The 144,179-nt window shown below is 37.4% G+C and overlaps 1 protein-coding gene across 20 annotated transcripts; it reads left to right on the top strand.

The window, feature by feature from the left end:
* Positions 1–52,215: 52,215 nt before the first annotated feature.
* TANK (TRAF family member associated NFKB activator) lies at positions 52,216–140,197 on the top strand. Of its 20 annotated transcripts, none has more exons than XM_082691277.1 (9): positions 52,224–52,362; positions 63,945–63,984; positions 86,812–86,959; positions 105,427–105,538; positions 106,826–106,944; positions 129,298–129,374; positions 130,058–130,173; positions 135,325–135,905; positions 139,345–140,197. In XM_082691277.1, exons 3-9 carry the CDS (start codon positions 86,861–86,863, stop codon positions 139,519–139,521), a joined length of 1,281 nt encoding a protein of 426 aa, XP_082547403.1. In that variant the 5' UTR covers positions 52,224–52,362; positions 63,945–63,984; positions 86,812–86,860; the 3' UTR covers positions 139,522–140,197. The 20 variants fall into 20 exon arrangements, 15 of the variants coding, with proteins under 15 accessions (XP_082547406.1, XP_082547403.1, XP_082547402.1 ...); XM_082691286.1 differs by lacking the exon at positions 63,945–63,984 and adding an exon at positions 75,939–76,181 and having other exon boundaries at positions 52,225–52,362; positions 105,430–105,538; XM_082691282.1 differs by lacking the exons at positions 52,224–52,362; positions 63,945–63,984 and adding exons at positions 68,722–68,877; positions 75,939–76,181.
* The last annotated feature ends 3,982 nt before the right edge of the window (positions 140,198–144,179 follow it).

Here is a 144,179-nt window from a genome sequence, read left to right as displayed (position 1 = left end):
ATAAATTATTATATAAATGTTAAAGAGCATATATCCAAGAGTAACATTACAGAGATTTATGCCAACACCAATGTGAGGTATTTTTTAAAATATTCAGAGTATTTATAAATGTATAGAATACTCATAAAAATATTTATAAATCCAAATTTCCCCTAGGTTACATCAACTTCTTTCTAAGGAAGGCCAGTAAATCCAAGTGATCATTAGCTCTAAACTTCAAAGTTACAAACTCTCAGTCTTCCTTCTACTGAGTACCCCTTCAGAAGTTCCCAAAAGGCACATGGGTTCTCTAAGATGAAGAGTATGGGCAGGACTCAAGCTGGGGTGAGCGCACATGTCATTTCCTACTCAGCTGGGAACTCCTGCTCTCTCTTAATAGTCACGCCCGGTGAATGGTAAGGAAACAGAGAAGCAGATCCCCTGCAACCCTTACAAAAAATTAGTAGAAGTTGCACATCCGATTTCTATTCATGTGTTATTGGTAAGAAGTTTGTCACGTAGCCACACCCAGCCTCAAGGGAACCTGGGAAATGTGGATTTTAGTTGAATGGCCACGTATCCAGGGAGAAGAGCAGAATAAATTTTGAGGTCAGCCAATAGCATACCATATCACATTATACACCCTTAAATTTTTTTTTTGTTTATTAACACAGAAAGGAAATTCACCCACAAGCTCATAATGGCCATTTCTGATAGCAGGGTTTATGGTGATATTTCTCTTTACACCTTCCCAACTATCTAAACTTCCTGCAACGGGCTATTTCCTTCATAAGATAAGAAGCATTATTAATCTAAAAGAAAAAAGACTAGAAATAAATATCCTAAAATATTATCTTAGTTGTATTTGGAAGATGAAACCACACGGAATTTTTTTTTCTTTATATTTACTGAATTTTCTATAATTTATTTTACCTTTAAGAAAGTAATTCACCAAATGTCTTAGCTCCTGCAGGGCAGGTAGAAATGTTGTTTCGGCCTATATTTGGGTTTCACACATGGTCACAATTCCAGTGTGCTTCTGTCACAACCCTCTGTTGTCTTTGCTTCCGAATAGAAAGGAAGCCTGTTTGTATATGATTCTCAGTAAGATGATGAACAATATGAAATTTTTCAACCTGCCCCCACCAAAGAGGTCATTTTAAGCAGCTTGTCTGTTCAATTCTAGAACAGAAGCTATCTTGAACTGCTAACTAGTTAGTTCTTTACACGGCAAATTACGACTCTCCCTGTTTTCAGAACAAGTTCTCACCTCTCCTCATCAACAACCCTTTGGGAACACTGTTGTCCCTTTTATTCTCACACTTAGCCTTTATGCCATTTAAGCCAGTTTCATCCCACTCAAGTCAGTCCACCCCCGCCCACCCACCCGGCTTTCCACTGTTGGAAGCTTAAGACTTTATCTTCCCCAGTATATTTACATTTCAATAGGACATTTCTGAAGACCAGAAAAATCAGTTCTGAATAGTTAAACCACAGAGACTGACAGGATAAACTGAAATATTTTGGAAGAGATCGGATTTGCCCAGGAATACATGCATCTTATCATAAGGTAACACCTCATTCACAGGGATTAACTCTGTTCAGGAGTGTGTACAACAGAGAGAAACCAATGAGAGCAAACTTAAAAAACAAACAAAACCAAAAAAACACTGTAGGTCAGTTGCCTTTCTATACACTAATAACAAGCTATCAGAGAAATTAAGAAAACAATCCCATGTACAATTGCATCAAAAAATAATACTAAGGAATACATTTAACCAAGGAGGTAAAACAAAAAAAAAAAAAACTTGTACTCTGGAAATTATAAGATATTGCTGAAGAAATTGAAGATGACATAAATAAATGGAAAAATATATCATGCTCAAGGGTCAAAAGACCTCATATTGTTAAAATGTCCATACTACCCAAAGAATCTACAGATTTAATGTAATCCCTACGAAAATACAATGACACTTTTCCATAGAGCTAGAACAAATAGTCCTAAAGTACATAGGGAGCCACAAAAGACCCCAAATAGCCAAAGCAATCTTAAAAAGGAACAAAAAAGCTGGAGGTGTCACTCTCCTTGATTTCAAACTATACTACAAAGCTAAAGTAGTCAAAACAGTATGGTACTGTCACAAAAACAGACACATAGGTCAATGGAATAGAAAAGAGAGCCCACTTTGTGGCCAACTAATCTATGACATAGGAGGCAAGAATATACAATAGGGAAAGTCAGTCTTTTCAATATGTGGTGTAAGGAAAACTGGATAGTTACATGCAAAAGAATGAAACTCCTTGAAGAAAACATAGGCAGTAACCTCTTTGACATTGGTCTTAGAAATATTTCTTTGGCTTGCTCTCCATAGCCAAGGGCAGCAAAAGCTGAAATAAACAAATGGGATTATATCAAACTAAAAAGCTTTTGCACAGCAAAAGAAACCACCAATTAAAGGAAACAGCAACCTACTGGGATACGTGGGTGGCTCAGTGGCTCCGTGGGTTAAAGCCTCTACCTTTGACTCAGGTCAGCCCTGCATCAGGCTCTCTGCTCAGCAGGGAGCCTGCTTCCTCCCTTCTCTCTCTCTGCCTGCCTCTCTGCCTACTTGTGATCTGTCTGTCAAATAAATAAATAAAATCTTTAAAAAAAAATGAATGAATGAATGAAAGAAAAAAGAAACAGCAACCTACCAACTGGGAGAAGATACTTGCAAATCATATATCCGATATGGGGTGAATAGCCAAAATACATGAAGAATTTACACCAGTTAATATCAAAAAAGCAAACATCCTGATTTTTTAAATGATTACTTTTCAAAAAAGAAACACAGCTGACCAATAAGCGCATGAAAAGATGCTCAAGTTCAGGGAAAAGCACAATAAGATATCACCTCACAGCTGTCAGATTGACTATCAACAGAAGGAAAAATATAATAAGTACTGTTGATAAGAAGTTTTGGCAAGGACATGGAGAAACTGGAACCCTTAGGCACTATTGGTAGTAAAGGAAATTGGTATAGCCATTGTGGAAAATGGTATGGTACTTCCACAAAAAAATAAAAAATACAAGTACCACATAATCCAGCAGTTCTACTGCTGGGTACTTATCCAAAGAAAGAAAGAAAGAAAAAAAAACCCCACTAATTTGAGAAAGTAAATGTACTCCTATGTTCAATGCAGCATTATTCACAACAGCCATGATATAGAAGCACCCTAAATGTCCATTGACAGATGAATGGATGAAGTTTCCATATATACAATGGAATATTGCTCAGCCATTAAAAAATGAAATCTTGCCATTTTGTAACAACATGGATGGAGCTAGAGGGTATTATGCTAAGTGAAGTGAGTCAGAGAGAAAAAGACCCATACTGTATGATTTCACTTCTATGTGGGCTCTAAGAAACAAAACAAATGAACAAACAAAATGAAACAGAAGCAGGCTCATAGATACAGGAAACAAACTATTAATTACCACAGAGGGGAGAGGTTGGGGGGGGAGGCAAAATAGGTGAAGGGGATTAAGTACAAACTTCCAGTCATAAAATAAATAAGTCAGTCATGAATTGGCATATGCAGCATAATGTGTGGCATAGGGAATATAGTTAGTAGTATTGTAATAGCTTTGTATGGCCACAGATAATAACTAGACTTACAGGTTTTGGGGGGGGGGGTAGTTTATCTTTTTGAGAGGGAGAGAAAGAGTGTGAGTAGGGAGAGGAGCAATGGGAGATAGAGAGAGAATCTCAAGCAGACTCCAGGCTCAGTGGAGCCCAACCTGGGGCTCGATCTCACAACCCTCAGATCATAACCTGAGCCAAAATCAGGAGTCAACGGTTGAACTGGCTGAGCCACCTAGGTGCCCTAATGGGGATTATTTTATAATACATAATCCCATCAAATCACTGTGATGTATACCTAAAAATAACTATTTATTGTTTGTTCTTTATACTTCAGTAAAAAAATAAAGAGAAGACACAATGAATATAAACATATTCTGGGTCAGGGAGGCCTGGGTGGCCCAATTGGTTAAATGGCTGCCTTCAGCTTGGGTCATGATCCTACTGTTCTGGAATTGAGTTCCGCATCGAGCTGCCAGCTCAGCGGGGAACCTGTTTCCCCCTCTGCTTGCCTCTCCCCCTGCTTGTGTTCTACGTCTCTCTCTGACAAATAAATAAATAAAATCTTTAAAAAGAAAACATTCTGGGCCATTAGGTAACCAAGCACCATGTGAGTTCCATGCCAAGTTTGTGTTTTCCATCTTGGGGGTGTCATGGCACACCCTTTTAATCATCCAAGACTAAATGGGTAGGGGTGGGAGCCAAGTGAATGTGCACTGGGGTTGAGAGCCGGTGAAATAGAAGTATAGAAGTCTGTTTGTGGAAGTGTAAGCCTTGAGTTGCCCCAGCCTCAGAGAAGGGAAAGGAGGCATGTACCCTAAAAGACTGATTTGGGACCCATCAAAGGAATGCAGAGACATGTCTGGGCATATGACACATCTGGGCATATGACACGTCTGGGCTTTGTTTCATTGAGTCACTCACCGTCCACACAAAGCCCACCCAGGTAGACACCTGGGATCTTGGCCCTCTGGTCTTCTCTCTTTTCCCCTATAGCTTCTGGTCTTTTTCTATCCTATGTCTTCTGTCTGGATCTATGCCCCACACCAGAGGGACAGGGTTGGATCTTTCAGATCCTGTATTACTTTGAGATTTTAAGATAGCTCAGATTCTTTAGACTGTTTCAATGACCTCTTCCTGCTAACCTTGACAGCTCTTAGAACATAGCTTTCATGTGTTGTCATATTAGTAAATTATCTTCTCTTTGTTGATTCTGCAGCAAGGAATGAGAGAGCTAAAGAAAGAAGGGGTCGAGGAAAGACAATATCCTTGTCCTGTTGCCAGTGACAATTCCAACAGAAGAAAAGTGGTGAAAAATTTAAGTCAGCAATGCCCCCAAACTACTCTGGCCCCAAGATAAGTAATCTTCCCAATACGAAAAGAACCTGGGTCATAATTGTCCATTCCAGATTCATGTTGTAAGTTGTGATTTAGTGTCAGCAAAATAACATCCTTCCATTAAATGAATGTGACTATTTAAATTTAAAAAAAGAAGTAGATACCAGTTCTCTGGAAAAGTAACAAAATTATAAAATTCTTCTCTCATGTTTCCTCCTTCTTGCCTATCTTTTCATCTATCTGTCTCTCTCTGGACTACTCGTACCTCAACATCAGACAAAAAGCAAATATCACTGTAAAAAACAACAATAACAACAGAACAGGTAACAGAAACACCATTTATCAGTATTTATAAGTACAAAAATTCTACTGTCACTTTTTCAGGAGAAAAGTGATATGGTTGATAATGTGGAATATTACCCTGTTGTTCCCACCAAATGATTAAGTTGAAATGGGAATATTTATTTTCTTAAGTGCATTTATCAGAATCACTCTGAATAAGAGACACTGACATTCTGGATGATGAGTTTCACTGGCCTTGGACATGATTTGGTGGAGAGGGAAGAAACAAACATGATGATTCGGTGGAAAGGGAAGAAGCAAAGAAAGAGAATGACAGAAAGGAACATTTCTATTTCACTTTGCATCTTACATGAAAGTTCCAAAATGTCTTCTTTCTTTCTCATCTCCCTGCTTCCAAAATCTACTGAGTACTTTACTCTCTATAATTTATTTTCTCATTCAAATGTCCTCCTGACACTACAGTTCTTCAAAACACAATTTCGTAATTGTCTTTGACAGAGGTCAAAGACATCTAAGGCCTGGAGAAATGTAGGTGAACTGTTAGGATAAATAGTTGCTCCTTTTGCAAAAGCTGTTGATGTTTTTAACAACTAGCGATTCTAGACTTGTTATTGGATGCTTTGCTGATTATTGTTTATAGCAGTGTATAATGAAAGAATATAAATATGTAGATGGGCCCTAAAAAGTGAATTGCAGGAGGAAAATGTCAAATTTTTAAAATAAATCTGAAGAGGGAACGTAAATGGGATAATTCACTTTGACATCCAAAACTAATTCCACATTGTAAAGTAAAATAAAATTCACACTTGTCTCCATGTAATAAACGCTGCCCAGATTTTCATGGCCCTAATAATAAGATTAAGACTCTTCTATCATTGTTTATCCTTTGTAATCAGTTGTTTATCCCGTGTTAAACAAATATTGTGGGAAGAATAGATGGGAACAGGCTCCAAAACTATTCCTTGGATTCTCATCAACAGAAACACACAGAGACAGCAGAGCTCAGAACTTGGACAGATAAAATCCAACAGGAAAACCAAAAGAAAACTGACTAGAATTTTAAATCTTTAACAATGAATAGAGTCATGGGTAGAAATGCAAACCTGATGCTGCAGAAAATAACTTTGGATTTTTTATTCCAAAAAATAAATATATCAACTTGCCTTTCCAAGGAGATCCTTAATGATACATGTGCCAGGGTAATGTATGCATGTATATATATAATGTGTGTATTTTATATATAGTCTTTTTTGAAAAAAGCAAGAGAGAAAAAAAGCATGAAGAACATATAACATATGGCATTCCCTATCGCCTCAGCTGGTGTTTGCCATTTCCTGCTTGTAACTTTCTTAATTTTACATCTTCTCCTCAATTTCAGTATACTAGACATTTTAATCAGATTTGAAGTTGGTCTTCCCGGGTTTTTTTCTTTTGCTGCCCGTGCTCATATTAATCTCTTCAGTTCTATGACTAGGCCTATTTGGTTTGAAGAAAAGCTAGTAATTACAATGCCTAGGGTGTCCTCATAAGTAATCAATAATGTGCTTACCCTGATGTGGCTGTCTGGGTAAGCTCTGATCAAGAGCAAGAGTCAGTAAAATAAATATGTATTCTAATATTTTCATCATATTTGATGAACTTCATGTATGTGATGTTAGTGAAGGTGCAAATCAGTGAGTGGTGGGGAGATAGACTACGAGACCCCCCAAAAAAAGGAACTTCCTTCAAGCAGCTCAAACGTTACCCCTCAGAGTTGGATCCCCGTTTCACTCACCCACCCTGGCCAAAGCCAGCCTACCTAATAAAACAGTTCTCTTTAAGAAAGACCAGAAAACAAAACTGGTCATTTGCCCTGAGGCAACCGGGTTGAAGATCTGCCTGCCCTCGGGCAGCTAATGAAGTTTCTGGGCCTTTGGGATCCTCTCCAGGGCTGCATTCACCTTCCACACCAATTCCAAAGTCCAAAGTGAAAACAAATCAAACCAAACAGAAGGTGAAAGCCATTTCACGGATTTTAAAACAAATGCCTAGTTGTTCTCAACTGGAAATCGAATGCCTAGTTGTTCTCAACTGGAAATCGAACTTAACTGGGACAAGCTAGCAATGCAGGGTGATCCCCTCATTCCCAGCCTCTCACCACAGCCTGAAGAGCATGGTAGTCCTCAAGAGTTCTTGGGATTTGCTTCAGCAATTAACTCTGCCTTCACGCACCCCCCAGGGGTATTGTTTGCAAAACACATTCTTTCACACTCTAAGATCAGGCAATATCAGTTAAGGAATTAATATGACCGACCAGGGCTCGATGTTAACATATCAGATGTTAAGGTTCTCCAAAGGGATCCCGAGCTCATGTCCTAAAAGTGTACATACACAGGGATTCCATGACGTATTCTCAGCGTCACTCATCAAGGTGATTCTTAGAGAGCTGGGACTTCATATTATCTGAAATGTCTCAACACATGTAATTGCAAACTCACCCTGCCCTGTATACCTCCCCACAGGTTGTCTAACGGAGAGGATTACTCGTTACTTCTTCACAGGTCCCCATGCACCCAACAGCTTAGACATACTTCCTCAGCTACAGAAATCAAAACTCTTTTTTTATCATAAATACCCAGTTTAGAATTTTCACAAAATTTATTCATAAAAAGATCCTTCATTATCTTATGTCAATGGGAAATTAATGTCTCTACAAAACAAAATCACCAGACAAATTCAAAATTAAAACATTTCAGAGTCTCACATGGATTGGAGTTCCAAAATTGGTAGCTATAATTATGACTAGGTGTCAGAATGAAATGTTAAGGCAAGAGAATCTTCAAATCTGTAAGACTCATGACTGAATAATGCTAGATATAAAAATTTACATTATATTATATAGGCACAAGGATAAAAATTACACAGCTAAAGAAGGCCAAAACTTAGCCAGCCCTCACATAAATTTTGACATTTCTATTCCTTGCCCTCATCCCTGATCCTCACCCAGAATTCATAGGAAACCCAGAGCTAAGGCAATTAGGTACAACCATCTGTAAATCACCCAGAAAATGACTGAAAGTATAGTATCAAAAGACTGACAAGAAGGAAATTCTTATGATGAGAATTTACAGCATTCAAGAAAAAAAGCAGTGAAGCCAGATGTCAAAATATGTATTTAGTGACTCATAAAATTTCATTGCCCCAAAGTGAAAAAACGGATACCACAGTTAGGCAACATTTTCAGCAGATGCCCCTAAAATACTCTTCACTGCAAAATCGTTTTTTAAATCTTCTCAAAGTACTTCCTATTCATTTATCTTTCTCTCATTTTAATGGGCATTTTTCTCACCACCATCCTACAGGATTAGGAATGGACCCAGAAGAAGAAATCGAAATAAACTGGAGGTCAAGTTCCCGTATTCTACTTATCCACATCTAACTCAAACTTGCTTGCATATGTCGCCAGGTGGAACAGATTGGCCATGAGATAAGAGAAGAAAATGGATCCATTTTGATCATATCCCTCTCCTCCATCTCTGTAAAGGGTACTCTGTGAGATATGCCTCTTACATTTAATGTTTTAAACATTGCTAAAACCTCTAAGAGACAGTAGTACTGAGTACACCACACTGGAGAAGCTGAAGAAAACTCCTGGCATGAGACAAATCTCCCCAACTCCCTCAACCCTAGAAGATGGATACTCAGTTAGAATGGCAGACGCAAGATCCACATCTGTCCACAGATGTGTTTTTCAGTTGAGCTTCACTCTCCAATCAGCCATTCCCCACCACTGCCTATTAGATTTCACAGGACTACTTCACTCAGTCACCTCACCTGTTCGTCCCCATAAAAATTCCAATTTGGGCTTATGCAAATGAATGAGGATTTATCCTCATACACTCACATAAACTCAGCCTTGGCAGGGGATTTGAGCTGGATGGATCACTCATCAGATAACTGTATTCTCTACTACATTTCTCCCTAGCTTTTTGCAAGGCAGAAACACTAGAACATCTTTGAGATGTAGATGCCTGAGCCCCCTCCTTGATCTACTGAATTAAAATATTCAAGGGTGGCCAGCAGAAACCAGGGTTGAGGGCAGTTCCTGACCATCAATGCAGGCCAATCTGATGAGCAGCTAGCATTACAAATCACTTCTTTATCATATCCTGTAATAAAGAACTCACTGACTTCCAACAGCTTTCTGGATAAGAACACAGGAAAGTTCTTTCCTCAGGCAAATCTTAGTGTTCAGATTAGAGACAGAGAATTTACCAGCCTCTCAGCCCTCAGATGGTTTGATAGAACATCAGAAAGCCTTGTCAAAATGTGCAGGGTTTTTGTTAGAGAAGCTGGTCTTTACTTCTTCCACTCCCGCCATATGTTTCATTCCCTTGCTGGCTCCCTTCTGGAAGAATATTTCCGTCTCTGTGTCCATGTGAAAGCTAAAGCTACCTATTCAGGTGTTGCAACTGTCACCAACGGTATCCTGGTGATGGGATGAAATAGATTTTGCTTCAGAAACTATGAAAAGAAAGTCAATGTGCAGAAATGACACGTTATGAAATGATGAGGTACAACATCTGGCCCAGCAGTGAGTCATACAGGTGCCATTAACGAGATAAACAGGAAGCTTCTTGATTAAATCGCAAAGTTAAGTTTCCAGGCTATTTTGGACTTTCTCTACACGGGCCTATTCATCAATGCCGTCCAAACAACACTGCAATGGATTTGACCAGATGTTTGGATGAATTAGCTGAAATGGCTAATTATTACAATATAACAAATATTCCTCCACATAATTGCTAACAGAAATTTGATAATGAAAGGTCCAAAAATACATCATTGTAATACCAAGCAAGAATATACCGCGCAACACTTCCAACCTTTCAAAGCACTTGCTCACAAAGAATCTTTCTGAAACTTAAAAAAAAAAAAACTCCTTTTGTCAGGTGATAATAAACCCATGTGATAGATGAAGAAACGGAGACTTCAGTCAAATGACTTACCCAAATTTACTCAGTGAGGGTCAGAAACTGCACAGTTCACAGATTCCCCACATCTAAGGCCATGCTCAAGTTCTGAGTACTGTCAGGTTTCACATTAGAAAAGGAAGCGTTAAAAAAAAAAAATTATTAACTGACATAAACCTAACCATGATTCTGGAGAATGTGACCGAACAGGAAGAAAGGCAGTAAAAAAAGGAATTGCAAGAAACATCTATCCCTGACTGCCGAGGAGACATGTCGGTTTTCAAACTGAGCCCTGAGGAACTGCATGTCACATAAACATCTGCAACTAATTCCCAGGCCCCTCCAAAGCCAGCTGTCAGAGGCAGAGATGTAGGGCAGAGAACAGAAGAATGACACCACCTTATGGCTGTGCAACACTTCATACAGTTAAACAGAAGAGAGGGACACATTTCCCTGCCAGGTAAATACTGGCTGAGGAATACTGAGGCACAGGAATGTTTGGGAAAGAAGATGCAAAGTGCATCTGGAAGAGCTTTCCGAACCTCCGCCCATGACGATGCTTCCTGATGGTCGACCGTGACAGAGGGAGCAACTGAGTTCTGAGACAGTTGGAGAACACAATACATAATGCATTATTTGACTCTGTCATATCCAGTTCAGCAAGCAAAGTTAAGTCATGGTACAATGAAGAAGACTGTCTCTTAAATATCAAGATCTTAATGCCCTAAATGATTAGACCCCTGGATCATTAATCTGAGACAAGAGGAAACTGACAGTGAAAACAGCAGCATATCTCTATTAAAATGTATGAGGAATGAAATTAGATGCGGAATGAATCCCTCTTCCTACATAATTCCTTGCCATTTAGGATATTTTGTTAGAACTCTGCTATGAGATTGTTAGCAGATTGAAAATTTCTTAAGGGTATGGTGTCATTTCTTTTTACTCTTCCAAATTTTATTAATTTTCAGTGTTGATTTTTAGGATAGGGGAACTAACTCACAATGTTATGTATTCCTATACTAATATTTCTTGAAGGGATATATGTTTTAGGAAAAATCAATTTATATATATATGTCTATAGACATATATATATATATATATATATATATATATATATAATGCTAGCTCCTACTTGAGGAAAAGCCAGTGTAATAAAATTCAGAATAATGAAATGGATAATTATGATTATTTGTCTTCATTAATTAAATACATGTTTATTAAGTAGCTATTCTATGTCAGACAGTATGTAAAACATACGGGTGTGAAGACGAGTAATACCAGACCCTGACTTTGAGAAACTTACTATAAGAGGAGAACCAATTCAATGCCCAGAGAAAAAAAGGTATTCTGGGTATGGCAGAGACATGAATTTCAATAATCAAAATTCAGTTAGTAAGTAACCTTATATTCTCCACTAAGGAACCGAGACATTTCATTGTAGGCAAAAAAAGCCTTTGAAAGGTTTTAAACAGTGAGTAATTGTCAAAATAATGTTTTGTAAATCGTACTATTCCAGTAACAGAGAACAGGTTAGCTTGAAAGGATCGAGACCGAACAGGGAAATCAAATAGAAGACTATTGTAGAGCTCACATAAAATATGATCAGGACTTGAGCCAAAATCACAGGGGGGGAAAGATGGAAGTTAATTGAGGGTAGAGTGGAGGGCGGGAAATGTGTGCCGTTAAGGTACTCTAGTAAACATTCTTTTACAACAACCATACTTTAGAGGAGATAAGACTATTAGCTATGGGAATTCCCCACCCAAGAAGGAGACTTCTACAAGGTGGAAGGAGATGTTAGGAAAAAGAAAAGAAGAAAAATGGGCAAAGGACTTGAATAGACATTTCTCCAAAGAAAATATACAAATGACCAACATGCACGTGAAAAGATGTATAATATCACGAATCATCAGAGAAATGCAAACCGAGATCACAATGAGGTATCACCTCACACCCCATTAGGATGGCCACTATCAAAAACTAAAAAAGCAGAAAATAACAAAAGTTGGCAAGAATACGGAGAAATTGGAACCCTTGCACGCTGCTCGTGGGATTATAAAATGGTACAAACTGTTATGGAAAACAGTATGGAGGTTTTGTGAAAAATTAAAAATAGAACTGCCATATAATCCGACAATCTCACTTCTGGGTATATATCCAAAAAAATTGAAAGCAGGGTCTCAAAGACATTTGTACTCTCGTGTTCATAGCAGCACTATTCACAATAGCTAAAAAATGAAAGCAACCCAAATGTACAACAATGGATGAATGGATAAACAAAATGTGATCCATACATATAATGGAGTATTATTCAATTTAAAATGGACATGTTATTCAATTTTAAAATTTAAAGTTGTCACATGCTACAACATGGATGAACCATGAGAACATCACAGTAAGTAAAATAAGTCAGTCATGGAAAGATGTATACTGTGTGCTTGTACTTATATGAGGTACCTAGTGTAGTCAAATTTATAAAGACAAGAAATAGAAGGGTGGTTCTAAGGGATCTGGGTGGCGGAGGGGAGAGAAGGAAAGTTGTTTATGGGTAGAGAGATTCAGATTTGTGGAAAAAGTTCTAGAGATCCATTAAACACTTCTGAACTATACACTTAAAAATGATTAAGATGGCTAAAAAAAAAAAAAAAAAAAGAGGAAGAGGAAGGGGAGGAAGAGGAGGTGGGAGGGATATGAAGAAGAGCACAACAGATCAGAGCAAATACACTTACTTTCCCCTCATCTTCTCAGGGTCAGACGTTGGATGGTCTGTGTGAAAAATACACTCAACTTGGCTGAGGAGAGCAGGATCCCAGAGCAGGAGTGTTTCTCCTGTGCGGCGTAAAAGCCTCTCAGAGAAGCCCCACAGTCCCATGCAGCCTTGACCGACGTGACACCTGAGCAAGACAGAAGTGACCAGGCGAGGTGCCCCACCGGATGGGCCTAGGAGAGCACCTTGTTCCCCGGGGCAAGCATGTGGCTGGGGCGGTCCGGGTGCTGTCATGCCTGCGTGAAGTTCACAAAGACCATGGGTGAGGATTCTAGAGGAGAGCCACTGCTGAACCAGGGATCATGACCAGACGCCAGAAGTTTGGTCTCACTGGGAGTAAGGCTGAGGGCCAAGTAAGCAAACAGCAGTGTGCCAGCACTCTTACTGGGCTCAAGGGCACTTCAGCAGCCCATCAGCAAGAATGCTGAGTGCAGCCCGAGGGAAAAACCTCCCTCTCCCTCCCATTGCCGAAAGTATAATTAGCATCCCCCCTCACCTGAATGACTTCTTGAGAAGATGAAAAGAGACAAGAGATGGAAAGAAGCTTGAGAAGGGGAAAGGAAGAGCAAATCTAGGCTTTGCAGTACCTGGGGCTTATACAATTTATTATTTTTTTTAAAGATTTTATGTATTTGACAGAGAGAGATAACACAAGCAGGGGGAGCCACAGGCAGAAGGAGAGGGAGAAGTAACCTCTCCCTGAGCAGAGAGCCCAATGTGGGGCTCGATCCTAGGGCCCTGGGATCATGACTTGAGCTGAAGGCAGATGTTTAACCAACTGAGCTACCCAGGTGCTCTGGAGGCTTATATGATTTAATGACTTATCTTAAGGAAAAAGAAATACAAAATTACAAATTGAGAATTGCCAGGGTCACTCCCAAAGACTTGATGTGGTCCCAGAAAAGTGAGGGGTCCGGAAGCATAAGCTTCCCTTAAATTCACTTAAAAGAAGAAACCCTGAAAAACTGGTTAATTGCCAAAAAGAGACTGTTTTGAACCCGAAAAGATGAAGGTATTTTATCTATGCTTTAGCACAGCCAATGTGTTCTGCCGTCAGTAGGAATGAGGTCTCCAGAGTACAACAAAAATCAGTTGTAGGAAATAAAGTGAAAATATGAGTCCTAGTGTATAAATTTCTACCACCTGCTACATTTTCTAAGTTCAGAGATTTAAAAGTCACTTTGTAAATTGCTCAAAAAGGAATATGCTACTGGAATTTGGATTTGAATTTCATTGCTTTCTGAGTTTAACCCAATACATGCCCATAACAACGAGGGATGCAAATCATTTGAAAGTAATAAATGTGAGAATGATAAGATCACCAGATATCTACTTCTCATGAATATCTTTCACTTTTCCTGGAATTGTAATGTAGATATACTGAGCTATACTGAGATACACTCTATGACAGCAGGTTCTCAGAGGGTACATGAGGTCCTTCCTTTTCCAACTACAAAGCTGTTTAAGGCTGGATTTTTTTTTTTTAAATATACACTTCAACCAAAACAACATTTCACAACAGATTGAATGCAGGAACAGACATGCGAATCCAGCTGTCTTTTATTAAGCCAAAAAAAGATGGAGATTTGCAAAACTGTAAAACAAAGCCACTCTCCTCACTAATCTTTTCTGTTTTTAAAAATAATTATATTTACATATGAATGTATAATATGTAATACAAATTATTTTACTTATGTTAATAGCAATAAACCTGTCACATTACTTTAAAATAAACTAATAGGGGCTCCTGGATGGCTCAGTTGGTTGGGCATCCACTTTGGTCATGGTCTCAGGGTCCTGGGATCCAACCCTGAATCAGGCTCCCTGCTCAGCGGGAAGCCTGCTTCTCCCTCTCATGCTGTCCCTGCTTGTGTCCCTCTCTCGCTATGGCTCTCTGTCAAATAAATAAAACCTTTAAAAAAATAAATTATAATAAATAATAAATATATTTAAATTTCTCTAATTACTGATCTAGAAGATATTGAAATAACCCACATTAATCAGTTCTGTGGGATCCTCAACAATTGTTAAGAGTGTAAAGGGATCCTGAGAACCACTAGTCTGTGAGAACCAAGGTGTCTGTTTTTTTGTTGTTGTTGTTGTTTTAAAGACTTTATTTATTTGACAGAGAGCAAAAGAGAGAAAGAGCATAAGAAGCAGGAAAAGGAGAAGCAGGCTCCCCACTGAGCCGGGAGCTCAAGGTGGGGCTCCATCCCAGGACCCTGGGATCATGACCTAAGCTGAAGGCAGACCCTTAACAGACTGAGCCACCCGGGCACCCGAACTGTATGTTATGCAGCAAGCTTTATTCCAAAGGAATAATAATGAGATATTGTTCTTCTTTTATGGAACAGAGGACCCAGTGGAGATTAAGGAACACAGAAATAGCAGACACCATGTTAACAGTGGCTTCAGACCTCAACTTCAATGTCACCCTCTTAGGAAAGTCTTTCCTGACGACCCTCTCCAGAGAAGCCTCTCCCAGTTTCTCTCTCTCTCTCTCTCTCTCTCTCTCTCTCTCTGTATATCCTTACTCAATTTCCTTCAGAGCCCTTTTTCAAAATCTCTAATTATCTTATTTCCTTGTTTGGTTTTCTATGTGTTTATTTTCTGCAGTTCCCTCTTTTTTCTTGCTTATTTACTGATCTCTCCCTTCGATTATCAGCCCCACGCAGACCCTGGATGTCTCGTTCAATCTTCTGTCCCCCACCTACTTAAAGATCTGACACATAGTAGGAGCTTAAGTAATATTTGTTGACTGAACAAACTGACTAACTCTAATAAGTACTCGCTTCCAGAGCGAGAAATGAGAAAACAGAAATCTAGAGAACATTTTTTTTTAAAGATTTTTTATTTATTTATTTGACAGAGAGAAATCACAAGTAGGCAGAGAGGCAGGCAGAGAGAGAGAGAGGAGGAAGCAGGCTCCCTGCTGAGCAGAGAGCCCGATGCAGGACTCTATCCCAGGACCCTGAGATCATGACCTGAGCCGAAGGCAGCGGCTTAACCACTGAGCCACCCAGGCGCCCTAGAGAACATTTTTTAATGTGATATTTGCCCGTCTTTTCTGAAATAGTAAATGCTTCTTAAATATTAAAGGAGCTGCTTTTCTCCCTCTGTTTTTCTTGTGAAGTGCTGTGGTCTTGCCTACAACCAAGTCTGCTTGGACCTCCAACTAGGGATATTTTCTGATAGTGGAAGATGGCTCCCAACTGCAACCCCCCAGAGAACCTGCTAGTGCCTCTGAGAGTGACAGAGCTTTTGTTGTACATTTATTTCTGACCAGATTTACTGCTGCTTTTTGTCTAGTTTGTTCTAAGAACAGTAGCTCAGACTTGACCAGCATATCAAAAATCTCCCACCTAAATGTATTTGCGTGCGCGCACGCGAGCACGCACACATATACACACACACACACACACACGAAGGCGGGGGAAGGGAGAGAACTAAACTCAAGCTATAATAAACATATATTTAAAGAACAGATTGGTGTTAAAGGACTTCCAGTGTCTTCACCCAGCCTAAGGACATTTGTTATGTATTAGAAAGAACAAACAGCACCATGTACACAACCAGCAATCCCTTAGGCAGAGAATCTGATTTTTGTCCATGATCAGTTTGCAAACAGTGCTGGTCATGTCTTCATCTTACATCTGGATCAGGGTTTATATCCGTCTGGATAGTGTGGCTGCTGCAAAAGCGTAGCCTAGTTATAGCACTTGCTACTTGTCCTATATCTGTCCCCACCAACAGTATGACCTGGCTTAAGTCACTAAACTCTGTGTTGTGGCATTTCCTACTTATGTAACATAGAAAATAATACCTGTCCCAGGCACTCACCCTGGAAGGCTGTTGTTGCAAAGATGGATGCGATTAGTGATGGCAAAGCTCTTTGTTGGAAAGGTGCTATTTCAATCACACGTACTACACGTACTATTATTAGGGCTCCCTGCAATTCCTCAGCTAATGGACTACACAACAGATGGAGCCTAGAAGACGTTTGAGATTATTGATATTTCCCTTGGTTTTTTTTTTTTTCCTTTTCCCACCTCTCTTATTTATTATTTATTAAAATTCTAGCTCTGATCTACATAACCAGGAAAAAAAAAAAAGCAGAAGGCTTCTGTGTTTGGACTGAATTTGTGAAGATCACCCTAACCAGACAGGCTCAAATGTATCAATCTTAGGTATTTGTAAATACACCCGGGTCTTCCCAGCAGAACAGACACAGCTGGTTAAAGCGATTACAGAGGTGCTGGGGTTTAATGAAGTCGAGTGGGTGTTTGTGAGTTACTTATCTTTCTTTGAAAACATTCTGTTTTGGTGTTTGATGTCTGTGAAATAAAACAGAAAGCAAAACATTTTAAGCCCTAAAAATGCTTCTCTGGGAGGCCTAACATGAGCCCTTTCGACTAAACTAATACAGTAGCAACAACTATTGTTGTTTTAAAGACTTTATTTATTTGAAAGAGAGCAAAAGAGAGAAAGAGCATAAGAAGCAGGAAAAGGAGAAGCAGGCTCCCCACTGAGCCGGGAGCTCAAGGTGGGGCTCCATCCCAGGACCCTGATATACTGATCATTTACAGTTCTGCAAAGGAAGGAATCAGGAAGGCTCACTTGCTTGTGGGGACACTGGTCACTGGAAGATAGGAGAAGAGAAGCAGAGGGATAGATCTGGCGGGTGGAGGTGTAACAGCAGGGATACAAAAGGTTTAAGAAGCAGCCTGATTCGTAGACCTAACAGATACATCTTGCGTCCCGCAACCTACACCACCACCTTGCCTTCCACTTAAAGCCACCTCTGGCCAAACCAATCCCAGGTGAGTATGATTGAGCCTTTATTTTCATAAAAGTGATTCCAACAGTTAACTCACTGCTATGAGGCAACTTTAAACGGAAAATGAGACACTTCATTTGGCCCCAATTTGGTTTAACCCATTCCCATAAAGGAGGCTGCTGCTGGTGGTGAAGCAAGTCTTCAGCGAACAGGCTGCTGCTGGGCAGAATGGAAAGAAAGGACAGGTTGCACCTATCTATTGCTGCTTGGTGTTGTTCCCCAATAAATGGATGCTAATTGAGAGGGAGTGTGCCTTCATACTGCATGACACCTTTGGTAGATGCTAGGTAGTCTCAGGAGGGCTACTTTAAATTAAAGCTAATGCTAAACTCTGCTTAATTCGCATCACTGTAACCAATTTCACTTTCCCCTGTTAGGAGAAGAATGTGCTATGTTACAGTTTTCCTGCCGCAAAACACTAAACTCTATGATGGAGGTGAAGAAGGGATTCGAGCATTGAATGACTTGCTGGCAAGGCAGACTAGAAGGGATGGCATGTCACTAATCCAGATGAGTGGCGTCCTCACCAGATGGGTGGGATACAGAATGGAACAATGGGACGAAATCCTCAGAATGACACCATTCATCTGGAAATGATTATAAATCAGATGGGGTTGGGGACTCATAAGCAATTCCTGATGAAAAATGAGTCATTCACTCTGGAACAGTCTGTGGCAAAAAGCGATAAGGATGCTGAGAGCTGAAACTCCTGAGTTCCATATAATTCATCTATACCTGATGGGAGTATAATAGGAATAGCAGAGGTGGGAATAGCCCCTTCTTGTGCCATATATCACTGCCAATCAGCGCACCAATGGCTCCACCTTTGACCTTCATCTCATCTCTGACACTGGCTTTGGCTTTGCTCCCATTTCCATACCAGCTGTGCAGGCTTTGTGCATTCAAGTTCCTCCCTTGAATGGACAGAATTAGAGCTATCACCCTGGCTGCCCATTCCCCAATCTGTTCGGTGACTTTGCCTGCAGCAGAGGTGGAAGTTCAAGATTGTTTGTTTCCAGACTGGCCCCCAGACACTAAGTTCTGGTCATTGCCTAAATCCAGCCGAGCCCGAGGGGCTTCCCCAGATTAATCGAGCAACAAGTTGCCCAGAGAAAGAAACTCAAGCTTATGGCTCTACTTAAACTGGTTTACTAAGTGAACTGCCCTGCTCACAGTCTCAGGGGAGAATTTCTGAGGATGGCCACTCCTCGGCTGCTTATCTCTGCCAAAGAAGCCTGTTGTTATCCCAGAATAAAGAGATGATTATTCAGTTCTCTGATGCAAGTCAAAACACTCACATCTCCTGCTCAAAGGAGCCAGCATAAAATGGGTACTGAGCTGGGAGAACAGGTGTGTTTGCGCTTGGAGGAAGCAGCTAGGGATATGAAAATGACTTAGCAGCTGGTGAAAAAGAAGATTGAAATTGTGCCAGGCAAAGGGTGTTTTTTCCCTAATTATGCAGAAGCCTTAATTCCATTGATCATGTTGTTCTCTTCTTTCTCCATCTAAATAATATAAAATCTATGCAACAACTCTTTTGGGAAGTTAAAAACATTGCCAGGGATGCCTATTAAGGGAATGAGGGTCAAGAAACACTCTTTAGTAGATAACCTTGCTATTTTCTCCGAGTTTGTGAACCATGGTAAGCTTAATTAGAAAAAAATAAAAGATGTAATAAAATGAGATGTAATCATTAGAGCTTAAAAAAAATGACATGGAAAGAGTAACCTCGGGAAACAACACCCAGGAAACCTCAAAGGCTCTTGTTTTTCATTTGCACTGTTAGTTAATTGTTGGCATTCATTCCTTCACTTATTTGACAGAAATGTATCAAGTGTGTATTTTGTGCCAGGCACTGAGCTACACTTTTAGAGCACAAGGTTGAAAAGATGCTTTCTGCCTTTTGCAATAGCTCACAATCTAAGGGTAAAACAGCACTTTGCCCCTTATTCAGCTAACGTGGTGACTGGGGCAGCTACGTATACAGAACTTTGTTCTAATTGTGCAGGTTAGTCCGATCTTTCATTTCAGGTGCAAATGCCATTTTTAAAAGCTGAATCTTAGTTGAATTCTCCTGATGATTTCTGAGAAACTCAGACAATGATCTGAATTAAGGGCAAGACCTTGTGTGACCTGGAAGGCCCACATCTCCCCTCGCCTGCTCTGAGTGCATAAGTGATCCCATGTGAGAACGTAATACAGGCTCCCCACTTCCAAAGCCAAATAAATTAAAAGACCAAAAAACAACAAACTAAGAATCGTCCCTCCCCCACAACGTTCACACAAAAATGAAGGACGGCTTGAAATGGTGTTAGTGGCGTCCCTGTCCCTTGTCTCGGTTCTCTCCCACTCAAGAAAACAGCATGTGCCAAGCCACCAAGGAACAGAGGCTACCTCCCGACTCTACAGCTTGCGGTTGTGAACCAGCATTACACATCTCTGCACACTGTCAGAAACTGTATCAGCAGACCTCGGAGCTGGAAACAGCAGTCGCAGTATGAGGTTCCATGTCTCTCTGTTTGACTTATAAAGTGTCAATCATTGTGTGGTCTCAGATACATTGACTTGCTCACTGTTTGGTAACATTGCAATGACAATGTGTTTTAAATATATGCTGGAAGGACAATTTAAACACTTGACAGCAGTGAGAGTCAAGACAGACCATATTTTCCTTTCTGAATCTAGTATGCAAGAGAATCTGCACATCCTGCCAGTGTTTTATTGTCATTTACATAGTCTTCAAATGTAAAAGTGTTACTTGAGCAGGCATTTCGCTGGTTGGTTTCACCTTGGGAGCCTGAGAGAGGGAGGAAAAGTTACTGGATGAGGAGAACCGAGAGAACAGGAGCCAAAGGCACCCATCTGTAGGTTTCCCCTTTATTTTGCTTGCTCTCTGTGAGTGCCATCTCTTTTCTAAACTCCCACTTCTACCCCCAGGCTACCATCTTGGAGCTCACACCCTCAAATGGTCCACGCCATCTTGTAAAAAATGGTCATCCAATTTCCTTAGGGGAAAGGAGCCAAGGAGAATGTAAAGAAAGAAAAGATATAAAACACATGGTGGCAGGAGAATTCATTCAAATATTAAAACATGCTTTATTCTAAAATTACTTTTCCCTCTTCAGCCCCTTTTGAGAAAAAGAGCCAAGCTCTTTGGACTCCTTTGCCCCAGAAATCCAAATGTTTCCTTCCTGGCTTCGCGTTTCAAAAATCGTGAATTCTTTAAAGGCATCATGAGGATGAGGAGAAAAAATTGGCCGGACAGAAAAGCTTTCCTGACCTCCAGGAAGAAAGTGAGAGCCTAAAACCTGAACCTTCTTCCCTAGATAGAACTTCAGCAGAAATGTCCATGCCAGATGTCACAGAAGCAACAGAGTAGACTGCTGCAAGGGGCCCTCACTGGCTTAAACTGAGAGCATATCAGTGGTGACCATAATGGACCCTACAGGCTTTGTCCCATTTCCTGGGCAGAAAAAAAGATTTTAAGATTTTGTTTATTTATGTATTTATTTACCTGAGAAGGAGAGAGAGAGTGTGCATGCAAGCAAGGGAGGGGTGGAGGGGGAGGGAGAGAGAGAATCTTAAGCAGACGCCCCACTGATCATAGACCCTGATGTGGGGCTCAATCCCAAGACCCTGAGATCATGACCTGAGCTGAACTGAAATCAAAAGCAGGCTGTTTGGGGCGCCTGGGTGGCTCAGTGGGTTAAGCCGCTGCCTTCGGCTCAGGTCATGATCCCAGGGTCCTGGGATCGAGCCCCGCGTCAGGCTCTCTGCTCGGCAGGGAGCCTGCTTCCTCCTCTCTCTCTCTGCCTGCCTCTCTGCCTACTTGTGATCTCTGTCTGTCAAATAAATAAATAAAATCTTAAAAAAAAAAAAAAAAAAAAAAAGCAGGCTGCTTAACTGACTGAGCTACCAGGTGCCTTTTCTGGGCAAAATAGAAACCTCTGGGAGGAAGAAAAAGGAGCACAATAATGACAGAAATTTTGTTTCCTATCTGCTCAGTAACTTACAGAGAATAAAGTAACATGCCATTTGTTGGTCACACAAGTTTGTGACTCCAAATTCAACAGTTTCAAATACAAATGAAATAAACTAACCACATTTGCTAGCAGTTAATTCTACTTAGGCATCTTTTTCCTCCAGGGAATGTGGGGCTGCTGTTCTTTCTTTCTTGACTGTAGTATGTAGGGCAATGCTGATTTCTCCAAGTGTCGTGAATTTGGGGGTCAGAAGACCTGGAGTCTATTATTTAGGTCTCAATTCTGTTCCACAAACTTTAATTGAATACTGTTTATCGAGAACTGTGAAGGTTGTGAGATTTTACTCTATTGATTAAATAACAAGTTAGCCTGTCACAGTTTCATGATTGCTGATGACATGAGACTCTCAGATCAGGGATAAAGGACTTTATTACTCACGACACAGCAAGCAGAATGAGTAGCATATTTTTATCATTCTTCCTTGTCGTCAAGTCCCGCAGAGGCTACACTGATGGGCCTTAATTGGTGCCTGCACATGGAGTGGGCTCCATTCCAGTAAAGGAAACTTGAACTTAGGGAACTTGAGTCTTTCATACTGAACAACAAGCATGCCTGCTTTTTGCTCTGGGGGAAACACTATCTCCGCCTTCAAAGGCTAAACAAACCTCCTTGGAAAGACATTCCAGAGCAAAGAGCAGTCCATGTCTCTGGTTCCAAGACATGCAGAAATATGACAGACACATGGAAAATTGTCTCCCAGCAGTGGTAAGCCTGCTCTAGCACTTATAAAAACTAAAGAAACATGACCTCAACCCTCAAAGACTCCAGTAAAAGAGATCCATTAGCTGGTATGGGACTATAAGCAAAGAACTTCACTTTTCAGTGCTTCTCTTTCTGTGATTATAAAATAGCAGTGATATCTGCCCACTCACTGCTTATTTTGAGAAATAAAGGAAAAAGAACAGTCTGACAAATGCTTTGAGTTTAATGATGGACATTCTAAAATAGAAAAACATCAGATAAAAAACATACTGGTTTCTAATCACACTTTATTCTCTAATGCCTTTGTAAGAAGCATGAAAAACATATAGATATTTCATTCAGACACGGTAGAGATACTGATTTTTTTTTTTTTTTAATGCTGGACATGCATATAGCCAGTATCATCAAACTACAAAGCTGACCAAATATGCTTAAATGCTCTGTTCCATTTGAAATCACTGTGCAGATTTCAGGAAGAAATCAAATATGTTTGCTGTCTCTTTATCACATCAGTTATAGCTGAGAAGGACTACTGATCTGTGATCCCAGAGTCCTCCTTCCCTGCACCCGTTGTCATCCACACACACAGTTGGCAGGACTGCTGGCCTCTCTGTCTTCTAGTTGGGGGGTAACTCATCTCTTCTTCATTCTCCCAGTCTTAACTTCCTCACTGCTGCTTACCTAGTTTCCACAGAATGTCAAGACTCATCAGACTGCACAGACTATCTTTAGAAGTTTACCCAAATTCAGACATAGAATCTCTAGCATTCTATGGTCAACTCTAATACCACATGCATTAAAAGATGTCCTATATTTCCCTGAAGTCAGGATTTACCTGTGTGCTCTATAACCCCTGAATGAAAGTGCCTAGGGCCACACCCCAGATCTAACTAATCAGAACATCTGAAGATGAGCTAGAAATATGCATTTTGGGGACACCTGGGTGGGTCAGTGGGTTAAGGCCTCTGCCTTCGGCTCGGGTCATGATCTCAGGGTTCTGGGATCGAGCCCTGCATCAGGCTCTCTGTTCAGCAGGGAGTTTGCTTCCCTTCCTCTCTCTCTGCCTACTTGTGATCTGTCTGTCAAATAAATAAATAAAACCCTTTAAAAAAAAAAGAAATATGCATTTTGAAGAATACCACAGGTGATTCTGACAGCCACTATGTTTGAGAACTGCTCCTTTAAAATCATCACCAATAACTTCAATAGTTATGTTTAGTTTAAATTACAGAAATACAAGATAGGAACATAAGCCATTCACTGAAAGGTTAAATAAAATAAAAGCAAGAGGCAAAAATATTTTTTTAAAGACTTTATTTATTTATCTGACAGATAAAGATCACAAGTAGGCAGAAAGACAGGCAGAGAGAGGAGGAAGCAGGCTCCCCGCTGAGCAGAGAGCCAGATGTGGGGCTCGAACCCAGGTCCCTGGGATCATGACCCAAGTGAAGGCAGAGACTTTAACTCACTGAGCCACCCAGGCGCCCCAAGGCAAAAATATTTTTAATTAAATAAAATGATGTCTAAAGACCAAATGTATCTTAATAATATACGTACATAAATAGCCTGATTACCTTTATTAAGAGGCAGAGTCTACAAAGATTAAATATCTGACAATAGGAAAATGGTTAACTAAAATATAATACATCCACTCTATGGAATATTTTGCTGTTGTTATAAATGACCATTATGAAAACTATTAAGTAATATGAAAGTATTTATGAAAAAATAAGCAAAAATATAGAGCACAAATTGCATGCACATTATACTACAGCTAAATACATGTATGTATTAGGCGAAAACTAAGAAAAGGTCTGAGTTATAAAAATTTTAAGTGAATTGCCTCCTCCATTTTTTAAAAAAATATATATATAATGTTGTCATTTTCCTAGAATTTAAGCTGAAGAAATAGATCGTGCTAGAACCTGAGAATCCAAATTGCAATTTAAATCTTCTGACAAACGTATCAAGGAGATTAACAGCACTATTTTGCAGGTATTATGGAACAAGACAATCAGTGACAGTGACTAATTCCTCTTACCTTGATTTCTGATGGAGCCAGATTTCACTCTAACATTTTAAAGTCTTCTCATTTCCCATCATCTTCTCACTAATATCCAACTACATATCAAGACCTCTTCTCAAACTAGAAATCAAAATTCTCTCCCTCTTCCCTTCCATCCCTTAATGACCTCAGTTACTCTCCAGAGAGTGCCTGCATTTCTGCTCCCTATAAATCCACAGGTCATCTGTCCAAACTTAGAAATCACAATAAATCTTGCTCTGCAGTGCGAAAGCCACTGATTGACCTATCAAAATTGAACATACTTGGATTTTTTGTTGTAGTTGTTCTTCTTAGAGTTTCAACTTAGGAAGAGAGAATTTTTTCCTCTACTTTTAAGTTGAAAACATCCAATATTGAAAACCTCAGGATGAAATACTCTTCTTAAACCATCCCCTTATTTTATAAGCAGTAAAACAGTACAAGTAAATTAAGTCCTATATCAGGATGCCATGAAAGTTTGTTTTCAAGTTGCAATACGCAAGAGCTCAGGCAAGACGTTGAATGGCAGCCAACATCCAGCCAGAGCTCTGCTCACCAGATCTGTTCTTTTGCTGAGGTAACACCTGGAAGGGAATGCACATTCTCTGATGGGAGAAGAAGTCTGCTGTATGTTTGTCTATTTTTAAAGCTCTTTGATTGCGTGATTTTCACTCCATCAAAAATGCCTGCCCAGGAAGAGTTTTAATATAACAGACAACCTGTGAATACAGAATTATTCCCTTTCTTAGCATCTCCCCCCCCCCCCCGACCTCCCCACTCTTCTAACTGTACTGGGAAACAAAAGTGCTGGATCAGACCCTGCCAAAACTAGTCTTAGTGCTCAACTTTTTCAGGGCACACAGACTCTTGAACAGAGTAAGACCCGGATTCCCCTGACTTAAGGGAAATATCCTCAATTCTACTATCTGTCCCACCCAAGCACAATTCCAGGGAAACTCAGTAATAATGATGCTGGTGTCCCTGATAATGACATAGATCCTCAGGGTATAGAGTATAAGATGTAAGCTAGCACTATATACCTACAATAAGTCTATTTATGAACCTTTAATTTCATAAGCTACAGTGTATATATATTTTTATATATGGACAGTCATCAACATAAAGAATTACAAATATTATTATCATCATCATTGCATCTCTCATCTAAACTCTGAATAAAGAGGAAATCATCAAACATTAAATTGTAGGTGGGGATATTCCAAAGCAATGCACTGGGTGGGCTTTGGACTAGTTACAAAACTATATTTTCCGCTTAGCTGATCCTCACCCAGATGAATGAATATTCACACCCATGCCTGGTACTGAAACCACAACTTGTGACAATCATGTGCCCATACAGCTGTCCCAAACCACCACAAGACTGCTTTTATAGCCAAACCCATTTTACAGGTATTATTAGTTCTTTACTCATTGGTATTTTTCATAGACGTGCTTATTTTTAGCACTTCCTCCAGTTCAAATCCAACAGAAAGTATAGCTTTCATTTAGTTATTCAAGATTTGTGTCCATTTTGTGGAGTCTATCAAAAAATTTTCTCATGTGCTCCGCCTTAGTGACTCAAACAAGTAGTCTCAAATATATTAAATTATAGTGAAGAGACAGCCCCGGAATTAACCTTTGAAAAGAGTCAGTCCCAGCAACTTCCAGAAATATGCAGGGTCTCAGAAATTCATAACATTGATTTTAAGTGTTAAATCTGAACTAATTTCTGAATTAGACTGTTTGGGGCTACCACTCTATTCCAATTCCTCCTGGGTCTAACTCAAATCAAGGCTCAAACCCCATGTAGCTCCTTGAATTCTCTTGCAAGTCTCCTGCCTTGGAAAATCTGACCCTCCACCTAAATTTGCAAAGATTGCCAGTCCAGAATCAGTGGCTACAGGATTTAGAGAGAGTCTGGGAGGGAAACCGACATTTGACTCTTCTGCTCCTCAAGGAGAAAAGGAGAATATCATAGGATGGTTATAGCCAAAGATTTACCAGAAAAAAGAGTTGATTCTTAAAGAAACAATTGTCAGCAATACGGCGTGTGTAGGAAACATGGTGATGGACATAAAGAAATATGATCTCACAGTGCGGAACACAGCATGTGTGCCACAGAGAGACCATAGGCTCCAGAGACAGACATACCTGACTTCAAATCCCAATCTGCCCTTTATAACCCATGTCCAAGTTCCTGAGTCTCTCTGAGCCTCCTTTACCTAGGGAAAAGTATCTAATTCAATACAAGGTATTTGTGAAAACAAAATGAGAGAGTCCAGCCCAGCACAGAATGGGTACCCAATAGAAGTTAGTGTTTTGCTGCTTGCCTTCCTAGGAATTTGCAAACTAGGTGTTAATGAAAAGAATTTCCGCATTTCTAAGATTAGCCTTTTGTGGACCGCTCCTCTTCAAGGCAGTCTAATTAACACCCATTCTCCACTTCACCCCTGCATTCATCAGCTTAATCACTAGCATGAGGTCATGGAGCACTTCCAGGCCTCCGAATTCTTAATCCCAATGTAAACTTTGGATATCCGCTTGTGACCGTAAATTTAAATGAAATGAAAACACAATACTTTATTTGTAGTTAAAAAAAAAAAAAAGAAGAAGAAGAAGAAGTCGATCTTCAAACTTGTACCCTTCCCCACCTCACCTTCTCGGTTCTAATGTGTTAAAAAGATATTTCTAATCAATTATTTACTCTGGTTTTCATATTAATTTATACAGCATACATTTATGCTGTGGTACAGCTGCTTTTTTATAGAGTATAAATACTTATTGGTTTTTCCCCTGCAGGTCTTTATTTTAAAAGTCTTTAAAGAAATAAAATATTAGAGACTTTGCAGTGCTGCTTGCACATAACAATAAACTGAGGATGTTTTTAAAATTCTGACGCATGGGACAGACCTCAAACCAATTAAATCAGAATCTCTGGAGATGGTGTCCAGGCACAGGAGGGTGTCTGAGGCCCCCAAATAACTTTATTGAGCAGCCTGTGGGAAGGGGGATGGAGGGACATGATTCCTTCTCTCCCCTTTTGCTTATTACACTTCAGAGCCCTGCTCCCTACTGATTAATCTTTGAGTCCCAACTGGAGCCAAAACACTGGCTGGGAACTTGGAAGAGCCACATCATCTCTTCCCAGGAAGGAGCCCTTTGAGTCTGCAATGACTTTCCAGGCACAGCCTGGCAGCATTTCCTATGACACAGCTGTTCCTTTCAAGCCTCCTTATGACTTGGCCTGACCCGTGTCCCGGCCAACCGGGGCTCCTCTCCTAACCTGGTGCTAAGAATGCCCCCATCTTTTGGTCATAATTGACTTGGTTCTGTCTGCTAGTCCTCCGGGTCCTGGTTTCCTCAGCAGAGCAAGAATCACCAGGCGTGTTGTCAAAATGCAGATTCTGGTTGAGAAATGTAGAGGCAGGGCCCCGCGATTCTGCATTTTGAAAAATCTAATGCTGCTGATGCTGATCAATCAACCACACTAAGGTAGCAAAGGCATAGATGGTCTTTTTCATCTCTAAATTCTAGGGCAGAGCACAATTCTATTGTTTCAAGACTAATTTTCTTTGTCCCTTCCAGAGCCCTTGGCAAATATCAATGACCATTCATAACATTCTTTGTCTTTGAACCCGTATTTCACCTTAGAATCCTTCTTAGCACAGGGACCTACTCAGTATCCAATACTGTCGTCTCTGGTAGGGATATAATGGGAGTTCAGAGGAGGAAAGAATCTGCTTCAACTAGGGGCATTCCCAAAGGGAGTTGGTTTTGTTCAGACCAGACAGACAATTCAATAGGACCTCTTTCTTTGAGACACCAACCTCCAGTGATAATAAACCAGTGTATTTAAGTGTTCATATACTTAGGATAACATTAAATATTCATTTTATCTGTAACTACATAATCATAATTTGTGCTTTATTGATACTTCTCCTGAAATCTTTGTTGTCTTCCTGATTTGCTATTAATAAAAGGAAAACAACAATTTCAAATGGTACTCAGAAGTGGCATTGATAAAAAACCCCTGGGTGACATTTATAATGGGCTCAGCTCTTGCTGATGACAGGAAATTGGGTTTGGAAATTGAAGTCATTTTTGTCCCACACTCTGCCACGATCCAAAGAACATGGTCTCTTCTTGACTCTGTTTCTTGTTTGTTTGTCAATGGTATTTTGCTGGATATTGTTGTGGCTTAACTCAACACTTCCAAAATGTTTGGATTTTAGTAATATTTTCTAAAACATTTTGGGGACCAACATAAGGTTGTTAATCTTTAATTTGCTCGACAAAGATATAAAAACAAATAACTGCTATCCACTAACTCTGTTATTTTATTTTTAAAAACCACATAGTGATACCAAAAAATAATGTAGGAAGGAACAAACCTCAGAGTGAAAAGCACTTCCTTAAAATGAATAAATTTGGCTTTACAGGAAAAAGCACTACCTCATCCTTCTCATTTCACATGGTCTAATCAAAATTTTATTGATCAGTGTCCTTTGGGTACTACAGGCTTAAGCAACTGGAGCTTTTGAAATCAGGTAATGTTTTTCTCATCAGTAGCAAGGACCAGGGACTTTGTTCAAGGAATGAATTGGCTCTTTTGGAGCCAGGCTTCATTGCCTGCCTAACTTAATCTTGTGCATATCGTGCTTTTAGTGCTCTGCATAGTGGACATCCAGCTGCTCCTGGAAAACCAGTTTCTGTATCTGTTTGTCCCATCTCAGCTCCCTTCTCCTACTTGCTTGTCCATACTGATAGGTTCTAGCATGTTCAAGTTATGACAATCTGGCATGAAATGCCAGGTTATGGGGGAGAAAAAAGGGCTTTTTCCTTTTTTCAGTTTTTCCAGAAGTAGAATCTCTGAATTCCATCAAGTTGCCACAGACTGTTTTACACTGTGTGGGTTGCATTCGTGAGCCCATTTATGGGCAGCCTACACAGTGTAAATACCTAGAAGAGGAACAACATTCTGAGTCTCTGTCAGGATTTAATTCTGCCATCATTTTTAAGAACTTGTGTTAGCTTTGAAGAGAAGGCAAAACTACATTTTCTCCTTTTTTTATAAAAGATTGATTTATTTATTTTAGATAAAGAGAGCATGTGGGGGGTGGGGAAGGCAAGGGGAGAATCTCAAGCAAACCCCACAAAGAACTGAAGCCAGAATCAGGGCTCTGTCGCACAACCCTAAGACTACAACCCACCCAAACCAAAAATCAACACTCAATCAACTGCACCACCCAGGCACCCCTCCCAACTTTTTAAAATGACTTCACAATAGTAAAGGTGAAATCAAAGCAAGGACTTTAGGAATTAGATATATTAAATTTATTATAATATATCTAATATTAAATTAGATATATTAAATTTTGAAATCTTTATTAGTTAGCCAATTGTGAAATTGGTAGGCTCCTTCCTTCTGAATCATGACAATGGGATGAATCATAGCGAAGAAAATTCAAGGCCACAGACTCCAGAACCCAAGCAAAGAAGGAGCAGGAATCGGCCCAGACTGTAATCAAGAGCAAAGCAGAAATGGCACAGAAACTTGAGCTGTTTTGAGTCTGGTGATTATGCCAAAATTAAGAATACAGTAGATGAGAATTAGGTCATTATTTGAGGATCAGGAATACAAAAAGACCAGACACAGATGGATACTATGTGAAGCCACTTCATTCTGGCTGTCTGGGAAAGAAGGCCTAAGAGATCCTACATAGAGTTTCCAGAAATGTTCTCCTCTATGAGCTGTAGCCTACAAAATAACTCCCGTTTGCTCAGACTATCCATTTGCCTGTCTGTCGGGAACCACCCGAAAGAATGAGGAAAGTCTCTGAGACTGATTCTACACACCAAACTGGTCCAACTGTATTGACTAAAGGAATACTTTGAGAAAACGAGTCTGTAGATCAAGCCATCTTGTTTTATTTTTAGATATACCCTGCATTGAAACTTTGTGTTTAAATTATCTCAAGAGTAAAATTACTGATGTATACAACAATATAAGTAGATTTGTTCCTGTTGCCTTTGATTCTCATCTGAAGCCCCAGAGCAGAGAACAGTGTTAAGAATCATATTACCTTGGGGCACTTGGGTGGCTCAGTCAGTTGGGCATCTGTCTTTGGCTCAGGTCATTGTCCCAGGGTCCTGGAATGGAGCCTTGTATGGGTGCCTTGCTCAGCGGGGAGCCTGCTTCTTGCTCTCCCTCTGCCTGCCGCTTCCCCTGCTTATGGGCTCCCTCTCTCTCTTTCTTTCTTCTCTCTCTCTCATAAATAAATAATTTTTAAGAGTCACATTACCTATAAATTTGTTCCAGGATCACCCAAAAAGTTAATCTAGAAACTAAGCCTGAAAAATAAAAGGAGGCAAGGTGATGAGGAGTGGAGGAGTTGTTCAGAGAGCAGTCAACGTGTAGTCATTTTCTCTACGCATCTCATGATAGAATTCTGAAGAGTATTTACAAACACACAACCCTTCAAGCCAGATGAGGGGAGAGTTTCCAGAGAATCTCTCAAGGAGTCTGGCTTGTAGCCACCAAGGTTGGTGGGTATAGAGACTCTTCCATGGAAAAATTTCCAGGCAAGAGGCCAACCTGGACCTGGTGTTCAAAATGGAACAATGAGACAGGGTCATCGTAGAAATGGTCCACACTTCTAAGAGCTGAGCAATGACACAGGTTTTCTGGTGGCCCCAGTGGGAGGTAACAAGGTCTAAGTCAAGTTCACAAAACAAAGAATCTCTGTAGGATGTACTGTTGAAGCAGGGACTGAGGAGCAATAGTAAGAAACCAGACAGAGATTGTATTGTTCACAGCAGGGACATGATGAATGTCTCAAAACTACTGGGCATCTGCCCTGCAAGAGACCCCCAAAGTTAGGTTATCACTCTAACCAACCAGTAGTGCCTCTTCTGACTCATACCTCTCCTCCCTTGGAACAACCCCTGGAAGACCCAGGGAACTGGGAAATGAAAGAGTATGACAGGAAAAGAATGAAGAGCTCTACCATGCACTCTTTTGCCTTTTTCCTTATTACAGGTCCTGAACTAAAACTGGGAGAAAAGTTATTTTTTGTTTATATAGAACAAGACATTTTCAAACCTGAAAGAAGATCGCACAATAAAAACAACAAGGGGGGTGGGGCACCTGGGTGACTCAGTCAGTCAAACATCTGTCTTTGGCTCAAGTCATGATATCAGGGCCCTGGGATCCAACCGCATTTGGGGAAATCTCTGCTCAGCAGGGATTCTGCTTGTCCCTCTCCTTTTGCCCCCTCCCCTTCACCCCTGCTCATGCTCACTCTCTTTCTCCCTTTTCCTCTGCCTCTTCCCCTGCTCATGTGTGCACAGTCTCTCTCTCTCTCTCTCTCTCAAATAAATAAATCTTTTAAAAACATAATAAAAATTTTTTTAAAAATAAAAACAGCAAGGATACTGGAGACACTTTAGAATTTAGTTAGACTTTTTTAGGTTCAGGGAAAAACTCAAATAGATGAAAGGCAGTGGTCAGGGAAAAAAATTAAGTTCAGTTCATATAATGTTATGGGCTACACTATGTTCCACAAAATTCATATGTGAATATGAATATTAAAGCTCTAAACCCCTGTATCTCAGAATTTAACTATGGAGACAGGACCTTTAAAGAGGTGAGTAAGTTAAAATGAAGGCCATTAGGTAAGCCCTAATCCAACCTGATTGGTGTCTTTATAAAAAGAGGACATTTGGACACACAAGGAGAAACCAGAGACATGCCTACCTAAAGAAACCACCATGGGAAGAGGCAGCAAGAGGGCAGCCATCTGCAAGCCAAAAAGAGAAATCTAGAACAGTTTCCTCCTTTATAGTCCTCTTTTTCTGTCCTACTCTTTCATTTCCCAATCCCCTATCTCAGTGTGTTGCCTCTGAGTCCTCCAGATATGTGAGGAATGAGGTGTGGACAGATGATGTACTACTGGTTTGCTGGAGTGATAACCAGACTTTCAGGGCCCTTTGCATGGCTGATGACCAGTTGCCTCTATCTTCCAGGTTTTCTTCAGAATAATGAGAAAATAACTTTGTCATTAAGCCACCTAGCCTCTGATATTTTCTTTTGGCAGTCCTAGCAAACCAATATATCTAAAAAACCAACCAGTAGAGGGGAAAAAATTCTTCTGCTTATTTTTTATTTGTTCTTAATGTAAGCTTTATGCCCAATGTGGGGCTTGAACTCATGGTCCTAAGACAAAGAATTGCATGCTTTCCCAACTGTGCCAGCCAGGCACCCCAAAAATTCTTCTGCATATTAATTTAAATGCTATATGTCTTATAGCTACACAAAACTTCTGAACCATACCTGTTTTAAAATTAACCTAATTTAAAATTAACCTAAGGGAGGAGCAAGTTGGCAGAGGAGTAGGGGACCTAAATATCATCAGGTTCCAGGAGTTCATCTAGATAGTTGCCATTCTGAATAGCTACAAACTCAACAGGAGATTGAAGAGAAGAAGAGCAGCATTCTAGGAACAAAAAATCAACCACCTTCTGGAAGGTAGGACATGAGAAGAAGTAATCAAGGTGATATACAGGAAGATAGACAGTGGGGGAAGGAGCTGGCTCCTGGCAAATGGTAGAGCAGTGGAGCACAAAATAAGAATTTTAGAAGTCTGCTCCAGTGAGGGACATCACCCCAGAGGTGAAGTGGGTGTGGAGCCTCACAGGGACAGCGTGGTCTCAGTACTCCCAGGGTCACAGAAAGACCACAGCTGTCTGAGTGTAGCAGGGATCCCAGGTATCAGAGTGGAGAAGCCAGCTACAGAAACAGAGCCAAGGAGTGGGCTCTCAGCTCAGGGTTACCTTAAACCGTGATCCGAGGCAGAGTTGGACCACTGCTCTTCAGGCAGGGACCCTGTGCGTGGCAGAACCAGGGACACCCCCTCCTTCCTAACTCTGGAGGAGCAGCACGGGAACACACTGCAGGAACCTGCTGAGTTTGGAGACTTCAAACAGGGCTGTGCACCAGATATCAAAATGCTGGGTCACAGGCTGGGTTAGCTCACAGTGCAGCTGCAAGCCAGGGAGATGGAAGTCATTGATGGCTTTTTTCCAAGGGTACACTGAGGAGTGTGGCCCTGAGTTATCGGCTCCTATGGGGCCAGAGATTGGGAGGCTGCCATTTTCATTCCTATCCTCCAAAGCTGTACAGAAAGCATTCAGAGAACAAAAGCTCCTGCTCTAAGCAGATTACTTAGCCTGGCCCCTGGCAAGGGTGGTGCAGTTCCTCCTTGGGCAAAGGCCTTTGAGAATCATGGCAACAGGCCCCTCCCCCAGATGCTTAGCAAGAGCATTCAACAAGACCAAGCTCATTTATCAATGAGAACTGTGGAACTCCAAAGCTAGGGAAAAGCAACGTGTAAAATTCATGGCTTTTTCCCCCATGATTCTTGAGTCTTTCAAAGTTAAATTTAAAAAATTTTTTTTCTTATTCTATTTTTTAAATTTTCCTCTTTCCTATTTTAATTTTTTTTTTTTTAATTTATTTAGTCAGAGAGAGAGAGCGAGCACAGGCAGACAGAGTGGCAGGCAGAGTCAGAGGGAGAAGCAGGCTCCCCGTGGAGCAAGGAGCCCGATGCGGGACTCGATCCCAGGACGCCGGGATCATGACCTGAGCCGAAGGCAGCTGCTTAACCAACTGAGCCACCCAGGCGTCCCTCCTATTTTAATTTTTTAAACTATTTTATCTTCTTAATACCTTTTTAAAAATCTATTTTAATTTTCATTGTTATAGCATATTCTACTCCTTCATTGTATCTAATCTTATTATTTTACACATATAGGGGTTTTATTTCTTTTAAAATGTTGGGATACAGTTTCTTCTAATAGACCAAAATATGCCCTAAATCTAGTGCATGGCTTTGTTCTACTCTCCAGTCTGATCACATTCTTTCTTCTTTTCTTTTTCTTTTTTAAACCAACTTCTTATCTTATCAATTTTTTTAAGAGTCTTTTTAAATTTTCATCTTTACAGTCATATTCCATCCTGTCATCATATTTACCCTTATTTTTGTGTATATATATAGGATTTTTCTTTCTTTATAATTTTGGGAGGTAGTTTATTCTAACAGACCAAAATACACCCAAAATCAAGTGTGTGGCTCTGTTCTATTCAACAGCCGTATATGTGTATATGTATATGTATATGTGTATGTATATACATAATTTAAAGTGAGGGGGTGGAAAACAATTCGCCATGCTAATGGATATCAAAAGAAAGATGGAGTGGCAATCCTTACATCAGATAAATTAGATTTTTAAGCCAAATACTATAATAAGAGATGAGGAAGGACACTATATCATACTTAAAGGGTCTGTCCAACAAGAAGATCTAACAATTTTAAATATCTAGTCCCCTAATATTGGAGCAGCCAATTATATAAACCAATTAATAACAAAATCAAAGAAACTCATCGACAATAATACAATAATATTAGGGGACTTTAACACTCCCCTCACTGAAATGGACAGATCATCAAGCAAAAGATCAACAAGGAAATAAAGGCCTTAAATGACACACTAGAACAGATGGACATCACAGATATATTTAGAACATCCCATCCCAAAGCAACAGAATACACATTCTTTTCTAGTGCACATGGAACATTTTCTAGAATAGATCACATCCTGGGTCACAAATCAGGTCTCAACCAGTACCAAAAGATTGAGATCATTCCCTGCATAATTTCAGACCACAATGCTCTGAAACTAGAACTCAACCACAAGAGGAAAGCTGGAAAGAACTCAAAAACATGGAGGTTAAAGAGCATCCTACTAAAGAATAAATGGGTCAACCAGGAAATTAAAGGAGAATTAAAAACAATCATGGGAACAAATGAAAATGAAAACACAACTGTTCAAAATCTTCAGGATGCTGCAAACGTGGTCCTGAGAGGAAAGTATATAGCAATACAAGCCTTTCTCAAGAAACAAGAAAGATCTCAATACACAACCTAACCCTACACCTAAAGGAGCTGGAGAAAGAATAACAAAGAAAGCCTAAACCTAGCAGGAGAACAGAAAGAATAAAGATCAGACAGAAATCAATGAAATAGAAACCAAAAGTACAGTAGAACAAATCAATGAAATGAGGATCTGGTTCTTTGAAAGAATTAATAAGATTGATACACCCCTGGCCAGACTTTTCAAAAGAAAAGAGAAAGGACCCAAATTAATAAAATCATGAATGAAAGAGGTGAGATCACAACCAACACCACAGAAATACAAACAATTATAAGAACATATTATGAGCAACTATACGCTAGCAAATTTGACAATCCAGAAGGAATGGATGCAATCCTAGAGACATATAAACTATCAAAACTGAACCAGGAAGAAATAGAAAACCTGAACAGACTCATAATCAGTAAGGAGATTGAAGCAGTCATCAAAAACTCTCCCAACAAACAAGAGCCCAGGGGCAGATGGCTTCCCAGGGGAATTCTACCAAACATTTAAAGAAGAATTAGGACCTATTCTCCTGAAACTGTTCCAAAAAATAGAAATAGAATGAAAACCTCCAAACTCATTCTATGAGGCCAGCATTACCTTGATCCCAAAACCAGACAAAGACCCAATCAAAAAGGAGAATTACAGACCAATATCCTTGATAAACAGATGTAAAAATTCTCACCAAAATACTAGCCAGTAGTATCCAACGTACATTAAAAGGATTATTCACCACAACCAAGTGAGACTTATTCCTGGGCTGCAAGGTTGGTTCAACATCTGCAAATCAATAAATATGATAAAATACATTAACAAAAGAAAGAACAGGAGCCCTATGATACTCTCAATAGATGCTGAAAAAGCATTTGACAAAGTACACCACACTTTCTTGATCAAAACTCTTCACAGTGTAGGCTTAGAGGATACATACTCAATATCATCAAAGCCATCTATAAAAAACCCACAGCAAATACCATTTTCAATGGGGAAAAACTGACAGTTTTCCCCCTAAGGTCAGAAACACAGCAGGGCTATCCACCATCACCACTGCTATTCAACATAGTACTAGAAGTCCTAGCCTCAGCAATCAGACAACAAAAAGAAATCAAAGGTATCTGAATTGGCAAAGAAGAAGTCAAACTTTCACTCTTTACAGATGGTATGATACTTTATGTGGAAAACCCAAAAGACTCCACTCCAAAACTGTTAGAATGCATGTAGGAATTCAGTAAAGTGGCAGGATATAAAATCAAGTTTGCATTTCTATACACCAACAGCAAGACAGAAATTAGACATAAAAGAGAAATTGAGTTGATCCCATTTACAATTGCACCCCAAAACACAAGATACCCAGGAATAAACCTAACAAAAGAGGCAAAGAATCTGTACTCAGAAAACTATAAAATATTCATGAAAGAAACTGAGGAAGACAGAAAGAAATGGAAAAATGTTCCATTCTCGTGGACTGGAAGAACAAATATTGTGAAAATGTCTATGACACCTAAAGCAATCTACACATTTAATGCAATCCCTCTTAAAACACCATCAATTTTTTTCAAAAAAATGGAAAAAATAATCCTAAAATTTATATGGAACCAGAAAAGACCCCAAAGAGCCAGAGGAATGTTGAAAAAGGAAACCAAAGTTGGTGGCCTCACAATTCCAGACTTCGGGTTCTATAACAAAGCTGTAATCATCAAGACAGTATGGTACTGACACAAAAACAGACACATAGATCAATGGAACAGAAAAGAGACCCCAAAAATGGACCCTCAACTCTATGGTCAACTAATCTTCGACAAAGCAGGAAAGAATATCCAATGGAAAACAGACAGTCTCTTCAACAAACGGTGTTGGGAAAATTGGACAGCCACATGCAGAAAAATGAAATTGGGCCATTTCCTTATACCACATAGGAAAATAGACTCAAAATAGATGAAGGACCTTAATGTGAGACAGGAATCTATCAAAATCCTTGAGGAGAACAGAGGCAGCAACCTCTTCGACCTCAGCTGCAGCAACGTCTTCCTAGGAACATCGCCAGAGGCAAGGGAAGCAAGGGCAAAAATGAACTATTGGGACTTCATCAAGAGGAAAAGCTTTTGCACAACGAAGGAAATAGTCAACAAAACCAAAAGACAACTGACAGAAAGGAAAAGATATTTGCAAATGACATATCAGATAAAGGGCTAGTATCCAAAAATCTATAAATAACTTAATCAAACTCAACACCCAAAGAACAAATAATCCAATTATAAAATGGACAGAAGACATGAACAAACATTTCTGCCAAGAAGACATCCAAATGGCCAACAGACACATGAAAAAGTGCTTCACATCACTCAGCATCAGGGAAATACAAATCAAAACCACAGTGAGATACCACCTAACACCAGTCAAAATGGCTAAAATTAACAAGTCAGGGGATGACAGATGTTGGTGAGGATGCAGAGAAAGGGGAACCCTCTTACTCTGTTGGTGGGAATGCATGCTGGTGCAGCCACTCTGGAAAACAGTATGAAGGTTCCTCAAATAGTTGAAAACAGAGCTACCCTATAACCCAGAAATTGTACAATTGTACTACTGGGTACTTACCCTAAAGATACAAATGTAGTGATCCGAAGGGGCACATACACCCGAATATTTATAGCAGCAAAGCCCACAATAGCCAAACTATGGAAAGAAACTAGATGTCCAACAACAGATGAATGGATAAAGAAGATGTGGTATGTGTGTGTGTGTGTGTATATATATACATACACACACACACACACATATATATATATATATATTCCATTGTATGTGTGTATATAAATATATAAATGTGTGTGTATATAAATATATACCCACATACAATGGGATACTGTGCAGCCATTAAAAAACCGAAATCTTGCCATTTGCAATGAGGTGGATGGGACTACAGGGTATTATGGTAAGTGAAATAAGTCAATCAGAGAAAAATAATTATCATAATATCTCTCTGATATGAGGAATTTGAGAGGCAGGGCGGGGTTCATGGGAGATAGGGAGGGGAAAAATGAAACAAGATGGGATTGGGAGGGAGACAAACCATAAGACACTCTTAATCTCACGAAATAAACTGAGGGTTGCTGGCAGGTGGGAGGAGAGGGATAGGGAGCCTGGGTGATGGGCATTGGGGAGGGTATGTGCTCTGGTGAGCGCTGTGAAATGTGTAAGCCTGATGGTTCACCGACATGTACCCCTAAAGCAAATAATACATTATATGTTAATAAAAAAATAAATAATAAAATTAAACTAAATTAACCTAAACATTCAAGTTAAAATTCAGTTCAGTATCTTTTCAGAAATTTTACCATAACACTAGAAAAGGGAAATAAAACTCTGCATCTTCAAATCTTCATATTCCATAATGTCTGAAACTTGCAGCCTCATACTGCTTCTTATCATGTGTCAGAAAAATAAAGAAATTCCCTCTACATAAAGTAAATGATCTTTTCTCATTAACATAAACGTATATTTAGACAGGAACACTATCTCCAAGGCTTTAGTTATGTTTCTGTAGCTCTGTAGAGAATATTGAGAGCTCAGTTTCATACCATTTGTAGAAAAGCTGCAAAAAAGAATGACTAAGATACAGAGCCTCAGCTGAAGTCTCCTCCTCAGCCACCTTAATACTCTATGGGTAAAAGGAAATCTTGATGGAATTCATGTCCAAGTACTTACTCGGTATCTCCACACAAATGCCCTACACTCTGTAGAATGGCAACATCTAGAAAGCTGAACATCTTTGCCATCATGGTCTTGCTCTTCTTTCTACCTCCTTTCATCTCGGTTCTAGTGTGGGTGAGAAGATTCTGCGAGATGACATATTTGTGTGTAGCCCCTAGTACGGTGCGGGGCACAGCAGCTACACTCAGTGTCACCCAGTGAGAAACCCGGCAGCCTCATCAACAACTCCCTTTCTGTGGCTTCCTACACTAGGCAGTCCCCATACCCTGCCAATTTTAGATTAAATTATAACATGTGATTCTCTGTAGCCAACATAATAGTATGACATGATTTATTCTATTCAATCAGAGCTTTCAGCTATTAAATAATCATTTTCTCCAAACCCTCAGAAAGACCATTGTATAGAAAAGGTGCCTCCTCTAGTTGACAGAAGTCAAATATAAAAATGTAATGGAAAATTCCAAGAAATAAATATTTAAGTTACTTTTATCTTCAAACTTTACAAGGAGCCAAAGCTAGACCAGCTGGCCCCACCTGTTTCCAGACCATACTCCCTCCCCTGGCAAGGAGCACGCCACTGGGGAGTCTTGACCAGCTCACCCACCACGCTGCTGGGCCACCAACTGGACTAAAACTGGCTTTCTTATTTAGGCAGCTTCCCTGACAAGCCCCGACTCCCTTCCAGCCAGTCCCCGTGGAGGTGTTATCTGTTTTTAGAGAATATCCATGTCATGGGTCTAAACTAAATAAATGAATTTTCTACTGATTCTGATTATTATAGATTCTCTTCTTAAGAGAGTTATATGGGGGCACCTGGGTGGTTCAGTGGGTTAAAGCCTCTGCCTTTGGCTCAGGTCATGATCCCAGGGTCCTGGGATCCAGCCACGCATCAGACTCTCTGCTCAGTGGGGAGCCTGGCTTCCTCCTCTCTCTCTGCCTGCTTCTCTGCCTACTTGTGATCTCTATCTGTCAAATAAATTTTTTAAAAAATCTTTTAGAGAGAATTATATGGTAGTAACAGCATAAGCTCCAGAGGTAGACCGACCTTGATTCAAATCCTGGTTCCTACTGGTAGCTATGTGACTCTTCCACCTTTTTTTCTTATCTGTAGAATAAGAATAAAATTTACTTCATGATGTGCTTGAGATGATTCAGGAAGATAATATTTTTTATATAGCCACTAATGTGATAGCTGGAACAGTGAAGTTAATAAACACAGTTTATTTATCTCCTTTAGTAATTTATTTTTGGTTCTTTCATCTTGCATTTTAAATTACCTTGAAGATCTTGGAATAAAGACTGGAATCTTCCTAGCAATGACTTCAGCTTACACTATGTATTGTTATAAATTTCTTTATTCACTGTCTTGTACTATAATTCTTTCAAGTGTGTAGGGACAAAGTATTCAATTGGGTAGTTTCCTCAAGTTTCTGGGTGAAAATCAACTCAAAAGAAGAGTGAATGAAATCCTTTAGCCTCTTATTTCTTTGAAGAAGAGTCTTGCTACCATGAGCAGGTTTTCTTAATATATAGTACCAAAAAGGAAATTCTCTCTTCAGTAATGTAAACTCATCCTGTGTGGCCACCTATTGAGCAATAATAGAGAATGTCAGGTCTCAAACCCAATCCTGTACTTCTTTATACACCAGATATATTGTGAACTATTAAGTCCCTAGCAGAGGCACAGTACTTCTAGCCATTCTTGAGGTACAAACTACATTCAGGTCATGGCCTCTGCTCTCAAAATACAATTACAGAACAATGGAAGAATGTGTAAGATAAAGTAAACTGCATGTCTGAGTCTCAGTGCTGGGAAAGCTCAGAAGAGATGGGAAAGTCTTCTAACTCACAGTAGCGAAAAGCTTCAGCTTAGGGTAAAAGGACATCTAATTCAAGAAATAGATGTCCATTGGTGTCTCAGTTGCTCAGTTGGTTAAATCTGACTCTTGATCTTAGGGTTGTGAGTTCAAGCCCTGAGTTGGGCTCCATGCTGGGGGTGAGGCCTACTTGGGGTGGCGGGGAGGGAGCAAAACATCGAAAACAAATTAAACACTAAACACACTGCATTCATCTGTGTTTGGATAGCTTCGTTTTTTCTTCTCAAAAACCCCAACCTCACCCTTGCACACAGGCAGGAGCTTTCTCTGTGCAGCCAACCTGAATGCACCCATCATTTTTCACATTTTTCCTTTGCCCACCTTTACCCCTACTTCCTCTGCTTTTCTTCTCAAGTTTTTCCTGTGTCCTCTCCCATCCTCACAAACAAGTTCTGTGTGAGAAATTCAAGAGTTCTTGGAGAATAGAATCAGAAAACATTGGTATGTTAGAGCTGGTGGACATTTGACACCTCATAGAGTTACTTACTCTTCCCTTCATCTGCTGTTTGCAGTCAAGGACTTTCCACCTTCTGGTATCATTCAGTCATTTTTCACTCTTTTTTATTCACTGAAGAGGATGTGAGCCACCCTATCATATACAAAGTTCCCAGTGACTGTTATTTCTGCCAAATTTCCCAGATTCTTAAGAATTTCATCCCCTGCCTCTTTCCACGTAAGCAGTTTAGACAGAATTGAGAAATGGCCAATTTGTACAATGCCTTTTGTACTTGTAGACTTTTTATTCTTCGCCCATGTTCCTCTTCAGCGACCACCTCCAACCTAATTCCTCAAAAATTCCTCATTTCCTTTATCAACTGTTAGCATTAGAGTCTCAGCCACCTTGAGGTTTAATGGTCCACAATAGTATAATGGTTCTCCTTAACTAGATAGATTTAATTGGATTCAAAGTCTTCTGTTACAAATAAAGGTCATACCTATTTCAGACATCAGTCAAGGAGGATTTGGGGAGCCCCAAGATTTTGGTGGGGACCACACCTGAAGTTTTTTAGTTTTATAGTTAATACTGTTTGACCTATCTTTGAGTAGTATATAAATAGGCTTACATAAAAGCGACTGTTGAATATTGACTTAACAGAATATATGAAAACAGATCCCCTACATTCAAAAGTATGCCAGCTAAAAATATATTACCTCCCAGTTCCAAAGGTACTCTTTAATGTCTACACTGAAAACTGGGGCTAGAATATTAAAATATATCTCCTTGGTCAGTGAGAATGATGTTAACCTTTGTCAGTATAAGGACCTGGAGAGAGAAAGAGAAAGAGAGAGAAAGAGGGCTTCTCTTTCTGGGTCTGGTGTTTTCCATTTGCTTCTGTTTTCTATCTCACTGTTGCTGGCTTCATATGTAGGGTTCATCCAGTGGCACACACCCCCACTGAGTTTCAGTGACACACATATAGATGGCTTCCCATCAAGTTTCAGTGGCATCTCTATTGACAGTTTTCCAGTGGGTCTCACCAGTGTCCCAGACATCACCATTACAGCCTTGGCCCACCTGCATTTAGGAAAAGTGTTTCCTGCTTGCCCCAGCATCTGTGGATTAGTTCTGGCCTGGCAATCCATCAAAATTCTTGCAATCCAATGATGTGAAACCACATCTTTCCCAACATGGCCTGATTTCCAGCCTTGGAGAGAAGGGTTCTTTTTCACATTGCTCCTTCCTTAGGTACCTTCTCTGAGTACCTGGAGAATTTTTTGGTTGTTGTTATTTTTTGTTGTTTTTTCCCCCTTTATAGATTACCAGCTGTTATACTTAATAATTCTTTATATTTAACTTTCCCTAATCAAATTACTATATGGTGTCTATTTCCTGATTGGACCTGACTGATATAAGATGAGAGATAAGAGATCTTCATCTCTAAAGAATAAATCTTCAAAGCATTTGTTTAAAAACCCCAAAAATGCAAACAACCAGAGAGATAGTTTGGCTTTCTGCCAGAGTAATCTATTGCAAATGAGGCTTATATCTTGGTTATAATAAATAAGATGGGGGGGAGCAGTAAACATTTAAATCCAAGAACAATAGATTCTCATATTAAACCTACAAATAAAATAATATAAAATAAAATAAAAATTAATACATAGATATATAAGAATCTTAATCAACTGTCAAGTTTCAGTATTGTGCTTAAATGAATGTCATCTGGGGCACCTGGGTGGCTCAATGGATTAAGCCTCTGCCTTCGGCTCAGGTCATGATCCCAGGGTCCTGGGATCGAGCCCCACATCGGGGTCTCTGCTCAGCTGGGAGCCTGCTTCCCCCCCTCTCTCTCTGCCTGCCTCTCTGCCTACTTGTGATCACGCTCTCTCTCTCTCTCTGTCAAATAAATAAATAAAATATTTTTTAAAAAATTAATGTCATCTGTATTTAGTTTAAAAAATCATCTGGGGGGAAAAATTATCTAGGGGAATAGGGAAGAGGAGGCTTTCTAAGTTGAGGCATAGTTTACATATAACATTATATTAGATTCAGGTATACAACATAATGATTCAATATTTGTACATATTGCAAAATGATCACCATAATAAGTCTAGTAAATATTCATCACCATACATACTTACAATTTTTTTCTTGTAATGAGAAATTTTAGGATCTACTTCCTCAGCAACTTTCAAATATGCAATACAGTATTATTAACTATAGTCCCTCTGTTGTATACTACTTCTCCATGATTTACTTATTTTATAACTAAAAGTTTGTATTTTCTGACCCCATTCACCCACTTCACCCAACCCTGACCCCCAGTTGGCATCCACCAATCTGTTATCTATATCAACAGATATAGATAACAATAAAATTTGTTTGTTTGTTTCTTTGGTGTTTTGGTTTTAGGGTTTTGTTTGATTGTTTGTTTTTTAGGTTCCACATATAAGTGAGATCATACAGAATTTGCCTCTGTCTGACTTATTTTATTAGTATAATGCCCTTGAGGTCCATCCATGTTATTGCAAATGGCAAGCTTTCATTCTTCTTTTTTTTTTTTTTTAAGATTTTATTTATTTATTTGACAGAGAGAGACAGCACAAGCAGGGAGATCCACAGACAGCACAAGCAGGGAGAAACAGACTCCCCACTGAGCAGGGAGCAAAACACAGGGCTCCATCCAGGATCCTGGGATCATGACCCAAGCTGAAAGCAGATGCTTAACCAACTGAGTCACTCCATTCATTTTTATGGCTCAAAACTATTCTATGCACCACATCTTCTCTATACATTTATCTATTGATGGATACTTAGATTGTTTCCATACCTCAGCGATTGTAAATAATACTGCAATGAATATAAAGGCACAGATATCTTTTCGAGTTTCTTTCTTTCTTTTTTCCTTTCTTCCTTTCTTTCTTTTAAATAAATACCCAGAAGCGGAATTGAAGATCACATGGCAGTTTTATTTTTAACTTTTTGGGGAAACTTTTCCACAGGGGCTCCACCAATTTAAATCCCCACTATCTGTGCATGAGGGTTCCCTCTACTCCACATCCTCCCCAACACTTGTTATTTTTTGTCTTTTGAAAATAGCCATGCTAACAGACATGAAGGGATTTGGTGGTTTTGATTTGCATTTCCCTGACGATGAGTAGTTTTGAGCAGCTTTCATGTCCTGTTGGCAATCTGTACGTCTTCTTTGGAAAAACGACTATTCAGATGTTCTGCCCACTTTTTTTTTTTTTTATCAGACTGTTTTTTGTTTGCGTCATTGAAGTTTATGTATTTTTAATGTATTTTGGATATTAACCTCTTCTCAGATATTGTATGTGCAAATATTTTCTCCTATTCAGTAAGTTGCCTTTTCATTTTGTTGATGGTTTCCTTTGCTGTGCAGAGACTTTTTAGTTTAATGTAGTTTCACTTGTTTATTTTTGCCTTTGTTTCCTTTGCTTTTGGTATCAAGTCCAAAAATTCATCAAGACCTATATCAATGAACTTACCATCTCTGTTTTCTTCTGGGAGTTTTGTGATTTAATTAGGTTTTACACATTAGTTTCTGCAAAAATATTAGCAGAAAATAGGCCACAGGCCATGTTGGAAATATAAGATTCACAGTCGTGTTATTTTGCACGCAGTATTCAGAATTCCAAATTTTGAATGACAGAGAAAAAGAATCATAATACCTGTGGCAGAAATTTGTTATAAAGGTCAGTATCTAGGACAATGTTGGCCAAGTAGCAACTTCTCCAAAAGGCTATTTCTTTGTGGTTATTACTATCATTCATAACTTCTTTTTTACTATATTGATTAGTATGGCAAGAAGATTTCACTTGCTAGTAACAGAAAATCCACCTCAAACTAGCTTAATAAAAAAGGACTTCGGGGATTACATAATAGCAAAGTCAGAAGGTAAAGGGTGCTTCAAAATTGATTGATCTGGTGACTCAGCGATATCATTAAAGACTCATTTTTGTCTATCACTCTTTCTGGCTACCCACTGGTGCTGGTTTTCCTAAGGCTGAAACTTTTTGTAGAGTTAGGTGGCTGCCAACCATAGTAAGTGTAGTGCATATTCGTTCACTCTTGGTGAAAAAGTGAGCTCTGTCTTCCAAACAAGAGTACTGGGATTCACCCCTATTTTAGCTTACCCATGTATTAGCTTCCCAAATAGCACATAAGGTGTAAGGGGGAATAGGAAAAAGCAATATGGATGTTGCATAAATGAACCAAAATCTCTTGCTTAAATAATTTAATTTCCCTCTGTCAAATCTTCCTGTAATCCTTGAATATATTCACATTATGATTTTACAGAGACAGTGAATAAAAATATGGCAAGGAGTAAAGAATATGACAAAAAACATCTTACATAGCCTTACCATGTGCTCAGTGTTTTAAATGCTTTACATATACTCACCCATTGGATCTTCAAAACTACCATAAGATTAAGACAAGAAGCTATTCAAGAATGGAATCAGGATTTAAAACCTAGGTAATATGGTTCAGATAACTATATGCTAACCCTTCTGGCACACTGCCTCTCAACAAAGAGGTGATTTTCAATTCCTCTGATGTGCTAAACAAAGAGCTTGGTTCTGTGGTACCCTTTCCCTAGAAGTGATCAGCATAGAGCAGTGGAAGAATAAAGGATTAATGAATAAATGAATGATAATAATAATGAATAATAAATAAGTGACATGGGAAAGAAGTGTTCTAAGAAGATTTTTTCCCCCATTCAAACACTATTTTAAAACCTGAATCCCAATGACAAAAGAAACAAAGCACATACAAATGGAGTGATTAGAAACAGTTCTCTACTCACCTCATTCCACTTTCTAACCTTTATGGCATCCTCAAATTACGGTCAGAGATGATGAAGTACTTTGGAGCTAGGTTCTCCAATGCCGGTGGAAATCTGCTAACAGCGTCAATCAGCTGCTTGATATTGAGAACATCAACCTGTTTGAATCTCAGTTCCTTCCTCTTTGAAGTGAAGGGTTTCAACCAGATTAGCATGTACACACACACACACACACACACACACACACACAGGGTTACTTCTACACTGCTGACACTACTTCAGTCTTTCCCACTCAAACAATAGCTTGTGCTTTTCCTTAGAACCATGTTTATTGACTCTTTCATCACAGCTCTGGCATCCTTCCAAATATGATAAATTAAAAGGTAATTGGTAAACCAAAGAATAAATAACACACAAGGAACCTTGAAATCTTTCAGTGAGCTTCAACTAGGTAAGCCTCTCAGTGTCCCCCTTGAGTCAAGCTAAATATCTCCAAAGGGCAAATATCTTTGAAAGTCTGACTTATATTATTAAAGCCACAGAAAAACGCGGAGTTTACAGATTATTCTTTTTGTCTTTCCCTCTCTTCTCTGTAATTTCTATCTTGTTGTCACTGTGTCTTAGAGTTTATAGATGGGCTAACATGGTTTTTTAATCTCCTCAAGAGAATTAGGAGTATGAACTATTAATCCTGCTAATATTAGAAACTATATCGGGAATAAATTACTGTACTGTGTGTGTTTGCATGGAAAAGTATTGATGACCTTAAGCATCTCACAGAAATTTTAATTTCATGAATTCATAAATCCAGAAGAAATATGTTTCCGATAATGCAAATTTTTTTCTACCATTTATAAATTCTGGATCTCTGTGAAGGAGTCAAGTAATTTTTATTTTCTTTATTCCGATATCTAAACCATTTGTCTGGATTTCTCAGTTTAGAGCAAGAAATGCCTATGAGACTCATTCTTTTGGTTAGTGGTTCTCATTAACTTGGACAGGAGGAATCCCAGTACATAGATCAAAATAAAAGGGCCATTTGGCAATAAACTGTATGTATTGCTACCTTGGCCACTAAAAGAGAAAGTTGAATACATAATACCTGAAACAGACCTTTCTTTGGTGAGGTGACTTTATTCCCTGATGAAATTTTGTCAATTTACAGAGATTTTCAGTGGAGAATTAGATAGTTCACCATGTACCCTGTAGAAAGTACCATGAGGTTTGTTTATGTGCAACTCACTCAACTATACATAACAGATTAGAAAGGGAAAAAACTGAAAGATAAGTAAATCTTCACAAACAAAATGTGCACTGTCATCTATCTTAACTAATGATATTCCGTCTTCTCTGAGTCTGCCCTATTTTTCAAAATTATCACTCAAGAAAAGGCATCAAGTCTAATTCTCTCCTCCACTTCTCAGCAAGAACCCACCTTCTACATTGACCTTCTTTTCCTTTCCTATCATCGTGTTGTCTCTGATTACATCACTCCCACAACCCTATCCTAAAGCCAAATTAGGCCATGTGGAGCAGGGATTGGAGATGGTATATTCCCAGTTCATTAACTTCTTATCAGTCTGGAAGCTTGCAAAATTGGGCATAAGAAGAGATAAGACTTGGTAGGGAAAACATCTGAACTTCTTTTTACCGCCTCTAAAATTCCATATTATCAGCGAATGAGAGGATCTGTATTAAATGAAGGGTCCTATAATGTTTGTTTGTTTCTAGGATGGTGGTAGGAGTGGCATTAGTAATTAGACAACTTTATAACTACTACTTTTTTTTTAGATTTTATTTATTTATTTGAGAGAGAGAGAGAGAGAACATGAGAGGGGAGAGGTCAGCGGGAGAAGGTCAGCCCCCTGACGTGGGACTCCATCCTGGGACTCCAGGATCATGATCTGAGCTGAAGGTAGATGCTTAACCAACTGAGCCACCCAGGCGCCCACTACTATTAAAGTACATGTTGGCACTGGCCTGTAACTTGAGTTTCCAAATATTTTTGGATTTTAGTTCTATCAATCTTTTTATTATACATCACTAAGTGTCCTCTTTATTTTGATAATCAAAAATATATAGACATCGTAAGATGAGGAGGACAGAATACTGGGAAGCCACAGCTCTACTTTTATTCCTATTCTCAAAAATAACAGGTCTGAGGTACTTATTAACTGCACAGTCTATGTACCCCACACATTTATTTTTTAAGGAAAAATACCAGGAACACTAAAACAGTGTCTATCATCAAGACTATAAATAATCCTCTACAGCATTAAAAAGCAAATTAAGATTTTCTGAGAAATTTTACTTATAAAGCTTTGGAAACAAGCAAAAAGTCACAAGTTTAGCCCAAAAGAAATCAAAGTAGAAAGGCATAAAGTATGTTTTTAACACTTGGTCCTTTGCTTGTTCAATTCCTGGATATCTAGGCAGCTCTTCCTGAGTTGCTCAGGCTCTGGGGACTGCCTTTCGGCCCACAAGCACCTTGTATCTCCGGTTTTACCTTTGGTATTGGGAACAGGAAAACGCTGTTCGCCTACCTGTCTCTTCCTTAAGGTCATGAGCTCCTTAAGGTCAAGAAAAAGCCTTTTAATAATCCCTATATCCAGCACAGAACCTAACACATAATAGATAATAAATATTTGTTGAATAAATAATTGAGCAAGCATGCTAACTATATATCCTTACTCATATAAGGCCAGTCATTAACTGAGGCTACACCCTAAGTATAGGAACTGTAAAAACTAAGGCTATTTCCCTTTCCCTAACTCTTCCTACTTCAACCACATTTCCCTTTCCCCATTTATTATGGCCAAAAATTCCATTAAATGGGGACACCTTCAACTCTACAACTCTCTAAGATATAAAATGCAAATATCCCCACCAGAGAAGCAGTACTTTGACATAAATTTATATTAAGTTGCAAATTAGTGATACTAACTACTCCCTCCAGTGCAGTTTACAGAGATTTCAGTGTTAGCAGAAAAAGAATATCCATTATCCCTGCAGAGTCCAGCCCTGCTTTGGCCATGGGCTAATAAAACTGTAGAGCTTTAGCCCGCCAGCAAGTAGAGGCTAGAAAATTCTGCTGCTTCCACACATATTATGCCTGGACCAAGGATCCACCCTGAAGTTTCCCGTGTGATCATCTGAACCAAGTTCCTCGATGGGACACCTAACCCAGGCAGCCCAGCTGGTGAGCCAGCTTCTAGCTTCAGAGTTGCAAGTATCTGTGGCCTCTCATGGAGGAGAGAGCCTATCCCTGAATCCCAGTTAGCAATGAAGAGCCCTGACCTTCTTTTTTTTTTTTTTTTTTTTAAAGATTTTATATATTTGTCAGAGAGAGAGAGGGAGAGAGAGCAAGCACAGGCAGACAGAATGGCAGGTAGAGGCAGAGGGAGAAGCAGGCTCCCTGCCGAGCAAGGAGCCGGACTCGGGACTCCATTCCAGGAGCCTGGGATCATGACCTGAGCCGAAGGCAGCTGCTTAACCAACTGAGCCACCCAGGCGTCCTGAGCCCTGACCTTCTTCACCAGGTACTGTCCCCAGAGGATACTCTGCTTTCCTGGGATTCTTCTTAGGGGGGCCTTGGGGATCTGCCCCTGAGAACCCTGCTGTCCTAAGGTGGTGATGATAGCTTCCTTACTTGATTAGGAACTCCTTGGCCATTCACCTCTGCCTAAATGGGAACCTGACTTTTGCCTCTCTTTCTCTAGTTTGGATCTGGATCACCCTCCCATCTCCTCCTGCCTTGGTCGTTGTACCCTAATCTTTGCCATCTGGCTTGGTGCCATTTTGCTCCTTCCTCCCCCACAGTAATCACCATATTTCAATCTGCCTGGTCACGTGGTTTATGACTCTGAGAGGAAAAAAGGAGGGGGAGGGAATAGGAAAAGGAACTGCCAGAGACAACAAAGATAAAAACTTCCATCTGTCTCACATGTTTTGTCTAGAGCCAGAAATGCTCCATGGCACAGGTTTTAAATTCCATGCACTCGGACAGAATTCCCTCAAAAAGCATCTCTAACTATAGCTTCTCCATCTTGCCTCAAGACCGTCCTGCAACCAGCACCCTACCAGGTTGAGACCAAATTCCCAGGACTAGCCAGATCTGCTGGAGCTTGGGCATCAGCCAAACGCACATGCCAAAGCAAATAGAAGAGGGAAAGGGCATAGAATGGAGAGACCGAAGGGGCATTCCCCAGTTAAGCCAACACACTGCTTTAAAAAAAAAAAAAAATGCTGCGTTTATAAAATTACACTCATGCAAAAATATAAATTCTTTTTTTTAATTTAAAAAAAATTTTTTTAAGATTTTGTTCTTTTTATTTGACAGAAAGAGACACAGCAAGAGAGGGAGCACAAGCAGAGGGAGTGGGAGAGGGAGAAGTAAGCTTCCCGCAGAGGAGGGAGTCCGATGTGGTACTCAATCCCAGGATCCTGGGATAGTGACCTGGGCTGAAGGCAGACACTTAACGACTGAGCCACCCAGGTGCCCCCAAAATATAAATTCTGGAGAAGAAAATTTTCCTTCCACTTTTTGTTTTATTTTGCTCTATTTACAGTATTAGATAGGTTTTACTTATCCATTGCATATAAGAAAGTTTAAAGTTTGCTCTCGGTAAGAGAGTTGTAAAACACAAGTGCTGAAAGAAATTAATACTTCACTCTATATTAGATGAGTAAATGGAATGTTTTTCATTACATGCTTATTTCATCTTTTTAGATGCCCTAAAACGTATTTCCTTTTCACAGAACAATTTCATCATAAGTAGAAATATCTCAGGCTTACTTAACATCTAATTTAAGAGAGAACGGTACGTGAAAGTAGAAAACCAGACTGAGAATCAGAAGCTTGAAATTCTAGTCCTTCTAACAGTGGAACTTCGGGTAAAGTCTCAAAGTCCTCATCTGTAAAACGCAGGAATTGAACAGGCTTTCCATCTTTTGTTGTTGTTGTTGTACAGTCATTTTCCTGTCCAGCAACTTGGTGTGCTAAGAGTGTGGTACAGTAAAAAAAAAAGAAAAAGAATGCACTTGGATTCAAAAGACTCAGCTGCCTTTAACTTAATGACTTTGAACGTCTACCCTCTCCTGTTTCCTCATCTGTAATAAAAAGGAAATGGAACATATGGGGTCTCAGGACATTTCCAGCTCTAAAATTTTATAACAAAGACAAGTGTCTGCGGTGCATATGCTGCCTTCCATTAGCCAGTTTTGCTCCAAGTAGCCTGAGAAGAATGGATGCATTTGTGAAACATTTCCCCTGCGTGCTGGAACACACATGCCCTCAGCCATACAAACAGGGCACCTTATTTCCCAAGGAGAAAACTGTCTTAGGAGCCTTTCTGGCTTCATTTTTCTTCTTAGTCTCTGGGACCATGCTCTGGAATCCAGTACAGGCTTCATCATTACTAGGCTTCTTCCTAGTGACCTCTGTAGGCCTTAAAGCAAAGGCAACCTCACTCAAATCTAGTCTTTGCCTGCTGTTTATAAATATACTGCTCAGGTTAAAAAAAAAAAAAAAACAGTGCCTTCTTTAAAGCTAAAAAAAGAAATTTTTCAAACAGACTTTAACATTTTCTTACATGAAAATGTGCTTAATCCAAGAATATTTTTGTGTTTACAATTTCTGATGCCTTAACTCTTCACGAAAAGAATCTTTGATTCAAAAGGAAGTCAGAGCTACAGGCACGGGTGGTTTACAGAACATTTTCTGGTAGTCTTTGCTTCATTTCAATATCTTGCCACGATTGGCTGTTGAGAGCTACAAATAAGGAAGTCTTCAATTTAGGGGATTTCTCAGTGGAAGTTCCCAGTGCAACACAAGGGAGAGCTCAGGACGGTTTGGGCAACATTGCTAGAGCCTGCAGATAAAGCTTCTAGACTTCGTAACTGACCACTTCTTTCAAGAGCACTAGTCTATGAAGGAAGACTGATAACCTGGAGAAGAGGTAACCAAAGTTTTAGTTGTTCCTATCAATTTAATTCTCAACCTAGCAAGGTGGGAGGCATGTCTTAGACTAAAGTATTGCAGATTTGTTCCACTCTTTGCATCAATTACAAAGTGAGTAATTTATGACATGATTTGATAATGTCTTTGTATTTGTTGTCATAATTGGAAATTTGGCCCTTAAAAGGTGGAGTCCCTAACCAAACCAAGACTAAAGAAAATTTTTAAATACTGTGATCTTTTTACATTCTTCCCAACTTTTAAGATCAAATTTATGTCTCTACTTGAAATAATTTTTTAAATTTATGTCTGGAATATATGAATCTTCTCCAATAACTGGTTTTTATAACATAATGTAAGACTTAAAAAGATATGTATTTGGCATAATTAAGTTGTATGTAGCTTACTAGGTTGAACAGTAAACTAATACTATATATATTTACACTTTGGGGGAACTAAATTTTTAAAGATCAATTCTGGCCTGATCCAGTGTATCCCTTCAAAAATTAACTCAAGGTTAGTATTTTTTCATCTCCTAAGAAACACACGTAAATGAATATTTTTTAGAGTAAAATATTAACCTTACAGACAACATTGCGTTTCCTATCTTAGAACATTTAAACTTTGGCCATTATAGTAATCCAGTCTTATTTGCACAAATTGGCCTTTATTTTCACAATCAAAAATGAATGCTGCAGCGCCTGGGTGGCTCAGTGGATTAAAGCCTCTGCTTTCGGCTCAGATCATGATCCTAGGGTCCTGGGATCGAGCCCCACATTGGGCTCTCTGCTCAGCAGGGACCCTGCTTTCTCCTCTCTCTGACTGCTTCTCTGCCCACTTGTGATCTCTGTCTGTCAAATGAATAAATAAAATCTTTAAAAAAAAAAAAAAGAATCCTAAAGATTATGTAGTATTTTCTCAAGAATAATCCTAAGAGGGGTGGCTCAGTCATCATGCCTCTGCCTTCAGCTCAAGTCATGATCCCAGGGTACTAGGACATGGTTCCCTACTCAGCGGGAGCCTGCTTCTCCCTCTCCCACTCCTCCTGCTTGTGTTCTCTCTCTCACTGTGTGTGTGGTCTTTCTCTGTCAAGTAAATAAATAAAATCTTTAAAAAAAAAAAACAATAATCCTAAGAAAAGTTGATAGTTTGAAAAGACTAAACAGCAAAAACCATTATCAACATAGCTGCTGTTTATTGAATGTCTGTTGGAGAAAGACAGTAACAGAATCTTCCAGCTAGTAAGTGGCGAAGCCAGGGCTCAAACTTGAGTTCATACTGCTTCTTCTGCTTCTTCTTTTTTTTTTTTCTGACTCTCTGTGACTGCTGCTCTACCTTCATACAATACTGAAATAACATTTTGAGATGTCTTTGCCGAAGTGCATAGTGATGGGGAAAAAAGGAAGATGACTTGGCCAAGGTCACAGAGCAGCAAAGTCATTCATAGAAGCTTAGAAGCCATTCCAAGATCTCCCTTTCCTCACTCTCCCACCCGATTCCCCTCCTTCCTTCCAGGATGCACGTCCACCCATGCACACATTTGTCTACTTCCATGCAGCAGGGGACATGGGGCTGTAGACTAGGTCCAACCTGATGGAGGTTCCTCCAAGCAGCTACTTTGGGCCCCAAAGCACACAGAAACACATAAAGAAGTGTTTATTTCTTTTGAACACTTGTGACAATGAAAGAGATGGCCAAGTCGAAAATTTTAAATCAATTTGTTAAATTCTGCCCAGAAAGTTCTAGTTCGAATTCCATGGAACTTACACACTAATTAGAGGGAAATGATCATCCTTACAGTAAAGAACCTTCCTATCTGCACAATTTTTTTTTCTCTCCATGTATTAAAACCCTGGGAAATACCATACGTTATTCATTTATTATAAAATATATTTCAATGTATTTTATTTATATTTATTATAAAATATACCTCAATATATTTTATCTTCTTTGTGTATAGGGCTGGGGATGTTTTTTTGGATAGGGACGTTCTTTCCACTGTATTTTCTAACCAATTACTGCTAGCATTTAGAAAAGTTCTTTATTTCATATTTTTATCTTGTATCCAGCTATTATGTTGATCCTCTATTTGTTCCAAGTTACTTTAGGTAATCCACATGTGATGCCTAGTTAAGAAAAATACAATTTTTCTCCTCTTTTTTTTCTTCTCACCAAAACTCCTAAAACAGTGTTTAATAACAGAAGAGACAGAAGTTAACCTTGTCTTGTTCTGATCTCAGTGGGAATTTCCCTAGTGGTTAACATTAAGAATGATGATGGCTGTTGGTTTGAGATAAACATATTTATCATAAAATACAAATAACTACAAAATCCACTTCTCATACTGTTTTACAAAAGATATATTAAGACTTCATGTTAACCTATATTCAATGTCTTTTTGGTGTTATTAGAGATAACTGTAAGGTTTTTGTACTTTAAGGAATATAGTGCTCTGCTATTACACAATGCAGTAATTGTCTTATTTTAAAAAATTCAATGTCATAGGGGGCGCCTGGGTGGCTCAGTTGATTAAGCCTCTGTCCTCAGCTCAGGTCATGATCTCAGAGTGCTGGTATCAAGGTTTGCATCAGGCTCTCTGCTCAGCGGGGAGTCTGCTTCTCCCTCTCTCTCTGCCTGCCTCTCTGCCTACTTGTGATTTCTCTCTCTGTTGAATAAATGAATAAAATCTTTAAAAAAAATTCAATGTTATCAAAAATCATTCCTCCATAATAAATGTAGGTTTATAATTATAAAATATATTTAGTTATTACTCTAGTTAAAATAATAAATCGGTTGATCAAAATGAACCAAGCCAAACCTACACATTTCCTCATTCTCTCTTTAATCCACATGCTTAGATGTCTCTTCTCTATTATTTTGGCTTCCCAATTCAGTTCACAACTCAAATTAGCAGAAAAGAATGAAAATAATGTGGCATAGCCAAGGAACCCTATCCAGGCAGAGCAACCAGCTACTCAAACAAAGCAGCTGTTCCTATGCTTTGTGCAAAAAAGCTTTCCCCCTATGATGACTGTGCTAGTTGCAAGCCACAATTGTGTTATAATCAACAGCAGTATGCAAAATGTGTGTCCAAATTAATTAATCTTACACCAATTTATATTAAGAAAATGTATGTTAAAAGAAATCTGTAAATTGTTGAGATCTTTTGCTTTCATTTTCACAAGTGAAATTACTTTGTATTTTTATTTTTTGATTAAAAACACCAAAGTTTTCCATGTTCTAAAAAGTTTAATGAGAGTTATCTGCTCCTTGAAATGTTTAAAGAGCAAATCTTCACACTGTTTATCCTTGGCACCCACTTTTGGAAGTAATTCTTTAAAAGCTTTCCAATATTTTCTATTGTTATTGATCTAGTTGGGTTTAATGCTGTTTTTTCCACCCAGTTAAGGTGGTTTATAAATGATCTTTTTCATCAAATTTTTCAAAGGTATTAGCATACACAGCATTCTCTTGTACTTCTTTTTATCATCTCCATAACTATGTGGATAAACTTTTTCACCAATAATTTTGTTCATTAATGTTTTCTCTCTCTCTCTCTCTTTTTTTTTTTCCTGATTGAACATGTCAGAGAATTTATCCCTTGGATTTATCATTTTATGATCAGCTCTTTTTTTAGCAGTTTTTGCTTTTATCTTTACCTGCATTTTCTCTTTTGAGATTCATCTGTTTAAGGGGGGAGGGGGCTAAAGGAGAGGGAGAGAGAATCTCAAGCAGACTCCCCACTGAGCAGGGAGCCTGATGTGGGGCTTGATCTCTGGACCCCGAGATCATGGCTTGAGCCAAAATGAAGAGTTAGAAGCTTAACCAACTGAGCCACCCAGACACCCCTCTTTATTTTCTTAATGTCTCTTATTAGACTACGATATTTTACTTTTTCTCTTTTCAGTTTTTGAGTTAAATGCTTAGTTCATTTATTTTTATTATTTCCTGTTCTTAATGAAAGTACTTAAAGCTAAGAATTTTCTGAGCACCATTTTAACTATGTCTTACAACTTTTGATAGGTCACTTTCACATCATTGTTATTTTGTTTTTAATTGTAGCTTTATTTCCTTTTTGATCCAAGAGCTATTTAGGACAACCAAGTTGTTTTCAGTTAATGGCCTTTGTTTCGAACAGTTTTAGATTTAGGGAAAAATTGCGCCAACACAACAGAGAGTTTCCATATTATAAACCTGCCTTGTCTCATCACATAATTTCCCCCATTACTAACATTTTACATTAGGATATACATGTGTATGTGTTACAATTAAGGAACAAGTATTGATATGCTTTTATTAACTCAGTCTATAGTTCATTCAAATTTTCATATTTCTTTCCTATTTTAAAAAATTGAGGTAAAATTCACATAACATAAAATTAAACATGGTAAATTAAATAATTTGGTAGCATTTATTGCATTCACAGTGTCTTGCAACCAACACCTCTATCAAGTGTCAAAACACTGTTATTACCCCAAAAGGAAACCCTTTATTGAATTAGTTAAGCAGGTGCTCTGCATTTCTTGTTCCCCTCAATGCCTGGCAACTGCCAATCTGTCTTCTGTCTTTATTAATATGTCTGTTCTTGGTGTTTCATATAAATGAAATCATATCATATGTGTGTTTTTCTGATTGGCTTCTTTCACTGAACGTAATGTTTTCAAGATTCATCCATATTGTAGGATATATCCGTACTTTATTCCTTTTATGGCCAAGCAATATTCTATTGTATGTATGTACCACAATTTGTTTATCCATTTATCAATTGTTGGGTAGGGTAGTTGTGCTATTTTTACTTTATGGATATTGTAAATGGTTTTGCTATGACCATGTATTTGTTTGAGTACCTGTTTTCAATTCTTAGGAATATACCAAGTGGTAGAATAGTGGGTTATTCTGTTTGACTTTTTAAGGAAGAGCCAAATAATTTTCCACAGTTGTCAAGCTATTTTAAAATGCCCACCAGAAATACATGAGAGCTCTGATTTCTCCACATTCTTGCCAACTCTTGTTATTTTCCTTGGTTGTGTTATCATTATTATTGTTATCTTAGTGCAGACAAAGCGGTACCTCATTGTGGTTTTGATTTACATTTCCCTGATGACTAATGATATGGAGAATCTTTCATGTGCCTGCTGGCTAGGAGTATAATCTCCCTGGAGAAAAGTCTGTAAGTCCTTTAGCCATTTTTAAATTGGGTTGTTTGTCATTTTGCTTTTGAGCCTTTAGTGTTCCGTATGTATTCTGGATTCTTAGAGTTTCATCAAATATGTGACTTGTAAATATTCTCTCCCATTCTGTAGATTGTCTTTTAATAATGTCTTTGATAGGGCCTTTCAATGCCCAATTTTTCTATTAATTTTCTATGAAGTCAAATTTATTTTTTCTTTTCTTGTTCATGAGTTTGGTATCATATCTAAGAATCTAGTGCCAACTTCAAGGTCATAACGATTTACCACTATGTTTTTATCCAAAAGTTTTGTAGTTTTACTTGTTAAATTTAGATCCATTTTTAGTTAATTTTTGTAAATAGTGTAAGGAAAGAGGTCCAACTCATTCTTTTGATTATGACTGTGAGTTGTCCTAACTAACATCATTTGATAAAGAGGCTACTCTTTCTCCATTGAATAGTCTTTGTGTCCATATCAAATATCAATTCATCAAATATGTATGGGTTTATTCTTCACTCTCATTTATAGTCCATCGATCATATATCTATCCTTATACTGATACATCACTGTTTTAGTTACTGCAGTTTGAGTTTGAGTCCTTCAACTTTATTTTTCTTTTTCAGTATTCTCTCGGCTATTCAAGGTCCCTTCTAGCTCCATCTGAATTTAAGGATCAGCTTTTACATTTCTGACATGAAAAAGGCCATTGGAATTTTGATATAGATTACATTAAATCCATAGATCATTTTGAGAAGCATTGTCATCTTAACAATATAACTTCTTTTAATCCATGGGAATGTCGTCCCATTTATTTAGATCTTCATTTCTTTCAGCAATGTTTTGTAGTTTTCAATATACGAGTGTTTCACCTCTTTGGTTATATTTATTCCTAGATATCTTATTTTGGAGATGCTATTATAAATGGAATTATATTTTTAATTTCCTTTTTGGATTGTTCATTGATGATGTATAGAAACAACTGATTTTTGAACATTGCTCTTGTATCCTGCACTGTTGCTAAACTCATTTACTAGCTCTACTAGCTTTCTTGTGGATTCTTTGGGACTTTCTATACATAAGATAATTTCATCAGCAAATAGAAATATTTTTACTCCTGGCATGCCTGGCTGGCTCAGTCAGTAGAGCTTGCATGCAACTTGGAATTGTGAGTTTGGGACCCATGTTGGATGTAGAGATGACTTAAAAACAAAATCTTTAAAAAACAGAGAGAGAGAGAAATATTTTTTTTATTTTTATTTTTTCTTTCTTCTTTTTAAAAAATATTTACTTATTTATTTACTTGAAAGAGAGAAAAAGAATGAACATAGAGGGAAGAGGCAAAGGGTGAGAGAGAGAGAATTCAAGAAGATTCTGTGCTGAGTGTGGAACCCCATACAGGGCTCCATCTCAGGACACTAAGATCACAACCAGAGCTGAAACCAGGAGTCTGATGCACTCCGGCCCCCTTATTTTTAATTCTCTCTAATTTATATGCTTTATATTTCTTTTTCTTGTTTAATAACTCTGGCTAAAACTTTCAGAACAGTGTTGCATAGTAGTGGTGAAAGGATGCATCCTTGTCTGTACCTGAAATTATTGGGAAATGTTCCAGTCCTTCACTGCTGAGTACAATGTTAACTGGAGGTTTTTCATAAATACTCTTTTTCATTTTGAGGAAGTTCCCTTCTAGTCCAGGTTGCTAAGTCTTTTCATTTTTTTTTTTTTAATATTCATGAAATGGTATTGGATTTTGTCAAATGCCTTTTCTGCATCAATGGAGATCATCATGTGGGTGTTTTTCCTTTATTCCGTAATGTGGTGTGTTGCACTGAATAATTTTTTTCTTCTTTAACCACCCTTGCAGTCCAGGGATAAATCACACTTGGTCATGATGCATAATCTATTTAATATGCTATTCGACTCTGTTTGCTAACATTTTGGGAATTTTAAATTTTTATTCATAAAGAAAATCATTAGTTTTTAGTTTTCTTTTTTCTGTTGTTTTTATCTGACTTTGATATCACAGTAATGCTGGCTTCATAAAATGAGTTAGGAGTATTCCCTTCCCCTCTGTTTTTTTGAGTTTGAGAAGGATTGGTGCTAATTCTTTTTTAAGTGTTTGTTAGAATTCTCCAGTGAGGTCATCTGTTTCTGGACTTTGTTGGGAAGTTTCTGATTATTGATTCAATCTCTTAATTTGTTATAAGACTGTTCAGATTTTCTGTTTCTTCTGATTTAGTTTTCCTTGTGTGTTTCTAGGAATTTCTATCTCTCAACTAGACCATCTTATGTGTTGGTCTGTGATTCATAGTAGTCTCTTATAATCCATGTTATTTCTATTTGGCTGGTGGCAATCTCCCCACTTGCATTTCTGGTTTTAGTTGTTTATTATTCTCTTTCCTTTTTTCTTCTAAGTCTAGAAAAGTTTTGTCAAATTTACACATCTTCTCAAAAAACCAAGTTAGACTTCATTGATTCTATTGGGTTGGGTGTTTTTGTTTTGGGGGGTTTTTTGGGGTCTATTTCATTTATCTCTGCTCTAATCTTTATTATTTCCTTCCTTCTATTAGCTTTGGGTTTAGCTTGCTCTTCTTTTTCTGGTCCTTGAAGTGTAATATGCGTTATTGATTTCAGAGCTCTCTCCTTTTCTAATGTAGATGTTAACTACTATTAATTTCTTTCTAAGCACTGCTTTCAGTCATCTCATAAGGTTCGGTATGGTACAATTTTGTTTTCATTAATCTCTAAATAAATCTAATTTCCTCTTTTGATCAGTTTTTTAAGAATGTGTTGCTTAATTTGCACATATTTGAATTTTCTAGTTTTCCTTCTGTTATTGCTGTCTAGCTTCATTTCATTTTGGTTGGGAAAGATACTTTGTATGACTTCAGTCTTTTTAAATATATTGAGTCTTTTTTTGTGGCTTACCATTTGTTTATCCCAGAGAAGTTTCCATATCTACTTGAGAAGAATGTATATTCTGCTCTTGTAGAGAGCTGTGTAGAATGGCCTATATATATCTCTAGGAGCTTGTTGATTTACAACATCATTTAAGTCCTCTTTCTTGATTTTCTATTTTTCTACCCGTTATTAAAAGTGGTGTAGTAAATTCTCCAACTGTTATCATAGTACTGTCTATTTCTCCCTTCAATTCTATCAATATTTGTTTCATATATTTGATGTGTAAATGTGTATAATTGTTAGATCTCTTTGATTAGTGACCCTTTCATCAATATATAATGTCCTTCTTTGTCTCTTGTAGCAGTTTTTGACTTGAAAGGTATTTTGTGTTAATTTAACTGCCATGGGGGTGCCTGGGTGGCTCAGTGGGTTAAAGCCTCTGCCTTCAGCTCAGGTCATGATCCCAGGGTCCTGGGATCAAGCCCCACATCAGGCTTGCTGCTCAGCAGGGAGCCTGCTTCCCTTCCTCTCTCTGCCTGCCTCTCTGCCTACTTGTGGTATGTCTGTCAAATAAATAAATAAAATATTTAATTTATATATATATATATGACTGCCACATGTTTCTTTTGGTTACTGTTTGCATGGAAAATCTTTTTTCCATCATTTTACTTTCAAATTAGTTGTGTCTTTGGATCTAAAGTAAGTATCTTGTAGTAAGCATATAGTTTGATCATGTTATGTTATCCATTCTGCTAAGTTTTGCCTTTTGATTAGAGAGGTTAATTCATTTATATTTCAAGAAATTACTGATAAGGAAGGACTTACTTCTGCCATTTTGCTATTTGATTTCTGTATGCCTTATACCATTTTTCTGTTCCTCACTTCTCACATCAGTGCCTTCTTCTGTGTTTAATTGATCCTTTGCTTTGTACCCTTTTATTCCTTTATCATTTTATTATATATATATGTATACTTTTTTTAAAGATGGTGTCTTTGTTCTCATTCCCTTCTCATCTTATCATATATATATATATATATATATATATATATATATATACATATATATTTTTTAAGATGGTGTCTTAGTGCTTACTGTGGAGATTATAAATAGGAACTTAAATTTATAATTATTCAATTTTAATTAATGCCAACATAGCTTCAATAATATACAAAAGCTTTACTCCTATACAGCTTAGTTCCTCCCTTATGTTGTTGTAATCACAGACTTTATTATGTACCCCATAATATAGATTTATAATTTTTAAAGCATTTGTCTTTTAAATCATAGGAAATAAAAGAGGAGTTACAAACCAAAAATACAATTATTTTTGTTTTCATGTCCATCAATGTAACTGTCAATGTCAAATTTTTTCTTTGTAATGCTTTGAATTATTGTCTAGTAGCCTTTTATCTGAGCCTAAAGGATTCCCTTTATCATTTCTCATAGAGTAAGTAAATCCACTAACACTGAACTCCCTCAGTTTTTTATTATCTCAGAACATCTTAATTTTTCCTTCATTTTTGAAGAATGATTTTACCAGATAGAGAATTCTTGGTTGACATGTATTTTTTTTAGCACTTTAAATTTGTCATCCCACTGCCTCCTAGACTCAATGATTTCAAAGTGAAATTGGATGTTAATCTCACTGAGGATCCCTTATGCATAATGAGTCACTTTGCTCTCAGTACTTTCAAGATTCTTTCATCTGCGGCTCTAAACAGTTTAATTATAATGTGCTTCAGTATAGGTCTCTCTGAGTTTATCTTATTGGAGTTCATTGAGTATAACATTTAGAAATCGACAGGAGAGAAAATGAAGAATAAGAAGAACCATTAGGAGGCTAGTATGGTACATAAGAATTGATGGTGCCTTGAACAAGGGGTTGGCAGTAAGGACAGAGAATGGAAATGAAGACAGTGTGTAACAATGAAGAGAGAAAGTATATGCATGCAAGAAATGTTGCAGAGGAGAACTCATGTGAATTACCTTATTGGGTGACTGATTAAATGTCAGAAAGTAAGAGTTTTATATCTTTGTTCTATGGGGCAAATTTTTTTCTTTCTTCCTCTATTAATGTGAAAATAAACATACAGTTTTGAATTCTATGTATAGCTACTTACCTTCATATTAAAAAAAGAACCCTAAAATAATATATGTCCAATTATCATAGAATGACATCCTATCTATCATTGGCTTATTTCTATAAGAAGAAGATTTAAAAAAATGGTAAATTAGAACTTTTCACTCCCTGCCACCTCTCTTCCACCCACTTGAGTTTTTGTTGCTATAAACAGGAATTTTAGAATACATTATTATTAAATTATTTATTTATACTTGTGCCCTATATCTTCAAAATTACTTTTAATAGCCTCATTATATTTGCTGCAAATTTTCACTTAATCCAGTAGTTATTTCTAATATTTACAAATATTTCTTTTATCTCAAATTTTACCTTTCCTTTTTTAAAAAATGTGATTCCCTTCTTGACTATCTAAAGTGTTTCTTCAACTATTTCAGGAAACGGGTAGTATATTTCTGAACCTTGACGTATCAAAGAATATCTTTGTTTTCATTTCCTATGTGAATGATAACTTGGGTGGCTATAGACTTTGTCGGTTAAAACTTTCCCACACAACTGTAGATGTTATTCTAATCAGCTTCTGAAGTTTAATATTGAAAATAGTCTATTTTTCTTTCATTGCAAATAATTTATTCTTTTCTACCTGTATTCTTCTTCTTTTTTTTTTCCCTGCCTGTATTCTTATTGAATTCTTTCCATACTTTAGATATAGAAAAACTTCCCTTACCCTCTCAAGCCTGGACTCCAGAGTGTTTTCAAAGTACCCTATTCTGACCCTTATTATAATACTGTACTAACCATTGTGCAGCAATTACCTTCTTTTTCTACATATGTTACCCACCACAGACACTAAGTTCTTTTAAAGTAGGACTGTGTTTTGGTCATCTTTGTATCTCTAACTTTTAGCATATAGCAAGCACTCACAAAATATTTGATGAATATATAAATAAATTGATAAATACTTTCATATCAAAATTTTTATCAGGATATGTCAAAGTGTTTTGTCTCTTTTCATTAATACATTTCAAAACTTATTGAGTCCTTTGTATCTCCAATTGCTTTGGATATATCTTCTGATATATCTTTGGTTGCTATTTCTATTCTATTTACTCTCTCTCTTCTTCAGGAAGATGTTAGAGCACTTTCTTTCCACTGTCCCATTTCATGGTTTTCTTCAGTTTGTCCTTTCCATTGAGATTTGAGAGAGTTTTTCAGGCTTTTACTCTAATCATTGATTTAATATTCTGCAGTATTGATTGCATCCTTGATTATGACCAAATAGTTATTTTTAATTTTGCAATTGTGTGTTTTATTTCCTTATAGTCTTAACTTATCCAACTTTGTTTTTATTTCTCCCTGTCTCTTAACTAGGTCCATCTTTTCCTTAGTGTAATATTTTCTAATAAGACATCTCTTTTTTTTTTTCACAGAAAATGCAAAGCACATTTTTCCCATTTACTTATGCTTCTGGTAAGCCATTTTCCAAAGTGTTCCTTTTCTCTGCATTTTGAAAACTCTTTTTTTTTCTTCCTTTATGCAGCATAACCTTTTCAAAGGGATGCTTTGTTTTCTATTTTCTCATTCCAATCATTCTGTGGCCCTTACTAACCAGATGTATGGATTTTCCTTGGCTCTTTTCTGCCTGCTTTCTCTTAGTTCCTCAGCACAGATATGAAGCTGAGAGACATGTAGACATGCACAGGTCACAGGGACTTTTTTGGCCTGAACCTGACATTTATTAATTTTTCACTATAGGTATTGACCTGAGGTGAGATTCCTTACCATTATTGCCTAGGTATTTTAGTATGAAGAGGAGGATTCTTGGTTAATCAGAAACAATCATTGGTCTTTTCCTTGTTAGGAACTCTATAGGAAAAATCAAAGTCTCAGGGATAGTCAAACACAGAGCTCTGGGTTTGCTCATTGCTTTCATTATTGGCCTCACATAAAGCATCACATTTATCCACTTCCATTGGGCTTGTGTTAGTATACTCCAAATCATAGCTCCAAAGATAGTAATAAAGAGAAGTACTCATGGGCACACTGAGGCAAAGAGAGGTAAAATACTATGTGCAGGTCACACATAGTAGTGGGGTTTCTACCCAATTCACTAGCAGGTGCCATGAAACAGATCATTTTACCACTGTTGTTTAGGCCAGCAGATTTACTCATTCTCAAGCAACAAAGGTTATGTCCATTTCACAGTTCTTGGAAATGACTGGTAATCCTGCCAAATTTTGTTCACTATGACGCCTGTGGGTAAGCTTACAGCTATTCTTTTGATGTTAGCTGTTTTTGTTGTTGTTGTTGTTGTTGTTGTTTGTTTGTTTTCTTACTAAGAAAAAGGCATCCTTTGGGAAAGACTCAAGCCCAAGAGGGCAAAGCTTGGCAAGTGACCAGCCGTGTCAGCCAGGTGCTCTGTATATGGCAAAGTCTGCTCAGCCATATGTGCTGGATCTGGTCATCAATTCTTTCTTCCAGTGCTATTATGAGTTCTCATATTTTTCTGATTTTTTATTAGGCATTTAATTTAGAGTCTGAGACACAAACAGCTAGTCCAGATGTCATCCTAAATCGGAAGTCAACCAGATTCTATTAATAGTGATACTTCACATCAAAGATTTGACAGAGATCATTGATGCATACCTGACATTCCAAGTTGTAGTAAGTGTTTATACTGGCAGCTTTCCTTGTCTCTAGATTTATATTCAGAACACTCAGTAAAATATTAAGCAGTTTTGAAAATAGCACTTAAAATATTTTTAATGAGTCTGCAGTTCTCATTTGCATCCCATTCTACCCCATAGTACTGCTCGCTAGCCTAAGGTATATATAAATACAATATAAGTCGAGGAAAATTGAAGTGAAATTATGTCATTCTTTTAAAGGACTAAACCTCAAATAAATGTCTCCATTTGATTCCTAATCTTATAAAATATATTGTATGTCAGTTCTAAAAAATTCATCATCATTATAGACAAAGGAAAATGATTGATGTTATCTTAGCCTAAATTTTGTCTATTTACCCCAGCATTCATGCATGTTTCACACACTAGAGAAGTATGCAGCCATTTCTGTTTATGACTACAACATCATGAGATTGAAAAGAGAGAAAAATATATATTTAAGAAATGTGTATGTTTAATTTTTTTATTCCTTTTTCAAAGCTCTTAACACCTCCACTTTCAAAATGCTTATCATTTATTTTTAGATTCTAGATATATTATTAACATCCCATTATTTCAATTAGAAATTATCAAAGCAGCTCCTTCAATTTGCTCAAAAGTTGGGTGAGATGGACTTCACTAAAATAAAAAAATTCTGCTCTGCAAAAGACACTGTCAAGAGAATGAAAAGACAAGCCACAGACTGGGAGAGAATATTTGCAAAAGATACATCTGATAATGGACTATAAGCCAAAATACACAAAGAACTTTTAAAGTTCAACAACAAGAAATCAAAGAACACAAATTTAAATGGGCCAAAGACCTTAACAAATATTCCACCAGAGAAAATATACAGATAGATGGCTAATAACCATATGAAAAGATGCTCCGCATCATATGTCATCAGGGAATTGAAAATTAAAACAATGAGATATACCCCATGCCTGTTAGAATGACCAAGATCTAAACACTGACAACACCAAATGCTGGCAGGGATGTGGAGCAAAAGGAACTCTCATTCATTGCTAGTAGGCATACAAAATGGTGCAGTCACTTTGGAAGACAGTTTGACAGCTTCTTTCAAAGCTAAACATACTAATTATATATATGATCCAACAATCCCACTCCTTGGTATTCACCCAAAGGAGTTGAAAACTTATGTCCACACAAAGACCTGCATACTACTCTTATAGCAACTGTATTTATAATCGCCAAAAATAGGAAGCAACCAAGATGTCCCCCAATAGGTGATAAATAAATGGATAAATAAACTGTGATACATCCAGACGATGGAATACTATTCAATGCTAAATTCAATACTATTCAGTGCTAAAAGACAAGCTATGAAAAGACATGGAGGAAGCTGGAATGTACATTACTAAGTGAAAGAAGTCAATCTGAAAAGGTTACATACTTTTTGATACCAATCATATGACATTCTGGAAAAGGCAAAACTATGGAGACCATACAAAGATGAGTGGTTGACAGGGATTGGGGGTGCGAGAGATGAATAGGTGGAGCTCAGAGGGTTTTCAGGACAGTGAAACTACTCTAGTATAGTATGATACTAAAATGATGGATACATGTTATTATATATCTGTCCAGGATGAACCTTAAAGGAAACTATAAACTTTGGAAGACAATGTTATCTTTATGTAGATTCATCAGTTGTGACAAACATTCTGCTCTGGTGGGAGATGTTGATAATGGAAGAGTTTTCTGCATAAGTTGGGAGAGAGAATATATAGGAAACTCTGTATCTCCCACTCAATTTTGCTATAAAACTAAAACCACTATAAAAATTATTTTTTAAAAAAGTGCTTGACTGTCATATTTAACTTGATTGCTTATTATAAGAAACTGTTCAACTGATCACAATGATATATATGAAAAGTTTCTATTTGTTTAAACGTTTTTTACAATACATTTTGGCTTTGACTTTTAAAACTAAGCCCAATATTAAAAAGAGCACTGTAACTTGGTAAGTTTTAAATCCTTGGATTTACAAGCCTAAGGAAAGAAGTACAAACATCCATGGTTCAGAAGTGTAAGGAGAAAGTGTGGCAATCAGAACCCGAGTCTCCTGCTCTAACAAAAAATACAATCCCAGGAAGAGCAAGATGCTAAGCTCCCCGAGAAGATAGCAGCTTCGAAGTTACGTAGGACTGTATGATCAGAAAAAAGAGAGCTCAAGAATTTCAGACTGGGCTTGAATCTTTCAGGATGAAGAAAGAATCATTGGCTAAAGACTTAATCAAGCATGGGTTGGCCAAAATCTCCAAGACAAGAAAGTTCTCAACTTCAGAAATTTTGTGAAGCTTATGGATGTAAAGCTATGTTCTAGAGGAGGCTGTGCCTGATAACAACATATAGTATTCATGGTCATTTTAATCCAAGCTATCAAACTTTACTTCAATGTCCTGAGGATGCTTGTGCTTGGTGATGGGGTCTTTTTCAAACCCTCCCAACCCATGTCAGATAGATATGTGCAAAAGTGGTGAGATTTTTTAAAAATATTTTTAAGTTAAATAAATAACATAGGTCATTACTATGGAAGCTTCAGAGATGCTTCTGAATGCTACATGCATTCAGCCAGGTGCAATCAAGCTCCAGTCAATGTGGAAAGTCCTAGACTTCAGGGCTCTCAGGAGGCTTCTGCAAGTGTTGTGGATCTGAATGTTCTGTTTTAGTGCAAGGAATCTGAGGGAAAACCTTTTTGGTGCAAGGATCCAGCCTGACATGAGTGACTCTGGACAATATCTTTCATTTGAAGAACATTCTAAAATTTACCATGTGGTTTTGCTCACGTTATTGGATTGACCCTCACAACCACCCATTCAGTGAAGTAGGTTATCACTGTCTCTATTTGTCCAATAAAATATTAAGATTCATTAGGTTAAGCAACTTGCCTGAGCCCAGAGTTATCAGAGCTAAAACTGAGAGTTCACGCACTTCTAGGGGTATCTATCTAAAATTTCTATCTTTGAGAGTGTTCAAGTCGAGCTAGGAAATGGAATAATGGAGAAGTCTTAATTCATGAGAGTTTTCTGTAAAGGTTTACTTGTATCTGGCAACCAATTCAACTTTAGCAAGCACATTTACTGAAAGGTATTACAACTGGGGAGAAACCAAATGGGTGTGCGTGTGTATGTGCATGTGTGTTGTGTTTCTCAGTGTGGACTTTAATCACCTTAATCACATTCACATGAGAATCCTATAAAAATGCAGGTTCCAGGCTTCACCCCAGTTGCCCTAACTCTACCATCTCTAGGGGTGAACTAGTAAACCTACATCTTTAACAAGCGTCTCAGACGATTCTTGTGTATGCTAACCCACATACAGGGTGATATTAGACCTGGCTATTTTCGGTTTAGGAAAAAAGTCTTCCTAAGTCCCTCAGGTGGCCTTTAACCTTGACATTGTTGACTTTCCGCCGCTGTACTTCAGCTAGGCGAGGCCCGGCGGGGTGAGGCGGGGCGGGGCGGGGCGGGGCGGGACCGTGCTTGGGTGGGCGGGGCGATGCTTGGGTTGGACGGGAGGGGTCCGGCCTGGCCTGGCGGGGTGGAGGGTGAAGGGTTAAAAGCTCCGCGCGCAGGCGCTGCCCTCTGAACTGGAACGGAAAACAACTTCCGGCCGACACGTTCGGCCGGGCGCCGCCGCTCCGGGGTGTGAGAGACAGGCGCGGAAACCCTGAACTGTGAGTAAGAAACTTCGCGAACGAGTTGGTTTGTCGGAACCCGTCGAGCACAGCGGCGGGGAAGTGGTGTGTGTGAGCGAGGGCGGTACGCTGGCAGTACGGGTGCCGCAGGGAAAGAAGCCGACGAGCCGCGGAGACGACCTGTGCTCAGAGTGGAGAGGAACGTTGAGCCCGAAAAACTCCCCGGGGGTGCGTCCCGGAGCGGACCCGGGAGGGGCTTTCCGAGCCCGCGACGTCAGCGCAACAACGTTCTCCCCGCCGCGACGCTCTCTGGGGAGGGATCCAGCCCTGCTCCGCGTCCACGGCTCGCGGTGACTTGACTTCCACGCCGGGGAAGAGGGGAGGCAGGGCTTGCGATGTCAGGGTGAGCAGTGGGCCCCTCTCGAGTGTCCCAGACTCCCTTCGGCGCAAGGGTTGTCTTCCGGGAGCTAGTACTATCGTGGTGGTTCTTTCGAAAACTTTCAAGTTGGTCTTTCTGTTCTTCCCAACGTGGTTGCTCAGTTCCGCTCTCTGCTTCCCTGTGGGGTGTCATCATAGCCGTGTCAGTGAGACAAGTGGGGTAACTTCCCCGAGGGTCACGGAAAGAATGGGTGGGCGAGTGGAAAAAGCAACTGGGAACCCGGGCGTCAGGTAGGGTCTCAACTCGGATGTAAACTGAGTAGCAACGAGTTAAGGTGTAAAAATCTCTGCCTGTCAAGAAGTGAAGAAAGTAAGGGGAAGATACTCAAACCAAAGACAAAGAGTAGGTGTGTCTCCCCTGTTACAGTGTAACAAGCAAAAATTGAACAGCCTTGCTATGACGAGGGTCCTTATCTCTCCGATGCTTTTGACAAGTTGTTCAAACGGAGAAATGGTAGTAATGCGAGTTAGGTGACATGAAAATGAGGGAAAATGAAAAGATCTGCCTCCTTAACGTGGTGGAAGACGCATTTCAGACGAGGGGGAGCGGAGTGCTTAACCACGTTAAGGAGCAGTGTAATCCATTGAAAAATTATTTTTGCATCATTGGGAGGAGAGGGAAACCCTAAAATGATACTACCATGTATGAAGCCAGCAATTTATAGAGAAAATGAAACTTTTTTTTTTCTCAGCTTTCCCCAGTCGTAGTATTTCATAAGGCCTTCCGCGTCACTCTTCCATGTGCATAAATATGTTATTTCATTTTCTTGTGAAAGTGAGAGTATATATGCATACTGTTCTGTTATCTGCAGACAAAAATATAAGGTGAAAGTTTTCCCATACAAAGCTCTGCTTTATCTTAACGTCAGCGTGGTATTCTTTGTCAGGGTGTACCATAATGTAGTTAACTATTTCTTGACATGACCTTTCAATATATTTTGCCCATTATGCTTCAGAATTGTTTATCTGTATTTTATTAGGATCCAGGTATAGTAATCCTTTGTGAAATATATGGCAGATATTTTCAAGAACTGTCAGTCTTTTGGTTTAAAATGCCCAGATTTTTAATCGCTTAAGAAGACAGCTCCCACTCAAAAATGATTAAACTGGTTTCCCTATATTGTCTGTTAATTCTTTTATAGTTTTTTTATGCTTTACTCGTTAAAATATCTGAAAATTATTTTTGTACAACATATAAGGTAGGGATTTAGCTGTTTTTCCTGAAATCATTTGTTAGAATCATTTCTTTATGACTAGAATACTACCTCAGTATAATAAACTTCCGTGTATACATGGGTCTTTTGTTATTATTATTATTATTATCATCATGTTGCTTTTCTCTGTTTGTCTCCTCCTATACAAATACAAAACTCACATCGCTATAAAGAATAGAGGCAGGGGGCACCTGGGTGGCTCAGTGGGTTAAAGCCTCTGCCTTTGGCTCAGGTCATGATCCCAGGGTTCTGGGATCGAGCCCCGCTTTGGGCTCTCTGCTCAGCAGGGACCCTGCTTCCTTCTCTCTCTGCCTGCTTCTCTGTGATCTCCGTCTGTCAAATAAATAAATAAAATCTTAAAAAAAAAAATCTCCTGATTGTACCATTTTTTAGTAATTCATAAAGCAAGTCCTTCATTTGTCTTTTTCAAAATTTTCTTGAATATTATTGCATTCTTTTGGGGGTAAAGTTTAAAGTATAAACTGTTCATGTTTCATCAAAATAATCCTTTTGGAGGTTTTAGCTATTAACTACTATTTTGTGGCTGGTATGTAGATAAGTGATTCTACATCTGGCCAACTTTCTGAACTTAGTAGTCTTAATCAGTTGTTTCCCTTGAATTTTCTAGGAAAAATCATCTTAATATAATCTTATCTTTACTTCTTCTCTTTGATTTAGTGAATTTCTAGCTTCTCCAGCACAGTGATATGTAATAACAGTGATTCTGGTCATCCATATATTATTTCTTAGTTTGTGGCTGTTATTACTATGTCATCATTAAATAAGGGGTTTAATTTTAACTTACAATAAATTTTGTTTATCAAGGAAGTGTCTGTAATATTTCTAGTTTACTAGGATTTTTGCAGGTTGAATTTTATTTTATTTTAGAGAGAGAGCAAGAGAGGAGGGGGTAGAGGAGGGAGAGAGAGAAAGGATCTTAAGCAAACTTCATGCTCAGCTCAGACCCTCAAGCAGTGCTCAGTCTCGGAACTCTGAGATCATGACCTGAGCAGAGATCAAGATTCAAATGCTTAACTACTGAGCCACCCACGCACCCCACAGAGAATGGATTTTAGTCTAGGGTTGTGTGTTTATGTGTGTTTACATTGGCACATTGAAAGCAATTTTGAATAATAGATGTTGAGTGTTTATTTGGTCTATATATTTCTGGCTATTAAGATGATGTCTTTTCATTACGACTTAACTATTTTTATCAAGAGTGGAAGTTGAATTTTGTCGTATGGCTTTTGGCATCTCTCATGACCTATTGTGTGCTGCTTTTTTTTTTTTGGACCTATTAGGATTATGGGTTATTTTAGTTGAATTATAGTTTGTGAAACAACCTTGGGCTTGGTCATGGCGTAATACTTAAAAATACAGGTTTCTTTTTGGTAACATTTTTACTTAAAACCAGTAATTTGGTATCTTCTGTAGCATCATTTTCTGTGTTATCTTTGCCACAGTTTGATAGCAGGGTTATTTATAATGGTTTCCTAAAAACAACTGAATTCCTGCTTTCTCTGCACTGAAGTTAGTTTAAACAGCGTAAGAGCTTTCTATTCTTGGAAGGTTTGAAAGAATTCACTCATGAAACTATGTTGGCCTGAAAGTACATTGTTCTTAAAATAGCAATAATATTCAGCAAAAAGGCTCAGAACCTTAAACAAGCAAACAAGCAAAAACTCTTCAGTAAATCCAAATAAATGGAAGAGTCTAAAATACCAGGATATTAAAAACAAAGAACTTCTGTGTTGATCCTCCTCATTTCTCTCCCCTCCCCTACCTCTTTTTTTTCATGGTCAGAGAAGATGCTATAGGTAGGTTGAGGCTAATGATAAAATGTATTGCTGTTCCTTCTTTACTCTGCTCCAGTTATACTATAAAGTAAATGGTGTTGCAGCGTCTACATGGACAAGTTCTTCTCTGCCCTGAAGGAAACCAGTAGTGACACTTAAGTGGGAAAGCATCAGTTTCACTTTGTTGTCATTAGCTTCCCAATTTTGTTGGGAAATTTCTTTCTTTAGAGGTACTAACCATGCTAACATTCTACTGTAGCCAAATCCCAGAGGAGAGTTTCAGAATGAGTAGGTGAAAAAAAAATACACAAGCTCAGCATGCCTGTACTTAGTCAATATGAAGTGAAAATTATTAGCATGGTCCAGATATGCATGTGACATATGTATTGTGTACTCTTTGGTTGAGTTGTTACCTCTTATAGATGATTATTTCAGGCATTTTTAATCACTCAAGAATATGACCTTAAGCGGGTAATGTAATTTAGCAGTATACATCAGCGAACTGTGGAAGGCTTCAAGACACTCCTAAGTGTTACGTACAGAGGGATGCAGACAATATGTGAATGCTTGCATATTTGAGTATTTTAATTGATAATGTATCAATCTAGATAAAATAATTATTAACATGATTTAGGAGTGTGCCTTATAAAATCAAAGACGTTGCATGTTTTTTTAAAGTCCTACTCATTATTCAAAAGGAAATGGTAAATAAAAGTAAGTAGCCTGTGATGTAAAACTTCACTATTCTAACTATTCCGATATGATGGATTAACTGATTAGCTGTTAGTATTTTGTTTGTTTTCTGGCCCCTTATAAGCATGTATATTACTGTTTAATTTCATGTAGTTTGCATTTCATTATGTCAGGCCAAATTTTGGGTTCTAGTTCCTCTAGGATTTATGTTGTGGCTGCCATTCCCCTTCCCCCATCTCGTTGCTTCTTTGGTTCTCAGTCATGGGTAGAGGGAAAGAAGAAGCTGTTATCTAGAATAGGTAACAAAAATCTCTTCATAGTCTGGGACCAAGATGCCAAGTCATCTTTAAAAAAGAAGAGCAGAGACTATTAAATAAACTGCCTTGTGGATAGATAGCTAATAAGTGTACAAAGTCTTTTGAACTATACACAGTATTTGACACTCTTCAGAAAAGTTGAGGAGGACCAGAACAGTCAGGGGTACCAGGTTGTTTACAACTGAAAACAAGCCTTTGGGACCTATGTAATACATATGTCATAGTTTTTCAATCCCTAGTCTATAAAAACTTTTTGAAATTATGGGGAAATACATAAAATGTGAAATTTATCATAGTAACCATTTTTAAGTGTACAGTTTTGTAGTGTTGAGTATATTTATATTGTTGTGAAACAAAAACATTTCTTAAGGGACTTTTTTTTTTTTTGAAGAGTAAGAGTTGGAAGTAAATAATATTTATTTCACAGGGAAAATGTTCTATATAATAACCTGAGTTTTCTTCCTTCTATCTAGAGATCTACTTTCTGTGATAGTAATTATCAATATTAAATTATGAGAGTAAACTGAGCACTGATGCTGTGCATTAGCTTTCACTTATTACCAATAATTTTGCTTTGAAAAAAAGTGTCTCTTACAAACAGGTTGTGAAAACAAGGTCTTTCAAGTCATTTTAGTAAGGAATTACTGGGAATTGATAGATGAAAAAAAATAACATGAGTTCCATTTTGATGGTACTTAAGAAGTTGAAGTTTTAAGAATCTTTGAAATAGTCGCATGGAGTGAAGGATAGAGAATTGTTCTCGGGAGCAGCAGAACAAACACAACCAGGTAATTTTGCTAGGGAGATGCTAGGGAGGACAGAAATCAGGGACTTAGGTCTTTTCTAGAAAATATATGATCTCAAATCATTTGAATAAAATCACCTGCTCTTATGGGATATTTAAATGCTTGTATTATTCATAGCCACTTGTTATGTGGTGTTTCCTGTAATATAATTTCATATATTTGCTATCTCTAAACTAGAAATGCCTTTCCTTTGATATTGATGGTTCTTCGTTTTTTAAAAAATCCTTATCCCTTTTTTCATAAACATAAAATCTCATACATCCATGGAGATTTAATGTTTGCTTCTCCTTCCCACACAGTCTTCTTTTACACTTCCCCATACTGAATATAACTTGCTCTTATAGTTCCCCCATCCAAGAATATTCTATAGAGCACTACTTTATATGATTTATGAAAACATTTTTAATATTAAATAGCCATTTTAAACTGCATAAACCCCATTCTACCCCCCCCATCTCTAGATTTTAACATGACCTTTACTCAAGTGAGGATACCCCTTAGCATGCTGAGCAAGCTAACTGAGCATTGACATGTTTCTGTTTAGGTTGGGGTAGAACATCACGTGCCATGCCCGGTTTCTCTTTTGGTGTTACACAGTTTGGTTGTGTGCTTCAACTCCTAGAATTTGATAAACAGTCTGAGAGAAAGAAGTAATACTGGACTAAAAAAGGGAAGTAAGGCAAAGCTGAGACACATGGGTGTGGTCTTTGGCTGTGAAATCTTTTAACTCTTAGAAGATAACACAGAAAGTTTCTCCAAGTTTGAACATCCAGCAAAATGGAGAACCTGATCTGGGGAGCTTTTGGGTTGATCACTGGGGAGTCATCTCACCTTGTTTATCCTGATACATTTAACCTACTATCAACTTACAGAAAAAATACAAAATCTAAATTCTGACACTGCTGCATCAATGGTATTTAAGTTTCTATTATTTCAGCTGCCTGACTGCAACACAGTCACAGTTGTAGTGCAGCATGCTATGGGTATATCGGAAAGTGAGACTGGAAATACAAACTGTCATTTTGGGGAATTGGCTGCTTATGTTAGGGAACTCTCTTAAAAGTGGGAAATGATTATAACTAAGTGTTAGGAGTGACAGTTCTTTTCCATTTCCTTTCTTTAAGTGGGGAAAACACACATACTATTGGTGTCGTTAAAATTTTACTGTAACTGAGACAGAGGATGTCCTTTTATTTAAGTATTTACTGTGTTATTGACTTTTGCTTTTTGCTTCTGATCTTTTCCATGGGTGAAAAGGTGAACAAAGAGCTAAAATACAAAAAAGGAAGGTTGTGTCTTCCATTACTTATTTACATCTTCTTTTGCTAAGGTGACAGCTTTGCTGAAATAGAATGTGAATGCTTATTATTTTTCATAGCCCAGGGGGTTGGAAAAAAGCAGATGACTTTTCTAGGATGGAGTGATTTCCTCTCCCCATCTTGAAACTGCTTTAGATTTCAAGTGGCCTCTCACCACATGTGTGAACCTGGCAGAACACTTACCCAGACACAGAATAGTCTCAGCAGTGGGGGAAACCCAACAGAGGGGCCTTTTCCACCTCCCAGATCACCAGTACTTATCTCTACCACCCCACAAAAAATAGGCCTTACTAAAGCATTATAAATCATTATGGGTGGAGGTGGTGGGGGTCTGATACCCTTAAGCCTGTGATTCTTTTCAAACTTGAAATCCCAAAATATATATCTAATCAAAGTTGAGTTGTTCTGGTTGAGCTGGGCAATTGGTGGAACATTGTTTTGGTTCACACACACACCCAGCCTCAGTAGAGCTCTGGAAGCACCACTACTTACTTTGATTATTGTGTTATTTATTCAGGATTGGTTAACTATCGCTTGGCAGAATAATACTGGTTACCAAAGACAGCAGGCTTAAGATATTTTATATATGAAAAAAGAAAAACAAGTTCATTCAAGAGGAAGGAGGCTGGGAGGAATTAGAGTATCCCTTCAGAAGATTCAGCATCCAGGTAAAGGAGTTGCACAAAGGAATGCAGAAGAAATGAAATTGCCCAAAAAAATAATTGAAGAACATTTCCTAGAAGTGAAGGATGAACTTCAGGTGAGTTAAGTACAAGATCAGAAATCAAAATGGCTCTGGGCTTCCACAAAAACAAATGGAAGCTAGAAGACAGTATAGCAAAGCTATGAGCTGAATCCTTACTTTGCATTGTGGAAAGACAAGTAAAACTGAAAAATCAATAATGGCAATATTAGCATGTTAATAGAGATACCAAGATTAATACCAGAAAGAACCAAAAGAACTAAGAATTATTGCCAAGGTAAAGTGGGAAATGAGGGGAAGGAAGAGAGCAAGGAATTGATAGTTTTTCTTAAGCCTTGTGAAACTCCTTGACTCTTTAAAATATTGATAAGTATACCTTTGTTTAAAAATAAAAACTAAATTGGAGTGAAAAGAGCTAGAGATTGGACTTTCATATCACAGACCCGGATTTTTCTGCGTCTTTTATTGTCTAATTCTTTGACTTTAGTCGATTTATATAACCTTTTTCTTTATGTGGAAAGGGAAGATAATCTATGCTCCTGCAGAAGAAAAATTAAAATAAGGTACTTTATAAAGCACCTGGTAAGTAATATTAACTCAGTAGGTATCAATCCCTCCCCCATCCCTAATGTTTCTCATAAGGAAATAGGGAAATGCCCCTCTTTCATTGTTGGAATGCTTGTCATTCAGACACAAAACTGAAATTGTCCCTAAGGTCTGGGGTTCTGTGCCTTTCTGCTTTCTGAATTGAAGGCATGTCATTGAGTTTTATGCCCTTTCTCAACTACCTATACATAGTTCGAGAATTTAAATAGAACTGAGATGATTAGAGTATTGTAGATAGAACTGAGGTGATTAGAGTATCGGTGGGGGGAGCAGCAAGTGAAAAGGACCATTGCTGCTTGGTAGGAGAAGAGCTGTGGTCACACTTAAATCTTTCTCAAAATGAACTTCAGTGCAAATGCCATTAATGGAATCTCTTCCATTCCATTAATAGAGGAAACACTCATATAGAGTTGTGGAAGTTTCAGGGAACCAAGACCATTAGAGTGCTATTGCTCTGGGCGATCTGCCAAAGTATCAAAATACCTCCTTTTTTCTTTCTTTAAGAACATCTACCTTAGCAACTGCTGTTTTTGTTTCCAAATTCTATTTACTTCTTCTGGGAAGATTCAAAAAGCAGATCATTGTGGAACAAAAAAGACACGATAAAAAGTCCGTTTCCCTGCCTTGGTGCGTATTTCTATAGTGTTATACAGAGTACAGTGCTTTTCCAGTTATGAATTGACACCCTATGGCAGTGATTCTAAATTTGTCTCACTCTGGCTCTTCCCTCTTTTCCCCTTTACTGCCTGCCCTTCCAAATTATCCAGAAAATCTGACAGGGTTTGCTGATCTGTTTTTTTTAAACCTGGATGATTCCGTTGACCCAAACATCCTAAACTGGAGCAGATGAGGGAACTGAGGTCTACAGAAAGGTTAAATGACTTCAATCTCACCTGTCAACAAGCATGTATTCTATACTTCCATTTATCTTCAGTTGACTAGGCTTTTTAATTTGATTTCTAATGTTCAACTTGTCTTAATAAAGAAGAAATTAATCTGTTTTATACAGGATATGGTCTCAGTTAAAATTTAAGTTTGGGGTCTTTATTTTATAGCATCTTCTTATTTTTTCCAGATACAAAAAGAAGTGAAGAGTGAAAAAAGTGAAAATTTTTAATAAACTCTTGATTCCCCACAGTAGGATAGCACAGTAGGTGGTAAAGATTTACTAAGATCTGCATTTAAGAAAAACTGGCTTTGAAAAGAGTGGAAACTCAGTCAATTTGGGCACAGATGCAGGTTTGAGAGGTTGGTTTGTCAGGGTACCCAGGGATTTGGGAGTCCTGGCTTTAGGGGTATTCAACAACTGGAGTAAGATTGTGTTTAATGGAATTATATCTGGTTTTAAACTTTTATCATACTAAACATTTAAAATCACACCTTAAACATCTTGGGAATGACTGGAAATAGAGATTTGGAAATCTCTGAAACCTTATTTATTTTCTCATTGGAGTTCTCACAATTACTTCTAATAAAGCAAGTTGTGACTTGCAAACATTTGCCCAACAGCCTCGAGGTGTCCTCAGGGAAATTAAAAGCGGGGGTATGAAGAGCCGGGGAGTCCCGTGCCAATGGTTAAGAGCACAGAGTACAGCTTTATAATTATGTAAGCTTTTGCCTATTCCCATTTATCATTGGTAATATTCTCAAAACTAAATGACCGCTCAGCAATATAAATGGTGATTTAAGAGAAAATAGGCCTTATTATGAAAAGGTTACCTATCTCTCTCCTGAAGTTTTCTATCTTCATAGAAGAGCTCTTTCCTTTTATAGTAGTTTGGTTTTGTTCTGAGAAAGTAAATGACTCAGAGATGCTGGAGGGGTCCCTAATCTGTTAACTCGTGATATTTTATTTTTTTTATTTTTTAAGATTCTATTTTTTATTTGAGAGAGAGAACACGAGAGACAGCACAGAAGCAGAGAGTGTATTAGCAGGATGGAGTGGCAGAGGGAGAGGAAGAAGCAGGCTTGCTGCTCAGTGGGAAGCCTGACTTGGGCCTCAGTCCTTGGATCCCAGGATCATGATCTCAACTGAAGGCAGGTGCTTAACCAACTGAGCCACGCAGGTGCCCTAACTCATGAGATTTTAACTACTTCATCAAAAGCAACTTTTCCTTTTATGAATCTTGCGCAGCCTGTGACATCTCATACATTATTGTGTTCTGTTTAGGGGGACTTTTTTAAGATTACTGAAAATATTTTTTTTCAGACTCTTTTGGTTAAGACCAAAAAATAGGTACAAACTATCCTACTCCTGTGAAAGATAATTAGTAATGCTACTTGTCATAAATTTGGCAGAGTAGAAGGGAGATTTTAAAAAGATCACACATTCACTTTACCAGGAGTTATTTTTCCTGTTATTTAGCAGCATGTAAGCATTTGCAGAACACAGCATTAGATAACGTTCCTAGTTTTTTGTCTAACAGTGTCTTTCCATAAGATAACAGACTTCTGCTAAAAGGCCTTTTTTATGCATTCGCTAGTTTATTATTTACCTTCAGACATTGTCCAGATAATAAGTGGCCCATCCTCTCTTTTGCTTACTATCTGAAAGGAAAAGAGTGTACATCTTGTGACATGAAGTGATGCAGTAATGAGCATTGCTTCTTTCTCCACTTTTCTTTTCAAAAATGTTTTTTGTAAAAAGATTTGGGCTTGGTTGACTGTCCAAGGACTTACCAGCATCAGAAGACATTCAAAACAGGTTTTTAGGAATAAGAATATAAACAGGAGGGAAGCCATGCTTAATATTTATTTGATCCTCTAGATTTGGTTATTACTCAGTTGGTACATTTTCCTGCCTACTGTTAATTATGTCTGTTTCAGCTCTTCTATCCAAAATTGTATTCTTTTTTTTTTAAAGATTTTATTTATTTATTTGACAGAGAGAAATCACAAGTAGGCAGAGAGGTAGGCAGAAAGAGAGGAAGGGAAGCAGGCCCCCTGCTGAGCAGAGAGCCCGATGTGGGACTCGATCCCAGGACCCTGGAATCATGACCTGAGCCGAAGGCAGTGGCTTAACCCACTGAGCCACCCAGGCATCCCCAAAATTGTATTCTATATCGTTTTTTCCCAAAACGTTTTTCTTCCTGTTTTTCTATCTGGCTATCATCACTGTCTCTAGTATTCTGAAAAATATGGCTGGTGAACCATCTTCAACAAAGTCACCTGGATTATTTATTAAAAGGAAGATTCCAGGACTCCATTCCAGGCCAGCTGATTCAGAATTGCAAGGGCCTGAATGCTGCCTTCCCGTCTAGATCCACTTGGCCAACAAATCCTGTTTGTTCTGACTTAAAAATGTCTCTTGAATGTATTCATCTTTCATTTCCCCTGTTCTTGTTTAAGCCCATCTTTGACCCACCTACAGCAGTAGTTTCTTATGGATATCCTTACTTTGTCTCCCTCATTCGTTTCTGTTCTACAGTGGGTATCCAGTTTACCTTTCTGAAACATGTTTATCTCCTGCTTAAAAATCCCCTATCCCCCCCCCCTTTTTTAAAGATTCATTTATTTACTTTAGAAGGAAAGAGGTGCGTTCACATAAGTGGAGGGAGGGGCAGATAGAGAGGAGAATCCTGAAGCAGACCCTACTGAGTGCAAGCCCAGTAGTGAGCTCAGTCCCTGGACCCTGAGATCATGACCTGAGTAAAAGTAAAGAGTGAGATGCTTAACTGGGAGCCACCCAGGCACCCTGAAAATCCTGCATTACTTCTTAGTGACAGGTTAAATTCTATAAATTTAATAAAGTAACAGTCAGGGTCCATTACAATTTGGTCAAACTGACTCTGCTGCATATTGTTTATGCACTGAGTATACTCTGTAACTCTAGGGGTTTCCATTCCAGTTATGGTCTGCCTGAATGGTGCCACTAGGGCTTTTGTAGTTCAGCTCAAGCTCACATGGAGGACCTGACCATTCTGTCTTAATACCCTCACTCTCCATTTTATATTCACGTGTTAGACTTCCATAAATAGAATACCTCCAGGCCCTAAATGCGCTGTACTAGTAACTTCTCAATTCCTTTGCTCTTTCAGAGTGAATATTCTTTATTCCCTCTCATTCTCTGCTTCTTGAAATCCTCATGTTGGGTGCCTGGGTGGCTCAGTTGGTTAAGCGACTGCCTTTGGCTCAGGTCATGATCCTGGAGTCCGGGGATCGAGTCCCAAATCGGGCTCCCTGCTCAGCGGGGAGTCTGCTTTTCCCTCTTACCCCTTCCCTCTCATTCTTTCTCCCTCTCTCTCTCTCTCTCAAATAAATAAATCCTTAAAAAAAAAAAAAAAGAAAGAAAGAAATCCTCATGTTTCAGGGCCTAGTTTAAGTGTCAGATCTTCTGTGAAGCCTTCCACAATTCCTCATTTTAATTGTTCTTCCTGTTGAGCTGTTATCCTGCTTATACCTTTTATTTAACAGGTTTTTTTTTCTTTTTTCTTTTGAGATAAAACTTATATGCAGTAAATCTTCGTGAACCATTGGACAAATTTCTACAAATGCTTCTACCTCTGCTTCCCAGATCCCTATTAAGATATGATCATACCGGGGCGCCTGGGTGGCTCAGTGGGATAAGCCTCTGCCTTCGGCTCAGGTCATGATCTCTCAGGGTCCTGGGATCAAGCCCCGTGTCGGGCTCTCTGCTCAGCAATGAGCCTGCTTCCCCTTCTCTCTGCCTGCCTCTCTGCCTGCTTGTGATATCTCTCTCTCTCTCTCTCTCTCTGTCAAATAAATAAATAAAATCTTAAAAAAAAAAGGCATGATCATACCTTTTTACACATTTATAATTGGCCTGCTAGTACGGTTAATCATTTTCTTGCTTGTCTGCCTTACTAAATTATAAGTTCTGATTAGGAAAAAGGCAAAGAGTATGACTTTCTCTTTCCCATGGAAAAAAGGGGCACGTACAATGCATTCAGAACTAAACCAGTGTTGACTGGTGTACTGATTAGTAAACAACTCTTAAGAGATTCTCAAAGACAGTGGCTTAAATTAGACAAATTTTATTTCTTTCACATACTATAAAGTGTAAGATGTTCAAAGCTGATCTGGCAGCACCATCGTGTCAAGGACCCAGGTATCGTTCTTGTTCCCTCATCCCCTTGTCCTTCCACCACCCCTGAAATGTTGTCCTCACTATGGGGTTTTAGTTGACTCACCACAGCATCCCATCCATTTGGGGAAGGGAAAAAAGTGATGAGCTCCTCTTGGAAGTTGAAGTTACTTGCCAATGACCAGAATATAGTCCTCTGATGGTAACAGTTAAAAGGTGGAAATAACAGAAGAGAAGAGGATAAGAACTGAGGAACCGATAACATATATACTTCATAAATGATTTCATTTAATCTTCATAATAACACTGTAAACTGTTTATCAAAAGAAAACAAATACTCAGAGAAGCCAAGTAAATGGCTAGAAAATTGCAGATATGGGATCTGAATCCAAAGCCCTTACTTTGTTCATTCTATGTAATTGTGTTAGGAAGACATACATAAATGTTATTAAATAAATAGAGTCATCTTCACAGTGTTATTGCACATATTTTTATATCACACATTTTCACAGTGTCATATCATCTCTTTAATTCCAGGACACCCTATATAACTTTTACTCCATGCTTCTCACCATCTTGAAATTAAATGCTGTATCAGCTGGTTTGTAACCAAGGCCTAGTTTATAGTACAGTTTAACAAAATGACTACTACTTTGAAAGCTGGTATCCTATGAGGAAAAGTATATTGCTGTATTTCCCAAGAAATAGCTTCAGTCCTCTGTATTTGTTTGGAAATGCTATATAATCATAAAGTTGAGGGAGATTATATCATTTAGCCCCTTCATTTTAAAAGAAAGGAAAATTGAGGTCTATTGAAGATACAAGATTTATCCTTTATTTCATTCTCACTGCTGCTGCTTTTCAAGTATCATGGGAAGAGCACTAGCGTAATCAGTCATTTCTATAAATAACCATCACTGTTATGCTGAAGAATTGTCTTAGGTTTAAGAATAGCATGATCAGAAAAATGAAGTGGAGCCTGGGTGGCTCAGTTGGTGAAGTGCCTGACTCTTGATTTCTGCTCAGTTTGGTGGCTTAGGTCATGATCTTGGGATCCTGAGATCAAGCCCCATGTGGGGGCTTCTCACTGAGGCACCGAGTCTGCTTGAGATTCTCTCTCTGTGCCCACCCCCATCCATGGCATGCTCTCGGTCTCTCTCAAGTAAATATTTAAAAAAAGAAAGAAGAAGAATCAAGCTGAACAATGCATAAAGAAATGCTTATTATCCTAGCCTTTTTTTTCATGAAGAATGGATATTATCTTAACACTAAAAACATCTTTGTAGCCCTTGGGAACCTGCTGTAGAAAGGATGACTGCTATTTGATAAATAAAAGGAATGGGTGAGATCATTCCTATCCATAATTCAAAACCTAGTGCAAATGTTACCTACTTCTCAAAGCCTTTCCTAAACCTCAGAAATAGATGTGACCACTTTCCCAATTCTGTAGCCTTTGGATACCTCAGAATGTGTGTGTGTGTGTGTATTTTAAATTATAGCTAATGGTGCTTTTGTGAAGATGGGTTTTGTATTAGTTTCGTTCTCATTGTCAGTGGTGCTCAGTACAGGCTTTGTTTGTACTTGGCAGTGTTTTATCAAATGAACATATCCACCGTGGCATCCTGGGAGAATACTTTGCAGTTGCCTTTATTTTATTTTATTTCAAGATTTATTTATTTGACAGACAGCAAGAGAGAACACAATGGGGGGGACGGGGGGGGGGGGGGGGAGGAAGAAGCAGGCTCGATCCCAGGATTCTGTGATCATGACCAGAGCCAAAGGCAAACACTTAACAACTGAGCCACTCAGGCGTCCCTGCAGTTGTCTTTAATAAACTGTTTTTGAATGAAGAATTTCAAAGCTATAGTCCCAGTTCCCTTGCTTATTGCTTTGTAGCTCTAGGCAAGTCATTTAATGCCCCTGAGCCCTTATCCGTCAAATGGGATGTGAATTTAAAAACAAAGAATTGGTGAAAGAACTTTGTAAAAGGAACATAACTCCGAGGTGGTACTCTCTGAAGCTCCTTGCCATACCCCACAAAAGTGCCTTACATGTAACAAGTAAACATAAACTTTATTTTTGCTAATTGATTTGAATAGTAATGGGATCCGTTTTATTAACATCTAAGTTTGGTCCTAGCAGTTGACAAACCTTTGTCGGAGCTGGGAAACTTTGGCAAACCTTTGTTGGAGCTGGGAAACTTTACAAAGGGAAGATAAAGTTATCTCCCTTGCATAGACTACCTCTCCTACCTTAGAACAGTTTAATTACTGACCCAAGGAATTAATGAAAGAGGAAGCAGCCTGCTGCCCAGGGATTTTTTTTTTTTTTTTTTTTTTTTTTTTTTGTGGGTGCTTCCTCCTGGGTTGGGCACACACACAGTAGACCCTGGGAGGAGGCAGAACAGGAACTTGTCCTTCATTTTCCTTCTCACAGGAAACACACTGGGGTGGGGTGATGGGGGAGGAACTACTGCCAGAGGGTCAGATGTGGGTGGGTAGGGACTATCCTGGCTTCAGGGGGATTGCCTTGGGTAGGTGGGAGTGCTTTGCATTCTGCCTGCCCAGATACCTTCTGGGGTATCAGTGACTTAATCTTCTTCTCCAGTGATGGAAGGAAGCCAGCAGATCAGACCGAGAATAAAGATACTACCATGGGAGGCTTTCCTGAAAATGTACTTAGAAGAGTGTTTCCAAGGTTGAGGTTGCCTTAGCTTGGATCTCCTGGGTTTAGGCAATGAGATTTGGGTTTGAGCATGTTTACTATAAATAAAACCATTTCCCTGGAGCCTGGCAAGTTTTGCAGCAGGCATACCAAAATGTAATTGAAATGTGACTGCCTCTTAAATTGTGAAATTAATTTTACACTTAACAAATCCTTTAAAAAAAATAGAGGAACAAGTGGCTTTAAAGTTCAGAGTGTTAATATTTGAAATCTGTCCAATTTAATTAGTTGGGTCCCAGCGACTGTTTCCTTTTTCTCTGGTCAGTGTCACTGATCTAACACCCGATTCTCTTACTGGATGTGAGATAGAAATTAAATGTATCCTTTATTTAGTTGTATTGACCTGAATCATATCTCTCCAGCTTACATTCTTATTTCAGGAAATAGGATGCATCCATGTGGAATTTATTCAGTAACTCTTCTTAGTGACATTTGTGTGATCTAATTCAAGGACCTGAAGTGAAGCATCCACATGATTTACTTGCATATGATGCAGCTATTTTTAGTACTGCATTTACATTTTTAAAAACAAGAATGCACCTTTTTGATGGAACAGACATGCATTTTTTAGACTCTCAGACTCAAGAACTGTTGAACAAAGAAGTTTCTTCGAAATCAAGTCCAAACATCTTTTTTGTATTGGAGAGAAAGAACCTGGGGGTCAGAAAGATTTAGTGGCCCTGTATCAAGGTCACAGAGTCATTCAGTGATAGAACAAAATAAAAAGTTAGATGGGTTTCCAACTCAAGGTCTTACTTGTCTCTGATTTTAAAATATAGGTGTGTTTTATGTTGACATTTTGTGCAGCTTTTTAAGACAGCAATAGGTAAGTTAGCCACATAGTTACTTAAACCTCTCATTTCTGCATTAGCATTTTATACTGTATTACTGTCCTGATAGCTGCCTGTCCTTCATTTCTTTGCCTGCTTGTATGCCTATTTTTAATCTTGCTTATATTTTTATAAGCTGCCTTAAATCCTTTGAATGATAGAAAGTTATACTATTTGTATGCATACACAAGTATGGAATTAGGTAATGATGATTGTACAACATAGTGAATATACAAAAAGGTACAGAAATGTACACTTTAATATGGTGAATTTTATGTCACATGAATTGTATTTTAATGTAAAACACTACAATTTTTTAAAAAGCATTGTGTACCCAAAATGAAAGGACAGATGAAAGATTAGAGACTGTGATTATGAAGGATTTCCAATCATAAAGAAGTGAAATAATTTGGTTCCCCCAAACCCCACATGACTGATAGAGAACTTTATCTATTCTGTGGCTTTCGGAAGATTAAGAGAAAAGTCCTGTGGTGTGGTTTTTACAGCTGGACAGGAAAAATCAGAATCATTACATGGCCCTCTGCTCAGAGCCAAGGAATGTGGTTAGAAATATTATGCAAATTGTGATGATAAAATCAAATTACCTCCACTCTGTAAAGCACCTGTAGTTCAGAAACAGCAGGGAGTTTGGAAAACTAATAGGGAGTGTGGGTAGGACTGAAGGGATGTGATTTTTCTTTTTTAATGTACAATCCAACAGCAACTCTCCCTAGATTTTGTGCTAAAATAAGAGCATTTTCACACATTTTAATTGCTCTGCGATAACAACAGTGTGAACTCCATCCACAAACATTTATTATCTATTTAATTTCACTCTAATTTCAGTGTAGCAAGAATTCACCTTGTAAGTGGGAATAACTGTCCGTTTAGTAAAAAGAAATCCCTTCCCACATTGCTAATCCTGTTGTGCATTTCTATAATAAAATATTAATAACAAATGGCCTTTCATATTTCTCCATTTTAAGGTTGCATTTTTAGATTACTATTTTCAAAGTAGCATCTTGAACTGAAACCCCACTTGCATCTTGAACATCAGTAAAGAATATTAAAAATTGAAGAAGTTAATGTTTCTTAAGATTTCTAATCAGGGGCGCCTGGGTGGCTCAGTGGGTTAAAGCCTCTGCCTTCGGCTCAGGTCATGATCCCAGGGTCCTGGGATTGAGCCAGGCATCGGGCTCTCTGCTCAGCAGGGACCCTGCTTCTCTGTCTCTCTCTGCCTGCCTCTCTGTCTACTTGTGATCTCCTGTCTGTCATATAAATAAATAAAAATATTTTAAAAAAAAAGATTTCCAATCAGGATTTTAGATGAGACTTATTTGCCTTTATAAACCTTTATAGTACTTGGGGCTATAATCTTCATGATAAACTGTATTGAGCTGTCTATAAGATGCATTTTAGAAATGAGATTTGTATAATTTTGTATAATTTAATAGCTAACTAAATTGTTCTTATTATTTTCCAGACCTGTCATTTACTCCATCCTTTATAGTGATGCTACAGAACAGAGAGGAATGGATAAAAATATTGGTGAGCAACTCAATAAAGCTTACGAAGCCTTTCGACAGGCATGTATGGATAGAGATTCTGCAGTGAAAGAACTACAACAAAAGGTATATGGTTTTAGTTTTGAAGGTTCTTATTTGTCTTGGTAAATGGAAATTTGAGAATCTTTTGCAAGTGGAAAATACTGTATTTATTAGAAACTTTCTTGAACTACAATAACTAAAACACAGAGATATAATTTAAGATTTAAGATTCTTATTTGTTGTTTTTTTTTTAAATTGTGACCCAAGGGAAGAGTTCATAAAGAGCATTATCCTCCATAAATAATTTTTTAATTTTCAGTTTCAAAAGAGGGTTAATTAGAGGAAAGTTATTTTTGCATAAATGTAGTTTAGTAGTTCCCAGGCAGATGTCTGTTACTGATCCATGATTAGGTCATCACTGGTCTGCAGCAAAATGAGAAAAATAATGTAGTGAACTTCTCATAATGCTAAAATTCTGTTCTTTATTCTCATACTATACTTCCATACGATCAGATTGTAGGGCAGAATTTTATTAACACTATTGTGAGATGATAATGAAAGTGTTTTTGTTTTCTTGTTTAACGCCACTATTTAGGAGTGTTTTGGGGGTCCCCCGATACCATAAAACATGTCCTGTGTTGGCTAGAGGGACTCATAGGACTTAGTATACAGTAACACTCATAGCTAAGATGTATTACAGTGATGTGATAAGACACAGAGCCAGATCATTAATGTACAACATCAGGCAGACTCTAGAGGGATCCACATGCAGGCCTCCTATGCTCTTTCCGTCCTGTGAGGGTTCACACAGAGTGTACCCTACCTCCAGCTTCAAAAACTTAGTCACACATATACAGTCCTTCTACATAGGGAACTCCATTTGAGACTCAAGAATTTGGGGGGTTTATTAAGAGCTGGTCACATAGATCGCCTGTGTCAACCAAAATTTCAGACTCTCAGATATCCTGTATCAGCCAAAATTTCAGATTCTCAGATATCCTGTATCAGCCAAAATTTCAGATTCTCAGAACGAAAGTAGGTCTTCACCATAAATCTCATGGTATAGTCTAATTAAGCTGGCACAGCAGCCAACTTTATCACTTTTATCAGCTTTAAAACAAGTCAAGTTTCCAGATGCCAGCCAAGGGCCAACCTTGCAATAGTTTCAACAGGCAGTGGAAAGTGGGGATCTTAAATTGATTACCTCATTTAAGAAACAATTTTATTAGCCTTAAAATTCTGAAGTCTAAGAAATACGCTGGCCATGCAATTCTTAGTTTCTTCTATAAATATAGGAACTGCACAATTCTCTTCATCCTTTCTACTTGACACATCTGTAAAACTAGATGTTATATATACTTCCTTGTATTTCTCAAAAATCATTATTATTTGTGATTTTCCTGTTCATTTACAAAAGATTACTTCCAGTTATATGGGTAGACTTATGGACTAGGTCTTCCTTAATGGTACGTAAGAGAAATGGGCATAACAGTAACAGGGAGTTTTCCAAAATTATTGAAGTTTAGAATTTGGATTTCTTTGCCTTTCTAGCTCAGGTATAAGGCATAATCACTTTTTTAAAAACAACATAAAAAAATCCCAACTTTTATTCTTATTTTCCCATTAGGTTCAGTAAGAAACTTCAACAATCTTATACTTGTTCTAGGAAAGTTAAGAAACAGAGTTAGGGAAGAGGAGTACTGAGATATTCTTAGGTTGAAGCAGAAACAGAAATTTCTCTAACTGCTCCTCTGCCTTCACTGGTAAGCAACCAGAAACTTGTGATTTAACCTTTTAACTGCCATGGGAGAAGCCTTTGCTCACATCAGCAATTATCCAAAGGAGGTTAAAGGGGTTTTTTTTGGTTTTTTTTTTTTTGGTTTTTAAGTATTTGTCAAGTACTCAGGAATAGAAGAAAATATGTATATTCTCTTTCTTATATACTAAACTCCAACTGTGCTGATTTATTTAAGAAAAATCAATGTGTGCATGCTGTATACTGGGCCTTTGATGAGGTTTTGAGGATGCTGAAACAAAATATAGTTTACACCCTTAAGGAACTTTCCTTAATAAGGATAAGTTCCAATAAGAAGATAAAAAGGAAGATTCATAGTTATGACCACAGTATACTAAGTGTTAGAGTGGAGATCTGTGGGGAATAACAGATAAACACAAGGAAGAAGTACCTAAATCAGTCTGAGAGAATCAGGTCATAAGCTCACTCTCAAGTCCGATGCTTGTGCTAAGATTAGGAGTTGGGTAGATGAGGAAGAAGAGTCCTGAAAGCAGGGGGATTAGTATATATAATAAAAACACAAAAGTAAGGGAATACATGGGACATTCCACGTACAATAAGGTGATTCTATGGCTCCAACAAGAACAGTAGAGCAGTACAGGAAAAGCAGCTGTGAAGGTAGATTAGGGCCCTATCATGAGGAATATGACTAAGTTGTTCATACTGTGTTCTTATTCAGTCCAAATTTACTGAAGGATTAATATATATGCTTTAAAAAAGTCTTCCTGGCATTGGGACATATATAAATATATATATACTTATATATATATAAAACATGTATAATTATATATAAATATCTATTAATATATATGTTAGTTGGCCTTTGAACAACCATGGGGGTTAGGGGTACTGACCCCCAACATAGAGATCTGCATGTAACTTTTGATTCTCTAAAAACATAACTACTAATAGTCTACTGTTCACCGGAAGCCTTACCAATACATAAACAATTCATTAACACATATTTTGTATGTTATATGTATTATATACCATATTCTTAAAATAAAGTAAGCTACAGAAAAGAAAATGTTACTAAGAAAATTATAAGGAAGAAAAGTACATTTATATAGTAATGTACTGTATTTATTAGAAAAATATCCACATATAAGTGGACCAAGGCTGTTCAAGAGTCAACTGTATATATATTATATATCAGTGTAAAAAAAATAAATGGCACTCATTTCAAGCAGTTAACATGAGAACTTAAGCATTAGGGATGAATTAAGAAAGAGGTCTAAGATTATTTAGGAAATAGAATGGAAACCAGGTGCCACCTGAATGCAGGCCACTTCTGAGTGTGATAACATAGATTCTAGGATGATACCCAGGTAACTAGAATAGAAAACTAGATTGACGGTGGTGCCGATAACTGAAAGAATCAGTAGAGAAGAAGATAGAGATTTATAGATGGGGAAATAAAATGCATAATTAGGTTTTAGTTACGAGGTTTAGTTACCTGTGGAACATGCAACTGAAATTGTCCAATGGATGGTTGCAATACAGATCCAGAAGCCTTTATTACAGCCTTCAAAAAAATAGCATTTCCAGGTTCGAGTGTATAGGGCAAAGGAGTATTTGTAGGGTAAGAGTGTAAGAGGAAGGAAATAAGGCCAACCAGTTGGTTATTGGAGAGTCAAAACTAGGTTAAAGAATTGACTATGAAACAAGAGGAGAAATGCCTATTCCTCTGAGAACTGGAAGGAACAAGAAAAAAATATAGATGTACACAAAGATAAGTTTACAGATTGGAAATGGTGGCAATTAGCAGGATTATCACCTATCATTTATATGTGGAATCTAAAGAAGTCAGACCTATTAAAAACAGTAAAATGGTGATTACCATTAGGAGGTGGGGATAAGTCTGATGGTGTTTAAGGGTATAAACTTATAACAAGTTGTGAATAAGCCATAGACATCTAATGCACAGTATAATAAATATAGACAATAATATTGTGCTATAATTATATAATGTGATAAATTTTGCTACAGAGGCAATCATTACAATATGTAAATGTATCAAAGTACCCACTGTATACCTTAAATGTATACAATGTTACATGTCAAATTTATTCAATAAAAAAAAGAAGGGTTGTAATGTAAGAGACTCTTTTTATTTATATTTATATCTTCTATGAGATACAAGGTGGGGTCATCTGAGTGAAGTTATTTTAGGATATTCTGTGGTAGTAAAGAATTGAAACAATTTCATTTAACAAATGACAGAAGAAAAGTGTTGCATCCAACATTTACCATGAATTTTTGGTGGTATCAATCCATGTTTGTTGGTCATTTTTTTCAGCAGTTTTCTTGGTATAGAAGTAGAATGAGCAGATAGCCAAATCTAGGATTAGGATATTGCAGAGTTAAGATAGAAGCATGGTTAGGTGGCTAGAAAGTGGGTACAAAAGCAATTGAAATTGTGTGCTTTGAAATACAAACTAACATCAGAAAGAAGTTAATCTAGGAGTCTAATAGGCTAAGAACAAAAAGAGGGTTTATGTCTGAGGTCTCCATGAAGAGAGAGAAGAGATACAGAAGGAGTAGAATAATGTGAGAGGTCTATTAGTAATAGACTATTACTAATGAATTTTTGAATTGATGTTTAGGAAATTCATAATGTTGTCATGAAAGTGGATAGCCCGAGTGGGATTGAGAAATTCAAGAAACTCAGAGCACTTCATCTAAAGTGGTGATAAGATTAGGAGTATTTGGAGAGACTGTGTGAAAGGAAGAGCCAAGGGGCACCTGCATAGCTCAGATGGTTAAGCATTTGCCTTGGGCTGGGGTCATGATCTGAGTCCTGGGATCAAGCCCCACATCAGGCTCCCTGCTCAGCAGAGTCTACTTTTACCTCTCCCTCTGACCCTCCTCCCTGCTTGTGCACGCTTGTGTGAGTACTTTCAAATAAGTAAATAAAATAGCTTTTTTTTAAAAAAAGGGAAAAGCCATACTTTTTGAATGTGATAGAATGCTGGTATGTTGTAGGATAAACAGTTCTGAGGAAAGACAGGTATAATTGAATTCCTTGTGGATGGCCTTTTGCTTGAATTTAAAGGACTACTGGTTCAGAAGTAGCAATGATGAGGCAAGATAGTGCTTATCTTTTTGTTCTCCCACTTTCTATACCATCCATTGCCCAAACCCTGTGGTTTGATGTAGACTACTTCATATGAGGGGACTGCAGAGGCATCTGTATCCTCAGAAGACAATGTAATCATCCCCACTTTAAAGCAGTATACCATTTTGAAATTCAGATTTATTAGCCATTACATTCTCTATAGTATAATGAAGTAGGAGTTGTGACAGAAAGTTTTGTACTTTGATCTCATTCATTGTTTTTTTTTTAAATTAACTTTTTTCTAAAATGTTATTCCAGAAAGACCTATATCCTTTTGACATTTCTTGGGATTTTATTTTATGAAACATTTATTGTTTTTTGAATTATAGAATCTGATATGCCAAGTGTAAATCACTAATTTGTTCGAATCTAACTACTCCCAGAAATGAAATTGAACTTTAAAGTAAAACAAGCTAGAATCTTTAGTAGTAAATGATACAGACAAGCTCTCAAACTTACAGTATGAAAATTAGAGCAAAGGCTCTGAGTGGTGATTTTGGTAAAGGAAATTATTACTTGATTTGATTTGGAAAAATTGTTTTAAGGGTGAGTCTGTTTCTGAATTCTTTATTCTGTTTTACTGATCTCTATGTGTCTGTCTCTCTTCCAATACCATTGTCTTCCATTACTTTCATACACACTGTAAATTTTTTTTAAGATTTTACTTATTTATTTTGGGAGTGAAGGGCAGAGGGGAAAGGCAGAGAAAGTCTTTTTTTTTTTTTAAGAGACTTCTATTTATTTATTTTTTAAAATTTTATTTATTTACTTGACAGAGAGAGACATAGCAAGAGAGGGAGCACAAGCAGGGGAGTGGGAGAGGGTGAAGCAGGCTCCCTGTGGAGCAGGAAGCTCGATACAGGGCTCGATCCCAGAACCCTGGGATCATGACTTGAGCCAGAGGCAGACGCTTAACAGCTGAGCCACCCAGGTGCCCCGATGTGGAAATTTTGAATTCAAATGTAAGATTACTCAGGGGAGCTGATCGGCAGGTAGTCATTTAAAAGTTCCGAACAAAGAACGCCTAGTACCCAGTGGCTTCATGGTAAATTCTGCCAAACATTCAAAGAGGAAGTACCAGTAGTCTTTCTCATACTCTTCCAAAAAATTGAACAAGGTGGAACATTTCTTAATGTACTCTATGAGGTCGTCATGACCTTCATACCAAACCCATATACAGACATTGCAAGAAAACTGCAGACTAATTATTTTTTATGAATATCAATACAAAAATCCTCATCAAAATGATAGGAAATTCAACAGCATATTAAAAGGATTATACACCTCACCTTGACCAAGTAAGATTTATTCCTGTAATGCAAAAATGTTTTGGCATAAAAAACTAGTCAGTGGAGTACACCACTTTAACAAAATGAAGGAAGGGGAACCACATGATCATTTCAATTGATACAGAAGAAGCAGTTGACAAAATTCAGACCCTTTTAAAACCTTTTAAAAACACTCAACAAATCAGGAATAGAAGGAAATATTTCAACATTCCTACCCAGAGCAATTAGGCAAGAAGGACAGTATCCAGATTGGAAAGTTATATATAAAATGATGTCTTTGTAGAAAACCTCTTAAAGATTCCATCAAAACCTGTTAGAACGAATAAATTCAGCAGAATTGTAGGATACAAAATCAACACACAAAAATTAGTAGGATTTTCTATACATTAATATTAAACAATCTGAAAAAGAAATTAAGAAAATTCCATTTGCAGTATCATCAAAATAAATAATATACTTTATATAGTATAATTAATATACTTAATATAGTATATATTGATATACTTAATAAACTTAGCGAAGTAGGTAACAGACTTATACACTGAAAATTACAAAACACTGCTGAAAAAAGAAAGACATCAACAAATTGTAGAAAATTCTGTGTTCATGGATTGGATTTTCCTTTCACCAAATACAAAAGTTAACTCAAACCAGAACCTAATGTAAGAGCTAATATTATAAAACTCTTCGAAGAAATAATAGAAAGTTTCTAGACATTAGATTTAGTGGTGATTTCTTATATATGAAAACAAAAGATTAGGCAACAAAAGAAAAATTAGGTAACTGGACATCATCAAAATTAAGGCAGCCAAGGAATGTGAGAAAATATTTGCAAATTATATATCTGATAAGGGATAGATATCTAGAATATATAAAGAAACTCTTACAGCTCAACAGCAACAACAAAACCAGAATTAAAAAAAGGCAAAGTGTGCGAATGAACATTCTCCAAAGAAGTTGTACAGATGACCTGTAAGTATGTGAAGTGATCCTCAGCATTATTAGCCATTGGGGAAATGCAAATCAAAACCACAGTGAGATGCAAGTTCATACCCATTGTATTGGCAAAGATATGGAAAAGTTTGAATTCTTGTACATTGTTGATGGAACTGTAAAATGTTATAGCCACTGTGGGAAATATATGGTATTTCCTCAAAAAAATAAACATAGAATTACCATATGACTCAGCAATTCCACTTCTGGGTATATACCCCCAAAACAAAATGCAGTATATACATACAGGGGAATTTAGTTAGCCTTTAAAAGAAGGAAATTCTGACACATAGTACAGCATGGATGAACCTTAAAGATATTATGCTAAATGAAATAAGACAGTCACAAAATGACATATAGATGTATGATTCTACTTATAAGAGGTACCTAGAGTAGTCAGATCATAGAGCCAGAAAGTGGTAGGGTGGTTTCTAGAGGCTGAGGGAAGGGAACAGAGAGTTAGTGTTTAAAAGGTACAGAGTTGGGCGCCTGGGTGGCTCAGTGGGTTAGGCCGCTGCCTTCGGCTCGGGTCATGATCGTCCTGGGATCGAGTCCCGCATCGGGCTCTTTGCTCAGCAGGGAGCCTGCTTCCCTCTCTCTCTCTCCGCCTGCCTCTCCATCTACTTGTGATTCTCTCTGTCAAATAAATAAATAAAATATTTAAAAAAATAATAATAAATAAAAGGTACAGAGTTTCAGTTGAGGAAGAGGAAGAAGTTCTGGAGATAGTTTGTGGTGATGATTACACAACATTGTGATATACATAATGCCACACACGTAATACTGTGGACACTTAAGATTGGTTAAAATGGCAAATTTTATGTATGTATTTTGCCACAACTTTAAAAAAAAATTTTTGGTACCAAAAAATAAAGAATGGGTGTAGCCTGGATTCTCTTACTAGCTGTTTTATTGCTGTTCATCTTTTTGTAGAAACTCACCAGCCTTTTACAATTTAGTTGTTCATACTCCAAGCCAGTTCTCTCAGTATTTCTATGAGAAAGTACAATTCAAGAACTCAGTTTAAGACTCCTGTTTAAGAAGTCAATGTGCTACATCCATTTAAGAGCCTTCTGTCAAGCAAATGTTTTATATATAAAACATTGTTACTTGGAAGGCTATTAAACGGAATCCCCAGACCTTCACTAATTTTTCCTCATCTGTATCATTGCAGAGGAGTAATGAGTTTTACAAACTGCTCTGGAGAATTATACTGCCTTTTATTTATCCTTAATTACCTCACTTAAATTTCAAAGAATGGTTCCTCATTCTATTATTAGCATCCTGGTATTGATCATCAAGTATATTTACTTTCCCTGAACCCTAAGTAGTTTTTCTTTTTTAGTTCAATACCAAATTTTCCACTGTTGTATCTAGACACTCTTCCCACCATGCCATTAAATTGTATTAGAATCTCTCATTTAAGAACATAACTGTTCCTACCTTTTCCTTCCAGGATAGCCTTTATTCTACTCCATACTGAAATGTCATGTAACCCCAGATAATGCTGATCCAGTTGCATCCTCCTCCTTATTCAATCCCTAAATTTATATTACATCATAAAACAGAAAGGAAAGTTATCATTCACTGAATGAATATATTTTACAAGTTTCACATACTTCGTGTTTAAATCCTCCTAGCTTGGCAAATTTTCAAATGAAGAAACTGAGACTCGGAAATAAGTTAATTTTTTTCAGCCAACATGGCAGAATGTATACTGAAACTAGGTTTATCAGAATCCAGATTTATTTTAGTAATCTAGCTAAATCACAGCCCATTCCAGGTATTCAAACTGTTCTTCCCATTACTGTGAATAACCTATTTCAAGTTCCTCTTTTCTTGGATGAATTCTTACTTTGTGATTTATACACCTCTTAGGAAAGGAGGCTTGAGTATAATGCTTGTTATTAATTTTTCTTTCATTCATCCTATAACTTATGATGTCCCAAGTATATAATAAATGCTAGGGAGTCAAAGATAAATAAAACATAGAACATGAACTTAAAAGGTTCATAATCTGATATCGCTTATTCTATATGTTGCCTAGTTATAAGCATTCATATGTTACCCATGCTAAGAGGACTTCTGATTGCTCCAAAGTAGAGGGATATTTTAATCACAGTAGCCCCTGACATGAACAGCTTTTAAATGCTTACAGAATAAGAGAAGAAACTCTTATATAGTGCTATGGTAGAGTTGGCTTGGTCCTTGAATTAGTTACTGTACAGAATAAGCTGTTAACAAGAGACCAAAAAATACTGTGCTTAGATAAGACAGACGTTTATCCTCTCATGCAGCAGTCCAAAGTTGAGTAGCGAGGGATGATAAGGTAGCTCTACCATCCTTAAACTGTGGTTTCCCTCTCTGGGATTGCAGTGGCCATTCTACTTTGTTAACATTTCCCTGCCAGTGAGAACAGAGAGAAGCATGGAAGAGCAGATAGCTTTCTTTTAAATATGCAGTTCAAAATTTGTATAGGTCACTTCTGTTCACATCCTGTGAACAGAACTTAGACATATGGTCATATGGCTGTAAATATATTCTCAACTGGATGACCATGTGTCCAGGTAAAAGTCTATATTACTGAAAGAAAAAACAAAAGTAGGGCACCTAGGTGGCTCAGTCATTGAGCATTTGCCTTTGGCTCAGGTCATGATCCCAGGGTTCTGAGATTCAACCCCCATTGGGGGGCTCCCTGCTCAGCAGGAAACCTGCTTCTCCCTGTCCCATTCCCCCTGCTTGTGTTCCAAGAAAAAACAAAAATGTATATGGAGGAATAATTAACAGTCTTTGCCACATCTTTTGACTGACTAGGCTAAAGTTGCTGGAGAATATCAAATATCACAGGAGTCCATAATGTGGGCTTAAAATATTTAATCAGCTTTCTTACTTATACCAGGTTGCTTTTCATCTATTTCTGCCACTGTTCTATGGAAAAAACCAAATACATTTAATAAAGAGTTAAGTATCCTTTCTTGATTCTTTGGCCATCTTTTTATGAGAAAGATCAGTAATAAAATAAATAAAACATTTTGAAATTTTAAAACTGGTTGCCATTTAAAATCAGATTACCATATTTATTTTTTTTTAAAGATTTTATTTATTATTTATTTGACAGAGAGAGAAATCACAAGTAGGCGGAGAGTCAGGCAGAGAGAGAGAGAGAAGCAGGCTCCCCGCTGAGCAAAGAGCCCGATGCGGGGCTCGATCCCAGGACACTGAGATCATGACCTGAGCCGAAGGCAGCGGCTTAATCCACTGAGCCACCCAGGCGCCCCCAGATTACCATATTTATAAATGAATTTTCAGAAAACTTCCTACAGCTGATCTCCTGCTTTTCCCAAGATCTTTGCATTATGTAAAAAGAAAATGGGGTGCCAACAGGGTTACCTGGGTGGCTTAGTTGGTTAAGCAGTTGACTCTTGATTTTGCTCAGGTCATGATCTCAGGGTCCTGGGATCAAGCCCTGCATTAGGCTCTGCACTCAGTATGGAGTCTGCTGGCGATTCTCTCTCTCCCTCCTCTGTTCCTCCCTCCACTTATGCACTTTCTTTTTCTCAAAATAAAATCTTTTTTTTTTTTTAAGATTTTATTTATTTATTTGACAGATGGAGATCACAGAGAAGCAGGCAGAGAGAGAGGAGGAAGCAGGCTCCTTGCTGAGCAGAGAGCCTGATGCAGGGCTCAATCCCAGCACCCTGGGATCATGACCTGAGCCGAAGGCAGAGGCTTTAACCCACTGAGCCACCCAGGCGCCCCAAATTAAAATATTTTTTGAAAAAAAATTTTAGAAGGAAATGTGGAATATAACATACTTGTCTCTTCTTGCCAGTTCTTATTTAAAAGTGAAAATTCAGCAATGTCTTGTATACAGAGGTAGAAATCTCTTAATTATAAGATAGTTCAGGTGCTTACAAAGAAAATTCCCTTTTTTTGTACTGCTGAGAAAAGTGAATGATACAGAATATTTAGAGCCATCTCATTTACCAAGAGCCTTACTGACTAACCAATGAGTCTAAGATGAAATCCTCGAATAAGACTAAATTTCACCATGTATTTTTTGTCATAAATTACAGATAAAGATTTTATTTATTTATTTGATACAGAGCATAAGCTGGGGTAAGGAGCAGAGGGGAGGGAAGAAGTAGACTCTCCCACTCAGCAGAGAGCCTAATGCAGGGCTCAATCCCAGGACCCTGCGATCATGGCCTGAGCCAAAGGTAGTCGCTTAACCAACTGAGCCACCCAGGTGTCCCAGATCTAAACATTTGTGTGACAACAAATGTTAAGCCATTAAGGATTGTTTTGTCAGATTGCTTTATCCATAGTCTTGACCCATCTGAAATGTAAAGTGGCAGGGTTATGTTACCTCTAAAAGCTTGTAGAACATGTTTTCTAGGATTGTATGAAGGCATAAAATTCCTTTATTATAGCTTCTATTTTATTTAATAATGCCTTTACTTTCACTTAAGATGTGAGTGGCTTCATTGTTTACCACTCTTCTTTTTTCCTTTCTTTGGTCCCCAAAATTTCTGTATAAAGTGTCCATGGGAATGGAGCTTGTTTTTTTCTACAGAAGCTACTGGTATCAGAATAAAGATGCTTCTGACCATTTCTGACTGAAGTTTTATTTTTTCTATTGTACATCGTCAGTACTTTGCCATAGACTTATTTTCTTCCTATCAAAATTTAAAATATTTGTGTCCTTTGTTCCCGAAATATGTCCTGTCAAAACTTTTAGGCAGGTATGCTAAGATACAAATTCAAGAAGATCCTTTAATAATAGGGAATGTTTAAATTGCGATGTTCATTCAAAGATATTCTGAGCAGCTACTCAGTGTATTGTATCAGGGACTGTTCTAAATACTGAGTCCATAATGATAAGCGTACATGCTCCCTGCTTCATGGAATGGTGGTATATCTAGTAAAACCGAGACTAGTCAAGAAATCTCATAAATGTAAATTATCAAACTCTGATAAGTATTAGGAAGAAAAGTGAACTGCTATTAGAACATCTGTTAGGGACTTGACCTAATCTAGGAAGTCAGAGAAGATAGTCTTTATGAACTGATTTTTGAAAGGGCAGGGTTGGGGTCCTTTGCAGGTATAAGGACGTGTGTTATAAAGCCCCATTGGCCTAGAAGAATTTAAAGTATAAGGGAAATGTGTAATGAGAAGAATTAGGCAAGACTGTGTAGGGTTTTTATAGGCTATATTAAGGATTTTTGGTTCTGTATTTTGAAAGCAGTAGAAAACGGTTAAAGATATTTATGGGGGAAGGATGGGAGGACTGAATGGGTGTTATGATTACCTATGCATTTTGCAAAACACAATGGCTACAGTCCAGAGAATGGATTGGTTGATACATTTAAGGCATGTAGTGTGAGGTTATTGAAGTAGTTAATTAAAGCAAGTTAATTCTTGCATGGTGATAGCTACATTGGAGATTAAAAAAAAGTGGGTAGATTTGAGAGAGATATAAGATTAAAATTGATACTTGGTAATGGATTGACTATAGAACAAGTAGATGTGAAGGATTGTTCCAGCTTTCTTGATAGATAGTAGATATGTGGGTAGATAAATAATGGCGCCATATACAGAGAGGAAATGCGAAGGACTTGATTTTGCAGGGAACTAGGGTGGCAGGGAGAAAGAGAAGTTGGGGAGAGGAGATTATCAGTTCCGAATATGTAAAAGTTGAAATGCTTTCCCAACAACACTTGGCCACATAGATCTAGAAGAGAGACCTAGAAACCTCAGAGAAGAGGTCTGGGTTAGGAGAAATTTGATAGTCTGGTATATAACCTGCCACTTCAGATGAGATGAAGAAAAAAGTATTTAGCAAAAAGAGAATCTTGGTAGAACTGGATATACTTACACCATATGCCATAGTGGTTATTTAGGGACTTGGACTTTGGTGGTCAGGCAAATCTAAATTCAAATCCCAGCTCCACTGCCTACTGAGAAACATTGGTCAAGATACTTTGTACCTCTTTATGTTTCTTTTCTCACCTATGAAATGTGGGAGATAATCTACTCAGATTTAAAGAACTAAAATAAAATAGAACACTCTGATTTTGGTACATAGTAAATGTTCAGTGAAATGACCATATGATGATAATGTATTGTTGAAAATTTTGGTTACGAAATAGTTCAGTTTTTGAAAAGTAAGATACATATATATGTGCACAGAAGTTCTGAGAGGGTACATACCAAAGTGTCAGTAATTAACTCTGAGAAGGAATGGAAGTCACAGTTAAGGAAGAGACTCACTTTTACCTTGTACATGTGTGGGGTTTTGTTGTGGACGTGATGGTAGACATTTTGTTGTTGTTTCGTATTTTCTCAACAAATGTGCTGCTTTTGTAGTTTTTAACAGCCGTTAATTGTTCCTTAATCATTTTTTACTATTTTTTTTCTCTTTGTAAACTTTGAACAACCGGGGACAGCTGGGGTTCTTGGTTTTTTTGCTTGACAAAATGTTTTTGATTCAATGGAGGTACCACAATTCTTTCTCAGAAAAAAACTTCAGAGTCCTAGGTTACAGTGAACTAGAAGAAAGACTGAGAAAACTGGCTTAGAGCATGGGGAGGTTATAATATTATATATATAATATAATGTATATAATATAATATGACATATTATCCATGTTCAGTGGTAATCAAAGCTTTAGTTAATGGATGCATACACTGCATATTATGCTAACAGATATTATATAGATACCTTGCTCATTATTAAAGGAAAGGAACTAACATTTGCAAAAAGCTTATTATGTACCAGATAATTTATACACAACATTTTCTTCGGTTCTTCAGGCAAATACCATTTTCATTTCAGAAAAAAAGAAGCCAAAGCTCAGAGAAACTAAGTAAATTAATCAGAACCAGAACACAAGATCATAAAATAAAAATAGTTTTTCATTCTTTATCATTTGACATGCTGAGAAATTGGTGGCAGCACTGTCATTAAATAGTAGATAATCAGATTGATTATCTGATCTGTCAAATTGCAGTCTAGGTAATTTTTTATGGGACTGGGGACCCTGGGGTTGGGGGGACTATAACTAGGTTATAAGAAACTATAGCAGAGAATGGTTGAAGAATAAGCTGTGTAAACCAGGATCTCTGAGTTGTTAATCCTATACAATCTCTCTCTCTCTCTTTTTTTTTTGACTTAAAATTGAAGTCGATATTTAGTTTACCCAGAGTTTCAAGATAAGGTAGTTTGTGATTGAAGTGTTGCATATTGGGACAGTCGTTGTTTAATTGTCTATCTCATGAACTGTGGAGTTTCCTTGTTGAGAGCATTTATGATAGCCTTCTATAAAGCTTTTGTTCTCTTTGTTAATCTTGGAACAGTCTGAAAGGTTTTAAATTAAGATTCTTTTTTTAACCAATTCAATTTGTTTAATTCCTGTTGTCTTTATACCAGAAGAAAATAGGAAAACAATGGTATTTTTGAGAATATTGAGATTAGTTCTTGAGGATGAAAAGAGATGATGTTTGACCTTTTGTAAGTATCATTGATGATGAGGGGCACTTGAACTTTTGTTCCTCCATCTAGGAAATAAGTGCTTTGAGAAATACAAAAAAATGACAGTTTTCAGTGTCAGCAGTAGGAAAAAAAAAATTCAATTTATAGAACTCTTTTAATATTTATGAAACCCATGAAAACTTGAGCAGCTGTATATCCAAAATTATAGAGAATATGCTGCCTTAGTTTTGAAGATGAATTGAAATTTTCCCTGGATAAAGGGACAGTTCTAAAGATAAGCTTTATTTTGTTTATGACCAGGGAAGGACATGTATGGACAACCATTTTTAATAAATAAAAAATGACTACTGTATTGATCAGCATTGTTTTAAGTTTTGCTTTTGAACACTAAGAAAGACTGCAGAGTACATTATGGCACAAGTACCTAAGTACCTGTTTACCTCTTTAGATGCTGGTAGACCACTTGTTTTGCTAGTCTTTGGAATTGGAAGGCATGTCAAATACACAGAAGCCAGAGTCATCTTGGCCAGATGGTGTTTGATACAGATGGATGGTTAGTTGTCATGCAGATCTCCTAGTTGGTAACTTGTTGCTGCCATCTGACTCAAAGAATCATTCACACACACTGGCTGTCAAAAGCATCTTCTCTTCTGTCTGTTTTAGCTGTCATGTCTGTGCTCTGTACAGAAGTGTTGACAAGACATTGCTGTTGTACATTTTCAATGTGGTTGTTAGTGATTTTTCTGTTTTGTGAGGTCTTTGATAGGGCTGCAATCTACTTGGTTTGTAATTGTATTGTTTTTTTAAAAATACTGTGACAATACGATTATCTGACCTTTAAAAAGGACCTTTCAAGTTGTAAGTTTATTCAGATCTGTTCAGTGAACAAAAGCATTTAATAAAAAGAAAAAACCTTACTGTTTCAGTTTATATATATATATATATATATGTATATATATATATATATACACATATATAAAACAAATTTATTTCTGCTCTTTCCCAGTTTGATACAATATCTTCTTTTGAACTTTCCCTCATAACCTTGTGGTCAAAATCTTTATACTATTTTCTAAATATGTATTTTCTTTTCTTGAATTGGTACTTTTTTGCTAATGATGTAAGCTTCCCTTTTTTCCAAAAAGAAAACCAAAAAATCAAAAAACTTTCGATATTGCCTGTCTTTTGTGCCCATTTTTCAAACTTAATTTCCTTTTGTCTTATTCACCTACTGACCTGTCTCCATTTCTCCTGTTTCCTTTATAAAATATAAGCAAAGCTTTTTCTCCATTCTTTCAGGTAACTTCTGAAGTCATGTCTATTTCTCTGATACTTAACAACTTAATTAACAACTTATTGTCTATTTATTCCACTAGTATTTACTGAGCATCTCATTTGCCAGCCACTGTGCTGTATTCTAGAGGTACCAGAAGAAAATAGCCTCTACCCTTGAAGAGGTCATAGTCTAAAGCAAAATCAGAAATATAATTAGACTAGAATACTATAATTGCTATAATGTAAGTATGTGTAAAAAGCAGTTAGAAAACAAAGACCATTGCTATTCTTTCCCCCCCACTGAACTTCCAGAATATCAAGTTTGCTGGAGTTTATAAAGTACTTTATTAAGTAGTTTAAGACATAGTTCAAAACTTCAACTTTTTTCTCAGCCATTGAATACATTTTCAGCGTTATTCATTTACTACACTATTTTATATGTAGGTGTGCTAAAATATGTTTCTAAGCCAGAGACTAAAAGATGAATATTACCTGGTAGAGCCTTTTGAGTTGGTTCCAAAAGAAAATACAAGTCCTTTGGTTTTCCATGAAGGTGGGGGAAAAAAACACATAGTAGAAGGAGAATGAGCTGAGGTTTGAGTAACTTACACACTTATTCTGGGCCTGTGATTGCTAAGTTTTCTGTACTGGTTACTTAGTGTTTGGATGGTAAAATATTTTTACCTATCGAAATGTAGTTAAAGAATGGGCAATTATTGGTCAGTGTTTATGAAGAACTTTGAGTTCTTTGGAGAAAGTTGTAAATACGCAGAAGTAGATTCTGAAGAAGTAATATCAGCATGTTTGCTGATTCCTCAGCCTGGTGGTTCTGTGTAGCCCAGGTAAATTTAAGCTATTACAGAATTTGCTATAGACCTTTAAATCCTTTCAGTCAACCTGCTCACTCTAGGGTTTTGATTATAAAGTTATATAGGAATAAGATGTCTTGTTGTAAGAGGCATGGCCCTAGTATTTAAGGTTTTGTTCTGAGACTCATAATCACAGGTCATATGGCCCAGATGGACACACAACATACATTCTTCTATTTATAAAAATAAAATTAGACTTCTTTTTCTTTCTAACTTGGATTCTTTATTTCCTTCTTTTTTTCCATCAAGCATGTACTATATACATAGTACAAGGATGTACTTACTATGTATAAGTTACTTTGCAGAGTTCTGTGGGGGGTATCAAGTTATATAACACTACTCTCGGGAAACATGCAAAGAAACAAACCACTTGAGTTACTTAGCAGCTCTGTCAGTTATTCTTGTTTGAAGTGTATAACTATAATATTTCACCCTTTATTTGGGAAAATGTGGTATTTTGCTTTAATTTCGTAAGCTAATTTATTTTGGGAAACTAGGAACAGCTGTGTAATTTATAAAGAACTTTTAAGCTTATTGGTCTCTGAAAATAATAATTTCACTAATCTTGAACTTTGATAAAAATTGAATTCAAAATCAAATATTTTTTTAAGATTTTATTTATTTATTTAAGAGAGTGAGAGAGCACAAGCAGGGAGAGCCCCAGAGGGAGATGGAGAAATAGGCTCCCTGCTGAGCTGAGCAGGTAGCCCAATGCAGGCCTCCATCCCAGGACCCTGGGATCATGACCTGTGCTAAAGGCAGATACCTAGCCAACTGAGCCACTCAGGTGCCCCTCAAAATCAAGTATTTAGTATCTACTAAAGAACATTCTGAGATTGTTAGGACCCTATTTTACATCTAGGGAATTTACAGTTTAGTCATTGTTGCACAAATGATAAAAATTGATAAAGAATTCTCTATTCTTGGTTGGTAATATATTTTTAAGACTTGTACTAATTTGGTAATTGTAATACAACATTTTAATATTTGCTCAAAGGTTTGTTAACGTCTGTTATTCTCCAATGCAAACTGCTATCTTCTTTCATTGCTTAATTCTCACAACCACTGCAATAATACAGCAAGACAAAAGGGTTAAAAATATAAGGGAAACTATGATTTTAAGATATCCAATAAGGATTAACCACATATTCTCTTGACTTCATAAAACTTAATCTGAGAAAAGAAGTTTCTGATCAATATAATTTCATAATTTGTACTTACTCCTTTGATTTTCATAGGGTCTCAGTTATGCTACTTCCTTTGTGGTTTTAAACTCTACATACAAATTCAAAACTGTTTATTTAAAAGCAATGAAACCTTAACATTTTTTAAGTTAATAGGTATTTTTATAGAATAATATAGCATTCATTTTGTCATTTATGCTTTTTTGTTGTTGTCATCAAGGACTGAATTCTAAATTACAATTTTTATCGTAACCGAAGAACCAAGAAACCATACATTGAACTATTAACTGAAATTTCTTTAATTAAGATGATTTTTTAAATTTTACAGTGTTTTAAGGGTTTTTAATTAGTGATGTTTATAATGACTATTAATACACTGTTGGAGCCAGTTTTTAGTTCACAGATAATGTGCTCAATACCTGGGAATGGTAGTAGGGCAACTCATATCTATATGTATTTAATTATTAATGGACAGTAAATGTATGTACATACATATCTGTCAGTAAATATCAGGCTAACTGGTTTTTATGTCAGCAGACTGAGAACTATGAGCAGAGAATACGTGAGCAACAGGAACAGCTGTCACTTCAACAAACTATTATTGACAAGCTAAAATCACAGTTATTTCTTGTGAATTCCAGTCAAGGTATGTTCATATTAATTTTTTATGTATTTTTTGAACCTCTTGAAAAGAAAAGTGGAAATCAAGTTTTTCTTTTTTATTTCTCCATTGTTTCTCAGTAATTCTGATATTTTAATAACTTTGGTGCAGTTACATATTTTTATTTAAGAAATGGATACTTGCAGGTTATGGGGAAATGAACATTCACCTATAATATATTATAGAACTTTAAGTTGATGAAACCTCCTAGAAGACCAGTAAATAGGAAAACTTTCTTAGATATCTGTACCCTTTTTTTTTAAGTTTTTTTGTTTTTGTTTTTGTTTAATTTATTTATTTGACAGAGAGAGAGAGCACAGGAACACAAGCAGGGGGAGTGGGAGAGGGAGAAGCAGGCTTCCCATGGAGCAGAGAGCCCAACATGGGGCTTGATCTCAGACCCTGGGATCATGACCTGAGCCAAAGGCAGACACTTAATGACTAAGCTACCCAGAAGCCCTGATTGTGCCTTTTAAATGAAAAATTCAAGTCCTAAAAATATGTCATAGAAAATACTTGTTCAAGAACTCAAAGACATGTATATAAGGATGCTTATAACAATAAAATTTCTAATAATGGAAAAGTAGAAATAAAGAAGTGGTCAACAATTAAATTAGTCACATAACGAACAGCTATGTAGCCATGAAAAAGTGATGATAATAGATGTTAACTTACTAACATAAGGCATATTCATAATATATAGAAGAATGAACAAAGCAGGATAAAAAATATATATAATTTTATGTGTGCAAAAAATTCTTATTTGAATTTATATGTATAGAAAAAGGAAAACTGGGATAAAATACAGACCAAAATGTTAATAGGAATAATTCACAGGTCATAAAAGTGGTAGGCAGCTTTTATTTATTTATTTTTGCCATGTCTGCCCATTCTAATTTTCCTAGAGTAAGTATGGGGTAGTTATGCAAATAATTATCTTAAACAAGGGATACATACCTGGAAATATGGCTTATTAAAAGTTTAATTGCTATTGTTGATACTAAGTTGCAAAGACTTAGAAAGATTTAGAAAACTAAATTCTCGGTATTTTTTAACACCGCTTATTTTGGGAGTGGGAGTTCTGTGTATTTAGTGGGAATGAAAAAAATCTAAATGGGAATATTTAAATTGTCAAAGTAATTTTCTAAAGATTTTTGAAGCTCATAGTTTAAAATCTCTTTAAAATTAGGGTTTTTGGTTTGTTTTTATTTTTCCAGGTGCTACCAAAGACAGGGGTTCTCTACTTATATCCAAGAGGTTTTTGTCTTGCAGATAACAGTTTTGGCAATGTTCCCCTGCTTGAAGACAGTGAAGCAAGGAAGAATAATTTGACTCTTGAGCAGCCACATGATAAAGTAAAATCAGGAATACCAAGAGAAAAAGAATTAAAGGTAGACTGCATTGCTGGTTTATTCCCTAAAGGAAATAAGAAATGAGAAATCAGGTTCCACAGATTTCCTGAATTATTCAGTCAGTATTCTGTCAAATTTGGGTGGGCAGAAACAGGGGAGAAGGTGGACAAGATCTTTCCAATCCTAACATTACTTCTGCAAAAAGCAACATTCAGATGCCAATACATAATGCATCTTGTTTTATTTTCCTGAGGTAGATCCATAATTAGAATTTATTTTTATTTATTTATTTTTTAAGATTTTATTTATTTGACAGAGAGATCACAAGCAGGCAGAAAGGCAGACAGAGAGAGAGAGGGAAGCAGGCTCCCTGCTGAGCAGAGAGCCCGATGCAAGGCTCGATCCCAGGACCCGGAGATCATGACCTGAGCCGAAGGCAGCAGCTTAACCCACTGAGCCACCCAGGCACCCCCACAATCGGAATTTAAACAGAAATTCTGTTTATACACAAACAAATGACTTACAATGTTTCTAAATAGAAGCACTATTTCCAAGTAAAATAAAGGCTTAGGTTTGTTTCATGTTTCCTGGTATTTTCTTTTCTGTATCATAGGCATTTAACTAAAGGTAGATAGTAAGGCATAGATGATTCTGAGTTAGAAACAACACTGGTTTTTTTCTTCAATTGCTTATGCTTAATTTTTTTTAAATATCCACCTAACCAGTTTAAGCAAAAAGAAACAGTATAACAGGAACATTCTATATCTGCAAGGAGATATATAGAAGATGTTCAAGCTACATTACTTAGAAACACAGCTTAAACATCCATCAGTAGCAGAATAACACCTTTATGAGAAACACTTTAGAAAAATTAAAATTAACTAAATATGTATTAGTATGCCTAGATTTCAGAAACAGTGCTGAATAAAAAGTAGAAATTATAAAATGATAAAATGGGAATAATTTATGTAAATTTTTTGAAATACAAAATGACATTATTTATAAAAACTTAAGTATGTAGTTGAAGTGTAGAAACATGGAAAGTAAAGTTACACCACTTTTTTAGAAAAATGATCACCTCTACAATTGGAGAAAGAAGAGTGTGATTCTGGAAGGGAATAAAGTGGGCTTCAGTTTTATCTACAACTTTTTTTTTCTTTTCTTTTCTTTTTTTTTTTTTGAGAAAAGAGCTGAAGCAAAATGTTAACACTTGTTAAATCAAGGTAGTAGACATACAGATGCATTTTTCTCCCTCTTTTTATGAATCATTGAAATGTTATGTTTAAAAAGGAATTTTTTTAATGAGTTAGGTTTTAGTAGCATGAAACCACTTTTGAATAAAATAAGATCTCCCAGTATATGAGGATTCTTAACATCTGCAAGACCAAGTAAGTCAAGAATGCTCTGTTTATTTCTTTTCTTCTAGGTAAGGTAGAAGATTTTAGTTTTGCGTGCCAAGATTATTCAATTACCAGGCCCATAACTAAGACTATCTTAACTTGTTTTCATTTAACATCAAATATATCTAGATACATTTCTCTGTATAAAAATTTTAGAATGGGAAGTTCTCTAAAGTATCTCCTGTTTCTATTTTTTTTTTTAAATCATTCTTGTTTTTTTATTTGGATCATTCATCTCTCCCCCTCCCCTTTGCAGTTTCCATTTATCTGAAAATGCTGATAAACACAAGAAACCCTGGCACTGGAATATGTTTAGGTTTATTTTGCAAAAATAAGATTCAGAAACAGTGACTTCTGACTTCTGAAATGCAATTTTATGATTGGGTCTATTATAGTATATTACAAAATAATTGAACTACTGTACAATGGCAACTTACAAATTTAGTGCTTAAGTAAACTATCATTCTACTTCCCTGTTTCAGGGACTTCTAAATATTATTTACCATTTACCATTAATCTTCATTCAAAATTCCTATATTCCAATTATAATATTTCTTTGAAGATTATTATCTAGCATCTCTAGTTCAAAATATAGAGAAGGTATTTTTGAAAAGATTAGTCTTGCTTAAAACAAATGGGATGATGTAAAAGGCTCTTAGATATGTTAATAATTTCATTTATTTTCTATTTGGTTAATTTGTCATTGCTTATGAAAGCTTTAGAGTTTATTTTTCAGTCAGTAAGCATTGACTTCAACAGAATTCTTTTTTAAAATACATTTGCTTTATTTTTATAAGATATCTTTTGTTTGTAAAATATATTTCTAGACACCTGGGCTAACGTTAAATATAAGTAACAGAAATTATGTCAGACATGACTTATTTCTAAAGAAATAATGTTGCATCAATTGTAACTTTAATTTGTAGACAGACAATAGAGGGAAAAAAAGTTCCAAGTAAGAAATAAATCTAAGTTCAGTGAGTTCTCATAATGATCTTTACTAGTGAGAGAAACATTTATCTGACAGCCACATATTTAATACTTTGAATAACTCATCAACTCAGTCTTCTTATACTGTAACCATTTAATAAAAATAAAAATTAACTGTCTTGTGTTTCAGCTTTCTTAATCTTTATATATCTGGAGCCAAACTGCTCATGAGCACTAAATATATAACAAATTAAAAAGAAGAGTAAATATATTCTAAAAGAATGAATAAATTGGATTTATTGAATATTTGAGAGCTGGCTGTATATTGTAAAGTTATGCTTCATTTAGAAAAATACTGCCTAATTAGGTAATTGAAATTAAAATCTTTTCAACTGGCATATATATTGATCTATACATACTGAGTTATAATTAAATTTAATTTTAGTTAATACAAGGGAAATCCGTTCTTAAAGAACTTCAATTTGGGATACATCAGGGTTTTTCCAAAATGAGGAAATATATTGGTTATCAGTTGTGATTTTATAAAAGTATTTCTCTCCATATAAAGACTGCAAGACTGGGATGCCTGGGTGGCTCAGTCAGTTAAGTGGCTGCCTTCGGCCCAGGTCATGATCCCAGCGTGCTGGGATCGAGCCCCACATCAGGCTTCTTGCTTGGCAGGGAGCCTACTTCTCCCTCTACCACTGCCTGCCATTCTGCCTGCCTGTGCTCTCTCTCTCTCTTTCTCATAATTAAACAAAATATTTAAAAAAAAAAAACTGCAAGGCATGATGCAGAAATGGCTAAGATAAAGGTATAGTTCATTTTTTTTCCATTTTCAGTATACTTTTATAGTATAGGTCTTCTTAGAAACTGAATGATTTCCAGAAATCACATTCCCAATCAGTTGGCCTAGCCTCTGTAATGAATTACTAAGTTAATAGATAGGCTTTGAACCAATAACACAAAGTTACTAATCACCCACAGTCATTTCCTTCAGTTTTGTGAGTGGTTTGAGGATTTGTTTTCTTTAAACTATATATTTTGTTCAGGATTTGGTTAGGATATTTCACAGGGGAAAGACCCTTTGACATTATGGTGAATACCAATTTTGAGTGCCTTGGCAAATGAGACAAAGAATGGAGGAAAGGGGTATATTGAGGAGAAAGAAGCTCTTTTAGAAAATTTTATTTGGGAAACATGAAATTTATAGTTTAACCTCTGTTCATGGTGTTCAGAGCATGCAAGGGTCCTTTGACTTCTCAAAGGACATAAAGAAGTCAAGGGGTGCCTGGGTGGTTCAGTCAGTTAGGCGTCGGGCTCTTGATTTTGGCTCAGGTCATGATCTCAGGTTTGTGAGATCAAGCTCTGCATAGTGCTCCATCCTCAGCGGGGAGTCTGCTTGAAATCATCTCTCCACCCCACCAGTGCCCAGCCATGCACATACACATGGGTGCTCTTTCTAAAAATAAATCTTTAAAAAAAGGAAAAAAGTCAAGACAGCAGAGCCTGTATAATTGAATGACCCTTAGTACTCTGTTTATATGTTCAGAGCGTTAGGAGAACATTTAACGAAAACCTGAGTTTCACTTCTTTTTTTTTTTTTTTTTTTTTTTGGCGGGGTTGGGGGAGGGGAGCAGAGGGCGAGAGAGAACCCCAAGCAGGCTCCATGCCCAGTGCAGAGCCTGACACTGGGCTCAGTCCTACATCCTGAGATCACAACCCTAAGCAGCACCAGGAGTTGAACACTTATCCAACTGAGCCACCCAGGTTCCCCTGAGTTGCACTTCTTGTACGCCACCATAGTTTGCACGGTCTTTATTGATGAGACATTATTTTGGTGAAGGGTCATTGCATCATCCATCATACAATAAAGGACCCCAAATTTTACCCCCAAACTTAACCAGCTTAAAACAACAAATATTATTATCTCAACGGCCTGTGGGTCAGAAATTTGAGAGTCACTTAGCTAGATGGTTCTAGTTCAAGATCTCAGGACATGGGCAAGGGGTTCAGTCATCTAAAGGGTTGGTGTTGTTGAAGGACCCACTTCCAAGATGGCTCACTGACATGACTGTTGGCAGGAGACTTCTCCCTGTGGATCTTTCCTCACAACCTGGTCAATAACTTCTTCAAAGTAAAAAAGTAAGAGATCCAAGAGTGCAAGAAGGAAACCTCAGTGCTTTCTATGATTTAGTCTCTAATAATCACCTACCTTTTCTTCACTTTATTCTGCTCAGTAGAAATAAGCTAAGAGATGCTCCAGAGGCAAGGAAATAAGCTCCTCTTCTTGAAAGGAAGAGTACCAGAGATTTTGTAGATGTATTTTAAAAGTATCATGGGATTGTAGATTGTGGTATACAGAAGAGGGTACCAAAGAGCACGGGTGTGGGGTGTAATATTTAATTCATATGATAAAAACTAGTGAAAAAAAGTAGAGGACCTTGGCAGAATTTAATAGTAAATTCAACTTCCTGAATCCTATCACTGTTAATCTCAGAAGAAAAAAAATACCATAGCTTCTCCTCTTAAGAACAATTTCAAAAATTCTAAACATGAATGTAGACTTTCCAGAGAATAGCTGAGCGGTGTTATAAAGAACCAAGAAACTATTGCCTGTTGTTACTCTTTTCTCGTAGCCAATTTTAAAAATTGAAAATATGGGAGCACCTGCGTGTGCTTCAGCTCAGGTCATGATCCCAGGGTCCTTGGATCGAGCCCTGCGTTGGGCTCTGTTCTGCAGGGAGCCTGCTTTCCCCCCACCCTCTGCCTGCCTCTCTGCCTACTTGTGATCTCTGTCTGTCAAATAAATAAGTAAAATATTTTTAAAATTTTTTGAGAATATGTAGGAAATCAAATAACACAAAAATATACATACTTATTCTTCACAAAACTACTGTCTGTTATTTGTAGAACACTATTGTCAAACATAGTATCATGTCATGAGAGCAGTTATTTAAATAACAAATTGTCTGTCTTAATGTAAATATAAATTGGTATTGTTTAATTTACTTTTTTTAAAAGCCAGGATTGTAATACACTGGGTCACTTTTAAGATCTTGGAAATAAGAGATTTCTGTAATTCTGCTTCTGGAAAGCACTTCAGTTGCCAAACTAAATACTGTTCTAGCTGCCCAGGGTTTAACAAATATTGTTTTGCTCTCATCTTTCGATCCTATTTTTTATTTTTGTGGAAGTTACACAAAAGTCTGGATTAGAGTATTTGGATGCAAGAAAATATGTAGAGAGCAATAATATAGAATACATAGAAGAATTCGGTAATAGTGGTAAATTCTCTTCACTCATTCATTTACTGCACTGCATGTGTACCTGACATTGCAAGCCACTGGAAGAACAAAGATACTGTCTCTGCCACCTGGCTTAAAGTCTTGATTTAGTTAAAAAAAAAAAAAAAATGGCATTACTGATTGTTGTAAAGTCATTTCAGAGTTGAGGATCCAGGATACAAAGTATAGTGTGAGTTTATTTGAACTTCTAACTATTTTAAATAGAGCTCATGTGTTTATGTGTCCAAAGAGCTGATTTTTGCTTTACTTTTGATTTTCTGCATATATATCTAGTTTATTCTTTATACATGTCTTTTTTCATCTGACTTACATGCTTGAAACCAAAGTATAAAAATACAGAGAATGCAGTTGTTACTGAAAGATGCCAGTTAGTTGGCACATTTCTAATGTTACCTGTCATTATGATTAGGTCAGTGGATATGGTGGCTTTGAGGAGCCCAAAGATTTTGTGGGTCTAGAAGAGTGAAACAGTGATGGAGCTGTGGAGCTGCCATCAGTGCTAACAGTAAGGAAATCACATGCACTGTACCTGGCAATTCTAGTATATACAGAGGCTCTGTCATGTTTGAAGAAAGATGATGTCTAAAAATTCACTTGTCAGTCATTTAGGCAAGAAGTGTTTTAACTCCTCCTATTTGCCTAGTCTTGCTAGTCACAGACAGAAATGCCAAAAAAAGAGTAAGACAAGATCCACCTCCTTTAAGGAACTGTATAACCTAGTTGGCGAAACAAGGATTTGGAGACGTTAAGCAATAGCAAACATTATAAGACAATGAGAAGTCTTAATTATATGATAAAATGAAACATTATAATTTTATGGTACAGATAAAACATGTAGGACCTTAATTTAAAAATAAAAATTCCTGGTGAGCTGAAGATAGGCTTGCAGGGACTCAACATTTAGTTCAAGTAGAGAAAGGAAAACATATTCTTAAATGTGTATTTTTGGTAATCTATGGAGATATGTAGATTTTCTGCAAGATTTTAATGGAAAAAAATTTCTAGGCAAGAATCAAAATTATTACAGGCCACTTCGAAGAACATTATGTAAACTGAAAGCTGAGGTGACGGGCTGATTCAGTCAGTAGAGCATGTGATCCTTGATTTGGGGGTCATGAGTTCAAGCCCCATTTGGGTGCCAAATTACATACATAGATACATACGTATATACATATATACATAAATTAACTAAGTTAGCTAAAACTGGGATTTTGAAAGAGCATTTCATTTACTATAACCTTTTTAAAATGACATAATCATGACTACAGAAGACAGAATGCTTCCCACCATTTTGTTACTTTATTCTATCGATGGTACTTCAGTGAGAGACATTTGCTGTATTACTCTAGTTGTGTGTATGACAGTTTCAGCAGGCAGGTTATGAACTTTAACCCTGCTTTACTCTCTGGACTTCTGTAACTTATAAAATCCTAGCTTCACAAGTCTACATCTTGGATAGTATCCCCATCCTTGAACTGTTCATTTGTTATATACACCGGATTTCAGATGCAGTGCCCACTTAGGATCTCTCTGAGTTTAGGCCACCTATAGTTTCTCTTTTCTATTGCAAGTCTCTTAAACTATATTTGTCAAGTGGCCATATATTGTCCAAGTACTTGGTTTTATATGCATTATAAAAGCTTTATAATAGACCATTGTGATTATGAATACCTTGATAGATGTTAATGTCAGTACATACAGCAATTTTTGTGAAAATGCAGCTGATAAAGCCTCCCATCTATAATTTTTAAATACTGCTCTAACAACAAAACCATAACATGAAACCAGTTAGGCTTTGCAAGAAGAGCTCTTAAAATGGAACTCACAGCCTTTCCCCACTACCTTTAGCAGGTTAATATCTGCAGCCATTAATAATTTGGTTGGGTTGTTTGATTTCTTTTTTTTTTAGCTAAAAGGTATATAGAAACCTTTTCAGATTTTTCTTCTTCATATAGATACTGTTCTGTTGAAATACCTTATTTTGGGGCATAAGCATCTGACTGTTGATCTCAGCTCAGGTCTTGATCTCAGGGTCACCCTGAGTTCACCCCCCGTGTTGGGTCCCACCCTGCGTGTGGAGCCTACTTAAAAACAACAACACCTGCTTTACCTTACATATATTTGTTGCTCAGGCAGACACTGCTGTATTTAGAAATTTCTATTTTAGTCCATTAAAAACTGCAAGACCCGTCTGTATCATGTACTGAACTGATTTAAAATGAATCTACATGTTTATTTAAAAAATAGATTGTCATATGTTTTTCATCATTTGACTAAAAGTTAGAAATCAGACCATTAGTCAAGATATGTAGTAACTATCAAATGATTTCTGTGGCGAAGTCAAATTTGGCTTACATCACCTGAACAGAGTACCTTTTCTAAGAGAGGAACTTGAAATAAATTCATTTATGTTATATTACTCACCTTGGTTAAAAAAGAGTTCCTGTATTCTTTTGATGATCAGTTCTCTCTTTTCATCATCTTTTATTAGATAGAAGTAGTGATTATACCATCTATACAATGGCACATGGCAGCTTAAGGTGGGGCTTACGTAGGATCAGAGAAAATGTGTGTGAGCACCCTACTCTGCCTTCTCGGTGAGAGCTAATGTCCTAGTCCCCCTAGTTTTGTTATTAGAGACTGGATTGAATGTGCCTTCTTTTAATGTGTAATACTTCTGTATGACTTTTCTTTGGAGACTGGTCTTTGTTTGCAGACCCTCTGGTAGAATAATAATTGGAAGGAAGAAAAACTATCCTCAGCCAGTTCATTCATTAAAGTTCAGAGTTTTTTCTCAAGTATAATAAATATATCAGAGACTTAAGCAAAAAAAAATATGTTGATATCGAAGCATTTTAATATTTACTTTGAAATTTCTGTGGCAGAAATTTTTATTGTTTCCAAATCTGAATTTTTTTTTAAGATTTATTCATTTATTATTTTAGAGAGCGTGCACAGCAGGGAGGGGCAGAGGGAGAGGGCAAGAGAGAATCTCAAGCAGACTCCCCCTGAATGTGGAGCCTGATCCCATAACCCTGAGATCATGACCCAAGCCAAAATCAAGAGTTGGATGCTTAATTGAGTGGGCCACCCAGGTACCCCTCCAAATCTGAATTGTTAATCCAGCCTAGCCCTTTCCTGTTCTGGGCCTCTGTTTTTTAATTCAATATGTCATTTTAGGATTTTTGTTTTTATAATAATGGAAGTAATTTTTGAGGAAAGGAAAAAGATGAGAAATGGCTTATCACTTTTTAAATTTTCTTCCTGGGCTTTTCAGCAAATTTGATTATTTCTAGTGATGGCTTTTCTCTGCTTCCTTCCCCCTTCCCCCTTTTAAGCCCTTTCCTCACATTTCCCATTTTTCTTTTTTCTGCTCTTCTCTAGACACCACAAAACAGAGTTCATATACTCTGCTCAGCCATGATTTTTCTTGACCCAATCATGAAATTCTGTTCTGTCAGCCTTAGTAGGTTAGTACTAGCCTCCCCATACAGTCTAGTTTTCTCTTACATTATAATGTGTTGTCCTAAAAATCTCAAAATTTGTTTTGAAAACATTTGTTTTTCAGCATTATGAAATGCCTTTACATTTGATCTGTTATCTGTTGTTTTGTTTTTTGGTTGAATTATGTGGAATCTAGTTTCATACAGATACGTAATTGGGAAAGGGAAGAATATTTTAATAACCTTTTTAGAAATTGCAGCTATTCTCTTTTGATACCATGCCAAAATTCAGTAAGTCGTAGTCTGTTAATTGTTAATTGCAATATAAAAGCTGAAACCAGTGAACTTTTCTACTGCTTTAAAAGCCAGTGGTCTGTTTGTACTTTAGATCTTTAACCTATGTGATTTTGTAGCATCATGAATTGGTTATTTGGAGAATATTGGAGCTATGCAGATCTTACAAATATTGACTATGATATAATGCTTAAAAATCATATTTAATATCATACTGATATCATCATAAAAGTATTTTAAGGATTGGGCCATTGTCAAGCTTACTGTAACAGGTATACATTCCCCAAGCTTTTAATTTTCACTTGGAAACTTAAATTTTTTTCATAGACAACAAATCTTGTCAGTTGTTATTTTGAAAGTGAGAAGCTAACTTCATTTGCTTTTGAGAATGTCTGAATAACCATAGCTTACATGTCAGTCATTTTTTTCAAGTGAAAATGGCATTCCATTAAAAAAGTGACTAGTTCAGCTTGCAACTCAAACAGTTGAACCAGTGCTAGTCCCCAAGACAACCTTTGTACTTTGGTATGAACAAAATTTGTCTGTATTTCCTGTTTTATCTCACACAGTATTTAAAAGCTAATAACTCGGGATCAAAATTTAGTAAAATTAATAATTTTTACTGTCGAATCAAGAAGAAAGCTTAGGACCCCCCCCCCCCCAGGGATCCTTTTTTTTACTGAATGTGTGGCATTGAAGAGTACAGTGACTCCAGTTTAGTTCCATGGCCTCAATCATACTCAGGTGCCTGCAGTTTCACTCACTGGCACTTTCACTCACTGTTGTTTGTGCGTCATTAGTATAAAGGCCAACAAAGTAAAAAAGGCAAATAACATCTAATAGTGTTGTAATAAGAGTTGACTCCATGGATTTCAGGGTCAGGGATTTGATCTTCCCCTACTTACTAGCTAATAAGTTAGCCGGTTACTGCTTCAGGGGTGCTCTAAGAAACGAGGCTCCTGAATCAGAGAAAAAGATCTTTATTATACACAGCACAGCAAGCAAGAGCTTTATTATTTGCTTTGGTCCCTCCTGGGGATGGGGAAGGGTAATGCAATGAGACCAAAATGGATGCCTGCATACGCACGAGTTGCATCAAAGGTGAGAAACCCTGAGTTTGGGAGATTTAGCATTTTATAGCAAACAGTCAGCAGCCTGTTCCTTGTCCAAGGGAGACATTATCTTTCAGGTTTACCCCCTGCAAACACAATCCCGAGAACTATCCCACGTAAATAACAGTCAGAGCCTTGTATTCCTGGCATATGCAGCAAAAATGTGCAGGGACACTCAGGTTCTATGTAGATTTCTCTCCCAAAAGTAGATCCCCTGAAAAGATCTCAGGACCCTGAAAAGATCTCTGGGATACTAAGCCATATTTTGGGAACCAGCTTTTACCAGATTTTAATTTTCTGTTAGAAAAATACAGCTTTTTCTCAGTAAGTTACTTCTCCTTTTTTTTTTTTTTTAAGAAGATTTTATTTATTCATTTGACAGACAGAGATCACAAGTAGGCAGAGAAGCCGGCAGAGAGAGAGGAGGAAGCAGGCTCCCTGCTGAGCAGAGAGCCTGATCCAGGACCCTGGGATCATGACCTGAGCCGAAGGCAGAGGCTTTAACCCACTGAGCCACCCAGGCACCCCAGTTACTTTTCCTTCTATTGAAATAATGTCATGCTGTAAGAATACATCTCCTGAGGAATCCTTATTTATGCAAAGAAGTTGTATTGCTTGTTCCTCAGTCCTTTTCACATTTATTAAATAGTTGTTCTACATCTTTATCCTTTATGTTGTTGTTACATAAATTAACCCATTTATTATGGGCTAGCACTGTTTCAAATGGTGGAGCTCCTACTGGTCTTTCAACTATTTCAGTCTGCAGACTTTACGGTGTTAGCAGAAGTGGTGCTATAGGTGCAGGCACCACCATTTTCCCACAGGAACCACAAGGCCAGATCCCCAAAGCTCATCTTTTCACATTGGTTTTGCCGTAGAAGGAGCTAGTATACTTGGCATGCTTGTTTTTTTCAATCTTCACCATTTTCCCAAGGTGGGGCACCAGAACAGGTCCTGTATTTACCAGTGATTCCAACCCTCTTGGTGTGTTCAGCCATGTCGCCACAAACTAGATCTGAGCCTAGAGAGCTATATCCTTAGACTTGAAATCATAGTACTTATATATTGCTCCTGGTTATTTCTCTATTGTATTAAGTCTAGAACAAACTGAATTCCTATTCTAATCTGTTAAAGATAGTGTGGTGCCTGATACATTTCCTGGGGTATCCACAGAGCTCCAGACCTATAAAATGCTACATACTGTGTATTCTTTCTGACAGTTTTTAAAGGCATAAGAATATTATGGGATCTGAAATCAACAGTAAAACAACCATTTAGCTTCATTTAACCACAGAATTTCCAGCTAGCATTTTTCTCAATATTGTATTTTAACAAGCTCTTAATGGGCTTGTAGTCTCCTTAAAGATATTTTACAGAATTTGGTCGGGGAGAGGCATGGAATGCTCACCTAATTTTTCATTTGTACCTAATATGTTATACTTAGGCAGTCCTGCCATGTTATAAACCTAAGTTTTTTTACTGAAAGATTTTTTTCTATCCAAGATGGATATCTTTTGTTTTCTCTCTCCCATTTTGTTTACCTGTAGTGGTGTTGTGATTTTTGTATTGCAACTTAATTTTCATCTTAGTAATTCCCTATCAGATGGGTTTATGCACATTATTTCTACTCCTAATTGTCTGTACTATTTAACATTAGGAACAGTATGCCTCCCTCTACATTGCATCCACATAATGTTGCAGGGGCTCACTCACTTGTCCTTACTCCTATAGTGTGTCATCTGGAATTTACTTCTGCTAGATGGCCAGACAGCTGCAGTAACTCTTCCCTTTCCTTCTTGCTACAGCTGATGAAACATTCTCTTCTCCTCTTGTCTTGAGGACAAAGTGGTAACTTTTTTCCTAAAGCTGAATCTAAAACTCTCTCCTTCCTACTTTTTTTCTATTTCTTTTTGACATGAAGAAGATAATACATCTTGGCATTTTATTGCCCTTTGTCAGACCTACAGTTTTGTTTTGAATTTTACTATTCCAAGAAAGTGTAATCTCACTTTCTTTAAGGTTTTATCTTACCGTAAGATCTTCTGATGCTAAGAACATCCTTGTATTTAAAAAGGAAAATGAAGGTTAGAAGTATGAACCATATTTGAGGAAAAGTAATTAGGTTATGTTTTAAAATTTGGTCTACAGTAGACAACACAAGTGAAAAGGTATTGGATCAAAAGAGATGAGGGATTATAAAGAGAGAAGGAAGGGGTGCCTGGGTGGCTCAGTGGGTTAAAGCCTCTGCCTTCAGTTCAGGTCATGATCCCAGGGTCCTGGGATAGAGCCCCGCATTGGGCTCTCTGCTCAGCAGGGAGCCTGCTTCCTCCCCTTTCTCTCTGCCTGCCTCTCTGCCTACTTGTGATCTCTGTCTTCAAATAAATAAATAAAATCTTTAAAAAATTTTTTTTAATTTAAAAAAATAAATAGGGAAGGGAGGCCTGCAAATATAGACTGTAGAAAATGAAAATTCAGTAAATTTGATGTGACAATGAATGGTAAGAAAAGTATATAATGAGAGAAGAACAGTGTACCCATGTCTGAACCCTAGAGGATGCCCACTTTTCTGTATGGCCTTGGTCAGGGGGCAATGCAAATATCAAAGCTTAAGAAGAAACCTAAATAGTTATACTGGTAGCCCAAAAAAAAATGTTTCAAGGAGGAGGGTATGGTCAGTAGTGTGAATACTGTCAAATCAGCAGTGAACAGAATGACAGCTTTAGGAAAAGCCAATGGATTGGTGATTAAGACTGGAAAATTATGGTGAAAGCTCAGAAAAATGAAGGAATTTTTTAAAAAAGCAAAAAATACCCTTGAGTTTGGGAGTCGGAGCTTCTGTATGAAGAATGAGTACCTAACCAGCTCTCTACAAATAGTATTAACTGTGGCAACATACACAGGAATAACTCCCCAAGAGTAAATTACTGATTTTCTGTAGTTCTGTCCTGAGAGTGGTCATAGTTGCAGTGGCTGAAATTGCAATAGAAAGCCCCACCATCATTCTGCCTGGAAGAAACAGGAAGGAGAATGAGCTCAGAATAAGCATGGTCACCAGAGAGAGTGAAGGAGCCCCAGAGAGGAGAGAGCCAGAGAAGAAAGGACTCAGGCCAAGTCTCTGGATGTACCCTGAGGTCATGGATGTGCAGGGGCAAATAGGAAGCAGTTTGCAGCTAAGGCTTCTAAGACAGAAGTGGTATCTGAATTGTCCTTCATCAGGTTAATTGCCTGCAAAAACATTACCACCCTTGGCACCATGTAGCATAATCTTGCCACAACATATTCACAATGTTCAGAGTACAGCCCAAAGTTATTCAATACATAGAGAGTCCGTTCTGCCCAATTTCAACGGAACACACCAACCCTAAATGGATCTATATAGTGAAATTGTTAGACAAGGGGTTTGAATCAGCTATGATTTAAAACCGTTACTATGCCCAGTCCTCTATCAGGATATTGTTCGGGGAGGGGAGTAGGAAGATAATTGAGGTTTTGAGAAGATGGAATTAATGATAAGATACTCTACATTGTCATGGTTAACTTCTAATAGTAAGTTTGAGAAATAAACAATGAAATTTCAGTTAAGAAACTACTACCAGATTATTTCTAACAACAAGTGAACTGGTTTGGCAGAAATCCAGTAAATCTATCTAGGTTATTTTCAAATGTAAATTTCTACTTGGACATTATTGAGCACAAAAAAAAAAAAAAAAAGGACATACCAAAGGTTTTTTCCCAGGCAAAATTTAAACATCAAAACTTGGCTTATCACTGCTTCTCAGTGAGAAATGTATTTGTTGTATGACAGGTTTTAGAATCTTAAAATTAGTTTGTACTGGTGCGATGTGTAAATGTTACCGTTCTGTATCCACCTCACTGTGCTAACTACTACTGAGCTGCCTTGGCAGCCAAGTCCTATACTTGAGAAGTTAAGAGCCTAGACTAATGTATCTGGGGTTCCACTTGCAGCTACTCCATCTACTGGACTGTAGGCAAATTATTGGACCTCTTCAGAGCCTTATTTTCTATGGCAAACTTTAAAATCAAAGTATCTAATTTACAAGATTATGTGAGTTAAGTTAAATAATAAATGCAAATTGCTTAAATAACAGCTATTTTCATAAAGATATTTTCAGTTCAACCTGGTAATGATATAACATAAAATTTGTAGTTAATATTTGAAGATGATTTTTCCAAGTCAGTTCATTTTAAATCTAGTGTTTGGAGAAGGGGTGGGACCAACTTTTATAAATTGGTCATTTAAGGTATTCATTTTTCTATTTTGCATAAAGAGCCATTCTCACAATTTGATATTTCTTCTTAAGAAAATAAATTCAGAAAGATGTGCAAAAGGAACCTAATGCACAGTTAAGTTTCAAAAGACAGACTGTAGAAAAGTATTAATCTCTCTTAGCTTCAAATTAACTTAATAGAATTGAAATTATAGTCATTGTGACAGTACTGGTAAAGGATTTTAACTTTTTTTTTAAAGAATTTTTTATAGTAGCATTGATAAACCAGAATCCTATGAAGAACTTGGAAGTAATTGGGGTATTTAATTTTATCCTTATATTGTTTATTTTCTTGCTGCTTCCTTCAGAACCCTGGAATGGGTCCCATTTTGCCTTGAAATTGTTCCTGCACTGGCAGTAAGTTTGCCTGGCACACTGTGTCATGCCAAACAGACAAGACTTGTAGGATTTGTGTTCCTCTTGCTTTGCTAGATTTTCAGTAATATTAATGAGGGTGAGAGAACCATGGATTTCACACATCCACGAATTCTTATAAATATAATTTTCTTATTTTTTTTATTTGCCTTTTGTCCTCAAATTTTTTTTACTATGCCTTTATATTCCCATCAAGTCTCTTTTTTGTAATTTTTTGGTCATTCTTTCCACCTTAATCTCTTCCTTGTCTCAGCCCTTTTCTCACTTTCTCCCTGTTTTAGCCATATTCAGTGCTTGACTTTATGCTAACATCTTTGTCTCAGTATATCTAAAACTGTTAAAAAATACTCAACCTCAGTTTCTCCTTTAACATTTCATTCTTCATTTCAGTAATCTAAGTGATAAGTGAATTCTTGTTTTCAGATTGTTTTTCTACTGCTCATTTATTTCTCCTTTTTTTTTTTAAGATTTTATTTATTTATTTGACAGATCACAAGTAGGCAGAGAGGCAGGCAGAGAGAAAGGAGGCAGGCTCCCTGCTGAGCAGAGAGCCTGATGTGGGGCTCAATCCCAGGACCCTGGGATCATGACCTGAGCTGAAGGCAGAGACTTAACCCAGAGCAGCCCAGGCACCCCTCTCCGTTTTCTTTTTTCTTTCTTTCTTTTTATTTTATTTCTGGAAAGAAGAGGGTGGAGGACATGCAGGAGCAGGAGGGAGAGTCAGAGAAAGAGGGAGAGGTAGACACCCTGCTGAGTAGGGAGGCTGAATGCAAGGATTGATGCCAGACCCTGGGATCATGACTTGAGCGGAAGGCAGAGCTCTCTCCCTGGCTGAGCCAGCCAGGCTTCCATTTCTCATTTTTCTGTAGAAGACTTATCAAGCACAGTTTATATTTTCTTTACTAATCCATCCTATCTTATTCTGGTTTATTTCTTGAATTACATTGTTCTAAGTAAGAGCATAGCTTTCTTTTCTATCTTAAAAGTATACTTTTAGGGGTGCCTGAGTGGCTTAATCGGTTTAGCGTCTGCCTTGGGCTGGAGTCATAATCTCGGGGTCCTGGGATGGAGTCCTGAATGGGACTCCCTGCTGAGTGGCAAGTTGGCTTCTCCTCTCGTTGCCCCTCCCCCACACTCTTGCTCTCTCTTGCCCTCTCAAATAAAATCTTTAAAAGTAAGTAAATAAAGGGCGCCTGGGTGGCTCAGTGGGTTAAGCCGCTGCCTTGGGCTCAGGTCATGATCTCAGGGTCCTGGGATCGAGTCCCACATCGGGCTCTCTGCTCGGCAGGGAGCCTGCTTCCCTCTCTCTCTCTCTCTGCCTGCCTCTCCATCTACTTGTGATTTCTCTCTGTCAAATAAATAAATAAAAATCTTAAAAAAAAAAAAAGTAAGTAAATAAAATCATAATTTTACCAAGCCTCATTCAGAAACAAAATCAAGTATTGGCTACACTCAGTTTCCTCAGCCATCTAAAAATAAATATTCCTTTTGCATCAACTAAATTTTAGAGGGAATCTTTGGTATGAACACTGAAATAGAATGATAGTCATTGTTGTAGTTCAAAATGTGTCATTGCAGACTTACCGCTTTATTTAGTGTTAGCCTTTTAAAGTTTAAATTCTATATAGAAGTGATACATTGTATTAATGAATATAGTATTATCTTTAAAAGTTTCATAACAAAGTTTAATTTCCTAACCTCAGTTGCTTAAAATTTTTAAGAAAAAACATAATTTTGAACTTAAATTTTATTGCATTTCCCCCTGCTTTATGGAGGTATAATTATCAAATAGAAAATGTATATATTTTCAGTTTACAATATGATATACTTTTTAAAAATTATTTATTTGAGAGAGAGAGAGAGAGAAGGGCTGGGAGAGGCAGAGAGAAAGAGAATTTCAAGCACACTTCCTGGTGGTTCTCAATCTCATGACCCTGAGATCATGACCTCAGCCAAAATCAAGAGTCATACAATGATATATACAGTGGGGTAGTATTAACTACAATCACTGTGCTATACATGACTTCATACATCTTCAGAACTTACTCATCCTGCATGACTGAAACTTTGTACTCTTTGACCGACATCCCTCCACCATTTCCCCCACCACCACTACCACCCCGAACCCTGGCAACTACCATTCTACTCTTCTACTCTGTAATTCTATGATTTTGGCTTCTTTACAGTCCACATATAAGTGAGATCATTCAATATTTGTCTTTCTGTGCCTGCTTCATTAGGATGATGTCCTCCACATCCATGTTGTCTTAAATGACATGATTTCCTTTTTTTTTTTTTTTAAGGTTGATATATTCATTGTGTGTGTGTGTAATTTAGGGATACTGACCCTTCGCATAGTTGAAAATCTACATATAATTTTTGACTTCCCAAAAACACAACTACTAGTAGCCTACTGTTGACCAGAAGCCTTACTGACAACATAGTCGACTAACATATTTTATATATGTATTATATACTGTATTCTTTGAGTAAAATAAGCTATAGAAAATAAAATATTAAGAAAATCATAAGGAAAATACATTTACAGAAGTATACTGGATATACTGAAAGAAATCTGCGTAGAAGTGGACCTGCACAGTTCAAACCAATGTTGTTCAAGGATCAACTGTATAATATTCCATTGTGTATGTGTGTGTGTAATATATATATATATATATATACACATAGTACATTTTCTATATGTATTCATCTGATTGTGGACACAGGTTGAATCCATATTTTGGTAATTGTAAGTTTTCTTTATTTTTCAAATTGGTTTATAAAAGGCTTTCACTTTTAGTGCTAAATATTTAAAAAAGGCAAGCATTGGTGGAAGCCTACCAATCTTTCTTTTAAGATATTGATACTTAACAGATCCTGGACTCCCAACATGCACACACACACACACACACATACACACTCACACACACACAAAGTTTTCTATTATCTTTGCATGAAGAATAAATCTGGTTTGGGACTAACAAAAATATTAGCCACTTTTTCTTTTCCCTCCTTAAATATCATTGCATATTCAACTGGCCCTGGAACATATATTTTTTTATATGATACCCATCTATGAGAAACTTAAATTGATTTACACTAAAACAAAATTCTCCCAATTCACATAAGAGGCAATTTAAGGAATCATTTCACAACATCTTTCAACTGTTTTAAATGGGTTTATCTTAATGATTTAGTTGAATGACTTATCCAGCGCCATAGTGGAAGTGTAAATGAAAAGTACGACGTGTAAAGCTCTTATTTCAGTATTCATTCCACAAGTTCGGCATTTCCAAACTAGTACTTGGAACATTTCATAATGTTAAGTATTTTAAGTTTTAGTACCTCAAAATAAACTCATTTGTTGAATGATTTAACGTTTAAAGTCTCCTAAAATATAATGTTCAAAGTTCCCTTGCTTTCTTATTTGAAGTTGCAGTAGCTTCAGCTTCCTGCAGTGCAGGGTCCGCTTGGATAATAGTTGAGAATAGAAAGAAAAGTACAAGTTATCTCTTTTAATGTTTACTTACTCTCTGGGATGCTCCACGAACTGCATGGTCTTTATTAAGTAAAGTAATTTAGCATTGAAAAGCAAGTCTTGAGTTTCTGGGGATAATGTTGGAGTTGCCATTGACAACACTAATTCTACATCTTTTGAAAAATAAATGACTGTTTTCAGAAAGTTGTGTCAAATAGCTACAGTAGAAAATAGCACTGATGCATTATACCCATTCTAGATAAACCCTGCTTCCCAATGTCAGAACTGCTCACCATTTTTGTCATTTGTTGAACTAACATATTAAAATATCCCTTTTGAAATTTTTTGGGGGGATGCTGGAGACCAGAAATTTTCATTCAGACTATATCAAAAGATTTATTTTCTATAAATGACAGAAGATGCACTGTATTGCCTAGTACAATTGTCATGTTTTTCTTCAACAACAATAATAATAATAATATGCAGGGGCCTTGTTCCTAATCCCAAAAAAGTTGAAGACCTTAAATTTACGTACTTCATGGAAATTTCTCAGTAAGAGAGTCCTCCTTTTACCCCCTACCATTAAATCTTTTCCAGATAAATTCACCCACACCAGTTATCAAATTTAAATGTCAGAGGGCCACCTGGGTGGCTCAGCCTGTTAAGCGGCTGCCTTCAGCTCAAGTCATGACCCAGGGTCCTGGGATTGAGCCCTGTAAAGGGCTCCCTGCTCAGTGGGGAGTCTGCTTCTCCCTCTCCCTGCTGCTCCCCTCCAGCTCCTACCCCTACTCTTGCATGTACTTGCACTTTCTCTCAAATAAATACATAAATAAAATCTTTTTTAAAAAATCTAAATGTCAGAGTAGTAGGTTGACGCAGGTTATTTGCCAAACCATAAAAAGTCTATCATTCTTTTCCTTCGTCTTCCTTCACCTTCATCTCATCTCCACTCCCACCCCCTTTGTTTTTAAGATTCCTTTAACATCAGAAGCAATCATTCCAGGTACTGATCCCCAAATGAGTCCTTTGGAAAACGAAATAGTCTTTATGACTTTCTGTAAATATCTTAATTTAAAGGTTAAAATTATAGAGCACAGCTTGAACACCACAGGTTTGAGCTGAGTGGGTCTGCTTCTATGTGGATTCTTTTTTAACAAATACAATACTGTAAATGTATTTTCTCTTCCTCCTGATTTTTGTAATAACATTTTCTCTAGCTTTGTTATAAGAATACAGTGTATAACATACAAAATATCTGTTTCTGTTATGTGTAAGGCTTGTAGTCAATAGTAGGCTCTTGGTAATTAAGTTTTGAGGGAGTCAAAAATTACACATGGACAGACAACTGGGTGGCTCAGAGGGTTAAGCCTCTGCCTTTGGCTCAAGTCAAGATCTCAGGACCTGGGATCAGCCTCGCATTGGACTCTGCTTTGCAGGGAGCCTCCTTCCCCCTCTCTCTCTGCCTACTGCTCTGCCTACTTGTGAGACATCTCCCTCTCTCTCTCTCTCTCTCTGTCAAATAAATAAATAAAATCTTTTTTTTAATTACACATTGATTTTATATATGGGGGTTGACACTTCTAATTCCACATAGTTCAAAGGTCCACTGTACTTCTTTTTGGTCCTTTCTGGCTCCTAATAAAATAATTTTGTTTCATATTAGAATTTCTAATAGTAAATTTTTAAAGGAGACTAGTCATTTAATTTAATCATATTTTATTTTGATTTAACATAAAGTTGTCAAGTGTTTCTGTCCTCTTAATATTACCTTTTCTCTAATTTTGCTGATACAAATTTAATATAATTAAATATAATTTAATATATTTATAATATGATTTACTATATAGTATAATACAGATAATTTAATATGATATAATTTATTTAATATATAATATATATAATTTATTATATAATTATATACAAATAATGTTTACATATCTTTTAATATATTTAATATGTTTATATTAAATATAGTTTATATATCTTATATATTTATATAATATAATTTAATGTAATATCTTTTATTTTTTTAAGTATGCTCTATACCCAATATGGAGCTTGAACTCATGACCCTCAAGATCAAGAGTCACATGCTCTGCTGTGTGAGTCAGCCAGGCACCCCTTAATAAAGTATATATATAACATATATAATATAGTTTGCTTTCATACTTGTGTCGTCCTGAATGGTTGGCTGTCTTAAAATGTTGCCTTTTTTCCTAGTCCACACTAAAATCCGTTGAGTGTTTAACTGTACATAACAGTAATGAAAAACCTTGTATACTGCTTTTAAAAACAAACTAAAAATGTCTTCTACTGTGACTGCTTTGCAAGCTCAGTAAAGTGCTTTTAATCCAGAAGAAGATATGGCCTAAATGTTTTCCAGACAGAAAGTGTGCAGCAGCAAATGGTATTTATTTTACCTTAGTGTGACAACATGAGGTATATAAAATCACAAATTTTTTGGGTTGCCGAGATTTTATTTTATTAATTAAAGGAATACTGTATTTTAGAAATGTTAAGCAAACACTCTTAAGAAAAACTAGAATAGTAAAGCAATAAACTAAAGTAAATTGGGTACGCCTGGGTGGCTGAGTGGGTTAAAGCCTCTGCCTTCAACTCAGGTCATGGTCTCAGGGTCCTGGGATCGAGCCCCGCATTGGCCTCTCTGCTCAGCAGGGAGCCTGCTTCCGCCTCTCTCTCTGCCTACTTGTGATCTCTGTCTGTCAAAAAAATAAATAAATCATTTTAAAAATAAAGAATTTTAAAAAACAAATAAATTGGAGAAGATAATAATTTTTTTTAAAAAATCGGAATCAAGGCTTTTTCTTAACAAATGAAACTCCTAAGAAACTGAAAGACCTTAAAGCAAAATTAAAAGGATTTGTACTCAGATGATAACAAACAGTGAGATAAAATCATCAATTTTAATAATGGCTACAGTGACCAAATACAAATGTCGCTAAATACAAATGTCCGTGGTTTTAGTTTGAACTTAAATAAGACCTATAAAGTTTTAGTAGACTTATAATTTATAAAGACATCTTCAAATCTTTGAATTTGTCAGTTTGTGTCTTTAGAAGATACACAGTTTTCTAGGTATGATTAACAATTTTTTTAAAAAATCCAAACCATGCAATGGATTTATTACATGTTCTTTAATGTTGACTTTTAAGTGTCAGAATAAATGTAATACCAGAATAAGCCACAGGGTGGGAGTGAAAGGCAAGAACTTAGCTTCAGAAAGTAGCTTAAATACTTCGTTGTGCTAGCTTTAATATGCTTGTTAAATACTAAGGTGCTGTAGCTTGGTTTTCTTTCTTCCTCTATATATAGCTGCATTCCTCAGCAAAGAATATATAACAAAATACAAAAACATTGATTTAAACATCTAGGCCAATAATGGGAAAGAAGTAATTGCACATACTACAGTTTTTTTCCCTAGTTGCTGGTCATGCCAGGTGCTTGATAATCAAAGTAACAATTTTAATCAGTACTTGAATTTGAAAGTTCTTGAATTGTCAGTACTGGAAATAGTAATTACAGAAGTTACCAGAAATACTTCTTGTCTCCATCCTATTTTTCTACCTTAATTTTCCTTTTTCCTGATTGTTCTCATTTAAAGAAAAAAAAATTATATATATCTATAAGCTACCTAAATATACTTTTCCATGAGGAAGGTGAATTTTCCATTGTATTTTCTGTTAACCCATTCTCATTTGAGTTTAGAAGCAATTTAAAGTGGTGATTATTTTGTATCTTTAAGGTAAGAAGACAAGAGGTTTCTTCTCCTAGAAAAGAAAGTTCACCAAGGAGTCTTGGCATTCCTTTATTCCATGAAAGGTAGTTCTATATCTTTTTTTTTTTTCTTGCCAACTCTAAATATCATGAATTTTGAAATATATTTTTATTTACATATTTTTAAACTTTGAAATTGTAACAAAATAACAGCCCTTTAGAACTAGAAGAGACCAACCCAAGGTTCCTCCAGGTTAAAATGACATATATAAGTCATATAGTGAATAGCAGAGATGGATTTAAAAACTAAATTAAAGCTCTAATATTTAATAAAGTATTATATCACATTATTTTATATGGACAGATTTTAATGTAAAATGAGGAACATTTAATTTTCTTCTATTTAAAATGCTTACTGAGAACAAAAATCAATACATTGAAATTTCTAATGTGAGAATGAGATAACCAGCAAAAGTGTGATTTATGAACAAGTAGATCTGCTAGTCTGTGCTACATGTATGTATCAGAACTGGGTTTTTTTTGTTTTTTGTTTTTTGTTTTTTTGGTATTAGAACTTTTAATTTGTTGCTTACTTTGTGCCTTTGTTCCTAGTTCTCCAAACATTAAAGTAATTCTTTAGGACATTTTCTAGGATTTTAAAATAATTTTTTTTAACTTTAACCTTTCAGTAATTATTTTGTGGTATATAAAATGGTGCTATTTAAGTTTAATAATGATTAAAAAATATTTGAAGATAAAGCTTTATATTTCAAAATATTTATTTTTAGGGCTAATATAGAGAAGACTTTCCAAGATCTAAAAGAAGAATTTCATAGATTATGCATGCTAGCAAAAGCACAAAAAGACCACTTAAGCAAACTTAATGTACCAGCAACTGCAACTGGTAAGGTTTGATTTAACACACAGTAATATTAATTTGATTGATTTAAATTTATTTCTTTTTGATTATGAAAATATTTCTAAATGCTTATTAAGTGCTAAGGATCTGCAATTTGCACCTCCTACCACTTATAATGGGAAAGTGCTGTCTAAGTTCTGTACTGTATTACATTATCTAAAAATTGGCTTTTTTTCTTTATTGTGTGTGGGACTTTATAGAATGAATTGAGTGATGTAATAACTAATCATCTGAATGAGAAGTCCCACCTTGGAAGAAGTACAAAACAAATATAGAAAGTCTTTCTCAAGGTTTTCAGTTGCTATTTGGGGGTTTAATTAAACATTAATTTATAAGTTAGTAAGCAACCGTGAACTACCATATATAAGCTAAGTAAAATTATAACATCAGGTTTGTTTTTAACTTCTGCTTGAAAGTTGATTGAACACTGGATTTTTTTAATTCGGTTTCAGAAATAAACATTTCACATTTCGTGAGGCCAGTTCTGTTGGAGATATGAAGTACAAATTTAGTATAAAATATAACTTAAAAGGAACATCTGTCTTACACATGTGTTACAGTGTGTGTTTTAAAACCTTTACCCTTTCCTAAAACCCCAGCCTGGTGTTTGCTTAAGTCGTTCATATGAATAGCAAAATGTCAGGGATTGAATCTGGCTACCAAGCACTTCTGTAAACAAAAGGAAGGTAAACTGATCATTTAAAATGATAAATTCTCCTTTACCTTTGTGATTTGAGATATTCTGCGTACCATTCCCAGGAGATGTGATTTACAGTTTTCACTCTGAAAGATGTTGCAGCAGTGCTGTTACCCCTTTAATTAAAGATCACTTTCCATTTCTAACAGCTCTTATATCTGGTCTATTTAAAAATCATTTTATAGTGTAAATTTACTTTTTGCATACTACTACCACTTTATTTTCAGAAAAGGTACACAGTGTGGTAGAGAAGCAAAACAGTCTGTGTAGACTGACATCATTTATTTCTTCCCCTTTCCCTTCTACCTCCCCTAAAAGAACTCTAATTCTTTCACCTGAATCTTTGTCGTTTTCATGAAAAATTGATCTTTTGTGTAGACTCAAGGTAAGAAGAATTATTTTTATTTAAAATGTACTAGCTATAGAGATGCATTACATAGAATTCATAAACATTGTTTTTTTAACATCAGCATCTTTTCAAAACATTGTAATGGTGATATATTCATTGTTACACAGAGAACCTACCCCATTATCAATGGCTTAATACTTTGACCATTTTTAAATTGCACAGGTCTAAATCTGAGTATGTATCTGTCAACTAGGACACTGAGTGTTTAACTTCAATTTCTTCCCCACTAAAACTGCTTCCTAATGTTATTTTTATGTTTTAAATTAAACATGTCACAAATAATAAATACAACATTATTCTTGAAATATTCTAGATCTGTGTCCCACAGACTCCAGGAAGTTTTGCTGGGTCCAAACAAAGACCAAAATATTAAGTAGTATTCTGGTAATAGTAGGTCAAAAAGGGAAAGAAAGAAATATTTTGGGAAAAGATGACTATTCAGACTTTATAAGGATGAACATTACATTGAATAAAAATTTAAAGAAATCACTTCAAATGTGATTTGCATAATACAGCTGGAAATTAGTATTATTGTCCCCATATTATTTTTTGTGAAAATTTGACTTTCACTTCTAGATAAATAAACAATATGATTCATGAAAATTGCTGAGTTAGTAGAATTGTACAGTTCCTTTTCCATTTTTCTTCTCATTCACTTACAGCAATAATCTTGTGAAGGGATAAAGATAAATGTATGTTTAAGCAAATGTGGCTTCATAAAAAGTATTATTTGGTCGATAAGGAGGGTCCTATTTCAGGAGAGATCACGAGAGTAAAATATAGGATTGCAGGTTACAAACAACCATCAGATCTTTTCCTTTTGTCAGTACGTAAGGTAATTAAACCAAGAAGTAGTCTAAATGGACAGCCTGTACTTAAAATTTAGAAATCTAAAAATGTTTCTCATTTTGGTTTTTTTTTCCTTGCGAAAATAAGTGTTCTTGAAATAAACAAAATAGAAAAGCAATTTTCTCCCCCTGATCATGTTTCTCAGTGTCAGGATGACAAGTACTTTTCTGTACCTCGTTTAAATTTTTTTTTTTTTTTTTTTAGAAACTCATTGCTGAAACAGATTAGTTCAGAAAATTACTTTAATGTGGCTGAAGTATGCCTGCTAACTCTACAAAAAGAAAATACCTGCTTTATTTTAGCTGTTTTGAGTTTTCCAGGTTTTATTCACAAAGGGGATAGGTCAGCTACTGGAAAAGAAATTCAGAACACATTTCTATCATTTTGGAGGCTCTTCTGTACATAAAGAAAGCAACATGTTGGATTTAGCTTAGTGGTTCAGACCACAGGCTCTAGAATTAGGTTGCCTGGGTTCCAGTACCAGATCTACCACTCACTCATTAGTTGTGAAGCCTTAGAAGTAATCTCTTCATGTCTCAGTTTCTTCACATGTAGAGTGGGGATACTATAGTGCCTACCGTGTGATTATTTTGAGTATGAAATGAATTAAGGCATATACAATAATTATAACAGTGCATGGCACATAGAAGTGCTATTAATGTTAATAGTTGTCATTATCATCAGCAGCAGATTCTTCATCATCCTTCCTGTTCTTGTGAACATGATTTTGATAAGCATTTCCTCCTCACTGTTAGGGAATTTGGTTACCTCAACATTTGATTTTCCTGATTTGTTTTTTGCAATTAGCAAATGTTACCTACAAAGAAAGTACTATTTCCTAGAATTTCCTGATACTGTTATGTCTACTATCAAGAAAAATAACTCGAGTTAATGGACTTTAAGACACCTCCAAGGACAAAGAAATCCTGCCAAACAGTTGAGCTTGGTCTCAGTTACTGTACCACTCCCAGTCACAGACAGGTTATCTGGTGAATGTAAACTGTCATACTATGCTCTGTTGGGAACAGAATACAAATTCATTTAGAATACATTTGTGGACAGGGTAATGGGGTTAAGTGGGAGACAAAACATAGCTGAAGATCTTAAGAAACCTACTTTAATGGGAGAAGGACAGTATACTTGGAAACATAATGCAAGGTGTTTAACCCTCAGGGCCACCCAAGAATCATGCCTAAAACAGTCTTGGGGAGCCAGAGATAGCTGAGAGAAATTAATGTCTACAACCAAGAAATGAGGGACAAATAAGAGTTAGGTAAAAAGTAGTTGGAGAGGAAACTTTAGTCAGTCTGCACAGTGTGTACACATGCCCAAAGGCAGGAAAGCATGGCTGTTTTGGAGAACTGTGCAAAGTTCCCCACCATTAGAGTTTGGTGAAAGGTAAGAGCATGGAGAGGCGACCAGGGGCTGGTCATGAACAGTTCTATATGACTTTTCTGAGGGATGAGGCTTTGGAGAGCCATGAAAAGATTTTATTAGGAAGGTAATGACCTTCCTAATGACCAGATTTGTATTTCCAAAAAAAAAAAAAAAAAAAGTAGGGAGCAATGTAGAGAATGAATTGGATATGAGCTAAATTTAGAGGCAAAGAAGCAGTTCAAAGGCTGTTGTAAACGAATAAGATGGTATGTACTAAAGAGAGGTAGTAAGTATATAAGAAGATAAACCAAACAAGTTTGTTGCACTGTACTGCCATCATGACCAAGCAGAAAATACCTCGTGTTGGAATGTGCTGTGACAAAAGATGGAAAGGTGGCATGAGACTGCAAGGACCAGAGGGAAAGGAACTGACATTTGTTAAGTGCCTACTAACCTGGACAATTGTGCTGGGGGCTCGCTGTTTCCTCAGTGTCCTTAGGAAAGCTTCCTTTTGTGAGGGTCCAACTTCTCTGGTGACTGCCTTTTTAAAGTGATTTTTTTTTTTAATTAAATTTCTACCTTTCGTCCATTTAATGAAAATCACACATTACCAATCTCCAGCCTTAACTGTCTTCTTGGGTAAAATTATGGAGCACAGTTTACCTTTTTCTGATGTCTCAGGATCATCAACATGGAGAGTGCTTTGATCATTGTTTTTTTTTTGCATCGAGAAATGTAGCTCTTACTGGCCCTACACCAGAGTATAGTGTTTTCTGAGTTGTTATATCTGCCTTTTTGTTTTTCTTGTCTCCTCTTATGCTTTTAGCTCTTGTTGATAGCTATATCTGTCTTCAACAACTCCTATCCCTACCTTTTAATTTGCTGCTTCTAACCAGCTCTGAGCTAGGGAAATATCACCAAGCTTGTTAGAATAAATCTAAAAAGAGAATAAGAGCAAAATGCATGTATCTGTGGGCCTTTTGGCTCTAATTCTGACTCCTCAGAAGCTCTATTTACTTACTTTCTAGCTTTTGCCTGTGTCCTAGAGAGCTGAATTTGTTCTAGAGAGCTGAATTTGTTTGAGAAGCAGCTTCTTGTTAAATGAGCTGCAGAGGCCATGGTATCCTACCTGATACCTACCTACTATCTTCAGAGGTCTGCATATAAAATGAGAGAATTATGTATTCACATACAGTTTTCTGAACATGCATCCCAAAATTTCATCCTTCTTTTGCCTCTGCTCTTTTTCTCCTACCCCCACCACTGCTACTTCCTCACATAAGGATTATTGAGAGAACACACAATGGCTAAATTGATTGGTGAAACACTGTGTCACACAGTGATATTAGGAGTAATAAATGGCTAATCCGCATAAATTCTTAACCTGTCTAATGTTACATATGCCTAGTAAGGATTTTCCTTTTTAACAACTTATTTGTCTGAGCAAGCTCACAGTTGCAGCTTCCATTACTGACAAAATGTTTAAATGTATACACTACAAGCAAATGTTTTTTTAAGCATAGAGCAGGATAACTGTGAAAAAGATGCAAAGCTTATAGCAAAAGACCTAGGAAGAGACAAAGTAGTTTAACTGTGACTAATAAACTGCGTTCCAGTTCACCCACTGGAGACTGCTAATATGTCTGTGGAAGATGGTAGCAATTGTAAAAAATCCCAGTTGTCTTCAGTTGCTGTAAAAACAATAGAAAAAATAATGCTCCTCTGTCCAAAGCTAATTGAACGTTCAGATTTTTAAGAATGATTGGAATGCAACTGTTTTCCTTTTGTGTTCTTTTCCCTGCAGATGCACAGTGCTCTCTCCCTATACAGTGTACGGATAAAACAGATAAACAAGAAGCACTGTTTAAGCCTCAGGCTAAAGATGATATAAATAGAGGTGCACCATGCATCACATCTGTCACACCAAGAGGACTGGGCCGAGATGAGGAAGATAGCTCTTTCGAATCACTTTCTAAATTCAATGTCAAGTTTCCACCTACGGACAATGACTCTACTTTTTTACATAGTACTCCAGAAAGACCCAATATCCTTGGTCCTGTCACATCTGGGGCAGTGTGCCAGGATAAATTTAACATGGAGTTCAGAGACAACCCGGGAAACTTTGTTAAAACAGAAGAAACTTTATTTGAAATTCAGGGAATTGACCCCATAACATCAGCTATACAAAACCTTAAAACAACTGACAAAACAAAACCCTCCAATCTTGTAAACACGTGTATCAGGACAACTCTGGATAGAGCTCCGTGTTTGCCACCTGGAAACCATAATGCATTATATGTAAATACATTACCACTTCAGGACCCATCTGATGCACCTTTTGCTTCACTTGATTCCCCGGGAAAAGCTATCCGAGGACCACAGCAGGTAACCATTTTGCATTAACAAATATATTATGTGTGAACACACATTTTGCCATACATGCACAGAAATGCATCTTTTTTAGGTTATCAGTCACCCTTCTTAAACTAATGACTAGCTACAGTTAAGGGTTCTAATAAAAAAAATAAAAATAAAAAAAAAACAGGTCCTGTAATAAATGACATGAAATTAGAAGCTGAATATGGTAAAGCTCTATTATAAAGTACCTTAAAATGTAGGGCACATTTTAAAATATATGTCAGCTTTATCCATACCTAGTGTGTGTTGCTTTCTTAGTCCCTTATTCAAAGCTTTTTACTCAGCATCAGTGTTACAAGAGGATTCTTTGTTAAATTTCATACTGTGAAACAAATGGTATTTTTTTATTAAAAAGTTTGTGTGTGTCATTTCCCTCTTTACAAGGATGCATGTTTTTCATAAGTAAATAATTGTATCGTGTATTCCTATTTATCAGAATAAGTGAACTGTCTTTCATCTAATATTTCCATTACATTTTCTGTCATACAGTACGTAGAACTGTAGGGTTTGGTTTTGGTTTCTAATCTGGCAATGAACATGCAGCCTAATATATTTTTTAAATAGTCTCTACATATGTATGATTTTAATCAAACACTTCAATGTTTCTAAAGCTCACAGACTACTCACAGCCCCCCAATCTACTACTACCCTCCATTTATCCAGGTTCTATCACAGAATGATGCACTTAGTTTAAAAAAAAAAAAAAAAGTGAAAATTAGTGCCTGAAAGTAAATGAAAAATATATAATTGTTAAAATAAGCAGAAGCTTGTGAAAATACAGAAGGGTGCAAATCTCTGGATAATTTGCACACATTTGTTTAATTTCTCTTTGCCTTTAGATATTTATTTTTAAAAATCCAACAATTTGATGAATACCCTTTGGCTTTCTAAGTACTGGTATAGGTTACAGACTTTTAAATCAGCATACAAAAGAGGCAGTAGTCAAGCTCTGTGGTATTTTAGTGGTGAGGAAAACTAGGCATCTCTGACAGTAAGCTTTAATTATAAACTCACAATGTTCTACATTGTGCCTATTTCACATCATAGTCTCAGTTATAGTTACTACTAAATGAAACAAATTAAACAATTTCTTTTATTACAAGTAGAATTCCTGTGGAGCTGTGAAGTACATCAGTTCTAATGCCTGTTACTTTTTTTCCCCATTATATCTCTTGCTTGTTCTTTTACTAGTTAGTCTGTGCATTCATGTTTCAGTAGATGGCACCCTGCATTGTGCATTTGCTTTCTATGCTACAGCAAGGGAAACAGCTGGTATGTGATTACAACTTGATGGAAAAGTATTCAGCTTAAAAAATGCAGGAGAATTGGTGTTGAGCTGTCACAAGACATGGGGCATAAGGTTAGATAATTGATATTTTGGCAGAAAAGGCAAAGAAATTAGTTTGTTTTGAAGGCCATGTTGCAGTTTAGGATTGAAAGAATATTTCTTAATTTTTAAAAACACTTTGCCATTTTATTTGTATTAATAAAGCTAGTATGATAAATACAAAATTCTTGAATTGTTAGTAATGAAGAAAAGTGAAAAATTTGAGTTGTGTATTTCAGATTTTTATTTTATATCAATCACCACTACTACTTTTTTATACATTCAGCTATCGTAACAAAGCCTCAAATATATCTGCTTATTTTTGCTCTGTGTAATTTTCTTTTCTTCCTACTTTTGCTGAGTCAGTGAGTGGGGTCCCAACTGAATTCTGTGAAAGGATCAAATCTGAACCAGTAACTCCTAATAGAGAAGGATAAACATGGGCTTTAAAGATAAATTGGCAGTAGAAGATTGTTTTACCAAATTTAGAAGCTAAATTGCTTCTAAGCTTTTTTCTTACTATTGTATAGATCTTAGTAAGAATTATCTTTAATGGAACAATTTTTTATTTATGTCATATCAGTTTCCCATTAAAGTGATGCATATTAATCACTTGTACTTTTTCTTTAAACTGCAAGCAGTAAAATTTAAATATGATTAACTCTTATTTTTGCTTACATACTCACAGTTATTACGGCTGCTTTTAAACACATTTTCTAAAGAAAATTATCTTAAATTTTAAAATAAATATTTTTAATATTACTATTTTTTGTGATAAAATTGTCACTTCTTAAAAAGGGAATTGAGTCAATGTTGTTATAAGCCTCTGCTCTAATATTTGAATGTATCTCGGTGCCTAGACAGACTTTGTATATTTACACCAACTGTACGCAGCTGTCCAGTAAAATGTTTATAAGAAGACAGTGATGTCGTGAAACTCAAATGCTTCAATTAGTAATACACTGTTTATTGTAAATGATTGGTTAACTAGAATGAAAGAGATTGGTTAAGGGAATGAGAACTAACACTGTATCAGGTGTTGGACTAGGCTGTCACTTTAAAAACATATTAGTAATAGGAGCCCAAAGGGATCTCTTTAAATTAACTTTTTGAGGTGACTCTCCTCAAAATACCAGAAATTAGATGTGTCAAGGTAATTTACCTATGTCAAGGTATGCCACAGTAATATTTCAGGAAAATAAGATACTCCAGTCAACAAACATTTATTGAGCACCTACTATTGAACTAAATGCTGTTTTTTTCTTGCCCTACTAGATTCTTTTTTAGAAAGAATTACTGCAGTATTTTCAGAGTATTTATGTCTTGCTTATAGTGGAGATAGTTCTGTTGAATTGTGATTTTCCATACTTCAGTTAGGCAGCTATTGACAAGTTTCACTGTGTTCAGTCACAAGAAAGAGTAAAGAAGGCAAAGCGATGCACTATATAACAAGAGCAAAATAAGTCAAAAGGATGCATCCCATGTTAGATTTTGTTGAGTGATTAAATATTTGAGGTTTCAGAAAACAACTCATCAGTAGAATTTGTTTAGTACTTTAAAATTTGAAAACCAAAACTATACTTATTCCTATATGTTTTATTCATTGTTTGCTTATAAATAGCAAAATTTGAATGGCTCTTGATCAAAATACCTGCATACACAGTTCATGTCTAGTGTACTAATAAGTATTAGTAAGAGCCCTATAACTTAAGATTTCTGTTGGAAAATAGAAAAGATAATTTAATTTTTAAAGTCTTTAATTGTTGACTGTTGTTTCAAAACTACTGCTGTTTGATAATGGGTATTAAAATTTGCTGGTAGTAAAACTGAAAAATTTTTAAATATGTGAAGATAAAGTGCATGTATATATTTTAAGTGACTTCTAATCAAAGTTTAGCTGTGCCTTTAATGAAAAGAGGATTGAGTCATGTTTTCATGCTAATGCCATGGAAAGGTAATTTGTTTTCCTATAGGGGAATTTTGTGTTTATGCACATACCTACACAAAAAAATTAAATTTGAAATTCATTGTAAGTTGATTTTAAATACAAATAACAGAAGATGTTTTTGTTTCCTGCAGCCCATTTGGAAGCCCTTTCCTAATCAAGACAGTGACTTATCGGTACTAAGTGGCACAGGCTCAGAACTGCATATACCTCGAGTGTGTGAATTCTGTCAAGCGGTTTTCCCACCATCCATTACATCCAGGGGGGATTTCCTCCGGCATCTTAATTCACATTTTAATGGGGAGACTTAAGTTGCAGTTGAAAACAGCTCTGTGTGATGATTCTAGATGATCCTCAAGTTCTGTGTGATGATCTTGGGTTTGTAATACTATAAATAATTGATTGCAAACTTAGTTCGAGATTGTTTATTGAAAAATAGCTGGGTCAAGATTGTTTATTGAAAAATAGCTGGGTCACAGCTATTTGAGTTTTTCCCTAAACTTGCATTGTAACTTTTCTTTTATCATCTTTTAAAAGATCATTCTGTACGAAACTAATTCATTGTATTCATGTTTACAGTGTTTCTTACCTTAATTTATGTTTGTTTCAAATATCTAAGCTTATTGCTTGGATTTCTAGTTTGATCTGTTGAATTTGGTGATGTCAAATGTTTATAGGGTTTTTCACCTAAAAATTAGATTATTTATGCTATAGGTGATTTTTTAAAAAAATAAACCTATAATACAGAACAGCAGACAACATAAATGTCTAAGTAAATACCCAACCTAAGACATGTGTTGCCAAGTGATAAAATCACTGGTAGATTTAAACACTTTAGATTGTTTTGTTAATAATATACATAGTTTAAATTTTACTGTGTTTATAGCTACATGATGAAATGAGTTAAATATTTAAAAAATTACTTGTGTTGTGATCCTTAAATGTGTTCTTTGTTCCTGAGTGAAAAAAATAAAGGAATAAATCACATTTTGGGGAAGTTCATAACATTAATGTTTTCTAATGATAAAAGGGTGATGATATTAGATCTGGTGATATTTAATTATGAGTAGGAGATCACTTTGAATTTAAAAATTATTTTTCAAACCAAACTTGCTAAAGAAACTTTGTATTACCTGGGAGCAAATCTAAAGCTCTGTAAGGACTATCCATATACAGTGGTTTATATTAGAAATATTTACATTGTTGTTCAGAAATTGGTTATTCATTGTCAGCAACCTGACTGATGGCCACTGGAAGACATTTGAAGGAGAGGATACCAAATCAGAGGGCTGCAGAATTTTGTTTAAATTGTGAGATTTGTCTTTCATTTTTTGACCCTGTGGTGCTTGTTTTTTAAGTTTCCCCTTGCCCTCCAATTTTTAAGAACGTTTGAGGCATGGCTTCCATTTTAGAAAGTGAACATTGATTTGCAACTCTCAAAACACGAATTTAAGTCTTCTTTGGAGTAAGTGTATTTAAAAATTGGAGGATTTTAGGATAGGGGAATTTGAGAGGCCCCTGTGCCTCAGTAAAGAGCCTTAGCTTGGAAGAGGAAGAATGAGAATGGTGCCTCAACTTCTCAGGTTGCCAAGCACATCATGTTGACGTCTTCCTCACCAAGGTGACATAGCGATGATTAGACATTCACTGTGAAGGGTTCTGAGATAGGTACATCTTTCCTCCATTGCCACTGGGGCTGAATGGAAATACCTAGACAATTATCCAAGTCTCTACCCTACCTCCCACCCACCCAGCACCACCACACACACAAAATTAAAAATAAAAACTTTTCAGCCTGTACCAGCCAGAATATACCACTGTACCTATCTCCTGGACGGGGATTCTTTTTTCTTCTTTTCTAGAAGAGAAAGAGCCCCTCACACAGTTGCCATATACTAGCCTGCTGACAACCAAAGGAAATTATAGCCCAGAAAGTGACTCAAAGTGTTATGAGGGACTCTTCTCCAGTCCACTCTTTCCCACCTCCAGCACTGTTAGTAAGAGCGGGAAACTTGTTTCCTTTTGGACTCCAGGGCTCCCAACTTCCGAGGGACAAAGGCCCTCTTGGGCCACAGGAAATGCAGCCCCGAGAGCAGCCTCCAGTCCCGCACTGCAGAGGTGGCGCTGGCTGCGGCTTAAGAGGTGGAGTGGACACCCGCCAGGTCGCTCCCTCTGTGTCTCATTACTGAGTCGTGCAGGGGCTGCATCTTGGCATCTGCTCAGCGTGGCCGGGTAAGAACAGCTCCCAGGTAAAAAAGCTGCACACGCGAAACGCTGAGTCTGAAAAAACCACCCCCGCCGAGACGAGGCAGTTGTGAGCGGGATGCCTGAGAAGTGGGAGGTGAATGTCCTCGGGAGGGCCCCCCCCCCCCCCGGAGCAGCTTTCCCCGGAGGCTGAGGCTGCTGCCAGCGGGGACATCTGCTTTCTTACACTCCAGCCTGGCTCACCCCGCCCCCTCAGCCCGGGTTGCGTGGTTATTTTACCAACACCGAGGGAGGGAGAGCTCGGGGAGGTAGAAAAGGGGTGGATGGAAGCTCAGGAGATGTTCTTCCCACTCCCTCACGTCCCCTCCTTTTTTTTTTTTTTCCACATCTTTTAACCTTCAAGGTAAAGACTTTATAAATATGAAACGATAAACGTGTCCGCTGGCTCCCAAGCCCGCCTTCTGCTCGCGGGGCTCTCGGGTGCGGGGCCTCGCCCTTCTCTCTATCCTCCCCGGAGTCGGGCCGGTTTGGGCGGTTGGGCCGGGCGCAGGGGCCGCTCCGCCTGTGGCGCCTTCTCTCCCGGGCTGCTGCCTCGACAGCTGCTTGTAGCTACAGTAATTAGACTGTCAGTGCTTGTTAGAGGAGAGCGGGGAGAACACGCTTCTGACAGCAGATTCCGAGACTCCCCAGTTTGTTAATTTCGAAGAGATCTTTAAAGCATTAATTGAGGTCTCCCCAACTAACTCTCCCCTCCCGCCCCTCTCCCCAACTCCTCCCTTCCCAAAAATATCTTCAAGAGAAGAGAATTCTCTCCGCGTGGAAGCAGTGTTTCCCGCAAAACTGCCAGGCCGCCCCCGACTCCCGCGCATACACCCTATTTTACATATACGCATATACGCGCGCATGTATACGCGTTCGGTTAACTCCGCGGAGGCCTCGTCCAAATAGGAACCAGGCTTGCATTTAAAATAATAATAAATAAAGAAGTAAATAAGTAAATAAATAAATAAATAAATAAACGGGGGGGGTGGGGAGGGAAGCAGAAGTCGGGAAGAAAAGAGAAAAGCAGCAGGCTGATTACGAGGTGTCAAAACTGCCAGGAGCAAGAAGGTGATAGCAATCAGGGGTGAGAAGAGTGCGGCATTCGTGCGGGGCAACTAATTATCCGTCTCATTTGAGAAGAGCAGCATTTGAGGCAGCAGCGTTCGCCTGCTGAACGGTGACAGATTGGCGCGGAGGAGAGGGGAGGTGTTAAAACAATGGAGCCGGGCGCGCGAGCGCTGCTGCATGCTAATCAGCCCTCCCTCCGCCTGCCTGCCGCGCTCCCTCCTTCCCCCCGGCCTCCCTCCTCCGCGCTCCCTCCTCCCGCCTGCGGCGCTCCCTCCTTTCCAGCGGGCCCGCCGCCGCCGCCGCCACCACCCGCTTCCTGCTCCCTCGCTTTCCCGCGCGTCCTTCCCGCCGCTGGCGAGTGGAACTCAGCCACCGCTCTCGCGTCCCTCGCTGGTCGGGAGCCCCCGCGCAGCTCGCCGCGGGCGTCCCCCTCTGGGCCCGGCCTAAGCGCGCCGCGGGCCAGAGCCACCCGGCGCTAGTGCGCCCAGCGCCCACCCCTGGGCGCCTCTTGGGGTAGGGGGGGCGAGGGCCCGCGCTCTCGCTTCCACCTCTTGGAGGAGAGGCCAAGGAGCCTGCATTCTCGTGCTCGCTTGCTTTCTGCTGGTGGACTGAACGAGTTGGGCAGCGAGTGAGAACCCAAGCGAATTCGCGAAGGGCGAGGGACAGGAGGGACAGACAGGAGTGGGAAGAGAGAGGAGACCAGAAAAGCAAGGATGGCCCTTGGAGAGACTGCAGATCTGACGCCTGCCCAGGGCTGCTGCCATCCCCCAGGCCTCTCGCGGCCCGCGGCCCGCGCCAGGGCAGCAGAGGAGCGGGCGAGGTCAGCCCCTAGCAAAGGCTCCCTCGTTGTGCCCCACAGACAACCCCAGAACCTTCCTCGTCCCGCCAAGCCAGAATAGCGCCCACGACTTAGAAATCAGAGAGAGGTAGACAAAGGGCCTTCGCAGTGGTTGTCCTTCCAAGGTTTGACCTCTGACCCAAGACTAGACTGGACCTCCAGAGACACCCCCACTCCCCCCATTAAACTGTTACTGGTGAGAGAAAGCCTTTAGAAAACGGCCACCCCACCCTCTGCCGCCTAGACTTGGAGGCAAGAGGACGCTGGGGCATTTCTGGAAGCACAGCTTGCTGCCCTGTAGCTCCTCTCAGGGGTCGCTGGATGGAGGAGAATCCACCAGACCCTGAGTCTCTGCTCTACCTGTTGCGGCAGGCAGGCCCAGGACCTGAGGTTGTGATACAACTTCCTCCTACTTTTTGAGTTTAAAAGCTGATTGTTGAGCTCAAAGCCTTTGCTTAAAATGCGCTTTTCCCCATACCCTACATTTTTACTATTCTGCATCCACATAAACTACCCTTAGAGACTGAAACATTGCAACACTGCTGTTCTTGTTTCTTCAGTGGGTTAAAGCAAACAGCTTCAGAGGACTGGCAGGAATTTGGACTGAATGAGAATGCAGTTCCTTCCAACGGTATTCTGTGCTATTTAGCTAAGCAGGTGTCTAAATTAACATCATAAAACTTCCTTCCCCAAAAATGTAGATGGAAAAGAAAAGCCCCTGAAAGATAATCCCACCAGTATAATTTTTTCTCTTCCGCTGACCTTTACCATTGCATCAATTTACACACACAACTGTTCGTTTTTTAAAAAGATCAA

This window comes from Mustela nivalis (genome assembly GCF_964662115.1).
Source record: "Mustela nivalis genome assembly, chromosome: 11".
Lineage (NCBI taxonomy): Eukaryota > Metazoa > Chordata > Mammalia > Carnivora > Mustelidae > Mustela > Mustela nivalis.
Note: the sequence above shows the minus strand (reverse complement) of the source record. Positions and strands in the feature narration are given on the sequence as shown.

Bases quoted from the DNA above. Each gene is read 5' to 3' on its own strand.
- TANK (XM_082691282.1), top strand. The intron at 105,539-106,825 runs GTATGTTCATAT...TTTGTCTTGCAG, and splicing joins TCTTGTGAATTCCAGTCAAG to ATAACAGTTTTGGCAATGTT. The intron at 106,945-129,297 runs GTAGACTGCATT...TGTATCTTTAAG, and splicing joins CAAGAGAAAAAGAATTAAAG to GTAAGAAGACAAGAGGTTTC.